This window comes from Leptodactylus fuscus, chromosome 4 (genome assembly GCF_031893055.1).
Source record: "Leptodactylus fuscus isolate aLepFus1 chromosome 4, aLepFus1.hap2, whole genome shotgun sequence".
In the NCBI taxonomy this organism is placed as follows: domain Eukaryota; kingdom Metazoa; phylum Chordata; class Amphibia; order Anura; family Leptodactylidae; genus Leptodactylus; species Leptodactylus fuscus.
Window position 1 is genome coordinate 147,553,352 of NC_134268.1, and position 144,179 is coordinate 147,697,530.

Below are 144,179 nucleotides of genomic sequence, written 5' to 3' on the forward strand. Positions count from 1 at the left end.
TATTGATCGGGATAATTATATTAACATTCGTCATATTTCTACATTGCAATAACAATACAAAAAATACAATATTGTGGAGAAATTACAATCTGTCAATCTGTAAGGGAGTCCATCCAAATCGTCGTCTTCCATAGTAAAGTAATGACAGAGAAGTAAACCCAAAAATTTAACAAAAACCATAGAGGCCACTGTTGGAAATGATACTTTGCGGAAGGGCCACTGTAGGACATCTTACTGTATGTAGGTCATTGTGTAGGACATTATACAGCGTGGAGGGGCCACCATGTGAAATTATACTGTGTGAAGGGGCCATGTTAAACAATATACTGTTTGTAGCTAGGCCCCACTGTGGGAGATTTTTCTTACAGGGGTACAAAGTAGGGGGGTGGGGTTGTACAAACTGGGGCAGGTGGCAGCCTATAGTGACTAGCACTTATTAAATGGGAGCCTTTCAAGGGGCAACTCACTTGCTAATAAAGGGGCAGTATACTGTGAAGGGAGGAGTAAAGGGGGCACTTTCTAAATGGGGGCCAGTAAAGGAGACAGAAAAATTTATGGGAACCAATAAGGAGTCTGCTATGGGGCCCAGTCTATGTTAGTTAAGCCCCTGACTGTATGAGATAGCTCATGCTGAAAGTATATATGGGGAATAATAGTGGCAACGTCTTCAGCTGAGATGAGTAATATCAGAAGGGGCACTGAGTAGGGATATAAAGGTATTGTGTTAGGGAATTGCTAGATGACAATTCCCCAGTAGATGCTGGAGAACCCTGGGGGAAGGGGCACAAGAGACAGTGAGCCCTAAGCTGAAGCCCCCCACTGTCCCTTCCTCTTGCCAGGCCCTATCCTATGTAATAGGCGGCAACTTGGAGATGATCCCTTCCTATATATGTGACACACAAAACGCAGACAAGACAAACAACAACAAAGGGAGGTCAGCTAGCCAGGGTTCGGTAACAGTCGAGCAATGCAGTGCCAAATCGAAGTCCAAAAGAATAGTCAATAGGAAAAGCCAAGGTTAGGATTAAGAATACAAGTAAAATAACAGCAAGAGAAAGCCTGCAAGCACGAGGCAATAACAGGCAACAGTGTGAATGTGAGCCAAGACTGAATAGGGAGGAAGAACCCGCCCTGGACCTGACAGGAAGACAGGCTGTCAATCACAGTGCAACACCCAATTAACTACTTCATGGACTGAGGCAGACAAGGGCAGAAGACGGGTGTGGTATAAGTTCAATTACAGAACTAGAGTCGTGTTCACACAGTGCAACCAAAAAATCTAAGCAAGGAACTAAACTGCACACACCTCCTGCACCGCCGCATGCGAGCAGAGGGTGGTGCAGTGAACTGAACAGGCAGAGATCTTACATATTGACTCCCTGTTCCCATCATCCTGATTGGATCTTTATTCTAGGATTAAAGGTTTACATTTTTTGGAACACATTACTACAATTCATGGGACTGTGAACAAATTTATAGCGGTGCGGATGCTTGGGACTATTGTGATGGTGATTTTTCTTGTTCACTGCTCATGCTAATGTCCCCTGTTTTATAAACCCTCCCTCTTTGATTCCTATCTATTTTGTATTTTGGGGGGAAATTTTTTTAATAAACAAAGTATTAAAAAAAGTATTGACTCCCTAATGTTTATGGGATAAGGAAACTTTGAAAGTAGTGAAGAAGTCGTGTTTGGCAGAGATAAATGCAGACTTGAGGTTGGGAACTTGCTTGGAATAGCTTTTCTTCCAGCAAACCAGCGTTTTTTTTTTTTTGTTTTTTTTTGGGGGGGGGGGGGCAGGGTTTGGCAATGATCAGATCATTTACCATTGCTTTTTAGTTTTGGTAGAATTGTAGAAAAAAAAATTGTATAAAGATAAGCTATGCTGGTAATGTTATGCAGTTTAAAAAATATATGTATAAAAACAAAAAAGAAAACCTACTACCGATCTGTTGCAGTGGGATTCCCACAAACATAACCAAATCTAAATTTGTAGAGACTTAAAATGTAAATATTTTTGTGAACAGTTAGTTAGCAGTGTTCGGGAGTATTGAAAATACAAGTTATTAAAATAGTATATAAAATACTTGTCAGGTATTTGTATTTTATTTTACAATCCCCAACCAATACGGTTTAGGGGTGCGTGAGTTGAAAGTGATAAAAGCCTTTTCCGATTTATTTTTTTACCACACTATTAAAAATTAAAATAAAAAGCTGTTTTCAAATTAAAAATTAAATATAATTATATAAAATATAAAAAAATAAATTAATATCCTTTTTTAAAACAAGTAAAATACGTTCAAAGAATTTTCTCACATGTCCCGAGATTCATGAGAATTGACGAGAATCTCGCCCATTCTGCGTTAATCGGGAATAATCTGTAATCTGTATGATTATGTCATGAAATACTGGTAAATTAGCTTCTTTTAGCCTATGTTCAATTGTTCCATTTTTTTGTTTTTATTAATTTTTTTGTTTAAAATTTTCAAGTATTTTAGTATTTTTTTTTACTTTTGAAGTAGTGTTTAGTATTTCTATTTAAAATACTTCGGTATGAAAGTATTTAGTATTTGTATTTAAAATACTTTCCCCAAACACGGTTACCGTATTTTTCGGACTATAAGACACACTTTTTTCCCCAAAAATTTTTGGGGAAAAGAAGGGTGCGTCTTATAGTCTGAAGGTGGCGCCTGGCATCCGCTGTAATAGAGAGGCGGAAGCCGGCAAGTGATAGACGCCATTACAGGTGCCGGGGCCTGAGACATCGCTGCGCTCCTCTGCCATGCATGAAGCCATCAGCGGGAGGAGTGATGCTGCTATTCCGCTCCTCCGTGCCCCCGCCGCTGGCTTCATGCAGGGCATTGGATCGTAGCGATGTCTCAGGCCCCGGCGTCTATCCCTCCCCGGCATCCGCCTCTCTAGTACAGCGGATGCCGGGTCAGTATCAGTGGCCCCTTCTCCCCCGGGGCCGGTCCCCACCGGCCCCGTACCTGTAAAGTTGCAGGCCGGCTCCTGCGCGGCGATATCGCAGGAGCCGACCTGTTCGGGTGACAGCCGGGAGCCTAATGAGGCTCCCCGGCCTGTCACGGCTATATTAGTATTGCGGCTGGTCTCTATGACAGTTGTATTGCCGTCTATGGGACTTGCGATCAAGTGACCGCAGGTTCAAGCCCCCGGGGGGGAATAAAATAGTAAAAAAAAAAAAAAGCTTTAAAAATATGAAATAAATAAAGGTTCTAAATCACCTCCTGTTTTTTTTTCAATACAAGGTGATCTAAGCAATAGATATTCCCCAAAATGGTATAACTAAAAATTACAGCTGGCCCCGCAAAAAAAACGCTCTATGCATCCCCGTACAGCTGCAGGGTCACCTGTCAATGTGGCCTTGCAGCTGTTGCAAAACTACAACTCCCATATATTAAATATTTTACCAGTTTTTGCTTCAAATTTTTTTTTCCCTATTTTCCTCCTCTAAAACCTAGGTGCGTCTTATAGTCCGAAAAATACGGTAGTTAGTTGCAACCATGAATGCACAGACTTTGCATGGTTTGGTCTGTTAAGACAGAAACCCAGAGATGATTAGAATATGCATATTTACCCTACCTAGTCACAGAGGTAGAGGTGCAGCTTCATCTAACTATTGGGGGAACAAAATGAACCAAAATTCTGTTATAATTTACGCTAAAAACTGTCCAAAATTCTGTGAGCCATATTTATCAAGTGTTTTAGACACTTTTTAAAAAAAGGGGCATGGGTTACTGTAAGAGGGCCAGGGTTTACCAGAAGTCTTACGGAGCACTGTCTGCTGTGTGTGAAAGCAGAGAAGGATAATGAGTCAGCAGCAGCAGCCTGTGCTGTTTACCCAGCAGAGAGGGCTCGCTGAGATTTCCGGGGTGCTCACTGGAAGCTAATTAGCATATGAATAAAAACGGGCTCATTCAAAAACCACTGAAGTGATTAACATACAAAAGGTAGGTGTGAAATATCCTTTCTAAAGGCTAGGCAAGGATGTGCTTAGTTAAAAATGAGTTTTCCCAATGATAGAACCCCTTTAAACAGTGCAAACATAGATTAGAATTTTACACACTATTAGTAAATCTAACCCATTGTGCAAGATCAGAGCCTGTGTAATGTGATTGACATGTCTCTCATTGATGAATGTCAGCCTGATACCCTACCTAACCACCTCACTCATGGGGTGTGATTTAGTGCAATGACTACATAACTAGATGGAGTGGCCCCCCTGTTGCCAAGCGGTGTACAGTGAAAGCACACAGACTCCATAGACTATAATGGTGTCCGTGTGCTTTCCGCATACTCTCCACACGGAACATGCGGACAGAAAAGTACTTCACGATCTACTTTCCTGTCCACATGCTCGTGCATGGGGTTCGTGTGCTTTTACTGCACACCACTTGCCAATGCGTTTGGTAGTCCCCATGCGGACTCCCCGAATGATTACCGATGCAGATGTGAACAAGGCCTAAGATAGATATACATATGCCAACCTAAGGTTTTAATTTGACTTTTCATCAAGAAAAAGCTTTGTGAGGGGCTGGGGTGTCGCTATATTCATTGCAGCAGTTGTAGCTGATACGGGGCCCAGGACCCTGAAGGGGCCCCAAAGTTTCTTCTGCCACATAAATATACTATTATTCTAGATGACACAAAGTAGGAAGGGGCCCTATAAAAGATTTTGCACTGGAGCCCAGGAGCTTCAAGTCCATGGGGGCACCATAGGAAAGGGTTATTACTTGATATTACTCATGCTAGGGCAAGATTGGGGTGAAAAAAACACCTGACAGGTTCTCTTTAATAAAGATAACAGCAGTGTCAAGGTGCCAGGTTTACACACTCCTGTTGGTAATCTCCTGCAGAACAGTTGCCACTTACCGTGGGATTTTACTTTTTTGCTGCTTATTGGTTTATGCATAGGGATAATTTTATCTTCTTCTGTGGACCCCTTTACCAGACAGACTTAGCAATATACTTACCGTAATACCATTAGTAATTTTATTTACATGGACACATTTTCTTTAGAATAAACTGCCACTTTTAATCATTCTTCTCATTAGGTAACCTGCAGGTGGGCATAAAGGGGTCTATAGTTTAATGTTTAAGCCCCTACATAGTACCTTGTATGAATTACTTGCCGGGGTGTAGTATAGGCCAGACTCTTAGATGAATGAAATTAGGGATCTTGTTATGGAATCATGCTTTAAATGTATTGGTACAGAGCTGTGAATGGCTCAGGGGCAGTTGTCATAGGGCTCTGGGTTAGATGATGTAGAAATGGAAAGAAAACACCTGCACTCAGAGAATAATCACTTCTTCAGAGTGCCTGTGTATAACTAGTATGTATCACTATATGGTCACTGTATGATGATATTATTACATTCCTTACCACCATTACTATTTGCATAACCACCCCAATTATTTTTATAATCATACCCACATATATAGTGATCTCTGCTGCTAGCCAGACCTCTTCTTCCTCAGTCTCTAGAACCCAAGCACTTTTCTTGGGGAAAGGAACTGGATCCTTGAATGTATCTAAAAAGCATGAACTGTCTTTGCAAAAAACCAATTACATTTTTTTTTTTTTACTGTTTTGTGTCTACAATTCCCATGATTTTTCATACTGCGTTTGCATGCAATGTTTAACCATAGTGATTCTAAACAGTATACATTTAGTATACATTTACTATAAGCAAATTATATGCTACAATGGCTTCCTACGGTCGCTGCTTCATACAAATTTATTTTCTCACATCTTTCTGCCGCTATTTATAAATGACACTCTCAATTCTATCTAGAGCAAATATAAAGTATACAAAGAAGGATAACATCATATTAAATAAACATATTCCGAATGTATTTTATTTGAAGCGCTGTTTCATCACATTATTTTGCCATCTGGCTCCAGTAGCTTTTAAGGGGTTAAAAGTGCATAGTTAAAAAGTTGAAAACGCTCTTAACACATATAAAAAAGCATGCAGTCGCCAGGTAACCTTATTAATTTAACTGAGAAGAATCACAGACAGTGTTAAAGGTCTTCTTATACAGTCTCGTGTTATTGCGTCACTTTTCAAGAATGAAGGATAAGAGTTTCTCCGCCATTTTCTGGTATCTTCTCTTTCTATTCCATTCATTGCCTGTGCATGGCGCACAGGGAAGCAGAAGCAGGTGGTTAGAGGAAGCAGCATTCTACAACATCCGCTTGTTATCATCAGTGCTGATGGAACATGTGGATCCAAATGTTATTACTTCAGCTATGTGGGTGCAGCAGTTCTGGTTCACAGTAGTCAGTATATGGGGAAAATATCCATTGCTTCTCAGGGGAGATGACAAAGTTACATTCTTCATTTTATCTTTCATGCTTAGAATTAGCTTCATTACGTTCCACAGTGACACCATTGGCTTTAGACGCTAGCTCCTTCTTACTACAGTCTTTCTCCAAGTAAAACTCTGCCAGCACAGGACAGTGCTCTGATGCCACCCCACCCCATGACCAGTTATCTGGAATCCATGGATTTGTCAGTCCTTCTCTCACCACTAAAGAATAACCTGCAAAGGAGAAAAGATGGTTAGGGACGGTGTAATTCAGAAAACAGGCTGCATATGTTGTTTGGCAGATTGTTGGTTGGTACATTTGTCATTTATCAATATTTCATTGTTATATTGGAATACAATCCTTTGCTGGTGTGGGGGTTAAAGCAAACTTGCCACGTGATTATAGTGCCTTACCCGGAAGCAAGACATGATAGTGGCAGAGACGCTGAGCTTTGTAACACATAGGTTTATGATGGGGATCTTAGGAGAGACAGTAAGTCCTGCTTACCTCACCCACATATAGTGATTGACAGCTCTCCCTGTCTCAGTGAGTGTACACAGAGGGCTGTCAATCACCACTGTCACTTACAGGAGTCCTGTTAGATTTTACTCTGCTGTTTATTATTCAAATGATATATATCTACTGTATATATCACAGAGCTCAGCTTCTCTATCCCATCCTGCTATCAGATAGGGCAGTATACCTATCTATCTATCTATCTATCTATCTATCTATCTATCTATCTATCTATCTCTATAGGGTTTATAATAAGTATGCTGACATAATAAAATAGTACTGCCCCCCTGCTGCACTCCACTTTAGTTATGTGTGCATGCCTATAGTTGTGCTGTAGTGATGGGTTGTCATATTTCCATTATACATCTGCACAATCTGATTTCTTTAAGTATTGACATTTAGCACTTATGCACATCCATTCTTCTTTGGCATTCTACAGTATTATCTACTTCATCCAAAATGTTGTTATGCCATATGATTATTAATATTAGCTTCCTGGAAAAAAGCATTCTCATGAACGAACGATTTTGGACCATTCTTTAGAGCTATACAGTAAGTTTTAGACAGGGGTGGGAAATGCTGTATGGTAAAGGAGCTTTAATAGGCAGTGTTAATAGTTTGTCAATTAATAGCTGTCTGTGGATATGTCTGTCTTCCTTTTGGAGGAATTATTCTGGCTTGGCTATTATTCCCAGATTATGCTATTGTCTATTTTATTTTTTATTTTTTAAACATGGAGATTCTTTCAAAAGGTGGGTCGACAGCAAGTTCCTCTTGTCCACCAAGGAGGTCTTTTTTACACATTGCTAACAACAATTAACAAACGAGAAACCTAAATTAAACCACTATTTGCTTGGACCATCATTTGCCTTAAAAACAGCATCAATTCTTCTAGGTTCCCTTGTACACAGATTTTAAAGACAGGAAGGCTGTTCTAAGGGAACTAAGCACAGATCTTCCATGGGTGTAGGCCTGGTCAAATCCTGTCTCCTCATGTAATCCCAAACAGACTTCATGTTGAGATCAGGGCTTTGTAGGTGCCATATAATCCCACCTATGACTCCTCCTCTGAAGGTTGATTACACCAAATATTAGTTTGATTCAGATTTCTTTTTCATTCAATAACTTCACTTTGTTTTATTAATAAAAATAAACTATTAATACTTCTATTTTTGAAAGCATTTTTACTTTGCACAATTTTTTCCAGAGCTGCTTAAAACTTTTATGCAGAACTGTCATTTCTATGTTATTAGTCTTGGAAATGTATTAATGAATTGACAATTAGGTGTTACCATCCCTATTGACAATGGAATTTTCCATACAAACTCTCCGGCACTGTCCAAATCCGTTTTGACACCAATTGTTCTGTGAGTGACTGGTGATGTGATGGTGCAGGCCCAAACACACCGTGTATGCCCATAATAATTGATGTCTGTGATACGGATAGGAGAGCAACCAGTAACTGATATTCAGCTAACTCTATTTATACTGTATTAAGACAACACATTTTATACACAGTTTCTTCATGACTGTGGTGAAGCTAAACAGAACAATGAGACTGACAATAATGACTAAATACAGGACATATGAATGAAAAGGTGGGCACCAGTAATGGCACTGCTGGAATGAGTTGGTTTATGGTGGCGGATTCTCAGGCTAGTGACGTTTGGAAGTTTACTGGTAGAGGAAGGAACTTCCCAAACAAACTACATCCTGTCCCCTGAGGGTCAATTATTTTAATGTCTGGTAAAAATAACACGAATACTTCCGGGACTGACCTGTGAAAACTTTCTTCAAGCTCTTGCTGATCCAGATATTGTCTAAGGACTTGTTGCCTTGAGGACTTTTTGTGCTGATATTTGTATATGTATTTGCTTGGAGCAAATTATGGAACTTTTCTTTTCTCAAAGAATCAAAGTTATTGCTATCTGGCGGTTGGCTGAATCCTCCTAAAATGATCACATCTTTTTCCCCTGAAATAAATAAAAGATTAATCACTGAAAATATTTCATTATACAATAAGAAAGTATTATAAAGCACAATTAAACTCACATCTATATAATACTCCCCTCTAGGGGGTGCTAGTAGTGTCCACAACACACAATTCTAACAAACTCTATGGTAGACATAGCATGAATTTCAGAGCAAATACCTTATTTGACAAAAAATAACACACCAAGAAGGTGTTGCAGGCATAGAATAAAACTTTATAAGTGAATGTAATGACGGTATATGTAAGTGATTGCAGTATTATAGTGATAGGATACATTCATTAGAGAAACCTGTACAATTAGAGCTCAGGTTCTGTATGCTATCCTGTGGCCCATTTACCCACAAATAGTGCAGGTGGGCCTGTAAATCTTGCACACTCATAGGTTGCCGAAGCTTGTATCACAGCTGGTCCTATGAATGCTCAATTGGAGATAAATCTGATGAATTGTTGCAATCTGGTGAAGACATTCCTGGGAATGCTTTGCTATGTCTGGGCGAGCATTATCCTGCTGAAAAATGTCAGTTAGAAGTTCTGCCATGAGAGGCCACAGGATGTCCTGCTATCAGTGCCCCTCATATCTTTTCATTTGTGGAGGTGACAGACTATTGTATGCGATGACATCACAAATCATCACACCAGCAGTTGGGGCAGTTTGACGCTCCACAGTAAAAGCAATATTGAAGCGCTCACCACATGGAATCCATACTTCAACCTAAATGTCGTTAACTCCCATATAGAAACTGGATTCATCACTAAAGATAAGGTTTGGTTCACAAGTACTTAACATGCGTTTATTCTATTTTATTCATAATTCACCTATTCAATTAGTGTGACCTATTAAGATGTTCAGCCTCTACATAGTAAGAAATACTGTCACCAAATATCTTTTATATCCATGTTCTTTTCCTTTTTAACGTTAATAAAAATTGAAGAATTTCATTGGGCATTTTTTTTCATAACCCAATCTTTTTTTACGGGACATAACTTGGATGTGCTTCGTCTACGCTTATATTGCCTATTGATTGGCTTAATCTGAGCCACAATTTTATGCCAAAATTTTGGCATAATTTGTGAGCATTTTGCTGCTTTTTTAGGTCAAGGCCCCTTCCCCTGAGAAGTCACGTCCGCCGGCCCAAGTCAAAAAAAATGTATTACCTCAAATGCACCAATATTATCAACAGAAAAAAAAGTTCACTTTAGTACCGGTCAACTATTTAGTGTAAGAGGTCAATAAACTGTAGCCTCTAGTTTCTGGCACTGTGAACACATTATGCTGAACAGTCAGGTCAAGAAACCCTAGGAGAAGGTGAATAAGTGAACTTCCTGTTCTACTGACTACATTACACATTAACCAATCTAGTCATCAATTGACAGCTACCAATATGGCCAACTTTTTCCCTTTTTGCACTGGTAACATCTGTTATACAATTGTGTTTAAAACATGACAATAATCACGTTAGCAAGATGGGTATATATAAATGATGAAATAAATTAAAAAAAATGCAGAACTATTCTGACATGGCAATGTACAATATAAGGGTGCATTCACACGGAGTAACGTGCCGTGTGACCTGGCACGTATACGCCGTGTGAGATTTTTAGTGCTGTATACGCTCCCATTGATTTCAATGGGAGCCTCGATCGTCTACGCCGTGTTATTTTGCGGCCGCAAAATCACGGCCGCAAAATAACGCGGCGTAGACGATCGAGGCTCCCATTGAAATCAATGGGAGCGTTTACGGTGCTCAAAGTCTCACACGCCGTATACGTGCCACATCACGTGGCACGTTACTCCGTGTGAACTCCCCCTTATGTAGCTTTACAATCACAGGACTGTATTTCTGGTAAGAAGACCTGTCTGTGATGGCTTACTCAGGTAAGGTCTTCTCTGAGAGTTTGCTGATGTTTGTAAAAGATAAAAAGTTGACATAGGTGTACATAGCCTTTAAATCCAGAGCACTTTGTGCTGTATTATTAACCCATCTAGTTTTCTGGAGTACATGGGTGTAAATGTGGTGCATCTTTTTTGTACAGCCATTCAGTCCCCCACTCATTGATTTTTATGAAAGTGGGCAGAGCGACACAGAGACCAAGGAGGGTCAGGGATGCTTTAGCCCAATTCCTGAAATCTATGCCATTTCATGACTCTTGTAGATTTCAATTCTGGCATATATGAGTGCGCCTAATTTTATGCTGCTATACAGTGTGTGACTTGCATTTACTTGGAGTCGCAGATGAATCATTTCCCTCGTGGTAACAAGTAGCTAGGATTTATATATCAGTATAAAAATATAGCATCTTAATATAGCCTATCAAGTAGATTTGCAAGACAATACAATAATACTGAGAACGCTTTGATAAAACCGAAACGTCATAACAAAATATGGGCCTATAAGGAATGTGTGTGTTATCCATCTTAATCCATGTTTTTACAATCTCCCTATATTTTTAATTATAGCACACTTGCTTAGTCTGAATTAAATTGAAAGACATCCAAATGACCTTACATCTGAGGTTCTGCCATATAGAATGTGTACATTTATAAATCCTAGACATTGCACTGTGATATTTCTACTAACAGTGATAACATTCAGGCTGCCCGGAGGCATTCCAGGAATGACTCTATGGGACAGGTTAGGTCATGCCCAGGTAGCCAGGTCTTTTCTACTTTACATACCTTTCAGGGTCTCCTGCAGCGTTTGTCCAAAGGTGGATGATTTGTGACTATCGCTGTGCTGCTTTCCACCTTCAAGTGGGGGAGGGGGCAGATGAATGTTCACCAGAGTGACGTCACTTGTTCCAACCTAGTAACAAGAATCAAAACGAATAATGGATTACATCAGAAGCCGATAATGTGTCCGATAATGTGTATTTATACAGCGTCTACATATTCCATATATTTTTAGAGTTTGCAAAGTAGTTCTGTCTCTCTAGTGCCACCTTTTGAGGGTAGCTCAATCAATGCCTGGCAACACGACTAAGGAGATATTCCAAAACAAAAAGTACTCCATAAGAAAAAGCATCCCTTTGTGTTCTTACAATATGTGTATTCATAGATATTAAGTGCATTCGGTTGTAAGGAGAGAGGGAACTGAGGAAGTTTAAAAGATACTGGGTACACACTGCTCAAACACTATTTTAGTCTAAGGCCGAGTTCATATGGAGTTTTTTGGTCAGGATTTTGAGATGAAATCCGCCTCAAAATCCTCCTCCAAAAAATGCCTCACTATACAGTCCTATGTAATCCGCTTGTAATTTATTAGCGACATGTCCATTCTTCAGGCGAATTCTGCCTGAAAAAAATCTATGCAAATCAATCGGAAGCAGAAAATTCGCCTCGTGCTGTTTGGATGCTTTTTTTTTTATGCGGAATTGACAAAAACCGCCTCAAAAATAGCAAGGCGTTTTTAAGAAGATAATGCATGGCCACATTCCAAAAATGCCTCTAAAAACCACCTAAAAGAACGCCACAAAAAACGCCACATGAATTTTACGAAGCAGATTTTTCCTGACCAAAAAACTCTGTGTGAACTCAGCTTAAGGCCACACGTAGCGGAACACAGAGAAAAATGCAGCTGAAACGCATTGCAGTTTTTCCCATAACGTTTTGCGGGGACAGTAGAATGCAGCGATTTACATTATCTGCAAAGTGGATGGGATTCTGGCTAAAACCCATCCACACATTGCAGAAAAAAATCCACAGCGGAAATGCTGCAATTTCAAGAACTGTCGCATTGGCGTTTTCTGTATATATAAAAGGGACAGAAAGTCTGCAGAGGAAAACTCTATGGACTTTCTGTGAAAAGTGCTGCAGGAAAGACCAGAATGCATTTCTGCCATGTTATTTCACGCAGCGTATTTTGGCTGCGGCTCAGAATGTGGGTCCTTAGCCAAAAAAGCAATTCAATGCCCCCTCCACAATCACACTGGCAAGTGTTATCACTGCCCATTTTGTGCACACACCATCATGTCAGCTCTCTCAATCACCTAGATGAAAAGATTACATGTAATACATCTAACATTTATCAGCTCCCCAGACAACAGCTAAAAATACAGAAGGAACACTTAACTGCTTACATACTGTCATATACAGAAAAATACTGACCACGGATTACAAAGGAAAGTGTTCCAGGCAGAGACGTTTATGTGGGAGGTCTATAGTAAAAATGTATTATTTCCATAGATATGAACAAGAAGCAGTGTAAGGTCTCCTGCGCACAGTGATCGCAAATTCCATCTCGACCATGGGTCAAATCACCTAACTCCATCATTGGGATTGATGTGGGACTGGGTCAGCTGTGTGCAAGAGGGCTTAGGGCATCAATGGCTCATGGTCCCTCACCTGCTAGAGTGTGTTGCCTATTAATAGATGCAATGCACATAACACATCCATAACACTGGCCATACATATTAGAAAGCTGCCAGTAAAGTCTGCCCTAAATGTGCATACCTTCTCCAGAATAGTCATTGTAAGCCATGTGAAAGCGGCCTACACATTCTCTGTGCTTCATGAACAGGACATTCTGTATTGCAATTTAGAACTGGAATTTATGCATGTGTGTCCAAGGGTACCCATACACATTACATATATGCGGACTTAAACCATAAACTATCTGGGGTGTCCTGACTCTCTTCTGACAGATGATGTTGAGGAACTGAAGGATCAGACATTTTTTGACTTTTACATGACCGATTCTTTGTTCTTAGTTACCACCAAAGATGTCGACTAGCAGCTTACTTTTTACTCCCCATTTACAACATATTCATGCTGATCTATGTAGTGGTCAGGATGAATGACCTTCAGAACAATTGTTTGGCCAACAGTTATTGAAGGTGCATGGCCCAATAGATTAGTTGTCCTCAGCAGTTGATGCACAGAGAATGGAACAGGAAGCAGACAGCTCTATTCTAGGTATAGAGGCTGAACCAAGTCACTGCAGCTTAGGTCCTATTCAAAAGAATGGAAGCTAATCTACAGTACCTGGTCTGAAAACGCCCACTGGTCTGGTATTGATGACATCAAAATTTGTAGCCCAGAATATGTCTGTAGGCTAGGGCCCCACGTTGGGAATTGCAGCTAAAAATGCCATGGTGGATGTGCTCAGAACTGTTCTGCTCTTATATTCTGAGCAGACACCTCATATGGTGGCACCATACTCACACTGCTACTGCTGGCAGACTTCTGTATTTGAGGCTAAAGCCTCACCTTGCTGAGTTTTTTTATGCAGATGTTAAGTGACAAGATGCGATTTTTAAAAACGTGGGTGCTTTTGAACACGCAGTTTTTCACACTATGTGCCTTTAGTCTAATGCGTCTCTTGACCTCTCCCTAACACCATTGTGACACAACGCTGCGAGGAACAACGCTTAACACATGTCTGACTGGGACTCTGTGCTGTGGGGTACAACACAATGCCGCATAGCATATCAACAAGAATATTTTAAAGTCAAACACTCAGTTTTATGTAGCTTCATTAATTTGCTCACAAGTAAAGAAGCAGAAAAGCACAGAATTATGTTATTCCAAATGTTTGTTCACCAAATCATTCTACAAAATGGTAATTTTTATGAAACCTAAAAATATATTTGGTCTATAAACAACAGCATACTTCTAATAGTTTTCTTATCAATCCTTCATCGACAGGATGCAGTTGTTTCACAACAGGAAGCTCTTTCTAGATAATAAAATTCTTTATTTTATTCAGGGTGCTGAAAATAGTTAAATATTTAATCACCATATCATCCTAAATATGATGTGCACTTGCATAAAATACGCTAATTTCATATCTTAAAGTGCCTCTGACAGAAGGTTTATCCCTACAGTTTAACTCTTTGCCATAATGGTCATTCAGAGCATCAGAACATATGAATAAATAAGTACAAATATTATCTGTGTGTATATATATTATATATATATATATATATATATATATATATACATACACACACACACACACACGTCTCCCCCAGATTCCTCTGTTATGTGTGGTGAGTGAGGTGATCACATACCTGTAGCAAAAACTTAACTACTTCTTGTCGTACAGCAGGAAAGAACTTTCAAGCACAGGTCCTCATTACAGGCCTATAAAGCCTGTCAAGACTTCAGTCCTGGGCAGTTCCTGGGGGAGAGTGGAGAAGCCGGGTTCTGTCCCTACAGCCTTACCGCTGGTGAGAGACCAGTATGAACCACAGCTTCTGCTTTTGTTTTTTCCCCTTGTGGCTGAAGCAAGCCACACGTATAGTTAGAATACCTGAGTTTAGTTAGCTGCTCAGACGAGCAGGTTTTGTGTTACTCTTTTTGCCTGAAGCTAAGACTTGTTTATTTATCTGCCAGTTCCTTTTTTGCAAAATAAACACACAGGCTTAAAAACTTGTTGAAACAGATTTTAGATTTTGCTGTCTGTCTCTGTCTGGGTCCGCTGCTGCTACCGCTGAGCTTACCTCCCCCATTATATATCTATACATCTATCTAATATGACATTTATCTTTTTGGAAAAAATTATCTAAGAACTACATGCATGTACATAGTACTGGTACCCAGTTTTATCTGAAATTCATTAGTACTTATGGTCTCTTACCTTGAAATGTGCAATGTAGGGTTGTGAATAATTGTGCTTGCCGTTGCCGTTGGTCTGATGGGCTTCATGTAAGCTAACGTTCTTCAATTCAATGCCTGCTGTTGTATCCCACAGAAATCCAGCATACATTCCTTTCTGTGAAAGAGTTAAAAAAAAAAAAAAAAAAAATCAGACAAGAATTTCATTACCAGAGCAGAAATATCTGATACACATTATGTAGTACGAGCTCATGGGATTATGTAAAGATCACCTGAACAGAATAATACATGAACACATTCTGTCCAAAGTACACTGACATCTCACTGTTCTATAAAATTAGTGTAAGCGTCTAAAGGGAAATCATATCGTGATTCCCAATTGATACAGGGACTAATGTAAGAAAAGGCAATCTCTATATAAGCAACAGGAACTATGTAAACATGAAGTAGTTTTGTATATTAAACACATAGACAGTATCATTAAGGCATGTATATACTTATCTAAACAGTAACATACTGTATATAAGATAGTCCAGCAAAGTTGAATAAAACTTCACAACTTTATTCCAATCAAATATAAAATCCATTCCATGTGTGGATGCGTTTCGGAAAAGTCTTTATTATCATGATGTGATATACACATGTGGACGAAATTGTTGGTACCCCTTGTTTAATGAAAGAAATCCCACAATGGCCATTGAAGTAACTTGAATCTGAGAAAAGTAATAATGACCAAACTACCTGTTAAACAACCACAAAGCTTCTGGGAGAATGTCCTATGGACAGAGGAGACAAAAATTGAACTTTTTGGCAAGGCACGTCAGCTCTATGTTTGCCCCACATAGAGCTCACAATGTACATTTTTTCCTATCAGTATGTCTTTTTTGGAATATGGGATGGAAATCCACGCAAACACGGGGAGAACATACAAACTCCTTGTAGATGGTTTTATGCCCTTGGTGGGATTTGAACACCAGGACTCCAGCGCTGCAAGGCTGCAGTGCTAACCACTGAGCCACCGTGTGGCCCCTGGAATATGTAGTTTAGTATTCATATATAATAATGTTCGACAGAGTCTTATGGATTTTTGGTACTATAACTGGTATTACCTGTATGTCAAGGACAATTTTATCTTTATTAAGGTATGTATACCGATATCTAGGAGAATATTATGGTTAACATCTCTTGTACTTACACTAGAGGAGCCATGCCAATATTAAAATATATGTGTAGTTTGTGAATTACTGTTGATATTTGTCCGAAAAGTTGTATATTTGTTTATAGATATTGTTATTTATATGTTAAATGATTATTTTTGTATTATGTATGAAATGTATATATATTCTTCTTGTACTTGATCAAGGGGTTAATAGAAAGAGGTGGAGCTAGGTAGTCCGGTCTTTCTTATTAAAGCAATCTGTTGCAGTGGTTAGTTTATGCCGTGAAGAAGGTGCGTTTGTACCGAAATGCGTAGCAAAATTGGACTTTACCTTGCTAATTTTATGGTCTTCATTGACCTATTTTTAATGGATTGAAAATAAAGATTCAAGTTTTTATCTACTTTTCGGACTTTGGATTTATACTTTCCCTGGTTGGAGCTGATTTTTATGGTCTGCAGTTTTCGTTTACATACTTACTGGTTGAAGTCCCTCCAGTTTTCTTGTCTCCCAGGGAAATACTACAGATATGGTGAGCGGAAATTGATTTTCCTTGTTTCTTCAGTAAAATTCGGAGGCGGTGGTGTTATGGTGTGGTTGTGTTTTTCATAGAGGGGGCTTGCACCCCTTGTTGCTTTGCGTGGCACTATCACAGCACAGGCCTACATTGATGTTTTAAACACTTTCTTGCTTCCCACTCTTGAAGAGCAGTTCGGGGATGGCGACTGCATCTTTCAACACGATCGAGTACCTGTTCATACTGCACGGTCTGTGGCGGAGTGGTTACACGACAATAACATCTCTGTAATGGACTGGCCTGCACATAATCCTGACTTGAATCCTATAGAACACCTTTGGGATGTTTTGGAACACCGACTTCATGCCAGGCCTCAACGACCTACATCGATACCTCTCCTCAGTGCAGCACTCTGTGAAGAATGGGCTGCCATTCCCCAAGAAACCTTCTAGCACCTGATTGAACGTATGCCTGCAAGAGTGGAAGCTGTCATCAAGGCTAAGGGTGGGCCAACACCATATTGAATTCCAGCATTACCGATGGAGAGCGCCACGAACTTGTAAGTCATTTTCAGCCAGGTGTCCGGATACTTTTGATCACATAGTGTACATCTAATATCCAATGTATGTATCAATGTATGTTTTTTTACAGGAGGGGACAGCAGTGACGTTTGCATTATTCAATGAAGTTACTCTGTTATATGGTAGAGACAACAAATTAAACATGAGTATTCTGCATGTATCAGTCATCATTCACTGTAATGGAGTATCATTTGAACAATTTGTTTTTTTTTTTTTTGTTTCTGTGTCAAATTGTTGTTTATAAGAAAAAAACAACAACAACACATTACTGAATCTGACGCTGACAAGGAACAATAAGTCATACAGGGTAAATTCAGGTGCCATTATTCTAGTATTTAATACTAATACGACCTCTCCGTCTCCTTATGTATCCTGTTTAGTTATACTGTACACAGACATCATGAGCAAGCAATGGGCTATTGCATTACATGGAATCGGTCGTTCACGTTGTTCTGACATACCTGTTATGTGCCAGGCTGAATCAATATCACCTGATCACATTCAAGGACTGCATGTCCTCTGGTGTAAGGCATTGGCAAGAATTCATTCTCTTTAATCAATGACATGTATACTTAACCTTACATAAAGTAACCAGCACTTCCCATACAGTCTACGCTAATGGAACAGCTATCATTTCATGTGGTTTTATTTTAGCATAGCTGTCATTTTTCTGGACAATAATCTATGATGTATTTCCTCTTTGTGCCACGTCTCTGTAACTTTCACTTTGTGATGATTCGTCCAAAGAGTTTGTTAGGGAGCATTCACACAGAGTTTCTGTGCGCTGATTTTGAAGCGGAATTCACATCAGCATTCGTGCAGAAATAAAGCCTCCCATTGATTTCAATGGGTTCTGCGCAGAAAACGGAACGCATTGAAGTCAATGGGAGGCTTCTTTTTCTACACCAGAATCCACGCCAAAGTACTCCATGTGATTGCCCCTTAAGGCTGAATTTTTCCTCTGCGGATTCTCTGTCCCCATTATACATATATATGGAAAATGCCAGCGTTTCCATAGGTATATTCAACATGCTGGGATTTACAAAAACGAGACAGTTTGGATATCACAGCATTTCTACTGCAAATATTTTTGGGTGGATTAGCCAGAATCCCATCCACTTTGCATTCACTTTCCGCCACGGCCAAATCATGGCGTTTACCCTACATGTGGCCCCCAGCCTTACAAACCATTTTGTGTCCTGTATTCCAACATTCTTCATTTTTGTACTTTAGACATACGTTCAAACGCAGCACAGTTAGTTTTGTTACAATTTCCTCTGCATTTTTATTTCCACTGTTAGGCTAATGCCCCCAATGTAGCGAAACACATCACATTTTTCTGCAGCGTTTTTTGTTTGCAGTTTTGCAGTGTTTTCCTCTGTGGACTTTCTGCGACTATTATACCTATATGGAAAATGCCAGCATTTCCACAGGAATAATTGACATTCTGCAATTTTCAAAAATGTTCGCTTTTTTGAAAACATGTTTTGGAAATAGCAGCATGTCAATTATACCTAAGGAAACGCTGGAAGATAGTGGAAGCAGGAAGCACTGTGTTTTTCCCACTTTTTGGCTTCAGGATACTACGTGGGGCCTTGGTCTAGAAAACATTTCTCAAAGCCATCACCACTACAAATGTCTAATTCTTTTACTGCTTTATTATTAAAGGGATACCCATTTTTTCTGACTAACACATAGGAATAGCCTTAAGAAAGGTTATTCTTCTCCTACCTTTAGATGTCTTCTCCGCGCTGCCATTCGGTAGAAATCCAGGTTTTCTGTGGTATGCAAATGAGTTCTCTCGCAGCACTGAGGGCATCCCCAATGCTGCAAGAGAAATCTCCAGCGACGCCTCTATCTTCTTTTGGAACACCCTTTCCCTGTGTCTTCTTCCATCCTGGGTTTAAATCTTCTAGGTATGTGCAGTCGGCTCTGCCACCGGGCCGCTTACACCGGCTTATTGTGTAAGCAGCCACAAGAAAATGGCCGCTTACACAGCTTACTGTGTAAGCGGCCATTTTCTTGTGGCCACCGGCATGCTCACCCAAATTTTGATCAAACGGCGTCGTGGGAAGACTTCTAAAGGTAGCAGAAGAGTAGCATTTCTTAAGGCTATTCCTACGTGTTAGTCAGAAAAAAAGGGTATCCAATGATCCCTTTAACTAAAAGAAACACCTGCTATAGTTTAGCAGCTGTAGCGGCGGATGATATGGTGTTGCAAGTGTTCTAGGATTGCGTGCACAACTCACAATTGTGAGAAAGCACATATTCTTAAAATAACATTTTGTCAAGCAGACAGGAATATTATGTACATTTGTCCCCATACAGATGATCTCAAGCACTTTGTAAACTATTAAAAGAAATTATGCCGCTGCCAAATGCTGAAACAATATAGTTGCTTAATCGATAATATTCCATTAAAGTGGTATTAATGACAAGCAAACTTCCTGCCAAGTTAGCGCGCTCATCAACAATGCATAGATTGAATCTCATCTCATAAATGATGGCTGCCTGAAATAGCACTATTAGCCATTGTCTTTCCCTGCAGGTCATATGCAATTCACTGCAAGTAAAAGCTTTTTATTTGATCATTGCATTGGCGTACAGGGCTGATGATAGGAATAAATGGGACAGATAGAAGGTGCTGAGAAGACAAAGATATAAGAAATAATGCAAACAAGGACGTCTGTGATATATGTCTAGTTGACTTTAATGTAGACAATGTACTGTCTATCAAACATAACACTGGCAAGTCTCACAATTTATCATAAAAAAATAAATACAACGGTATTCTGGCCTCTGTCTGTAGCTGTGTTTCTCTACTTATTGATGCCATCACCTTTTGTAGCATGTGTGTAAACTTTGCTATACGCTAAGAGTATGTTCAGACAGGGTTTTGTGGTCCGGAACATGAGGCAGCCTCCGAAAACCGGGTAGTCGCAACCGAAAGCCGATGCACTGCACCGGCATCCAGTCGCGCTTTCTGCTCCGGATTAGGCCCAATGAATGGAAAAAAGACCTGAGTGGCTCCCAATGATTTCAAAGGAAGCCATCTTTTTGGTCATGATTTTAAGGTGGATACGGCTTCAAAATCCTGACCAAAAACTCAGTCTGAACTTACCCTTAGGCTAAGGCCCCACGGGCCGTAAACGCAGTGATAAAGTGCTGCAAGAAGAACCGCTGCGTGATCGCATTGCGGTTCTTTCCACAGCGCTTTGAAGAGAAAGTTCACAGAGTTTTCCTCTGCGGACTTTCTCTTAACATTATATCTATGGGAAAGCCGCCGGCGTTTCCATAGATATAATTAACATGCTGCGATTTACAAAGCCGCAACGACTTTGCAAATCTCAGCGTGTCCGTGCTGCGATGTTTTCCGCAAAGTGGGGATGGCATTCACATGAATCCCATCCTTCTTTGCTAGCACTGTACAATGCCGCAATTTTTCACAAATCGTGGCGTTTCCGGCCCGTGGGGCCCCGGCCTTAGGCTAAGCTAGGGCCCCACATTGTGGAAACACAACTTTGTTGGCTGCAGTGGAAACGCGGTGCGGCCATTTTCACGAATCCCTTATACATTAGTTTCAGTGTTTGTATAATGTTGTAGTTATATTGATACTAGAATTTCAGCATATTTATTCTTCTGAATAATATACATACATTTTTACATCTGAAATAACGTGCAATTTTACTGTACTAAAGGATGATTGATGTCTATATCAGGTAGAAGCCCAATAATAAAGTAACTGAATTTACTGCAATGACTTAAATTCAGAGTTGCCAAATGTCAAAGTTTGCTTCAGTTCTGGTGATAATGTATTAAGAACAGTAGATTTAAAAATGCTATGGTGGTGAGACACACCTGCATACACACACATACACACGCGCGCACACACACACATGCATACACCTTTGACAGGATTAGACAGATGAAATACACATATGAAAATACTGGAGAGGCATTTTAATAAAGCTTCACCTAATTAATAACATATGCCTCACAGGCCTCCAGCTAAAGATTGACATTAAACTGGCAGCGTCTTTAATAGGCGAGTGTCGGGCAGACACTAGTAATTTAGTATATTAAAGTTTAGGATTTTTTGTGCAATAGATCCCCAAATTCCCCTACTAAATCTGCAAGTATTAACATAGAGATCTACAGTGGTGAAATCTGCACTGACGTCTGCCACAGGACGTGACCTAAAATCCGAACTAATTTTTATCTACTGCAAGTAGATTGTTTGGCCAATCAATTGACCAATGAAGGGGCTTGTTAAATCAGCTCTCTATTTGCACAGAACTGACCCAAGCTCTCTACATAACCTGAGTGTCATGTAAATCTGCACTATTATGACATTTAGGAATTTGCTCACATAGAACAGATTTGGTGCAATTATTACATTTCTTTTTGAAACCAGGAATATGCTGAGTCACCATCTAATTTGCATATTGTCATATCCCCGATTGACAAGATTAACATAAGTTGGCCAACTGCAGGGCATGTTCATATGAGTATTACTGAGCATGGGCATGACCCAGGACTAATAACTGTACAAATGTTCATACTTCTCTTTTGGATCAAATTCTGGTTTTAGCTTGAAAAAATTCTTGGAAAACTCTGACCAAATGTGTCCCGTGTGAACAAGGACCGAGTAGCATCATGTATTGTATGAAAAAGGGCTAAAAAAATGTCTAAGCAACTTATTCTAAATTTGCCCCTACAGAATGACAATCAGCTTTGTATTTTGGAGCCAACAGCTGTATTTACATCTGTTCCACAATATAACTACTAGTCAGAAACCACATTTAAAGAGGAGTTCTGGGCAAAAAAAGTTTTATTAAAAAAATATCTGTTAGTGCTACTAATGGGTTAATAACTGCAACTATTTACCTATATCCGTGTTTTGAGCGATTTCTGGGTGTCTCTGGGGGCTGCTGGTATCTCTGCTTTTGTTTGCATGCTGCTGCCTCCTGCCATCTAACTTCCTCACTAAACCTCTCACCTTTGTCCCCCCTCCTTCCTCTCCCATCCCTGTCTCTCTATTTATCCCAATCTTTCCTACCTACTCAGCCCAACCCTCAACCCATAGTATATACTTACCCCTCCATGCTTCTTTCGGCGAAGTGGCCCCTCCTCCTGTACTGCTTCTGTACTCCTCCTCAGCCGCAACGAGACACCTCTACTGCACATGCATGGAAGCCCAGTAGACTGCACAGACAGCAGGAGGAGGAGCAGTCTCGCCAGAAGAAGCCATGGATGGGTAAGTATGAGTGGAGTGGATGGGGGGGAGAAGTGACAATCTGTTTCAGGAAATGGATCATCACATGACCACCTCAAGGATATTTCTAATTAATGTTATTTAGAAAGTGTGTGTGTGTGTGTGTGTGTGTGTGTGTGGGGGTTTAGAGTAGTACAGGGCTAGTTTCAAGTTATCCCAGACAACCCCTTTAACTATGCATCATCTTAACATATTGTAAATGGCTGCTTTAGGGTGCATTCACACTATGGAACGCCAGCGTGTATCACAGCCGTACACGCCGGCGTTACAGCAGGGCTGCCGAACACTTCCCATTCATTTCTATGGGAGCCGGCATACGAGCGCTCCCCATAGAAATGAATGGGCTGCTTCTTTCACTGCGAGCAGTCCCATTGAAGTGAATGGGAAGTGCCGGCGTATACGGCAAGCTCTGCTCATGCCGAGCCATACACGCCGGCACTTCCCATTCACTTCAATGGAACTGCTCACAGTAAAAGAAGCAGCCCATTCATTTCTATGGGGAGCGCTCGTATGCCGGCTTCCATAGAAATGAATGGAGCTGCTTTATACGCCGCTTATTCTGAACGTGTTTTACGTTCAGAATAAGCTTCAGGAAACGTAGTGTGAATGCACCCTTTAGTGCTTGATCTTTTTCATGAATGGTCCCCTTTTTCACTCTGGACAGGCAGGGCAACCGCTTAAAAGTTTTATAATTTATCAGAAGGAAAGTGTAATATAGCCATGTTTTTCAATCTGTTTTTATTCTCTGTGAAACTGATAAGACGTCATCTATTTTCAGTAGTAGATGCAATGATGTAATCTACCTACTCTCTTTTATTGTAATGCTTACAGAAGTGGTATCTTCTATGAAAATACTATCTGTGTTATCGGTGATGTAAATGAGGTGACTGCTACAAAGAAAACCCCTACAGCATTGGAAAGTGTCAGTTTATTATTAGGCTTAGTAGCCAGAGTGAAAATCAGGCATATAGTACCTTTAAAAAACAAACAAACCACAGATCATATAATGGATAATACATTATTTTTATCAAAAAATCTTTAAAAAAATATGTTGAAAATAAAAACTTGGTTTAAAAAAAATAGAGGTCCCTGTCTCATGACACATACCTTTAAATAGGGTACAAAGTGTTAGAAAAATTCTGAATACCTACCTATCAGTTTGAGAATAGGATGTAAACACATGGGTGGGGGACTCCTTTAATGAAAACAACAAAACATACTTCCAAACGTGAACACACACAATTAATTGCGCTACCTCAGACCTAAGCGGGCTCAGTTTTATGGAACTCTAAGAAGAACAGCCGGATAACTATCCCATGCCAAAAATTATGGGAATAATAACACTGGAGTAATGACTGCCAAAACAAATGAAAGCCAACTCCCATGTAGCAGAGGAAACTTCCCTGAATCAAGAAACAGCAGTGGAACCAGAAATGAGAATTCTGCATACCTCGCTGGGGCTGGATGGTGGCTTTTCAGAAACCACGCACTTCCACAAGCCTCTGACGCCCTTCCACTTGCGAATGTTAGGTAGGGATGGTTGGTTTAATTCTGAACAGAACTGCAAAGAAAGAAATAAAGATCATAAAATATCAATCAATATCAATATAGGTAAGTTATAACCAACCATAATAAACATACTGAAAAATACCCTGTCTAGGACTCAGCATTGATCTGACATGTGACAATTGAATAACGAATAAAAAGTGTCTGTCAGGTCCAAGCTCCTTAACTCAATAATAATGCCAGATAGGGGCCTTTCACAGGAGCAGAAACATACCTTTGTGGCCATAAACTGATGAATGCAATGCAGTGTTTATCATTTTTTATGCCTATGCAAATCAGCCTACAAGTGCACCAGAGGTGCACCTAATCTCACAGATTTGTCTACAGGCAGCATTTATGCAGGCAATGTAATATCAAGCATAGTCAGGAAACGTTTAAAGAGGCAATCAGACCAATTAATAGCATAGGTGTATCAAACTAAGTAGATTTCTTTATAAGCCAGCCATCAGTCATTTGTTCTATCTGCCATGACTAAGGAATTGAGGGTTCCAAAACGTGTTGGAGTTTTTTAAGATGTTTCTTTTTGTTTTTTTCACTCCTTTTCTATGTTTGTTGTACATTTTATAATTAACATGGATTAAAAGTTATATTTTATATACGTTCCCCGAGTGATGCCGATCAATCTCTACTATTTTGCTGTTATAATCATTTTTATGCCTATGCAAATCAGCCTACAAGTGCACCAGAGGTGCACCTAATCTCTCAGATTTGTCTACAGGCAGCATTTATTCAGGCAATGTCATTTATTGCTGAAGGGACATCATTAGGCAGCAAATGTGCCTATCTGTAGGCAAATATGGCAATTCAGGCCTCTACCCCTCATATACCTGAGACTGATTTTCATATCTATAAAAATTTCTTTGGGAGGCCTTTTAGACCTGACAAGCTCCCTTTAAAGTGTACCTTCAGTTATAAACAATTTTTCATAAATGAATAGAGCATTTGAGTATAATAAACTTTGTAATGTATCTGATTGTGTAGATCTGTTTCTTTCACCACTTAGTAAGACTTTTTAAGCTGTTTTTCTCCTCATCTTCAGTTTATCTGTTGTGTACAATTTCCGTCTCTGTAACCAGCCTCATGTACAGTGGTGTGAAAAAGTATTTGCCCCCTTCTGGATTTCTTAATGTTTTGGATGTTTGTCACACTTAAACATTTCAGATCACCAAACAAATGTAAATATTACACAAACATAACGCAATTAAACACCAAATGAAGTTTTTAAATTAAGGTCTTTATTATTAATGGAAAAAGTAATCAAAGCTTACAGGGCCCTGAGTGAAAAATTAATTGACCTATGCCCCCCTTAACTGTAATTGCTACTCAATCACGCAAAAACTGCTGAACAGATTTGAATGAAATTAGGCACATAGATAATTTGTAACCTCGATTAACACAAAATGACATGGCTTCACGACTGCTATGAATTTATGTTCACATACTATATTAAACTGCTCTTGCAGCAGCTTCTCAGGTTCTGATAAAGCCAGGTCTCTTATCTCTGTATGTAAACACTCAGCTAACCCTCAGTCCATTCTGTACATGCATTTGCATATTATCTGATCTGCTCCAGGCAGTGCTGACACACTGGATGGGAAAATACCTTTAATCCAAATTGGCAGTTTGCTACTTTTAAACATGCTGGGACAAAGAAAATCTAATTTGTTGCAAAATTCTAAAACAACGACAGCTATGAAGGTGGCCAGAAGTCAACAGAGTTCTCTTCAAGCGGAGCTGAGGGGGATCATTGGTGCCAACAACACGCTCATTATATGGCGTCCCAGTAAGCTGCTGAGATGCCAGAAAAATCACAGGCACGGTGTGAAGAACAAGTTTAGAGGCAGGCCCATGAATCTGTTTGCGACCTCAAGCTGAAGCGTACTTAGGTTATACATGAGGACAACAATCCAAAACACACCAGCAAGTCCACCTCTTAAATACTTAAAGGGGTATTCCCACCTCACATACTCATCAGTCTTTACTGATGTAAAATCTTCTTTCTTCCTGGTTTCTTGCATCATTTGGTGGGCGGGGTTTCACAAGCAACCTGCCATTTAGCTCCGCCCCCAAATTCACATGTAGCTCCGCCCACCCATATTGGACTATGAAGTACAGGCGGCAGCAACTCCATTCTGTGTTACATACAGAGACTGCCTGTTTCTGCCATAATGAACACAATTGAATTAGCTAGCCTGATAACTGGGAGAACAGAAGAAATGAAAGCCGCTCCTCTCCTCTATCTGCTAACAGGAAGCTAGGTCACGTGGTGTAGACACAGGAATAGCTAGATACACAGGCTTGCTCCCGTGCACTTAGCCCCTCCTCCCTCCCCCCTGAGAGCAGCAGATACATCACTTGACTCATGAGCAGCTAAGTCAGGGCTGTGGCCACAAAGAATTGAATAAAGTAAGATAGTGGACAAACAAAGCAGCTTTGCTGAAGCAGTGTATTTAGGAAAAGTCTTACATCCACATTAACAAGCAGTATAGATAGGATCCTTGTGATGGGACAACCCTTTAAGAAAAACAAAATTAAGACTTTGGAGTGGCCTAGTCAAAGTCCTGACATTAATCTGATTGGATGGTGTGGCACGATCTTAAAAAGCGGTTCGTGCTTGGAAACCCTACAACAATTCTGAAAACATGAGTGGGCCAAAAGTCCTCCAGAGCATTGTAAAAGACTCATTGGCAGTTATTGCAAACGCGTGATTGCAGTTGTTGCTGCTAAGGGTAGTTCAACCAGTTATTATGTTTAGGAGGCAATTACTTTTTAACACAGGGCCCTGTAGGTTTTGATTACTTTTTCCCTCAATAATTAAAACCTTCATTTAAAAACGGCATTTTCTGTTTAATTGTGTTTGTCTAGTATTTAAATTGTTTTGGTGATCTGAAACATTTAAATGTGACAAACATCCAAAAGATTAAGAAATCAGGAAGGGGACCGATACTTTTTTCACACCACTGTAGAACTGTATGGAGAAGGGAGGAGTTGAATAGAGGCAGCTGCTGGATGATTAATTGATACATTGCCTCATTCTCTGCACTGGTAGCCTCTTATCTACAAACATAGCAGTGTTAAAATAGCACAAACTAGCAGCAATTATATAATTACACTTTACACTATTTTCGATGAGAAAAACAGATCAAGGGATACAGTTGTGAACGCAACCTCAGCTTTCCTTTGCAATTCTCTTCCCACATGAGTTAATTACAAGGGACAGAACATATATTTTGTCATTAGTTATATTTAGGCATAACATATGGTATGCAGGGTAATGAATTCCACTGTGGAGCACCTGACCTGTTATTTCCATGTAAAACATAATATAAAGCTTTGCCGAAAGTTCTGAGAGAATAGTTATGACTTTTTTTAGACTAAAAATAAATAAATAAATAAATAAAATTGTTCTTATATCTGAAGTCCCCTTAGGCTGCCAAGGACAACTAGATCAATAGGAAAACTGCTAACATCAAATTCAAGCCATCACACTCAAACCTAGCTATGTAAGCGCGCCCAGGGCGATTAGCTCTGTAGGAACAGACAGTTTAATAGAGAACAATAAATGATTTACTCTCTTACTGTATCCCAAAAAAAGCAAGGCACAGTATATAGAACAAGTCGGTACTGTGACAAATCAGTGTATTTGCCAAGTGCCTTGTAAATAACAATACTGTATAGTACCAATGAGTTTCATTTAGTAGACTTGTAGAACATAATGGAAGCAAAAATTGCTTAAAATCAAAGAACATAATATAAGAAAAACAGAAATAAGCAGTGTGTTAGCAGGAAAACTGTTTCAAGCTGGGGCCCCATGTGGCGGAAATGCGGTAGCAAAAATTGCAGCATTTTCCATTCTCTGCAAAGTGGATGGAATTCTAGCAAATCCCATCCACACATTGCAGAAAAATCTACACAGCGGAAAAGCCTTAGTGTCAGGCTGAGGTCTACGTAGTGAGCTGCAGCCAAAAAACCACTGCAGAAAAACCGTGGAGGAAACGTATTGCAGCTTTTCCTGCAGCGCTTTCACAGAAAGTCTGTAGAGTTTTCCCCTATAGTCTTTCTACTATACCTATAGAGAAAAAGCCAGTGTTTCCATAGGTATATTTGACATGCATTTACAAAAATGTGTAGGTTTTTGAAATTGCAACGTGTCTACTGCAGATATTTTTCTGTAATGTGTGGGTGGGATTAGCCAGAATGCCATCCAGTTTGCAGGTAGTGTCAAACATTTATGGTACTGTTTACACTACGAGTGACCCCTGCCTCATAGATTTTTCCTAATGGAAATCTCTATTAAGCACAAGAATATGGGCAGTTTTGTGGCCCAACAATTTAGGAAATGTGTCCTATGATTTCTTCTGAAATGTCACAATATTTTTTATTGCATTTCCATAAAGATACCATTGAGGCTAAGTTCACATCTGTGCCGCAGAAACTGCCAGAGATTGGCAGATAGAAAAGTTGTGCACAGAGAAAAATTATTTCTGCCGGTTTCAAAATAAAAATGGCAGACACCTATTGGATATCTGTTGGACCATGTTATAGTAGGACCCAAATGACACGAGAACTCTGTGTAGATCTGCACCTAGCCTAAGAAAAGGCTGATTTTACTTGATAAAAAACCATATAAGGACATATCTTCAGATCCTAAACAATGTCTATTAAGATAATTGATACTAATGACCTATCCATATGATAGGTCATCAGTATCAGATGGGTAAAGGTCTTACACCCCATCCCAATCAACTGTTTTAGCCACCAGGTGCACTAGGTTTTTGGGTGGAAGCAGCCCCGCTCAAATAAATGGTAGTGGGGCTGCAGTTTCAGGCCCCACACCTACAATGTACAGACTGGAAACTGTATATAGTGTACAGAGCTCTGTGTACTGTAGCGCCACTTGCATTCACTTGAAACGGTGAGGGGCTGCTTCCGACCGTAGATCAGCTGATTGGTGTGGGTCCTGGTGTTGGACTCAGACTGATCTGATACTGGTGATGTAGGCAGGTCATGGGTGATTTTTGCCTACAAATAAAATCTCTTTTTTTTCAAGCTCCAAGGCAATTCTCGATTTCATTTTGATTTTCATATTTTTTCTAAAAGCAACTAAAACAATTGCAGTGAGCTGGTATAGGGAGAAAGAGTCAGATATATTTGATGCAATCTTTCTTATTTTACAACCCAACTACTGACTACAGTGAAGAAGACACTGTTGATCATAGCTTGCAGCAAAGAGGATGGGAAAATTCCAGAAGAGAGACAGAGGTTAAATATTTTAGTAAGCTAAGTTGTGACAACAGGCAACAGAGATTGTAGAAGGTGTGAAGGGAAAGGATGACTATTACAGGTCGTAGGGTGAGATGAAGAAAGTATAGCTGAGAGACTTCCTCTTCTGTAACCGGTTCAAAAGAGGACAATGAACAGTCTGAAGTGCGGTAGGCGAGAGGATGAGTTCTATGGTAGGTGAGGGAGTCAATGCCACCTGGGGATTGGGCAGTTATTTCCTGACGGATCTTATCAATTTTGTCATGGAAATAAGTGGCCAGGTCTTCTGCACTAAGGTCTGCACCTTGGGAGTGAGTAAGGAATGAAAAGTTAATTAGAGCCTTTTAGGGTTACCGGAGAGAGATGAGAGTGGTGAAGTATGGTTGTTTGGGGAGGTGAAGGGCAGAATTATAGGTTTTGAGTATAAATTTGAAGTGGAGGAAATCTGTAGGTGAACGTGATTTTCTCCACAGATGTTCAGCACACCTAGAGCACCTCTGAAGAAAATGTGCCTATGGCGTGTGCCAGGGTTTCTGCCCCCTGCATCAGACTTTTGGAGTGGAGGGAGGAGCCTCCTCATCCAATGCACTTATAAAGGTTTCATTATAGTGACTGGAGGCCAGATTGGGACAGGAGATTGAGGAGATGGGGGACAGAGAGGAGTTTAGAGTATCAGAGAGGTGCTGGGTATTAATAGCACGTAAATTCCTATATGGATTTCAAATGAGGGGAATGTGAGTGAGGGAATCGGTGGAATGACCTGAAAAGTGCACTGCTGCAACAGAAAAATGCCTACTCCTCCACCCTGCCTGTTGTCAGGCCTAGAAGTGTGTGAGAATTGTAAGTCACCATGAGAAAGAGCAGAAGGGGAGCCCGTATTAGCATGCTGGATCCAATTTTCAGTAAGGGTGAGCAGGTTGAGAGATTTACTAAGGAATAAGTCATTAATATATTCTAGTTTGTTACAAACTGAGCGTGCATTCCAAAGTTAACAGTTAAAAGAGACGGACAAAGATAAGGAGAGGTAACACAGTGAATATTGATGAGGTTTGTAGGACTTCTATGTGTGCAGGAAGAGGAAAGGCACCTCCTGTGTCCCAGGCACCTAGGACGAGCAAAATGGACAGAGACAGAAGGTGGTTCAGTGATTTATGAGGACATTTATGCTTAATTTCACTGCTAAAAAAAGTATAGAGATTGAAGTGGTTAAAGAGAAAGACAAAGTTTGACAAATACCAGAAGGACCAGAGTATAAAGATCACCGTCCTTCATCCGATGGATTAATAATCAAATCTTCTTTATTAAAGTTCAAGACATACACAACACATTTCAGGCCTCTAAATGCCCTCTCTCAAGTGCAATGAACTGTAATGCACATAAAATCAGAACAAAGAACGCATCTCAGCAAAAACAACTTTCAAACTCCAAAAGTGGTCATACTATTATTGGAAAAGATATCCCCATTGGAATTAGGCTATCTTTACACAATAGAAATCCATATACAATTGATTCAGAGGAAAAACACATGGACTAAACATTAAAAACATCCAATAATATATCAGTTGTTTCTGATTTAAAAAATGTGTGGTAAATACCATAACTACTGAATGAAAGTTTGACAAAGTGTATGATAGCTGTACCTGGGAAACGGCAGAAGAGAGGGACTGATGTGGATAGTGTGTACTGGTGGTAGGGATGGAGGGGAGTTCTTTGGGAAGACAATTGCTAAGATAGTAAGTGACTGCGTAACTCTATCATACCATGTGTTTGAGCTTGTTGTTTGGGTGTAATTTTATGCAGTGTTCTTCCATGGTTTGCCTGTCTTGGTCCATGTATAAGGTGCACTTTGTTTAATCTGCACTTCGTTTAAGATGGACGCTTCCCCCATAAGCTGTATCTACTTATATAGAGAAGCAGAGCTTCATAACTAGCACTAATTTAAGTCGTTAACATAAACTCAAAGAACCTTCTTGTGAACTGATATTTTTTTTAACTTATTTATTTGCATGTACTGTTTTCATTCAATTGTGCATCAAACACTCTATTCCTGTATAAATGTGCTCGCCTTCAGATACTGTGTCATACAAGCCTGATGAAGAGACTTGAGTAGTCTCGAAAGTTTGCAATCTGTCATCATTTTTGTTAGCCATTAAAAAAGCTATCAACTACTGAGGACTCTCAATCTTTACATTTCATATCCACAAGCTAATACGGTACAAAGATATTAATTCGTTAACTAATTAATCTACAAACTGTGACACATGAGGAGACTGGGCTATGTAGATACAAATAAACATTGACTAGAGAACTACCATAAAATCACTGAGCATCAAAAGACTGACACTAGTACAGATAAGAACACATGGAAATGCAAAAATACAGACTTAATGAAATGCTACGATAGGGTTCAGTAAACAGTAATAGAATGGAAGATCATATATCATTCAAAGTTACAGGATGAGTTGAAAGTAGATGCACAGCAAGCAGAATTGAGAATCTTATGAAAATCATAATCACAATTCTTTGTTATGCAGAATTAATTGAATTAACTTAATTAACTACACAGCCCTAATATAGATTGGACCATGTTATACTAACATACACCATATCAGCTTCCACTGTGTTTATCCTGAGTACTGGGATTAAACATTAATGGACAAATAACAGCTACTTGTTCTTCCTTGTTGTGTATATAGCTATTGATCGAGCAGAAATTTAGTACCATGGAATTAGATGATGCCTACAAATTAGAACGTAATATAAAACCTTAAAACCTACATCTGCATCAACTGCGCTGGTGATACTGACAACTCAGTAGAAACTCTGGTTTGCATGTTCTTCTTCAAAAGAAAGACAATAGGCCTTGGGTAAATGTTTTCATATTACCAAAAGCAACCAGAGTTCCCATTTCATCTCTCAATTTTCCAACTGGAGAAATGAAGCATGATTACTATATACTTTTTTGAGAACATTTTTATATACAAGACTCAATGAAGAAGGGCTCAAAAGTATTGCAGAATAAGTGACTTTATGAATTGACAACATTAGTGCAAATTGCACCAAATTTGTCAAAATCTGGAATTATATTTTTGGCATAAGACATAGAATCACTCCTCTTCTTTAACAGTAAGTCTTTACTGCCGTATATGCATGGTAATATTTAGTAATAAAGATGTGGTGTATCTGTAACAAATCTGCCACATTGTACACCATTGATGTTGGTAAAAATACAAAAAGTGTTAATACGCATTAAAGGGAAAAGTCATTTTTTAGAAAAGCAGATCCTTGCATAGCCTTTAGAAAGGCCATTTTACACCTACCTTTAGTATGAAAATCGCCTCAGTAGATTTTGAATAAGTCAGTTTTTATTTAAATGCTAAGGAACTTCGACCATGCAGCAGAAATGTCACTGTGCACTGTGTGTATATACAGCAGAGGCAGCTGTGATGATGACTTGTCTCTGCTGTACATACACATAGAGCAGACTGTGATCACAGACACTTCCGGTGCACAGTCGAAGTTCATTAGCATATGAATGAAAATGGACTTATTGAAACACCACTGATGCGATTTACATAAAAAAGGTAGGTGTGAAATAGCCTTCCGAAGACTATGCAAGGATATGCTTATCTAAAATGACTTTTCCCAATGATAGAGCCCCTTTAAATTAGGGTCTTGTTATGGAATCTATGGCTTCTTAAATCTCTCCCTATTTTGATGCGCTAGTCAGTTACACTAAATATATTCAGCAGATTGACCTTGGCATAAACTATTTACATTCTGTTTAAATTGCAGAATCCAAAATGCAATGAGAAATTAGAAAATTGCAGACACTGCAACTTCATAAATTAAGTCAATTTGCCACACAAGTAACACATTTGTTAAGTATTCCCCCTCATATGAGAATAGATTGAACTATATGTTAAAAGTATTACTGAGTCTTGTCCCATAAAACATACATTTAATACAATCCTTAAATTGAGATTAAGAGTATAAATGTAGTGCCCAATGGAGATAGATTCTCTATTTAATGCTGTGACCTTAACAGTTTTTATTACTACAGAATACCTTGCAGTCCAGGGACTGGCTGATCTGGAATTCCTCTTACAGTGACTGACAGGATAAAGCAGACAGATGAAGTTCAAAGTGACTTTGTCAAGTAAAGGAGCACAGGGAAATTATACTGTGATTTTCTTTTTGTAAAATAAAACGTTGCCTAAAGAAAGATATTTTCTACTAACTACTTCTTCTAAGTAGGTTAGCATGATCAACACTGTAGGGATTGTAGGGTTATAGGTTGGACTTGATGGACTAATGTCTTTATCCAACCTCATCTACTATGTAACTATATGTATATAACTCCATAACAACAACAAAAAAAGCCTACCTTTCAGGCTGAAGCACCATGTTGCGATATTGCACCATTTTTGTTGTGATGAAAACGTCACAACAAAAAAACGCTGCATTTTACATTACCTGCAAAGTGGAGAGGATTCTGGATAATCCTTTCCATGAATTACAGAAAAAAAAATCTGCTGTGGCCTGCTACATGGGGTCTTAGGCTGAAGCCCCACATTGCGGAAACACAGCTTTTTTTTGTTGCAGATTTTGTTGTGGTTTTTTTTTAGCCAAAGCCAGGAGTGGATTGAGCAGAAGGTAGAAGTATAAGAACTTCCTATATATTTCCCATTCCTATTGTAGACATTCTTGTCTTTGGCTCAAAAAACCACAGCAAAATCTTCAACAAAAAAAGCTGCGTTTCTGCAATGTGGGGCCTTAGCCTTAGACAGTTTTAAAGTGTGCCAGATTTACACCACCTATTAGTTGGCGTAGTTTACCACCCAAACCTTTTTCTTAAGCCCAATCCCTTTCTTGATAAGTCCCACTCACATGCCTGATGTGACATAGAAACTGTTGAGGCTAAGGCCCCACATTGCAGAAAAGCTGCTTTTTAATGCAGATTTTGCTGCAGTTTTTTGTAGCCAAAGCTAGGAATGGATTGAGCAGAAGGGAGAATTATAAGCACTTCCTCGATATTTCCCATTCCTTCTGTAGCCACTAGAGGGTTTGGCTCAAATTAAAAAAAAGCAGAAAAATCTGCAAAAAAAAAGCAGTATTTCCGCACTGTGGGGCCTTAACCAGATAATGTCTACAACACTATAATTAGGATAATTTAGAACAAGGAAGTATTGTGAAATGTATTTTTATTGTAAATCAGAGACTTACTTTATACAGAGTTGACCACACGTCTCTATAACAATACCAACCAAACAATCATTGCAAATCTTTTCTTTCTTTGGCAATGGCCGATTCCTTGTACTGGAAAGTGCTATTGACTAACATTTCAATACAGTTAAAGAAAAGGGCGCTCCTTTGCCATACAGTATGTCACTCCCATTGTATCCTATAAACATGTTTGCTGAAAATGTTGTAAGCATTTGGAACGACAAGAAGGTAGGCAAAGTGAAGAATAAATATTGCCCAACACATGCCAATTAATGTCAAATAATGGGGTTAATACCATCTGCACTCATTTATGTTTACTTGATATTATAGTACTTCAAGTAACACCATATCGTCTTTGATATGAGTACCATTAAGACCACTTGAACATTTTCGCCTACTACATGAAAACACACCCCAGCTGCTAAATAAAGAACCTCAAGTCAATGCCAAAGAGCAACACGCCTGTTTGTCAAGGACAGCACTTACGGTATAATTCTTTAACAATCTCTGCGGACTGCAGTGCAGTTTAGGATTTTTCCTTAAGGCCAGGAAGCCCTTTGTGCAGCCCAAACTATCTTTCAGAAATCAACATTCTGCAAAAATAGTATTGCTTAGCCAATAACAAAATTCTTGCCAACAATGTATGTACAGCTAAAATTAGATAAAACATTGCTTGAAAACATGGGAACACATTCTTACGTTAGTTTCCATCAGCGGGGGTTCTATTGTGCTGTGACCTGTTCTGGCAGGTAGTGAAGAGTAGGCTCACCAAGTGCTCCTTAATATCTAGGCATAGTCCCAAGTTTGTCACAAGATTTGTCCATCACATATCCCTGTTTGCTATCAACTGACTTTATAATAATGACTTTTCACCACTTCCCCCAAAGCAACTAATACCACTAAATAAGTGCGACGCAAGGGATTGTAAACATACCTGTGCAGAAGATACAAAGGACATGGAAAAGCACAGGAAGCCACAGGAGATGTCAGTCTTGAGCAGTTGGGGAAGGTTTGTCAACTTCCAGTTGACAGGAGGTATTTGCAAATGGCTCGTGAATGAGTAAACGTTGATTCTCCAAAGTATGTGTTCTCTGTTGGAAATTATGGCTATACCTGTATTTGTACTTCTTTACCTAGAACCTATTTAGCAGTATCAGCCACTGAAGACAGTTGGATCAAGTGCTGAAAGATATCATTTAAGAGGACCTTTCACATCCTCGTGCACATGCGGTTATGCATTATATACCGCTAGAAAGCCGACAGTGCATGGAATTCAGCGGCTTTCCCGTTCTGTGCCTCGCTGAAGAGCTATCGGTGCCAGAGCCATAGCTCTTCACTGTCAGAAGGGCGTTTCTGGCAGTCAGTCAGGAACGTCCTCCCTCACAGTAGCATCTATTGCGCTGTACCGCCCAGCAATGACAGTATTAGTATATCTGCCCCAATATTCTTAATGTGTGACCTATGATGCTAGAAGTCCCTGCCTCTCTGTGGAACTACCATCCCACAAGGAAAACAATGATGATAATATGGACATCATCCCACAGGGAAGAATGGACTTTGCACATCACAGATGACTTTTGTCATCAGGTCCAGGAAATATGTCTATATCTCACGGACCAAATATACCTTTGTGCACACTGCCTAACTGGACCTGAAACCATTAATTATGTTGGCACTGGATGTTGATCCAGAGATTTATTCCAATTGCCATAGTTGTTGATAAAGGGAACCTGTTGTAGCCTGGCTCCATCATGTGCAGGGTAAAGTACTTACCTTTCCTTTGGTGCCCTTCTATAATCTTTCTATTGCAGCAAAGCTAAGTTATAAATGTTTAAAAGTATAAAAAGTCTTATTCAAATTAAAGTAGTCACGAGTGGTGGGTTTCAGACTAGTCACGCTACTCCCATGCTGATCTCACCCCCTGGGTGTGATTGTCGGCTCCCTCACAGTTTCTTCACTCCCTGCCATCACTTCTGTCCTGTACAGGGACACTGCACATCATCCCTTCTGTCATGTATACAGACATTGCAGTCTGAACATGGGCTATTTTCAAATGTTTGTCAGGATTTCAGTTTTTCTTTTTCCCTATAAGCACCATCCTCAATGAGGACAGATTAATCATATAACAGGGTCTATAACATAACTATAACAGGATCTCCGTGTCCTCCATCATTGTGCTGGACTTTTTGGCTGTGATTATAGAATACTGTAAACAATACAGCCTTATCCTGGATAGGACACTGCACAGTTTAAATAGGATATATATATATATATATATATATATATATATATATATATATATTAAAAAAGGTCTGTTACTGTTATTAATTGGTTAATAAGTGCACCCAAATACCTCTCACGCTATCTACCTCTCACTCCTCTCCCCCCCCGTCTCACTAGCTATCCCACCCATTGCTAGCCCTACATATATATTTGTATATATGTCTCCAGGTTCATTTACTTCATAAATAGCTGATTGCCATGGTTATATGGACAGAGTAAAGCAATAAATATACATGAAACTATAATATATAACTGAATTTAAAATGATTAATCATTTTATTTTGAAGCCGGTGGCATGGTTACTAAGTTAGATGCCTGGAGTTGGGACTTTGGACCAGTTTTGGGTAGAGTCGGAGTCAGAAAAAATTTCGAACTCTGACTCCATGACTCAGGTTTAGAGCCATCCTACTCAGAAGGAAGCATAAACAACAAAATGTAGAAAAGGAAGGAGAGGGAGCAATGTTTAGTCTGCACTATACCTAGTATAGATCTACTGTTACGTAAAGGCATGGGGAGCTGAGATACTCAGTTATCATATTCTACTGTTACGAGACCATGGCATTCATTTCACTTACAAACATAAGGTTGTAAGTAGGACATGGGAACTACATGCTTCCCATACACCAATAGCCAAATAACAATGCCAAATTATTTCAAAAATCTGGATGAAGAATGTTCTGGCTCTATTGTAAAAAACAAAGTCCAGGTGTAAGAGGCTTCAGTGCTAGTATAAAAACATTACATAACTTGCAAGTAAAATGTCATAACGATTATTCCTCCGAATACAAAAGCTCATGTAAAATGCATGCAACCCATCTGATCTGCCACTTAATCTTTAAACCACAAGATTAGGAAGGTAAATCGTATTACATATTCAAGTGACTCAACAAGATCCTATTTTCCTATTCTGAAACAGAGCCTTGAGAACAGCTCCTTGTGAACATGAAAACAATGGCTGGCCGGAGATCTGTGCTACACCGAGGTCACCCTCTCTTGGCAAGCTTTATTACACCAGGGCTCTCTGCCAAAAGGTATGTTTAGTTTTTACCCAGAGCAGCTGTGAAATCCAAACCTCTACCAAACCTGACAATAGATCTCAAGGGTGCTGACAGATTTAACCTTAACAACAATAAGCCCTGGATTGCTCATTTATTATCATGTTGTCCATCCCACTGAATTTAGACCAGTAAAATATAATACTCAACAAAACAGGATTATATATAGTTAAGTATCACCTATTGTACTTGCAGAATTACAACATGCATAAAATACATGACTGTGTAGTAATGTTATTATAATTTATATATAAAATTATTTAATAAACTGAATACAGTTGCATAATTAATACAATCATATGTTCACAAAGAAAACCAAACAAAAATTTACTTGTAGTTGACCACATTTATGTAGTGTGGGGAAGGTTTCTCGGTAGCTAGGCACAAAAATTAGAAAAATAAAATACAGCTTTAACTTCAGGCAGAAATAGTACGAAACAAAATCCTGCTCGTCTGAGTGCTAACTAACAGTAAATATTAATTGTACGTGGGGCTTGCTACCAGCCGCACATATCAACCAAAAATAGCACAATACCTTTTCAGCAGTCTCATAGTGCCACAACAGACCCAGCACCTCCTCTCACTCTCGGGATGTGCCCTGAAGTGCAGGCTTTGCAGCCTTTGATGGCCCAGTAACAAGTCCAGGACCCAAACCTGGGGCTGAGGCTTATTCAAGACCCACACTGGACCACATATAAGTTAGAAATCTGAGGGAGATATACCGGGACTCCAGCACTCTACCTGTCACCTTCTCACAATGGGTATAAAATTCACTATAAACTATACAGGGATGAATGATTGTGTCAATAGTCGTTCATCCTCATACTCAGTCATACTCAGAAATGAGCAATTTCTGCCTCTGCTCACCAAAAGTCCCAATGCAGTAGAGTGGAGGCGCTGTTCTTATAAGCTCTGTTGCATCAGGACTTATAGAGAACAATGGAAAACATTGCAAAGGAGAAGGAGAAATTCAGCGTGTGTGTGTGTGTGTGTGTATGTGTGGTTTTGTCTGGCAACAGTGCTCAGCAGCTTGAAAATCCTGAGTATGTAGCTTCAGTGGTTCTCTGTTTTATTATTTGTAGATTAGCAAGGTTCAGGCTATCAGAGTATACAAGGAGTTTGTTGCTCCATAATTACTTACTTCATACATACTTGCTCCATACAGGCCAAGAAAGCAAGACATTCTGTTGGAGATATTCCTGGAAAACTTTGCTGTGTGGGGGCAAGCATTATCCTGCTGAAAATGGCCAAATGGAAGTCCTGCCATGAGAGGCAACACATGACTACAGGTTGTCCTGCACATATCACTGAGCTGTTAGTGTTCCGCATATTACTACAATCAGTGACTGACTGTCGTATGCAATGACTTCCCAGGAAAAGTGTGTTACTCCACAGCAAAGGCAATATTAAAGAGCTCAGTGCAATGCCTTCATACTTGAATCCGATTATCATCGGATCCCAAACATAAACCGGACCTGCTAAAGATGATACGGTTCCAGTAGGTAGCGGTCCAGGTTTCTCTCTCACTAAGCCACTGAAAACAAGGTAATAGTGGCTGTCTGTCAATGGCAGGACACATATTGGGCTTCTTGACACCAAATTTCCTTCTGCTAGGCGCCTGGAAACAGTCTGGGAATAGAGAGTTTATTAAAGGTGCCATCTATGTCTGGTAGCTCATATGATCCTCTCTACTGATGGTTTTTCTGGGCTACCTGAAGCCTGTATGCTATATGTGCTTGCATTCATGTAACTACAGCTAAGTCAGGATGGCAAAATATCTGTTTGAGTGCGTTGTAGACCTATGTCTAGCTGTCAAGGATATCTTGCCAAAAGGTATGCTACTCAAAGGTAGCCTCTGAGAGCTCTTTAATAGGGCAGCAGTGGAAGCATTTTTACACCTTCGTGTGACAAGACCTATTTTATAATAAGAGATATATAGAAAGCAATGGTGCTGCACACTCAGGGGTAATATATAGTGTGGTGCTAGCAGAAAGGATCCTTCGATCCAACAGCAAATAATGTAAAAATTCTGCTGCACACACTGAATTTGCGTTGTGCCATGAACATGTAGCAATAAGCAAAAAGGAAAACAATAGATCAAATTAACGTTTCGGTCGTTGGACCTTCATCGGATATGATCTATGTACAGGAAGCAGAGGCCTGAGACATACTACACCCTCTGCTTCCTGTACATAGATCATATCTGATGAAGGTCCAACGACCGAAACGTTAATTTGATCTATTGTTTTCCTTTTTTCCTATTGCTACATGTCCATGGCACAACGATTGTTTAATTTATATAAATAAACTTACCATACCCTTAGCAAATTCAGTGTGTGCAGCAGCATTTTTACACCATTTTATAATCAGAGCACAGCAGCAATCATTACGATTTTGAAAATCGCAGCATGTCAATTATATCTACAGAAACGTGGTGGCTTTCCCATAGATGTAATTGTAACAGAAAGTCCGTGGAGGAAAACTCTGTGAACTTTCTGTTGAAAGTGCTGTGGGAAGAACCACAATGCGTTCACGTCACGGTCGTTCCTGCAGCGCTTTAGTGCAGTGCTTCCAGCTCGTGGAGCCTTAGCCTAAAAGACAATGGATCTGTAGAGCATACAGGTACTAACATTGAATTTTAATTTCAAAAGGTGTAATAAATACACAAAGAGACAAAATCAAATGATATAAACAAGCATACAGTTCTAAAATAAGAAGGTAGAAAAAATTTTACTTTTCCTTTACAGAGCTGGGTGAAGATTTGTGCAGCTTGACTGACCCCACATGTGTAATAAAGTTACTCTGGTCCTCATCATTTTATAATGTTAAGCCTTGCCTCAGGTTTCACAAATGCCCTTTTGCTTCAATATTCTAATCCTCTTTTGGTTACTGGACAGTGAATTAACAAGGAGGCAACTCCCGTGAATATTACAGTGGGTTCACACTTCAACAATGGATAGACAGCTAAAACAATGGCTATACGGAGCTTAGTGGACCCCATTCATTATAATGGTTTCCACTGGGTGTCTGGTTTTTTTCCGACTGAAATAAGTGGAGGAAAAAACCCTTCATGTAGAACTTTTTCCTCTGCCGATTTTCAGCGGTCTCTGCAACAGAGCCTCCAAAGGAACAGATGTGAATGTATGAATAGTTCCTGTTGTTTAATTCACCCCTGTATGGAATTAGGGTTGAAATATTTTATTTGTCCATCTGGTCAAGCAGTGTAAATCTGGCCTAGGTGATAAAATTCACACTGATCTCATTGTCTTCCCCCAGGGCTCTGGTTTGCTAGGGATAGTTTAAAGACCCATTGGGATACACAAAATCAACAATGAAACTCCAACAATACATTGGGCTTTCATTACAAATAGGTCTTTGTACCTTTTTTTTAATACATTATAAAGCAAACTGTTCTGTGATTGTATGTATACATGAAATAATGAGTGTATAGAAATATTGGCACTGTATCATTTTCCATACCATTATGCAGCCAAATATTTCAACTTTAATTCATATTTCACCCCCAGCTTCTGTGCAAAAAGTAAGTGGGTGAAATAGAATAAGAAATGGCAAATGAGAATGTATCTGTGTTATGTTTCCAGAGTAATATGTAGAAGTATTTTTATACATTTTTCTTTGTGTATAGCACAGCTGGATAATGTTAGATTTGCTGGCAGGAAGCATTATGATTTGGCTCATATTGCAAATTCCACTTTTTGAGACATTCCTTGACGCTTGTGTTTTGAAGAATTCTAAAAGATTTCTAAAGATCATCATTGCTGTGTCAAAATATACGCTTTTATTTCATTCACACTTGGTTGGATGCACTGCATCGCTAAAACTTGCTAAATTGACTGAGTTAGGCTAGGTTCACACTTGCATCGGACTCTCCGCCATTTGGGTCCATCAGGGGATTCAAACAACGGAGAACCCATACCCTAAAACACAGGCTATAATAGGTTCCGCCAGTTGTCCGCTGTTTTTATCCTGAAATTATAAGGGGGCATTCACACGGAGTAACGCGGCGCTGATTCTGCCATGATAACTCACGGCAGAATCAGCGCTGATAAAAAGACTCCCATTGAGTTCAATAGGTTCCGTTTAACGCGTGTAACACATTGAAATCAATGAGAGGTTTTTTAACCTATTGGCAGAATCAGCGCCGCATTACAAACTCCCTACTTGTCTGTTGGTAACTATCCTTCCCAAATTTTTAATAATTTCTAATAAAATTTATGTTTTTATACTGAGTATTCCTCCCTGTTTTTCAGTTTGGTTGCGTTCACACTGAGTTTTTTTGGTCAGGAAACTTCCAGTTTCCTCCTGAACAAAGAACTCAGTGTGATCAACCTAACAGAGCCTGGAAGAATTGGTCATGACGGTCCAGATGAAAGAGACGGGGGAATGTGAACAATTAGTCAGAGACGTCACCTGTAAGTCACTAAATATTACTGCATTGTATTCACCTAAAATGTCTGCAGATCCCTGTGTAGAGTCAATATATACCTCTATACGGTCAGCGTATTGTGACAGTAATCGGTATACCTATGTTGGGGGCCCATTTGGACATGTTCTCCTGAAACTGAAAATTGCACTGTGATTATTTGCTATGAGCAACAACGACAGGTTTTCCTTTTGACAGTTATAGATCGGCTCGAAGTTCTTAGACATCCAAAGAATGAGCCTATACGTCCTGACCGATAGTTTATAATAAAGTGAGAAAGATTTGGGATTCATAACTTGTGTCATTTCTGCCTGTTACGTTCTCCTTCTTTGCTCTGATCCTAAGGAGTTCAAACAATTGCAAATATGAAGATAAGAAAATAATAGAATTACTGCCACATGATATTACCGGAATTTATGGAATGTAGTCCTATATTTTCCTGTACTTTATGACATGCACATATGCCATATATTACCACATCAGCTAATAAAAAATCAGTTACCTTTTCTAGAGCATCTTTGTCTGTCAGCTCCTGGACAGCTATGAGCTTGATGCTAAGGATGAAAGGAAAGGTGAGTAAGTAAGAGATACATATGCATAGAAATGTCTAGCACAATCTTGACTTTCAATTACAATGTGAACACATACTTAAAGACAACCTTTCACGTCTGTCCTGGTTCCAGACATATTGATGCTGTTCGTTTCGGTTACCATTATCAATGCACTAACAAGGGTCGGCCTCAGCGCTAAGTCAGGGCTCCAATATCTCTGGAGATGGGACTAATACCTGCAAAACTGAATGTGTGCTGAATTTGGCGCACTGTCAGCTTTGTAGCGGTATATAACATGTCCTATCTTAGAAGACATTAAAGCTCCTCTTTAAAGGGGTTGTCCAGTTTCAGCAAATAAATGTTATGGTATATTGAAAGGATGTACAATTTTCTAATAACTGTTCTGTATCAGTTCCTCACAGTGTGCTAGACCTTACTGCTATTTTTGTTTACTCTTAGTGTATAAAAAAAATTAGGCTATGGTCATGTGATGGACAGTCCACGTTCATGTGACAGACAGACAGGTGCACAGCTTGTAACATGCACAGCTCAGAAATCTGTCTTAACCCCATCCCGCCTTCAATTTTGAGTTCCTGCGATTCAAATGCCATAACATTTTTATTTTTCCATTCACAGAGCTGTTTGAGGACTTGATGTTTGTGGGACAAATTGAACTTTGCAATGGTAATATCAAATATTCTGTACAATGTACTGTTAAACTGCGTTTGTGTGACTTTCTTAAGGGCTTTTTATTTACATCGTTCACTTTGCAGCCAAAATGACACGTCAACTGCATTCTAGTACAGTGCTGGATATAGGCAATATATATCGTTTTCTTTACATTTTTAACCTTTAAACCAATACAAAACTTTGCAAAAAAATTTGATTAGGGTTTTGATATTTTGATGCATGTAATATATATATTTTTTTATTTCTGTGTATTTTTTATCATTTTTTCATTTTTACTTTAATTAAACCACCTAGGAGTCTTGAACCCCACGGAGTCTGATCACTAATGCAATGCATTACAAAACATGTAACTTCTAGAAGTTGTCAGAGTAACAGATGGCCAGCCCAAGATCTCACTCCTGTGACAGGCAAAGCACATCGGTCAACTCTGACAAGGCGTTGTAGGTTTTAACACCCACGATTTGTACTGTTTGAGGGCATTGCCACCAATTCTCCACTGTCACGGCAGCTATGGCAGCCACTCAGCTCCTGAGCAGCCACCATATTTTAATACTCGATATCTGCTGGACTATTATGTTGATTGTTGAGAAATGGTTAAACAATAGCAGTTGGAAGTAAACACATAGCAGCCTGTAATAGGAGACAAGCCTCAGGGCCAGAGTAACAGATCGCCTTAATGGCCGCGATTAGTGTGGGCCCTCATTGTGGGAATTGCCGAGTTGTCAGACCCCCAAAACTGGGAGATACTAGAGACCGACGGGTGCTGGCCAGAGAAACCACATCTAACTGATGGCTCACATACACCAGGAGTTTCACCAGGCATCTGGGAGTATTGTGTCGATCATTACCATCTGTAAGGAAGCATCTGCTGGGTTCTACCAACTATGGAATATGTATAAATGTTTTTCTATTCTACCACAGGTGTCCAAATACTTATTGGTAGACAGTGTATAATAGTATAAGGGTCAAACAATAGAAATAAAAATAAACAAAAAATGTTAAGCAAACATCTAAAAAACGCAAAGAATTGATACAGAAAGCCTATTGGAAAATCATATAACTTTTCTTTATATAAACAATAATGTTTATTTGATGTAACCAGACAACACCTTTAACCCCGTTACATAACTGCAGTGCATTATGTACATTTTAGCCCTTTTGCAATCTCACACATCTAAGTTTTAAACCAGCAACATTTATCCCTCCTCTCCCTAAAAACTGTTAGCTGAATGAGTTCCTCTGCACACTTATTGAAATAAGTGCTGCGAGTTTATAGAGCTCAACTTCAACCAGTGATAACTTGGGCTCTACTTGGGCTTATTTTCAAGCCAAGATTTCGTTTTAGCAACAGCTCCTTCTGTGGTTTCCCTGTCCATCTCCTGCTCAAGGAAAACTGTTAGCAACTTTGCTCAAAGGCCAAGTAGCAGATGAGGAAAAATGTTAAGAGTTTAAAGGATCCCCACTGTGAATGCAGCCACAAGAAAATCATCTGAATCCCTGGTGGATCGAGATGTGTCCAACTCCTATTCACTTCAGTGGCGTAAACGCAATCCGCTCTAAGTATCACTGAAGCGGATGTGATATTAGCCAAGGGAGCGTTCACACTACCGTCGGTGTCCGGCAGCTAGTGTCCACTGCTAATGTCCATGCAAAATCTTGCACGGACATTAGCAGCAGACACCAGCTTTGTCTGTGACAGTTTGCATTGATTTAAATGGACATCGGGTGCGTTCTTTTACTGTCCGTGGGTGTCCTTAAGTGTCCGTTCCCAAAGATGTCTGACTTTTCAAGGACAGCAAAACACGACATGTAGAATTTGCTGTATAAAATGAAGTATTGGGACAACTTGATCTTTTAATGCCTGAAATACCAAACTGAGGAAATACAGTATACTGTAAATAAAACAAATGTCCAATGTAAGCTAAGTGTGCAGAAGTCCTTGTACATCTATTTCACTCTATGTCTAATGATACTATTATATTACTGCTACATCTACTAAACTTATTAGATTAAATAGCTATTTACATGCTGTTCTGTAAACTAATCCAGGCTTACTTTGCCTCATTTATTGTGCAGTTTGCATTCAGTCCTCTTCTTTCCCCAGGGCCTTCTGCTTAGGTACCTGGGAGATGACTTTCTACTGACACTGGAACTGCATCCCATTTTTTTTTTCAACCTTTTCAGGGTTTTTTGAACACTAGTATGTTTTGTTGTGCCTAGGTAATTAAGCACAATGGAATTAATGGTGCTATATAAATAAACAATAATAATAATAAGTTGTTTACTGTTTTTCCCCTTAATTCTGTGTATTGCATGGATCTTAAGGAGGGTTCACACTACCATTATTAATGTCCGTTGTCATCACAGGACTTTTTCTTCTGGTACAAAGGTAAACAAACATAACGGAAGACAGCATTTGTCAAGTTGGGAATGGATACAAATGGAGGGGGCTCCGTTTGTGTCAGTTCTTTTTGCTGCAGTTAATGTCTGTTGCTGTCAATTGACATCAATGGACATAAGCAACAGTATTGTGAATCTTTCCAATGTACATTTCCTACACCTGTAACATATGCAAGCTACTTAGTCCGTATGATCACTCTAGATTTAATTCTATACAGCGAAATAGTTAATTTTCTCCACTTCAAACTAATTCCCCTTCATATAACCTGAAGAGACATATAATACAGGATCCTGTCATCTACATACATAAATATTCATCTATTCAAAGTGCTTTTGGTCTTTATTTTAGAATGTTCTAAGCAATTAATAAAAACCACAAGCACTTAGTTACTGCAAGTTTACCTGTTATATGACACACTGCATTTCCATGATACGCAGGCTTGTTGTAGGTCCATCTTACTCGAAAAAAAAGGCCAGTTCCACACAGTTTGGGCTTGGAAACTTGGTCCATCTATTGGTTCAAACCCAGCTCAAACTCAACCATAGGAAACCAGTCTTAAGTCTGAATTTGATTCAGATTTTAACGTGGAATTCGCCTCAAATTCACCTCCCATGCATTTCAAAGGGAGGCATTAGCATCTTTTTTTCTGCTAGCTGATTTTTTTCAGCTAGCGGAAAAATAAGCATCATGCTAACTCTTCATGTGGATTCTGCTTGAGGAAACCCATTGAAATGAAGGGGAAAAATGATTTTTATTTTTTTTTTTTTTTATAAATGTAGATTGTGAGCCCCACATAGAGTTCACAATGTACATTTTTCCCTATCAGTATGTCTTTGGAATATGGGATGGAAATCCATGCAGACACGGGGAGAACATACAAACTCCTTGCAGATGGTTTTCTGCCCTTGGCGGGATTTGAACACCAGGACTCCAGCACTGCAAGGCTGCAGTGCTAATCACTGAGCCACCGTGTGGCCCCCGGAAAAATGATTTTTCTGTCGGTGTGGAATTTGACACAAAATTGGACAAGAAATTTGTTAAAATCTGCTAGCGGAATTTGTGCCTGTCCAATATGGTCAAAATACAGTGGAACTCTTCTCCATACTATGCTTCAAATTCCGTGTTAAAATCAGTTTCAAATTCAGTGTCAAAATCCTTGAAACCTTGTTGGTTTTTGTCACGCAGAATCCACTTCCTGAAGCAGAAATTTTCTGCTTTGCAGATTCAATGTCAAATTCAGTGCCAAATTTCTACGTGTGAGCTTACCCTTGGTGGTCAAGTTTACAGAGGTACCTCATTTGAAAACTGGGTCATACCTAAAAATTTAATTCAGAAAGGGGAAACCTTAAAGGGATTCTACCACTAAAACACTTTTTTTTCTAGTTACCACGTCGGAATAGCCTTTAAAAAGGCTATTCGTCTCTTACCTGTAGAAGTGCTCTCCGCCGCGCCGTTCGTTCAAAATACCGGTTTGTACCGGTATGCTAATGAGTTCTCTCGCAGTGATGGGGGCGTCCCCATCGCAGGAGCAGCGATGGGGGCGTCCCCATTGCAGCTCGAAAACTGACCGCAGCGCCGCCTCTCTGGTCTTCGGTGTCCTCCCCTTGCCTCTTCAGCGTACTGTCGGACTCCTGCGCAGTACGCTCTGTTCGGCGAAGATTACCGAACGTACTGCGCATGCGCAAAATTACGGTCCCAGCCATAGTGCGGGCACCGCACTTTCGCGCATGCGCAGTACGTTCGGCAATCTTCGCCGAACAGAGAGCATACTGCGCAGGCGTCCGACAGACGCTGAAGAGGCAAGGGGAGGACACCGAAGACCAGAGAGGCGGCGCTGCGGTCAGTTTTCGAGCTGCAATGGGGACGCCCCCATCACTGCTCCTGCGATGGGGACGCCCCCATCGCTGCGAGAGAACTCATTAGCATACCGGTACAAACTGGTATTTTGAACGAACGGCGCGGCGGAGAGCACTTCTACAGGTAAGAGACGAATAGCCTTTTTAAAGGCTATTCCGACGTGGTAACTAGAAAAAAAAGTTTTTTAGTGTTAGAATCCCTTTAAGGCCAGGGCCCCACATGCCGGAAATGCTGCAGGAAAAATCGCAGCATTTTACAGTCCCTGTAGAGTAAATTTTTTCTACTATATGTCCCTGTAGAGTAAACCCCACGCCAGTACACGCAAAGGGATTCTGGCTAATCCCATCCACACATTGTAGAAAAATATCCGCAGCAAACATGATGCAATTTCAAAAACCGTTGCCTTTTTCTAAATTGCAGCATGTCAGTTATACCTAATGAAACGCTAGCGTTTTCCATATAGGTACAACTTAAGCAAAAAGTCTGCAAAGGAAAACTCTGAACTTTCTGAAAAAAATAAAGCGTTTCTGCTGAACTTTTTCCTGCCTTGTTTTTATGCTGCAGCTCGCTACATGGGGCCTTGGCCTCACTGTCTTTTCTGTGTAGGTAGAGGCCTATCATCACAGTCTATTTGTTATAATATATTCTATTCCAAAATGATATGTTATCCTTTTTATAGCAAGATATGTAATTTATCCTGTTAAACTTTAGTTATATTTTAACTTTGATATCTCAGAAACGTCCCTCTGTAGATCCCGTCCATGTCAGCAGCACTCCTGTCAGTACATTGCCTCATTCCCCATCAGTGTCAGGTCATCTAAGCAAACACACAGCAGCAAACAGACTGCTGATTTCTAGGTGAACATGTTACAATATCAGACATGAAGTAAATGGATGAAGACGGCAAACAGAATGTTTACATAACATTTTCATGGGTCAGCTCCCAGACAGATATCATAGGAAGTGCATAATCCTCTCCCATTCAGCAGGGCATTAAGAAGTGGCCTAATCCATTCTATCTATCCAGTAATACATTCCATTCTAGAGCACAGCTTGGCCCTGTGGCAAATGCAACACTTTACATTAGTACTAAACCAAGAGGAACATGTGCTGAAAAGACGTCACTGAGGTCACCCATTCCTCCATATCTTAAATCAAATAAGAAAACAAGAACAAGTAAACCTTCCAAATATTTGCAGAGATATTTGCAGGATGAACTTGAATTCATTGCAGAATATTTCCTTCATCATATGCTTATACTGCTTCAAAATATAGTTGATAATAACCGTAGAGAAAAAAATGGTAGCACATTATGTTCACAAGTGACTTGCAGGTGACCCTAATGTACCCAATTCTATCTATCGATACATCTATTGATGCATTCATCTAACTACAAATTTTTCTATTATTTGGGGTTATTCAGATGGCTACATGTAAATCTAATCATAATGTATAAATACATGAAGGGACAGTACAAAGACCTTTCTAATGATGTTTTTACTCCTAGACGTCCTCTACGCCTAAGGGAACGAACATTTCACCAGCATCATAGATAAGGATTCTTTACTGTAAGACCATAGAACTGACTGCACAGAATGTTGTGATGTTGGATTCACTGTGCAAGTTGTAGACGGGCCGGGATGTCTATCTTGAAAGGAAAAATATTATAAGTTATTGACCGCCTGATTTGGAACCAGGAAAAAAAAATTTCCATTCACGTGGGGCAATGGGTGAGTATCAGCCCCATGGATTTCTTTGCCTTCCCCTGGATCATGGGCAACTAATCATCAAATAATCAAACCCGAGTCAGCTCAATTAATTGATGTGAACTTGCTCCCAATGATTATTTCAATTATTTTGCATTCATCCCATCCCATCCTGTCTGGCATTACCATGGCCAAATGTACGATATACAGCCAGGATTGCTCAAATAGAAATAACTGAGACCCAATTCAGTGGCATATAAATAAAGGGCGTGGTATGTAAAAAGTGGAGTGTCCTAAAATAATCGTTCATTAATAGAAATGGAGGTAAAATGTGCAAATTTTTATTTTGGTCATAATTGCCCAGCCCTATTATGTTATCATGTAAAACTGGCAAGGGTAGGACAAAAAAATGTATCTGCAACTATTTAACTCTCAAATGGCATTAAAAAGTGTTGATATCACTAGTTTGTGACATTATGTTAAAAAAATCTTGTAAATTAATAATGACTTCCCTCCCTATATATCTACTATATATGAACATGAATTTCTATACTTCAACATCATTGCATCAAGATTCCAGAGAATTGTGCACAAATTGTTGAGGGATTACGTTGCAGGATATAACACAACTTAAATGTCATACTTGTTTGTTACCTGCCACTCACATCTCCAGCATTATATCTACACTCGGGTCTGTGGCTTCAGCAATTCTATCAGCTTGCCAGGCAACTTGACACCCCTCTCCATTCCAAGCAGAGCTTTTACTTCTTGGCCATGATTCAGTTCACAACATGCCGTAGCAACCAGGGATGCCCCTAACCTTTCTGCTGCCTGAGGCAAAAAATGAAACTCCCCTCCTTCCCAAAAAATACAAAGAAAAAGGAATATCTGCCATAGGCGTTGGTTAAGCATTTTAATGTTTGGTTTTTTTTCCCCTTCTGCAGCCTGATTGTGTTAAAACACACTGCAAACTTATGAGTTCTGTTCCATCGACCTAAATTGCTGGGGTGTTTTATATTACGTAATAAATAAATTAAAAAAAAAAAAAAAAAGACAAGCAAAGCTTTTGTAATGTCAGCCATGAAGCACTATATGGCACTGTATTCAAATGTAACGGCAAAGCTCAGTAAGTAGGCCCTGCCTAATTTTGCTTACTACCTCTGCCATAAAGCAACAATATAAAAAACATACAGTATAGCTCAGTTTTTCCCTGACATCTTCCGGCTTTAACAATTTTGAATGCTGTAATGGGTGGTAATTTCCTAATTGGGTCCCTTGACGAAGCCTTGGTCGAGCAAAACGCGCGTCGGGTCTGAGCACGGTCCGGTATGATGGTATAAGTTATGCCCATATGAAGTGTATATGTGCTATATGTATGGCGTTTTATATGTGTAGGGGTTATCTGTGGGGTCTGTGGTGAGTTGACATATTTAGCACACGCATGTACATATATTATTCACTGTGACTCTGCCCCTATTCCCATATTTCATGCACATTTAATATACAATATTGTGGTTACGTTTTGGTACTTACATGTACCTATATACCTCTCCCTCATCGTGCTCATTGGGTTTTATCTATTCCCCCAATCTAATTGAGTCTTATTGTATTTGTCTATGTATGTGCATTTTATCTAATAAAAGCTAATATATTTTTTGGTACCTATGTAGACCTGGTGTTTTTTCTATGTTGTGGTAATTTCCTAACAAAGACCCCCCAAATTAACTGACCCCTCACTTTATCTCCAAAATGCAAACAATACTTAAGAACAGAACACAGAGTGCTCAACCACTGAGACAATTATGTGGTACAATTAATGCTGCAAAACAAAACCCAGAAACACAATGGTGGAGTGCTGTTGATTTTCACTACCTTTCCCGTCCCCTAAAGAAAATAAACAATACATTTTACATTATGTAAAGCTGGGTTCACACTGCTAACAAACGTCCATTGTTTTGATATTGATTTTACTCTCAAAATGCAGGACACCATGATGGAACCCAGATGGAGTCCACTGTAAATCAATGGGGTCTGTCAGGTGGTGTTGGTGTCTGTCATACAACAGACTCAACAGAGCATGGCCAAGTACTGTACATTGCTATATGACCGCTGTATTTATATGTTGTTGGCTTGTTGATATCTTTGTTTTAAATATAATCAAGTTTTAGATTAATTGGTCATTTGTCGGTGACAATATGATTAATAAAGGAAATCGCCTTATTTCTTCATATTCTTAGCTGCATTGAAGTGCTTACAAGAAAACAATGGCTGCATTTGTCAGTTAAGGTACAGGAAATCTTAGAAAATCCATGATCAAAGTAAATCCCAAACAGTGGCGAAACGAAGCAAGCTTTTATAGCTAACCATCAGACATCTTAAAGACAGACACTGCTGCAATTCATAAGGTGAGCTTAAGGACAAATGTATATGGAAAGCCCTCTGTTATTTGTACACTATTTATAATTCAGCTCTATCCACTTATGTTTTTACTGGTTTTGCTTTTACACAGGAAAATAAACATTTTTACATAAGAAAAATCAGAGACAATTATTTTTACATAACATGTTAGTTGCCACACAAGATGTCACCATATGGCAGAAGTTAATATTTTTCATTGTTATTATCTCAACCAGCATGGATGTTTTAATGTTGCTAGGGCTTGCTGAGGGTGTTATTACCATGTTCAACCAGTATAGTTCCCATGATTCCTCTCCCCTCTCACAGGTGTTGCCTCTATTTACTGCTGCCTGCATGCCCCTCTATTACAATGTGTAAGGTATTGCTGTAATTACTCAATGCCTGCTATACTATTCTTTTCCTCACTAACCCTATATTACTTGCTGCCTAGCATGTGAAACACAGTCTTGCCTGAGACAAGGTAGGTAAGTAGATAAGCACCATAAAAATGGCCATGTGACTAAGTTTTAGCTGTATTTCCAGTGCACGCAGTACATTAGTAAGTGAAAAAGTCACTGCATATAAACCATTTGACCATTTTTTTAACAAAAGGTCTATAAAACTGTTGACATTGTATTACATTTATCCTTTAAAGTTAGGGTACATTGCTGGTACACTATCAGCATGCTACTAGTGCATCTCAATAAATTAGAATATCATCAAAAAGTTATGGACTGTTGCTCAGTGGTCAAAGTTGTTTTCAGACAAAAGTAAATTTTGCATTTCATTTGGAAGGTCCCAGAGTCTGGAGGAAGAGCGGAGAGTAGAGATGAGCGAACACTGTTCGAATCAGCCGATCCGAACAGCACGCACCCATAGAAGTGAATGGAAGCACCTGGCATGTAGACTTTGCCAGCGGCCGGCCGCTTAACCTCCTGCGTGCCGGCCGCTTCCATTAAATTCTATGGGAGCGTGCTGTTCGGAACGGCTGTTCCGAACAGTGTTCGCTCATCTCTAGAGGCCATTATACACGACCCAAGCTGCTTGAGCTCCAGTGTGAAGTTTCCACAATAGTGAAGGTTTGGGGAGCTATGCATCTGCTGGTGTAGGTCCACTGTGTTTTATCAAGACCAAAGTCAGTGCAGCCGTCTACCAGGAAATTCTAGAGCACTTCATGCTTCTCTCTGCCCACAAGATTTTTGGAAATGGAATTTTCATTTTCCAACAGGACTTGGCACCTTTCCACACTGCCAAAAGTACCAATACCTGGTTTAATAACCACAGTATCACTGTGCCTGATTGGCCAGAAAACTCATCTGCCCTTAACCCCATATATGATCTATGGGGTATTGTCAAGAGGAAGATGAGAGACCCCAGACCCAACAATGCAGATGAGCTGAAGACTGCTATCAAAGCAACCTGGGCTTCCATAACACCTCTGCAGTGCCACAGGCTGATAGCTTCCATGCCACAAGAAGTCCCCACCAAGTATTTAGGACATTTACTAGACAGACTTTTCATTAGGTCAACACTTCTGTGTTAAATTTTTTTTTTACAGCTGGTCTTATATAATATTCTAATTTTCTGAGATAATGACTTTTGGGTTTTCCTTGGCTGTAAGCCATAATCATCAACATTAACAGAAAGAAACACTTGAAAAAGATCTCCCTATTTGTAATGACTCAATATAATACATGGATTTCACTTTTTCAATTGAATTACTAAAAAAAAAAAAATACTTTTTGATGATATTCTAATTTATTGAGATGCACTAGTATCAGCAATTTTTTTTTTGGTAAGAGAAGAACATACGTTAGCAATGTCTATATGCAGCTCACACAATGTCAGCTAAAGGCAATGGCCTATGGCAGGGGTCTGCAGCCTCTGGCCCATGTGCTGGGGTCATCGCCTTAGGCATACATACCTGGCACAAGGATTTCTCAGATTTTTTTTAAACACTGCTGCTCCAGATTGCTCCAATAATGTGTCTCTTTCCTAGACTATGGAAACACAGTCAGAGGGGATGAAGCACTAGGGGGAAAGCAGGAGGCTAAACGTCCAAGTGTACAAGCTACAAGACAACCTGGTCAGAGGCAGTAATTGCCTGTTCAATTTGTTATTCTAACTTGCAGCAAGTGTAAAACTCATTTCAACATGACTGGATAATATTGTACAAAAAGAATGTGCAATGTGAAGGGCCATCTTCTTTTCCCCCTTAGAGTTCAGCCAAAAGTCGTATCCACCAGAGGATTATATTTTCAGCCAGGAACAAGAATCGCATTAAAATAGAAATTTAATCAACCAGTTAATTGACTTTCACTTAAGGGTTGACATCCTTACCCTTATGGCATTGCATACTTAGTGTTGCATATTTTTTTAAGCAAGCCATACAAAAAAGGTTGCTGACCCTTGGTCTATGGTGTCAGGCTTTTCTAGACCCATATAGGTGAGGGGGTTAAAGTAAATTAGCCAAAGTAAGGGTTATATGTGTTATATTGCCCCTATACTCCATGAATAATACTACAACAGTACGCTTCATCAACTATTTGTTTCAGCTATATGTTCACGCTTTGCAGAACAGCAGATTTATGAAACATGTCAGAAGAGCAAAGAGTCACTTAAAAGCTGAGCGCTCCATACAGACTAGTGCTCAAACATGCCAACAGACGCTTAAAATAAAATTCTATAAATACCCATGATTTCAATGAACAGATGGTCTCCATAGACAAGAGAAACAAATTTAGTATCAAAATAATTATAGGTAATTATATCTTACTCAATGTTAAATAGGGAGGCTTAAACAAGGAACCGGTTACAGTTCTTTAGTCAGTAATTGTATGGGATAGTTCATGTGTGATGATAAGGATTTTAGGAAGATCTTCTTGTTCTCAGGCCAATGGTTTTCTAATGGAGTCTAAGTAAAGCATGAACCACTGGATCAGAGACCATAACATTATTGAATATATATTTAATGTTTATTTGCCATAAACATGAACGCTCAGCCGAATGTACATGTTTACTTCAAAGTCAGAGGATAATAAGTTCCTGCCAGAGATCCTTTTTATCAGCGTATCTACTATAGGAACAAAATATTGGAATTTGAAATTTAACATGCCGGTCTCTACTTTCCATTATATCTGCAATTATTAGGCTATAAATATTAGTACTGTAGGGGTGCAAATCCCAGCACCCCTGTTGATCAGCTGACAAAGGGGTTTTCCTATCTCCCTATTTCAACAGCTTTGCCTGTTATCTATTATTTTCAATTCCTGTATTCGCCCATTCCCCCAGCTTGCTGAACAGGACACGATGAAGTATCACAATACTTATTATAATTACTAGAAATCTAATATAAAAGCAGATCAGATAATATGCAGATGCTTGTAGAGGAGTGTTATCTGTGTGTTTACATAGAGAGATAACAGACTTGGCTTTATCAGCAAATTGCAATTAGCTGAAATGATTGTCCTGCTCACAGAGCTGTAGAAAACGCTGTGTAAATGGGAGGAATAATTTCACATAGCAGGAAAACAAAGCAGCATTGCAAAAGCAATATATTTAGGAAAAGTCTCCACTTTACATAAGCTACCAATATAGATAGGATCCTTGAACTGGAAATACCCTTTTAATGTTTGCCAGGCACAGCTCCATACTTGGCAGTGATTTTACCTGGTAATGCAGCTCATCACACTCAAGTGAAAAGGAGTGCAATACAAGGAATAGTCTGAAGTACAAAGCTTTACCAGGTAAACAATTAAAGGCACTTAGCGCTTAGCTGAGCATGCATGATTTTTTAAAGGGCAGACTAAAATAACCCAGTAAATAATAAAAAGTATAAAGCGCTTACTGTAGTACTACAGCCCTGTTTATAAGTTGATGGTGAGGTGACGGTATAAAGAGAGAGAGATCACCATGATCTAATATTGATGGCTTTCCCTAAAGATACAATTCATTTTGTAATTCTGGAAAACACCTTTAATAGAAACCAAATCGGCTGCCAAGCCAACTGCCCTATGTACATAGGTACGAAAAGAACAGATGAATAACACATCTCCAAGCTCTTTACTGTACTCTTACTGCCACATTACATCTCTTGTCACATAGCATGTTTCCAAGCAAACAGAAATGCTAACCAAGAGATTTAGCACAACAAATAAAAATGTGTATCCATGTTTAAAGCACTGAACAATGCATAACCTAACAGCCCAAGGAGGCGGAGGACGAGTAGGAATCTCTAAGGATTATGCTGACCCACAGGTTCAAGACAAGAAACAATTCTATAAAGTGCCAGTCACCACATTGTGAAGCCAGTCCTACCAATTCAGCAGTAAAGGACTGGGATGAATGTGAGGCACACAGTTTTGTTTTGTCACAGCTTCCTTCTGGGCTCAGCTGGAGCTTAAGATAAAACGAAATGTCCTGCAGTAACCTTTGTACACACTTAAAATGTTGAACTTGAGTAAACTGGCGAGGCCAATAACCCAGAGAGACATCAGGAGACTTCTGTGGTTACATGAAGACAGACAGTGAACAAAGTGACAGCCAGCAAATAATGTGAGGTCTACATGGATTGAATTCACGAGATGGAGAGTTACTAAAGATCCTTGAACTCTGCAGGTCACATGACATGTCATCTTACGTATTTTACTGCGTTAATAATAAAATTGCCTTCCTCTTTACACTGCTCAGCTGACAAACTATTGAGAAATGTATGTCGAGACATAAACAGTCCACCTTTGTTTTCTCCAGTGTCAATCTCTATGGCAATGTCTGTTTGTGTCACAGTCATTTTTTAAATTAATAGAAAAGTGAATCTATAGTTTGTACAATCATTATCTTGTCCCTTCCCAACCACCCATAGACTTTATACAAGGGTCCTCAAACTGCGGCCCGCCAAGCACTTCTGTCTGGCCCCGCCGACAACGCTGGCAGGCGTGCATTTATAATGAAGCTCCTGGGGAGCTCGGGCCAAGCCATGGAGTGCACTTCACTTTACCTATTGGAGGGCACCGCTCCTGATGTCTGTGCGACCTGCTCTGCCTCCGGCCCACTGTTTGAAAAGTTTAAAGACCCCTGCTTTATAAGTCCAGGCGATCCACTCCAAACCCTGCAAGAACGTACCAGAAATGGCACAGCTGCACAAGCAGGGAGCTGGACAGACCTCTTGTAGGGGAGTAATGAACCATTCCTACCTTCCCAATCACTATTCACACAGCTATAGGAGACACAATAATGCGGCTCCCCTTCTGGCTTGGCAGGTATATGATCCTCCAGGAACTGGAAACTGTAAGGGCTACTGGGTCCTAGAGTGCCCAGATCAGTAACTGGGGCTAACGTATCAGCCACAGTTAGGAAATCAGCAAAAAGGGGGGGGGGAGAGTAATGTTTAAGAGGACCTTTCATTGCTTCCTCCAACTCTTTGCATCCTTCAGTACACACTGCTCCACTGATTCTAGTGCACTTGGCATTTGTTCTCTAGCTCCCACTGTCCTTGAGCAATCATTTTTCTTAGTTTCAGGCTAATTAAGTTCCGTAATAACAGGCGGGCGGTTTCTGTCTATCTGCTCCAGCCCAGGGCCACTTACCTGACACTGAGGGTAAGATCATACAGGGCGTTCCGGACCAAAAAAATGGGTAGTCGCGACTGAAAGCCGATGCAGTGCATCGGCATCCAGTTGCGCACTCCGCTCCGGATTAGGCCCAATGAATGGGACTAGTCGGGAGTGTCTTCAGGCCGAATTGCGAGGCAAATTGGCCTGAAGAATGAGCATGTCGCTTCTTTTTTCCGGGATCCGGAAGAAACAGCTCCCGGAAAAAAGAACTGACTGGCTCCCATTGATTTCAATGGGATCCGTCTTTTTGGTCAGGATTTTGAGGTGGATACTGCCTCAAAATCATGACCAAAAAACCCAATGCGAACTTACCCTGAGGGTATAGTTGTACTGGAGCTAACAGAAGTGATTATTTGGGAACAGTGGACCAGCACCTATTGAAAAATGCATTGGAGTTGGTGGAAAGAGAACTGGAGATGGTGGAAGTGGTGAAAGGTCTTTTTCTTTTTAAATGGCCCTAGAGGCCTATTATGACCTTATGTGACACAATATATAAAAAAAAGAAAGAAAGAAAGAAAGAAAGAAAGAAAGAAAGAAAGAAAGAAAGAAAGAAAGAAAGAAAAAGGAATGGAAAAAGTAATACCACTACCAAATAGTACATTGTTGGTTTGTGTATATATGTTGTAAATGTGTCTCTGTGTCAGTCCTGTACACTTACTTTGACTGAAATAGCAGAGAGCCTACATGGGGTTGTCCAATTTCAGACCAATATTGAGAGACAAATGTTATTGTTTGTATAATAAAAAGTTGTGCACATTTTCCTATATACTTTCTGTATCAATTTCTCACAATCTTCTAGATCTTTCCTTGCTGTCATTCATTCTGCATACTTCCAATGGATAAATTCTGATTATGATCATGTGATATACAGTCCATGGTCATGTGCTGAACATACAAGTGATAACGAGCTGTGCATCTGTGTGTCCATCACATGACCATGGACTGTATATCACATGACAATGGGCTGTACATCACATGACAATGGGCTGTACATCACATGACAATGGGCTGTATATCACATGACAATGGACTGTACATCACATGACAATGGACTGTACATCACATGACAATGGACTGTATATCACACGATCATGATCAAAGTTTAATTCACTACAAGTAACAGAATGAATGACAATAAGCAGAGATCTAGAAAACTGTGAGGAATTGATACAGAAAGTATATTGGAAAATTGTACAATTTTTTATTATACAAACAATAACATTTGTCTTTTAATATTGGTCTGAAAGTGGCCAACCCCTTTAATTGGAAAATCAGCAAGTGCAATACTTGCATGTCATGTACTATACACAAGAGAGTACAAGAGAACTGTTTATTGCAATTTCATATCACAAGGGAACATAATGCAATGATTTCATCAGTAGCACATTCTCCCTGAGGACAACAAATTTAGCATTAAGAAAATATTATAATCTAGCATTATATTATTGTGAATAGCCCTGATACTTGGCCTGATAACAATATAATGTATACACAAAGCTCTGTATTTAGCTAGAGAAACTTTGGCAACATAAGAAACAGGATGTTTGCTGTATTACACATCTGTGTTATGTCAGTTCCTTGTTAGGTAACAATATAGATTCAGCGATTCTCATGTAATTCAGACTGCTTATCTAGTATCACACCAAGCAAGCAGAATTAGATCACTTTTTATTATTGAAATCCAGACAACCAAACAATATTGATAAAAACAGACTTGTCTCATGGCGGCTTCATGTGTCATTAAGTTCTTTATGGTTGGATACAATGAGCCACATACACTCACCGGCCACTTTATTAGGTACACCTGTCCAACTGCTCGTTAACACTTAATTTCTAATCAGCCAATCACATGGCGGCAACTCAGTGCATTTCGGCATGTAGACATGGTCAAGACAATCTCCTGCAGTTCAAACCGAGCATCAGTATGGGGAAGAAAGGTGATTTGAGTGCCTTTGAACGTGGCATGGTTGTTGGTGCCAGAAGGGCTGGTCTGAGTATTTCAGAAACTGCTGATCTACTGGGATTTTCACGCACAACCATCTCTAGGGTTTACAGAGAATGGTCCGAAAAAGAAAAAACATCCAGTGAGCGGCAGTTCTGTGGGCGGAAATGCGTTGTTGATGCCAGAGGTCAGAGGAGAATGGCCAGACTGGTTCGAGCTGATAGAAAGGCAACAGTGACTCAAATAGCCACCCGTTACAACCAAGGTAGCCAGAAGAGCATCTCTGAACGCACAGTACGTCCAACTTTGAGGCAGATGGGCTACAGCAGCAGAAGACCACACCGGGTGCCACTCCTTTCAGCTAAGAACAGGAAACTGAGGCTACAATTTGCACAAGCTCATCGAAATTGGACAATTGAAGATTGGAAAAACGTTGCCTGGTCTGATGAGTCTCGATTTCTGCTGCGACATTCGGATGGTATGGTCAGAATTTGGCGTCAACAACATGAAAGCATGGATCCATCCTGCCTTGTATCAACGGTTCAGGCTGGTGGTGGTGGTGTCATGGTGTGGGGAATATTTTCTTGGCACTCTTTGGGCCCCTTGGTACCAATTGAGCATCGTTGCAACGCCAAAGCCTACCTGAGTATTGTTGCTGACCATGTCCATCCCTTTATGACCACAATGTACCCAACATCTGATGGCTACTTTCAGCAGGATAATGCAATGCCATGTCATAAAGCTGGAATCATCTCAGACTGGTTTCTTGAACATGACAATGAGTTCACTGTACTCCAATGGCCTCCACAGTCACCAGATCTCAATCCAATAGAGGAGCATCTTTGGGATGTGGTGGAACGGGAGATTCGCATCATGGATGTGCAGTCGACAAATCTGCGGCAACTGTGTGATGCCATCATGTCAATATGGACCAAAATCTCTGAGGAATGCTTCCAGCACCTTGTTGTATCTATGCCACGAAGAATTGAGGCAGTTCTGAAGGCAAAAGGGGGTCCAACCTGTTACTAGCATGGTGTACCTAATAAAGTGGCCGGTGAGTGTATGTACAGAATTTTAATGTTACCCACAGAAACTGATCAGATCTTAACTTGAAATGAAAACTGGAATCTGATTGGCTGCTATAAGCTGCTATTGGCTGCTATAAGTAATACCAAAGACATAAAACAAAGTTTCTTAAAAGTCTAAAGATACATAATGTATCATAGAGGCTGTTAGCGGCATTTTGGCCGAAGCGCAATCTTGCTGTGAAGAAAATTAAAGGGGTTGTCCCATCTCAAGGATCCTATCTATACTGCTAGTTTATGTGGATTTAAGACGTTTCCTAAATACATTGCTTAAGGAAAACTGCTTTGTTTGGCCACTATCTGAGATTCTTCACTTTATTGTTTATACTTCATTTCCATATCCATGGACCTGGAGATAGTCTTATCTCTCCACCCAGGACAAGTGACATAGCTCCCTGCTCTCAGGAGCGGAGGAGGAGCTGAGTGCTCGGTGCTTGTATTTATGAGCTCTTTATCTCTCCGCCCAGGACAAGTGACATAGCTCCCTTCTCTCAGGGAAGGGGAGGGGGAGCTGAGTGCTCGGGAGCTTATATTTCTGAGCGGTTTATCTCTAGCTCTTCCAGTTATCAGTAGGCTAATTGAATTTTTCTGGTATGGGCTGAGACATGGAGTCCATTAAACACAGACCTAAAAGTGAGTATATTGAAAACTGACTTGTGGTCCTGTAGCATGTAAGTTTGGGATTCTCATCACTTAACAAATCCAGTTCTGCTACATCAGCTGCATATTGTGCATCTTCCAGTGATACTGTGCTAATTTATTTACAACCATTCCTCATTACTGACTGCAAACATGTACTACTATGAAGAGAGATAGCAGAGCTGGCTTTGTCTGGGAGACAGCAAGTGAAACCCCGCCCACCAATTTACAGAGTAAACCAGGAAGTGAACAGAGCATACAGCCTGCATGGTGGTGAACAGGCGAGTTGGGAATACTCCTTTAACTTAAAATCCATATGCAGATTTTTGGTTAGTCCCTGTCCCAGTACACTGTCATGTGAAAATATAGGTTTACAGGTCTTGATGTACTGTGGTATTTAAGCGATATAAACCGAAAGAAGGGGTGTTGTCCTTCAATTTGAAAAGCTTATGGCACTACTGCAGGAGACAACTGCTAAATATAGGAAAGGAAAACCCATGGACTTTTTTTTTTTCTTTTATATGAAGATAACACTTTTTTTTTTAGAAAACAGTTCTGGTGATATCCTTAGTTATAGTTTCTGGAACCCGGATGGTTATAACTGGAGAAAGATCTATTTGTAGTATATGTCGGGATCTCTACATGTGGGTGGGATTGGCAGTGACAAATTTTACACAGCTGCAAAAAGGTAGTCGTGGGTCTGGGCACATAGAAATGAATGTTCCTGTTCTTTGATACCCAAATGCAGATCTGCAATCGTGCATCAAAAATACAGTTATGTGAAAGAGGCCTTACTGAGCCATTCAGGATTGTATTTATTCCCCAAGTAATGAAGCCAGAAGCTACAACCTGCCCAGCTGAAACAGTTGTACTGGAGTGGGGAAGGGAATGGTACTTCTCAGTACCAAACTACATGCAATCCCATACACTTTCAGGGTCCGTTACCACGATGTAACACGGCGCTGATTCTGACACGTAAACTCGTGTCAGAGTCAGCGATGCAAAACAGAATCCCACTGACTTCAATGGGTTCCGTTTAACTCGCGTAACACATTGAAATCAATGGGTTAAAAAGCCTTCCATTGATTTCAATGTGTTACATGCGCTAAATGGAACCCATTGAAGTCAATGGGATTCTGTTTTGCAGCACTGACTCTGACACAAGTTTACGTGTCAGAATCAACGCCGCGTTACATCGTGGAAACGGACCCTAAGGAAAAAGTGTGTCAGCAACATGTTTTGCCAAAACAACACAGCCTTCTGAATTCCTTTACATCATCCTGCTGAGCATAGTGAGATATACACCCCTCCCCATTTTTCCATGAAAATTGATATTTGAACAAAAGCTATCAAACATAAAAAATATATTTGGTAACCAGTATAGATAGGGTGCTAAAGTTAAAATACTTTTTATACTGCACTGTGAATGGTGTAAACAATAAAGGTGGAATCGATATAACATACTACAAGAAAAAACTTTAAAGGGGCTCTATCATTGGGAAAAGTCATTTTTAGCTAAGCACATCCTTGCATAGCCTTTAGAAAGTAAATTGTACCTTTTGTATGTAAATTGCCTCAGTAGTCTTTGAATAAGTCTGTTTTTTTCATATGCTAATTAGCCTTCTTCATGCACCGGAAGTCTTACTGTGCACTCCTCTCTAGTATTCTCTATGTGTATGCACAGCAGAGGCCGTTGTGCTGATGATTCATCTCCCTGCTAGCATACACAGAGAATAGCAGACACAGACACTTCCGGTGCATGGAGAAAGCTCATTAGCATATGAATAAAAACAAACTTATTCAAAGACTACTGAGGCAATTCACATACAAAAGGTAGGTGTGGAATAGCCTTTCTAAAGGATATGCAAGGATGTGCTTAGCTAAACATGACTTTTCCCAATGATAGAGCCCCTTTAATACCAATATAGTTTCCCTTCAACCCAGCATGGCAGTGAACACATTGCTAGTGCATGAAAACTAATGCTTTTCTTTAAAAATGCCATGTCAAAATAATTTTCTCAAGAAGTTTAGAAAACAAAATGAATGCAAAATCATAAAGCAGCTCTATCTCAAGTCAAAGTGACATTATCCTAAATAACAAAAGCCATACTGAAAGCCTACTTAACTTTTCTTCTCAGTGCCTATCTTTTCTAAACAGCTACTGAGTAATTCCCTTTTTGCTTTATGTGAGAGAGTTTCCTCTAAGTCTCATTCATTACTATTGTGTCTGCACTTTTTTAATTTACATCTACAGTCCTATGAAAAAGTTTGGGCACCCCTATTAATCTTAATCATTTTTAGTTCTAAATATTTTGGTGTTTGCAGCAGCCATTTCAGTTTGATATATCTAATAACTGATGGACACAGTAATATTTCAGGAGTGAAATGAGGTTTATTGTACTAACAGAAAATGTGCAACATGCATTAAACCAAAATTTGACTGGTGCAAAAGTATGGACACCCTTATCATTTTATTGATTTGAATACTCCTAACTACTTTTTACTGACTTACTGAAGTACAAAATTGTTTTTGTAACCTCAGTGAGCTTTGAACTTCATAGCCAGATCTATCTAATCATGAGAAAAGGTATTTAAGGTGGCCAATTGCAAGTTGTTCTCCTATTTGAATCTCCTCTGAAGAGTGGCATCATGGGCTACTTAAAACAGCTCTCAAATGATCTGAAAACAAAGATTGTTCAACATAGTTGTTCAGGGGAAGGATACAAAAAGTTGTCTCAGAGATTTAACCTGTCAGTTTCCACTGTGAGGAACATAGTAAGGAAATGGAAGACCACAGGGACAGTTCTTGTTAAGCCCAGAAGTGGCAGGCCAAGAAAAATATCAGAAAGGCAGAGAAGGAGAATGGTGAGAACAGTCAAGGACAATCCACAGACCACCTCCAAAGAGCTGCAGCATCATCTTGCTGCAGATGGTGGCACTGTGCATCGGTCAACAATACAGCACACTTTGCACAAGGAGAAGCTGTATGGTTGAGTGATGAGAAAGAAGCCGTTTCTGCAAGCATGCCACAAACAGAGTCGCCTGAGGTATGCAAAAGCACATTTGGATAAGCCAGCTTCATTTTGGAAGAAGGTCCCATGGACTGATGAAAGATTGAGTTGTTTGGTCATACAAAAAGGCGTTATGCATGGAGTAAAAAAAAAAACAGCATTCCAAGAAAAACACTTGCTACCCACTGTAATATTTGGTGGAGGTTCCATCATGCTTTGGGGCTGTGTGGCCAATGCCGGCACCGGGAATCTTGTTAAAGTTGAGGGTCACATGGATTCCACTCAGTATCAGCAGATTCTTGAGAATAATGTTCAAGAATCAGTGACGAAGTTGAAGTTACGCCGGAGATGGATATGTCAGCAAGACAATAATCCAAAACACCGCTCCAAATCGACTCAGGCATTCATGCAGAGGAACAATGACAATGTTCTGGAATGGCCATCCCAGTCACCAGACCTGAATATCATTGAACATCTGTGGGATGATTTGAAGCGGGCTGTCCATGCTCAGCGACCATCAAACTTAACTGAACTTGAATTGTTTTATAAAGAGGAATGGTCCAAAATACCTTCATCCAGGATCCAGGAACTGATTAAAAGCTACAGGAAGCGACTAGAGGCTGTTATCTTTGCAAAAGGAAGATCTACTAAATATTAATGTCACTTTTCTGTTGAGGTGCCCATACTTTTGCACTGGTCAAATTTTGGTTTATTGCATAGTGCACATTTTCTGTTAGTACAATAAACCTCATTTCAATCCTGAAATATTACTGTGTCCATCAGTTATTAGATATATCAAACTGAAATGGCTGTTGCAAACACCAAAATATTTAGAACTAAAAATGATTAAGATTAATAGGGGTGCCCAAACTTTTTCATAGGACTGTATATCTGTCTATAAATACAACACATAGTGGCGGTGATCTAGCGAGCAAAATGTGCCAGAACTCTGGCATATATTGCACCAGAGAACTGTCTAACTGTCAAAGCCCGGCCCCCGGGTCATATCCGGCCCTCTGACTGATTCAGACCGGCCCGCAGAGCTTGACTAGGGGGGCGTGTCTAGGGGGGGGGCGTGTCTTAGTGCCGGCAGGACAGTGCAGGAAGATGGAGACATGTGGTGTGTGTCATAAGGTACTGGGGAATGTAAGCTGCAGGAGGGAGTGTGTGTGTCTGTATGTGTGTCTGTCTGTCTGTATGTATGTATGTGTGTCTATATGTGTCTGTCTGTCTGTCTATATTTGTCTATCTGTGTGTGTGTCTCAGTAACCTAGGGGCAGAGATGGAAGGGGAATTATACTAGGGCAGAGATGGCAGATGCAGGGGGGGCATGAAACTGGGGGAGAGATGGAGGGAGGACATGAAATGGGGCAAATGAAGGGAGATATGAAACTGAGGGAAACATGGAGGGGGGCGACATGAAACTGGGAGTAGATGAAGAGGGCACTTAAACTGGGGGGACATTAAAATGGGGACAACTGGAGGCGGCATTAAACCATGGAGGTAGGTGGAGGGGGACCTGTCTGCTTCTAGTTGCCCCCAGTTTAATGTCACCCTCCAGCTACCCCTACGGTTTTAATGTCTGCTTCCTGATTTTAATGTCCCCCTCTAGTTGCCCCCAGTTTCATGTCCCGCTCCAGCTGTCAATTTATTGCCCCCTCCAACTACCCCTACTGTTTAATGTCCCCCTCCAGCTGTCCCAGCTTCATGTCCCCTCTAGTTTCCACCAGATTAAACTGGGGCACCAGGAGAGGGACTTAATACTGTGGGGCAGTTGGAAGGGAACATTACAATGTGGGGGCATATAATGTACGGGTGACTGTAGGAGGATTATACTTTGTGGGGGCACATGGAAAGATGATTGGGAATGGGCGGAGTCAATGTAGAAGTGGGTGGAGCTAAATTTGCCATGGTGTGGCCCTCTAGCATAGTTTCAATTTCTTATGCGGCCCCATGGGAAAATTAATTGCCCACCCCTGGTCTAGCATGTTCTGTGCCACATTTATCTAGCGTTTTAGCCACTTTTCCTACTTAACCAAAAAGGGTTTGTGGTATTGCGAAAAAAAAGGCGTCGCCCAACGTGCGCCAAATATGAACCATGAATAGTCTAGCGCCCGGTTTACATCTGTGTTCAGTATTCCGTTCAAAGAGTCACTGAACAGAAACCTTTATGCATTAAAAAGCCATTAGCTAAGAAACCACATGTACCCTATGGACTATAACGGGGTCCATGTGTTTTCTGCACAGTGTCTGCATGAATCAAGCAGAGAGAAAAGTACTGAAAGGAGCACATTACTCTCCGTATGATCCGTGCGGACATCGCACAGATAACGCACGGACTCCTTTATAGTCTATGGGGTCCGTGTGGTTTCTTAGCTAACTGCTTTTTAGTGCGTTTTGTATTCCCCAAGTGGACTCCCCAAACGGAATCACGGAAGCAGATGTGAACCAAGCCTCAAAATAAACCAAATATATCCTTTGACATACCTGAACAATGGAGAGCCTGCCGCTAGTGTCAACCAAGAGTAAGAATACACCAGATTTATCAATCAGACACTTTGATAAATCTGGTACAGTTTAAGACTGCTTAGTCTGAGTTGGCACTGTGTAGCTTTCAGACGTAACGCTTTTGGAAATTGCAGCATGTCAGTCATGTATATTTTCCTGCAATGTGTGGGATGGATTCCGGTTTATTCTGGTTCCTGTAATGAAACGTTATCCTGCAATGTTCACATTGCAGATAAATATGTGCAGATGAAACATGGCGTTTTCTAAAATGGTTGAGGTTTAGGAAATCTCAACATGTCAATTATACCTATAGATGTTACCGATAGGTATGATGGAAGCAGAAAGGAGTTGTGAGAAAAACATGCTTTTTTTGCTGTGGCCCATGACGTGGGGCCTTAGCTTCAATGAGAGCTATATGGAGTGAATCTTCCCTAGTGGTACCTGATTTAAAACATTTTTTATCTATGGTTCCATCTCTATGGTAATGAAGACTGAACATTCATTGGTCGTGTAGTTGGGAGTTGCATTATTTAAATTCCTAGTAATGGAATCAGAAGTATTTAGTCCTGAGTTCAAGACTAAACAAATAGTTTCTGGATGCAAATCAGAAGTTTATTGTGAGGATTCATACGCAGGACTATTATTGTGTTACTTTACTAGTTGACTATTCGGGAGTCATGGGTCATCTTACAACACTGGGAAAGGGGACAAAACTTTTTGCATAGCAAAGTAATTTCAGCCCTGCAAATTTCAATTGGTAGTGGAAGAAAACACCTCTGGTCAAAGGTGGCCAGACATAAGCCTTGGGGAAGAAGCATAGTGTTAGAATTGGTAAACATGACAATGATCTCATGGCTAAAAGTCAGATGATGAGTCACACAACATAACTCAAGTCACATTGTCTTGGTGTCTGGGCACGCACAGGTACAGTACATATGAACTTGTTCCTCTGGTTTCATTTGACGTTGGGAAAGTTATATACAGTTTTATTGGCTCGGCTTTTCACCACTTTAGGCATCTTGATAAATAAATATAGAAATCTTAAGAACAAAAAAATTGATGGCAGTGGGTGTAGAGTGGGTTAAAAAAAATATAAAAGAACCAATACTAGTCCTAATGAACTGTGAGTGTTTTATCCATTTATTTTTTCATTTCATTTTTTACTTTCCATGTTTATAAAGATATTTTGCTGCAGAGATGAGAATAAATGCTGTGCCCCAACGTTGAGGGCAGGATGTATAGGAACAGCTGAGTACTTCTGCTTTATGCTGTTCCTGTAACTCCCACAGAGGTGAATGGAAGCTTCGAAAACAGAATGGCACAGCTGAGCTACTGAGTTATGGAAACAGCAGAGCTAAATGTGCTACACTGTTTCCGTAGTGCCAATTTATCTTTATGGGATTTACTCATAGATCAGCACTGCTCAGCTGTTCCCTAAGGGTGCGTACACACGGGGCAAGAGGGGACGGATTTTGATGCGGAATCCTCCTCAAAATCCGCCCCCCTCACAATAGAGGTCTATGTAGACTGCTAGCGTTCTTTTTTCCGCTAGCGGTTTGCTGCTCTTTCTTCAGGCTGAATCAGCCGCGGATGTCTGGCTCGCGACACCTCCCTCCTGACTAGGCCCATTCATTTGGGCCTAATCTGTAGTGGAAGGCCACGTGCACTGCACCGGTATCCCATCACGGCAGTCGCGACAAAATGTGCACATGCGGAATCCCCGTGTGAACTAGCCTTAAGAGCAGTTATTGCCATATTGGCATCAATTTGCCAAGATAAGAATAATTCTAAACATGGTCTTGTTATATAAAAAAATGTGGTCCTCACAGGGTAAAGAAATAGCATTTTTGCTACTTTCCTCTGCAGCTTTTTGCCGCATGTGGCCATTTATGGCAAATATATTAATGGCCAGTCATTACGACTATTGACTTCAATGTGTAAGATTTTAGTAAGAAGAAGACACCAAAAGTTGTGTGCAGATTTCCTGTTACAGATGTAATTATTCTGTAAAGTCATGTGACACATTGGGTAATTTATTATTTGCGTCTTTTTTTCACTTAGTTAAATGTGCCCTTTTTTGTATATTTCCATGCATCTAATGTACAATGGTGCAGAATATGAACATAGGAGGTGAATGAGGCTTTGTTATGTCCCAGTGAATTCATTGAAAATGATCTTATAAGTGAACATGAAGCATTGCAAGTGGAAGGTCAGATGATACAGATACATGCATGTAGTCAAAATTAAAGCCGAAACAAATGTAGTAAAAATATTTTCAACTTTAACAGACCATTTCAATCTTATGATCATCACTTTACCAACCTGGCACAGTAAACGCACAGTAATATACCAGAAGCAGCTTCGCCTGACCCGTTCGCCTTGGAGTTCAATGACCGACAATTACTGTAATCAGTCAAAGGAGAGAAGAGGAGAACAGCGCCTGTGACTGCCGCAGACATGTGACCTGCTACACGCTCAACACAGAAAAGCCTAAAGGGCTTAGCAGACAGGAAAACCACGGGCAAAACACAAACATCACAAACACACATTGCTAAATAATACATTTACCTCTGGATCCCAGAAGCAAATCTCGCCTGTTCTTCCTCTGACGCACACATTTATTCTGCTTCACTGCTTGCAGTCGAATACAGGAAAGAATATTACAGAACTGGCCTGACCAAATAAAGCAGGATATCATCCTATTAATACAGAACTCTGAAAAAGTATTTGCCCCCTTACAGATCTCTTTTGTTTGAATATCAGACAAAGAGAACCTGAGTGAATACAAAAGGCAGTTTTTAAATGATGATTTTATTTATTAAGGGAAAAAAGTTATCCCAGACAATCTGGCAATAAGCTGAGGGCTTCATGTTTGCTTAACAAATTGTTCTTTATAATGCTACCAATTAATATTCTTTACAATGTACTAGGAAACTGGAAAAAAATCATTATGGGGAATTGGAGAAAGTACACTTGTTTCGTTTTTATGGCATTCACTGTGCAGCCAAAATGACATGTCACCTGTATTCTATGTTTCGGTACGATTCCAGTAATAACAAATTTATATAGTTCTATTTACATTTTAGCCCCTTAACAAAATACATAACTTTGCAAAAAAAAAAAATTTTTTCTTAAAGTCGCCATATTCTAACACCCATAAATTCTTTATATTTCCATGTACAGGGATAGATTGGGTGTCTTTTTTTAGTGGTGTCAGATGTACTTTTTAGTTATATAAATTTGGGGAATGTCTATTGCTCTGATCACTTTTTATTAAAAATTTTTATCAGAAATGAAACAGCAAAAAACCAGCAGTTCTGCACTTTTTTGTTATAGAGATCACCGCACTTTCTAGCCCTTCCTAACTAATTCCCCCCCATCATACTTACCAGTCTACAGGGCAAGACCTTTCCCGCATGAGACTTCACTTATTCTGGGCAGCCAACACCTCCTTGATGTCTGCAAGCTGCCCACGCCTGCACAATAGAATCAAAGTACTGACATACCCAGAAGTGATGTCAAGCGCCCAGAAGATCCAGACAGAAACACAGGTAAGTATGATGGGGTGGGGTGGAGTGGTTTAGTATTGGTGATGTTATGTTTCTGGAAACGGGAAAAAGAACGTCACCGGAAAATTGGAAAATGTGGCTTGGGCGGTCACATGACCAAGCCCCAGCGATCTAGATAAATATAGCTTTTTTGCTATAGTACATAATTAATAAGGGGGAGGGTGGGTTGTTGATAAGATAAGAAAGATCGGGTTATCCCAGACAACCCCTTTAAGCTCAAGCTCAAAAAAATGAAGGTTCTGTCGTGGCCTAGTCAAAGTCTGGACTTAAATCTGATTGAGATGCTATAGAAAACCTCTGCAGACCTTATGTGAAAAACCATGAATGCGTTGCCACTGGGGGTTTTCCCAGAGCACTTTTCTGCTATGGCCTACCACATGGGGCCTTAGGCTTAAAGGGCCCTTCTGCTCGGGACACTGACTAGATTTTACATACTGTACACAAAATATAGAAAACAAACAATGCTAACAGTGACCAACTGGCACAGTGGGATAGAGGGCCCCGCCCGCAAGTGCTTACACTTTAAGAGGGATAGAGACAGAAGGTGAGGTTAGAGGCTGTTCGGATGGATATGTGGTGACAGTAATGTTATTGGAGGTTGTAGGCCTTCCTGAATAGGTGAGTCTTCAGGGCCTTTTTGCGATTGTGGGGTCAGTCTTATGTGTCTTAGTTATGAGTTCAGGAGTATGGAGTATGCACAGGAGAAACCTTGAAGACAGTTGTGTGAAGAGCGGATAAGAGCAGAGCGGAGGAGGAGGTCTTTGGAGGATCACAGGTTGCGTGTGGGCAGGTAGCAGGAGATTAGGCCAGGGATATATGGAGGGGACAGGTTGTGGATGGCTTTATAATTCAATATTAGCATTTTGAACTCTATTCGTTAAGAGGTGTATAAAACGAGCGGCACAGTTTAGGATGGAATGGAGGGGGTGAGTGTGTTTGCTGTGAGGCCATGGGTCTTACAGTAATCTAAGTGGGAGATCATGACGGCATGGACTAGCACCTTTGTAGTTTCAGGGGTGAGGAAGGAGCGGATTTTATGGATTTTCTTGAGCAGGAGGTGTTGAGGGTTTGAATGTGTGATTTGAATGATAGGTCAGAGTCCAAGGTTATCCCAAGGCAATGGACCCGTGGGACTGGGGAAAATGTGGTTCCATTAACTTTAATAGATGGGTCAGGTGGAGGGGCCGTGCGAGGTGGGGCAAAGATGATGAGCTCAGTTTTCTCCATGCTGAGTTTGAGAAAGTGGGAGGAGAGAAAGGAGGCTACAGCTGCTAGACACTCTGGGACTCAGAGAGGACAACAGAGAGGTAATGTCTGGTCCAGAGAGATATATTCGAATGTTGTCAGCATAGCAATGGTATTGAAAACCATGAGATTCAATGAGTTGGTCAAGCTACATCTGAATATGCTGTACTTATACCAAACAGATAAGTGCTAGAGCTTATACACATGACCAAGAATATCGGCCAAGTGGCAACATGTTCTATTCTTTCATGGCTCGGACTATCAAGATTTTTCATAGATTCAGTTCAGCCACTGAAGTATATAACTAACAAGGCTACTAAATCCATAAAATACCTATTTTATGTATATTCATATTTACAAACAAAAACACTTTTTTCTTTTAGTAAATAATGAGAAGTTGAATAAAAAAAAAAACTAATTAGAGCATTTATTGGGCAAAGATTTAATTACGGATCAAAGGAGCAGAGAGGGTTTAGTAAGCGTCAGGCTGAAATCCTTCATACACAGAGGAGAAAATCTCCTAGCCTTAGATGCACTGTTATACTATTCTTTGTGCTGTGTCATGAGTTCTCAGCACTTCTCTTCATTCAGTCGCATGTATGTATATGCAACTGCTAATGTGTTCTCATGAAACATACTAAACATATGTATGTAAGGCCTAATGTACACGTTAGAGCTATGCATACGAGACTGTACTGCAGTACATATACAGTACTAAGAAAAGATTTTGTAGGTCATCAATATTATTTACTTGATAGATCCCCTCCAACGCTAACAGTCTGGTGCGCCATAATGGCCATAATGTCTAGACATGACAGACTGACGTCGTCGTCCCCCCCCCCGGTTACCAGCAGTGATGTCTGTATGAACAGATACAAAACTGCTATAACCAGTAATTGAAGGAAAATCAATAATATCTGGTAGGGACCCCTGCAGGAGCGGCCACACTTATAAAGTGTTTCTTTTTTACCTTTTTTTTACACAAGCTGCCTTTCATTACAATTTTTCTATTGAAGGATAAACCCTTTAACTTTCAGGGGCATAAATGTCATCCAGATTGCTGACTGTTTCTAACAGCATCCAGCAGAATTGTGAATGTAGGCTGTATATCAAGGCCTTTGGAGCTGACTACATAAAAAACATACACAGCTATTTATTTTTATATACCTTACGTACACAATTTGAAAGTGCAGGCGACAGTAGCTCTGGTTTGTTCATTTATATGTAATTTTATGTGCTTTGTATTTACATGCCTGAGCTTGCAAGTTTTATTGTACTGTTTACTGGAACAAATGTGTAAAAGAAATTACAATTAATGCTGGTGTCAATCATTATATATAGTGAAGGTGTAACAGAAAACCCTTAAATTTTCAATGTAAAATACTTCAAGTTGTCAACTTCCCAAGTTAGGGTTGGAATATAAATTATGCATGTGTGCATGTTAGTGAAAGGGGTTGTCCAAAATATTTTAATTGCCTAAGGGGATAATACTGTATAAATGGGAAAAAAAAATGTCTATACTGAAAGCCATAATGATTTTATTTTCCATTCGCGTAGCCATATGTCATCTTGCTTTTGCCAAGACAAGTTGAATTTTTCATTGGAACCATTCTGGAATACATACGGTAATATGCATTAAAAAATTCTTTTTTTTTTTGAGGGGGAATGAAAAACAATAACAATTCTTAAATTTTTTTTAACAACAGCATAGTACTCCTAGAAATGTATGAATAAATTGATCACTGGGCGTTATTAGCTGGGGGGAGGGTGTCCCTACAAATTCTGACATGGTCCAATTGGTCATTGTTCACTATACGGTACAGATGACATGATAAATTTACTCTGTGCATTAGAACAATTTCAGTGATACCCAATTTATAAAGTATTTTTTACAGTTTACTTCTATTACACTTTTTAAGATAAATATTTTTTTGCATTGCCATATTCAAAGAGACGTAACTTTTTAATTTTTCAATTGATCAATCTGTATGAGGGCATATTTCTTTTTACAAGATGAGCTCTAATTTTCATCTGTACTATTTTTGGAGTGCAGTCAACTTTTTGTTAAGTTTTTATTCCATTTTCTAGGAGGCAAGATTAGAAAAAATATATATATTTTTTAATTTATTTTCTTTTGATGTTCACTATGTTAGTTAGGGTTAGTTCACACGTAGTAGGCTAGCCGCGACTGTCATAAATGAATGGTCCTAGTCCGGAGGGATTGTCTTGACGCTGACGCCGCAGCGGTTTCCACTGTGGAATCCACGTCAAGAAAGGGCAGGTCGCTTCTTTTTTCCGTGAGCGGGAAAATACCACTCACTCGTGGAAAAAGGAAATGACCGGTTTCCATTGAATTCAATGCAAGGCAGTTTTTTGACCCGGATTTTGATGCAGATTCCATTCATGACAAATATATTCACCATACAATATGTAGGGGTTAAATGCCCTGCCACAGAGCGATCTGGTCCTGCAGTACCCATGCAGTCAGTCACGAGTCACACATGCACATGTGACTGCTGAGACCAGTGACTGCAGCTGTCACGTGAATGAAAAATGAGGTGTAGCTGCAGGACCAGTGGGGCAGGGACAGACACTTTAAACGGACTCTGGTAAGTTTTTAACATTTACTATGTACCTATTCCCCCAACATATATAATTCAGCCATTCTAACCATTTTTTAGCCATTCTTTTCTATTTAAATCCTTCTCTTTTCCTAGGCCATGTCACTCTCACTGTGACAAGATAAAATGTACAGGATTTAATGCGCGCGCAGATCCTTGACATCCTGTATAATGGACTGTAACACACAGATTATGATGAGCAGACAGCTCCTGTCACACGGCTATAGTGCAGGAGCTCAAAGCTCAGCCTCCCTAGCTATATATACTTATAGTCTCTTAGATTATTTAGAAGAATATAGATAGAAGGCTATTACCTAGTAATAGTACAGTCTTTAGCTGCCCATGAAATATAAAAGCAAAGATGATGTCTGATCAGGAGCAAAGAAGGTGCTGAGTTTTGTGAATAGCTTTATCTGTAACATACGTTATCTTCCTAACGATTCTTACAGTATTCTTGACCTTCAACAGCACTATCCTTGTCATTAAATACAGAGCCTTTTAAAGCAGGGGTCCACAGACCAGGAGGAGGCCGTTGGAGATTTTTTGCTCGTCCGCGGGGCGGCAGGCTGGCCTTAGTCAACGCAGCTCCTGGCACAGCACATTATGTGGGGCGCATTGGGCAAGTCGGCAATCTGGCCACAGTGCCGTGGTTCCTGGCGGGGACCTGGTCTACAGCACTGTATACAGAGGTTTTGCAAGCACCCCCCGGTCTACAGTGCTATTTGGTATACAGCGCAGCTAAGTAGCAGTGCTAAACACTGATGTTCAATGTATAGGGCTGATACTCTACTTGCAGAATTTGCTCAGACAGGAGCAGGGACAAGAGCGTCATATGTGTCCAGCCCTCTTTCCTCTCCTGCTAGCTGTATGTTCTGCAAGTCGTTGTCGTCGGAGCTCTGAATGCTAGTGGGCAGTTAGATATAACGTCATTTGTCCCACCCGATGCTCCTACTCATTCTGAACCTATGGTTAGTTGAGTCAGTGTCACATTAGAAATGTCATAATTAAATGATCAGTATGCACTAAAATCCAACCCCCTCCATAACCCAGCCCCATATAACCAAAGCCCCGCCTCTGCTCCATCCCCACCCCACCCTGCTGGGCCATGGAAAAATGGTCTTGCTTGATGCTGATCCCTGATGCAAAAAAGTTGGAGAACACTGCTTTAAAGTCTATGAGAAATGTCTATGACTATATGGATTGGTCAGATGACGGTCCATCACAGTCACAGGTTCCATTGTAAATTAACAAATAACCTGTTACCTTCTAATAAATGTACTCAAGTAAGCTATCTAAAAATTTATTTTTTACCACAATATTATTTTGCTGTGCCAAAGCAGAACATATTCTACTTAGCTTCTTCTCTAGTGCTCTTCCAGTTAGTACAGACAGGATGACAGTGCACATCTCCTATATTTTTAGTTATTATTTTAAAGCCTTCTTTGAATGATTAAGGAGAACAGATAACTTGCTGTGTATATCTTAAATCTAAAGTCAGGAATAGTGGTGCACAGATCTTATAGCAAGACACAGGAAAATTGCTCATGTATATAGAGCATTTGTGTTTATAGGATAGATAAGGAGTATTTGCTTTATTGAGGCATATTAACCAAGAAAGCATAGACTACTCCCTGACACATTTACCTATATCTCTGCTGTATATATAAAGCAAGCAGAGACCATCTGTGTAGGGAACAAGTTAATGATTTAAAATGACCAAGCAAACAAAGCTAGTTTTTTATTATCTTAAGCCTAGAATGACAGTAGCAGGTATTGGAAACATAAATGATAAAACTAATGCATCTATTTTTTACACTCAAATACCGTATACATATTTTGCATAGTAAGGTCTATAAAATTCTATTAAATTTTTCTATATATTCTATTATAAAGTCTTTCTAAAGTAAAAAAAAAAAAAAAAGTAGAAACAAAGTAAAAAAAAAGCTGAATAATTCAGTATGTTAAACATTGATGTATGTTGGCAAAACTCATGGAATTAATAGTCGTAGTAAAAGAGCAAAAGGACAATGTTCATGTGACCAAGGTCTGTTCAATGATGTTGCTGATCTTCTGTTTTTGTGTAGCATACATTTCTGCAGTTAATAACCTTGTAACAATAATTCAGGATGTCAATAGGAAGAGTAAAACTACAAAAATACGAATATGGCTATGAGGCTGATTCTTTCTTATTTATTTTTCAGTTACTTAACTATTATTGTATTATGCTTGGCTTTCATTTCTATCCATTAGTCAGATGACACAAAGGAGGATCTTTCTTTTAATATTGTTCCCACAGAGTCTCATTACAAGGTCCTGATAACATCCCATCAATGACCTCCATTTCATCTATCCTCCTAACATGTACATCTGATGAAGGCCTATGAGGAATGTCTTCCATCACCAATAGGCTCCCATACTTTAAAAAACATATACCACTTGGTATACATTTTCTTTATATTGCTTATTATAGTATATAATGGCATAATCTACTACACTGTGTGCAGAATTATTAGGCAAATGAGTATTTTGATCACATCATCCTTTTATACATGTTGTCCTACTCCAAGCTGTATAGGCTTGAAAGCCAACTACCAATTATTTAAATCAGGTGATTTGCATATCTGTAATGAGGAGGGGTGTGGTCTAATGACATCAACACCCTATATAAGGTGTGCATCATTATTAGGCAACTTCCTTTCCTTTGGCAAAATGGGTCAGAAGAGAGATTTGACGGACTCTGAAAAGTCAAAAAATGTGAGCTGTTTTGCAGAGGGATGCAGCAGTCTTGAAATTGCAAAACTTTTGAAGCGTGATCACCGAACAATTAAACGTTTCATAGCAAATAGCCAACAAGGTCGTAAGAAGCGTGTTGATAAAAAAAAAAGGCGCAAAATAACTGCCCATGAATTGAGGAATTGAGCTGCAACGTTACTGGAGTATCAAAAAGCACAAGGTGTGCGATACTCAGGGACATGGCCAAGTTAAGGAAGGCTGAAAAACGACCACCTTTGAACAAGAAACATAACATAAAACGTCAAGACTGGGCCTTGAAATATCTTAAGACTGATTTTTCTAAGGTTTTATGGACTGATGAAATGAGAGTAACTCTTGATGGGCCAGATGGATGGGCCCGAGGCTGGATCAGTAAAGGGCAGAGAGCTCGACTTCGACTCAGACACCAGCAAGGTGGAGGTGGGGTACTGGTATGGGCTGGTATCATCAAAGATGAACTTGTGGGACCTTTTCGGGTTGAGGATGGAGTGAAGCTCAACTCCCAGACCTACTGCCAGTTTGTGGAAGACGCCTTCTTCAAACAGTGGTACAGGAAGAAGTCGGTATCATTCAAGAAACACATGATTTTCATGCAGGACAATGCTCCATCACATGCATCCAAATACTCCACAGCGTGGCTGGCCAGTCTAAAAGAAGAAAAAATAATGACATGGCCCCCTTGTTCACCTGATCTGAACTCCATAGAGAACCTGTGGTCCCTCATAAAAGGTGAGATCTACAGGGAGGGAAAACAGTCCACCTCTCGGAACAGTGTCTGGGAGGCGGTGGTGGCTGCTGCACGCAATGTCGATCGCAAACAGATCAAGAAAGTGACAGAATCTATGGATGGAAGGCTTTTGAGTGTCATGGTAAAGAAAGATGGCTATATTGGTCACTGATTTTTTTGTTGTTGTTTTTGAATGTCACAAATGTTTATTTCTAAATTTTGTGTTGTTATATTGGTTTACCTGGTGAAAATAAACAAGTGAGATGGCTATAGATTTGGTTTTTATTAAGTTGCCTAATAATTCTGCACAGTAATAGTTACCTGCACAAACAGATATCCTCCTAACATAGCCAAATCTAAAAAAAAAAAAAAAAAAAAAAACCACTCCAACTTCCAAAAATATTAAGCTTTGATATTTATGAGTCTATTGGGTTGATTGAGAACATAGTTGTTGAACAATAATAAAAAGAATCCTCTCAAATACAACTTGCCTTATAATTCTGCACACAGTGTATGCTATTCCATAGATTTGTGTCAACAAAACAAGGCATTTTGGAATCTGAAATATCTAGTTTCAATGACATAAACAAAAATATACTTTTGTATACGAGGTTGGGTTTTTTTGAAGTCCTACTGTAAGGATAAGTTCACTGAGGGCTTTTTGCAGGCCTCCTAAGTTTCCCATTCTCTTCAATGGGAGTCAGGTAGATTTTTTCCTGTAGTTGATTTTTTTTCACATAGAGGGGGAAAAAAGCGTCATGATCTATCTTCAGGCGGATTGTGCCTTGCATAAAATGAATGGGAGACTATTTTTTCTTTCTGCCTCCATTTCTTTTCCATGGTGTTCGCAAGGCAGAATCCAATTGAAGACAAGTCATGGTGCTTCTTTTTTCCTCTAGAAGAAAGATCTGCTAGAGAAAAAATCTGCCCCTGACTCACGTGACAATGAACAGGAAAGGTGGGAGGTGTTTGAGGATCCCCCAAATGGAAACCAATACACATAGAAAAGCAGTTACCTGGGAAACCTGCAGCCTCCATAGACTATTATGGGGTCCGTGTGGTTTCTGCACGAAACATGCAGAGAAAAAAGTGCTGCTTGTAGGACTTTTATCTCTGCAAGTTTCCCTCGGAAACCGAGCGGAAACAACATGGTCCCCATTATAGTCTATGGAGGCCGCAAGTTTCCCAGGTAACCACTTTTTTATGCGTGTAGGTTTACATTCGGGGGGTTCCCAAACGCAGATGTGAACCAGGCCTTACACATAGATATTTTGTAATGTAGAAATAATAAGGGAAACTTTTCTTACCATTGTTCTGATCTTCTGACAGATCAAAATAATGAACAGACAATGGCAGAGTGAACATAGACTAATAACAACATGCTTTCTTTTTATATCATCTGTTTAGAACAAAATTCTAGTAATTAGCATACCATTATTTCTATAGCTCCTGCACATGGATTTGCATTATACACTTTAATGATGATACAGTTAAGATAGTTGAAAGTAAACATCTTTATTATAGGTTATCTAGCCCCGTGTCTGATGCATGTAGACATGAATAAAGGGGCGAATGCTTATGAATACGTTCCACTGTGGGTATAATTAGATCCACATCTGCTGGGTGTCATGTGGAAACAGTCTCCATGTGCCAGAATCAAGAAGAAAAAAATAACTAGGAGTATACAGTACAAACTGCAGACTCCATATTTGTCAATTTCTATATACTTTAACAATACCATAATACTGAAATTATGTAATTCACATTCAAAATATAGCTTGCAAAGTAATACCTACTTCACCAGTTATGGTTTTCTCACTATTAAAGAGGACCTTTTACCATTTCCAACAAGTCTAGCTCTTTACATCATTTAATAGAGACCGCTCCACTGATCCCCGTGCAGCTGGAATTTTTTCTCTAGCCCCCACTGTTCCCAAGCAATCAATACTGTTACTTTTGGGGCCTGATCTGTTATTTAGCCTCTGTACTGTCAGGAGGGCAGTGTCAGGCAGGAACAGGCAAGGAGCGTGACTCAACTCTGACACTGTCTGCCTCTGCGTTACGTCACCCCGGCCTGACACTGTCCTTCTGACGTTATAGAGCTTAAACAGCATATCATGTATGAAAACTAACTGTACTTGTTGCTTGGGAATGGTGGGGGCTAGAGAGAAAATTCCAACTGGGCTGTAAGGGCTCGTTCACATCTGCGTCAGGGAGTCCGTTCTGCAGGTTTCCGTTTCCTGCACAAAACAGAGACAGGAGACGGAAACCTGCCGGCATCTTTCAAACCCATTCATTTGAATGGGTTTGAAAAGTGTCTGGCCGTGAGCAGCGGTGAGCGTTTTATGCTCTACGCGCCGAAACCGTTTTTTTTAAACCGGACACAGAGTCGGACATGCAGTACTCGGTGTCCGGTTTAAAAAAACTGGTTTCGCCACGGAGAGCTCAAAACGCTCACCAGTGCTCACGGCCGGACTCGGCATGACAGGTTTCCGTCTTCTGCATGCAGAAGACAGAAACCTGAGAACGGACTGCCGAACGCTGGTGTGAACCTAGCATCATTAGTAGAGTGGCGATTAATAACAGATGGTAGGAACTTGAGAGGTAGTGGAGGTGGTGAAAGATCCTCTTTAACTAATGTGATAAATGTTTAATCCAAAACATTAACTTTAACCGATTTCCCAATAGACTCAAAGTATTCTACAGTGGCTCAGTGGTTAGCGTTATTGCCTTGCAACATTGAGGTCTGGGGTTTGAGTCTAAGGGCAACATCAGCGTGGACTTTGTATGTGCTCCCTAGTTTTATTTAGGTTTCCTCCCACATGCCAAAAATATATTAAAATTGTCTTCCTGTAAAATGACCCTTTTGGTTGTTATGGATGAGCGCCTGTATGACAGCCACTAATCCCCTACTCTACATGCGCTGTGAAAAAAGCGCATTACAAATATGTGTCATTCTAGTCTATTAAACATGATTAAATGTAAAACTGAAAAAGAAACAAAAAAGTATGGCCTATGTATGCAAGTTTTCCAACACTGAGGTTGCAATGCTGCAGTCTAGATTATGTAAATAATGTAACTCAAGCTAGGTACACACATGCACCCGGTCTAAGTGCAAGGATTCCGTCCCCGAATCCACTTAAAAAATGTGGAGAGAAAAATCGTCCAAGCATTATAGTCTATGGGGCACGTGGGTTTCCACAGGTAACTGCTTTTTTAAAAGGAGTAGGTTTCCATTTATGGGGTCCCCAAGCGGACCCCACAAATGGAAACCCAAACACAGGTGTGAGCCTAGTGCTGAAAAGTCATTATTACATAGATTTGAAAACAAAGCAAAATATAACACATATCCCTAAAAGTCAGAATACACAGAGGGTAGAGCACTACAGGGAATGAATAAATTAGATATTGTACATGTCAAATCGCCTACATCTTAATAAACCAATAAATCTGACCCAGCCTGGGATAATATACAAATTGCTGTGAATGTGTCATCCGAGGTGTTAATAAGTACAGTGAACGGGAGAAACCTAACTCTGTATTGCACTATTGGATGCTATTAACATTCCTGCTCACACTGTCACAGCTCACCCACAGTACTGATGTACGGCTGTTCTAGTTTTTTCATATGGTTTGGTTTTGTTCCAATGAATGGAAATCTTATTGCTGCATCATACAACGATCCTGCAGCAAATGATCTCTATGCTGACATATAGCAATGTGCATAATAGATTTTGACCGATGTGCATTGATCCCTGACCTTGACTCCAAGAAACACTTACAACTACTATGGTAAACTCCATACTATTCCAAATCAGGCCCCTTTAATATTAAAGGGGCTCTACCAGCAAAATTATGCTGACAGAGCCTCACATATGTATGAATAACCTTTAAAAAGGCCATTCAGGCTCCGCTGAAGTTATATTAAACTACCCCCCCCCCACTCCTCGTTTTAAAATAAAACTCTAAAAAAGAATATGTTAAACTTATCTATCATGCACGCCTCCTCTTCCAGCGATGTCCTTGGGTCCCGTCTTCCTCCGGCGCTCGCGAACTGCCATTGATAAAAATGGCGCGGGTGCATGCGCAGTAGCAGCAGTAGTAGCAGCATGCTACTGCGCATGCACTCGTGCCACTTTTTATCATTAGCAGTTTGCGAGCGCTGGAGGAAGATGGGACCAGAGGACATCGCTGGAAGAGGAGGCGTGGCTAAAGATGACGTCGGACCCCGAATGCCCGCCCACGATAGATAAGTTTAACATATCCTTTTTTTAGAGTTTTATTTTAAAACGGGGGTAGTTTAATATAACTTTAGCGGAGCCTGAATAGCCTTTTTAAAGGCTATTCACGCATATGTGGGGCTCCATCAGCATAATTTTGCTGATAGAGCCCCTTTAAGTATCACGCCTTCCTATAAGACATTTCTGGTACAAAAACAAAAAAATTGGGTTCAGCCAGACCTTTATACTAAGATATTGCAAGGGAGTCTGAAAGGTCTAAGTGGTGTTAGGTTATTTTTCTAAGGTGCAGCACAATAATCGCCTTTTGTTCCACCTCAGTTATAGTCTGGCAGTATTCTAATGCTTATAGGGAGTGACCGAGGCCCCTTTTTCTATTTCTTTTCATTATGACTATCAGCCACATTCCATTATCTGGGCTGAACCAACCTACGCTCTGACATTTCTATGCAATTGTGATGTTAGTGGTTACTTAATAGCTAGCAATGACAAATCTCTATTCCCTGATATAGTTGTATGATCAGAGTAGCTGCTGCACGCAATGTTGATCGCAAACAGATCATGCAAGTGACAGAATCTATGGATGGAAAGCTTGTGAGTGTTATCATAAAGAAAGGTGGCTATATTGGTCACCGATTGATTGTTTTTGAATGTCAGAAATGTTTATTTCTAAATTTTGTGGGGCGTTGTTTGGCATTGAACTGTGTGATGTGTGGCACCCAATCACCTGACCACATTCGAAGTCCGTGAGTTCCGCAGAGTGCCCCATTCTTCTCTCTCACAATGTCTACTGAGGTCGCTGATATGGAGTACCTGGCAGTAGGTGGCAGCACAATGCACCTAATATGAAAAGCGTAAGTTTTTGGGGGTGTCTGGATACTTTTGATCACATAGTGTATGTTTGAGTGGTGGTATAGTATACTGTGTAGTATATATACTGCATAAAATACAGTACACAGTGCTAACCTTTTAGTAAATACTCTACAAAGTGCTGGTTTGAGGACATGATTGTCCTCAATATATATTATAATGACAACGAATATATACCAATGTCCAATGACTTCGATTTAGTTCATAATCAGCCAACTCTACTCTCTAAGATCATCTTATAATATATAGAAATATTAATGGTAAAGTTCAATTGTAGAATGCAATAGGCAGGTAAGGTCTGTGTGAAATATGCCGGGACCATGACCATTTCCCTGCAGTGTCAGACTGTGTAGGCACCTACCTCTTTGCATGGCCATGCATTAGAGCTGATGGGGAGTGGGGGGAACATTAGCTCTCGGACACTAAGATAAGATAAGATATTATAATCCTTTAATAGTCCCACAGTGGGGAAATTTCAGTATGATTCAGCTGCATAGTAATACAGATACATGATAATACACAGTAAATATTACAGAAGTAGTAGACACACATATGCTGAGAAAGATATACTAGGAGTCCATAGCAGCTTAGGAACAGAGAAGAAAGAAGGAGGACATTCATAATCATTAGTTCTCTGTGCGGAGTGATCTTCGCTTGGTCTGATGTAGTTTATACAGCCTGGTCGCGGTTGGAAGGAAGGACTTGCGATAGCGCTCCTTCTCACACTTGGGGTGAAGCAGACGGTCACTTACAGTGCTGCCAAGTGCCATCAAGGTCTCATACATGGGGTGGGATTTGTTCTCCCGCATGGAGGTCACCACGGACAGTATCCTTCTGTCACCCACCACCTGTACTGGGTCCAAGGGGCTCCCCAGGACAGAGCTGGCCCTCCTGATCAGCCTGTCCAGTCTATTTCTGTCCCTGGTTGATATACTGCTCCCCCAGCAGGCTACACCGAAAAAGATGGCTGTGGCAACCACAGAGTTGAAGAAGGCCCTAAGAAGTGTCCCCTGGACTCCGAAGGCCCTCAGCCTCCTGAGCAGGTAGAGTCTGCTGTGGCCCTTTCTGTGCAGCGCCTCCAGGTGATCAGCCCAGTCTAGTTTATTATTGAGGAGCACACCCAGATACTTATAGGTCCTGACTATCTCAATACATGTTCCTTGGATCTCCACCGGGGTCGGAGCACTCCTCCGTTTCCCAAAGTCCACCACCATCGTCTTGGTCTTCCCAGAATTAATCTTGAGCTGGTTCCGCTGGCACCATTCAACAAAATCCCGGTTTAAGTCTCTGTATTCCCTATCGTCGCCATCAGTGATAAGGCCGACTATAGCAGAGTCATCAGAGTACTTCTGTAAGTAACAGCTGGAGGAGTTGTGCCTAAAGTCAGCAGTGTACAGTGTGAAGAGAAATGGGGCAAGAACTGTACCTTGTGGTGCCCCCGTACTACAGTGTCAGACACACAGTCCCGGGCTCTCACATACTGAGGGCGGTTTGTCAGGTAGTCTAGGATCCAGTTGGACAGGTGATGGTCCACTCCACCAAGGTTCAGCTTCTCCCTCAGTAGCTCTGGCTGAATGGTGTTGAACGCACTGGAGAAATCAAAGAACATTATTCTCACAGTGTTCCCGGGTTTCTCCAGGTGAGATAGAGCTTTGTGAAGAAAGTGGATGATGGCGTCATCTACCCCAATGCCCGGCCGGTAGGCAAACTGGAGGGGGTCCAGAGCGGAGCTCACTAGGGGGCATAGGTGTGTCAGGACCAGTCTCTCTAGGACCTTCATCAGGTGGGATGTCAGTGCTACAGGTCGGTAGTCATTGTAGTCCATTGGGTTGGGTTTCTTTGGGACTGGTACCACACACACTAGATTTAATAATCAACTAATAAGAGCAAATTTGATGACAGGGCAGGTTACAATACAACTCTAGAAAGGAGTTAGGTGTTTAGCTTGTGATTGTGGTAGCGTTGGCTGCAATACTTACAATGCACCCTGCCAATTTATACTTATACATGGACATGAATATGTGAGATTCTGGTAGGGGTGGCAGTAAAATCTACGAGAACCCTACAAATCTATACACATCTAAGCTTTCTATACTATCTCCTACCTACTGGTAGTCAGAATATTGTGGAAAAAAAGAGCCCACGTGAACTTTGTTCATTGCTCACTGCCCAAGTCTTCCTGTTGATTCTGTCTACGGGAGAGATTGCGCTATTTTGACTATGGAAGACTGACATATAATAATATTTTTTCCGGTTGCCCTGTGTCAGACAATCGGCTTCTATTTTATGTTTGTATGTTTTGTTGTCCTATCTTTAAATATTATTAATTAATAAAGATTATATATTTTTAATACCCCCCTTTTTTGAGAGGGGAGTGACACTTTCTAAGAGTTAGTTCATGTCCAGAAGAAATAAATGGACTGTACAATGCAATCACAATTGTTTACGAAGGATGGGGCCCCATGTTGTGAATACGCATTTTGACTGTGGCGACTGTGGCAGTACCTGCAAAGCGAATGGGATTCTGGCTAATCCCATCCACACGTTGCAGAAAAAATCTGCAGTGGAAAAACTGCACGTCAATTATACCTGCAGTAATGCTGGCGTTTTCTGTATAGGTATAATAGGGGCAGAAAGCCCACAGAGGAAAACTGTTTGAAAATGCAATGAAAAGAACTATGGAAAAAATGCAATGCATTTTCGCCACATTTTTCCACAGTATAAACACATATATGTATAAAGGAACATTCCATATTCATAAATGATCTCCTATCCACAGAATAGCAGATAATCTGTGGTCTGCTGTTCCATTCATTAGAGATATACTATCTTGTGACTAGGGGATAACTTGTGGTGACTGTAAGCTTTATGCTTACCCCTTACAAAGTACATATATCATTATAGTAATCTGCTCCATTACTGATTGGAGGAAATCTCACGCAAGCCTAGTCTAAGACATTGATTTCAATGGACCTGCTTATTACTTTGCAAAAAGTCGACATCTTTCATCATTGCTTTCTTCTGCTGATGATCACTGATGCTGAACGCCAACATCTAAAGTAGTGCCTTGAGAGTTTGTTCTAGGATACATTGTACAAAATCAGGCCTTTTTTGCTGCAAATTGAACGTGTGAAATCCCATTAGAATCCTGCTGGTTTTCATGATCCTGATAGTTTCAAAAATATGACTCTTGGGATTGATATTATTCTGCATTATCATTCCTTTTGTTCTGCTTAGCTTCATAAATGCTAGTGAGAGTTAACAGAGCTCTGATATAAGGAGGAAGCATGGTCTTGTATTTGACTCAGCAGCAATAGATTTACAATTTCTGACTGTTGGCATTTTATTTTTGCTTTTTTTCAGTTTATTCTAAATCTCAACAGTAAACATTACAAGTATATAATAGATGGTTAGAGGTTATTAGAGATGAGCGAACAGTGTTCTATCGAACACATGTTCGATCGGATATCAGGGTGTTCGCCATGTTCGAATCGAATCGAACACCACGTGGTAAAGTGCGCCAAAATTCGATTCCCCTCCCACCTTCCCTGGCGCCTTTTTTGCACCAATAACAGCGCAGGGGAGGTGGGACAGGAACTACGACACCGGGGGCATTGAAAAAAATTGGAAAAAGTCATTGGCTGCCGAAATCAGGTGACCTCCATTTTAGACGAATAGTGGATTTCAAATCCGGGTCATATGAGAATGTGAACTTTGTGACTATGAGACAGGGATAGCTGTACAGGCAGGGATAGCTAGGGATAACCTTTATTTAGGGGGGAATGTTATTAAAAATAACTTTTTGGGACTCTATCGGGTGTGTAATTGTGATTTTTGTGAGATAAACTTTTTCCCATAGGGATGCATTGGCCAGCGCTGATTGGCCGAATTCCGTACTCTGGCCAATCAGTGCTGGCCAATGCATTCTATTAGCTTGATGAAGCAGAGTGTGCACAAGGGTTCAAGCGCACCCTCGGCTCTGATGTAGCAGAGCCGAGGCTGCACAAGGGTTCAAGCGCACCCTCGGCTCTGATGTAGGAGAGCCGAGGGTGCACTTGAACCCTTGTGCACCCTCAGCTCTGCTACATCAGAGCCGAGGGTGCGCTTGAACCCTTGTGCACACTCTGCTTCATCAAGCTAATAGAATGCATTGGCCAGCGCTGATTGGCCAATGTATTCTATTAGCCTGATGAAGTAGAGCTGAATGTGTGTGCTAAGCACACACATTCAGCTCTACTTCATCGGGCTAATAGAATGCATTGGCCAGCGCTGATTGGCCAGAGTACGGAACTCGACCAATCAGCGCTGGCTCTGCTGGAGGAGGCGGAGTCTAAGATCGCTCCACACCAGTCTCCATTCAGGTCCGACCTTAGACTCCGCCTCCTCCGGCAGAGCCAGCGCTGATTGGCCGAAGGCTGGCCAATGCATTCCTATGCGAATGCAGAGACTTAGCAGTGCTGAGTCAGTTTTGCTCAACTACACATCTGATGCACACTCGGCACTGCTACATCAGATGTAGCAATCTGATGTAGCAGAGCCGAGGGTGCACTAGAACCCCTGTGCAAACTCAGTTCACGCTAATAGAATGCATTGGCCAGCGCTGATTGGCCAATGCATTCTATTAGCCCGATGAAGTAGAGCTGAATGTGTGTGCTAAGCACACACATTCAGCACTGCTTCATCACGCCAATACAATGCATTAGCCAGTGCTGATTGGCCAGAGTACGGAATTCGGCCAATCAGCGCTGGCTCTGCTGGAGGAGGCGGAGTCTAAGGTCGGACCTGAATGGAGACTGGTGTGGAGCGATCTTAGACTCCGCCTCCTCCAGCAGAGCCAGCGCTGATTGGTCGAGTTCCGTACTCTGGCCAATCAGCGCTGGCCAATGCATTCTATTAGCCCGATGAAGTAGAGCTGAATGTGTGTGCTTAGCACACACATTCAGCTCTACTTCATCAGGCTAATAGAATACATTGGCCAATCAGCGCTGGCCAATGCATTCTATTAGCTTGATGAAGCAGAGTGTGCACAAGGGTTCAAGCGCACCCTCGGCTCTGATGTAGCAGAGCTGAGGGTGCACAAGGGTTCAAGTGCACCCTCGGCTCTCCTACATCAGAGCCGAGGGTGCGCTTGAACCCTTGTGCAGCCTCGGCTCTGCTACATCAGAGCCGAGGGTGCGCTTGAACCCTTGTGCACACTCTGCTTCATCAAGCTAATAGAATGCATTGGCCAGCACTGATTGGCCAGAGTACGGAATTCGGCCAATCAGCGCTGGCCAATGCATTCTATTAGCCCGATGAAGTAGAGCTGAATGTGTGTGCTAAGCACACACATTCAGCACTGCTTCATCACGCCAATACAATGCATTAGCCAGTGCTGATTGGCCAGAGTACGGAATTCGGCCAATCAGCGCTGGCTCTGCTGGAGGAGGCGGAGTCTAAGATCGCTCCACACCAGTCTCCATTCAGGTCCGACCTTAGACTCCGCCTCCTCCAGCAGAGCCAGCGCTGATTGGCCGAATTCCGTACTCTGGCCAATCAGCACTGGCTAATGCATTGTATTGGCTTGATGAAGCAGTGCTGAATGTGTGTGCTTAGCACACACATTCAGCTCTACTTCATCGGGCTAATAGAATGCATTGGCCAATCAGCGCTGGCCAATGCATTCTATTAGCCCGATGAAGTAGAGCTGAATGTGTGTGCTAAGCACACACATTCAGCACTGCTTCATCACGCCAATACAATGCATTAGCCAGTGCTGATTGGCCAGAGTACGGAATTCGGCCAATCAGCGCTGGCTCTGCTGGAGGAGGCGGAGTCTAAGATCGCTCCACACCAGTCTCCATTCAGGTCCGACCTTAGACTCCGCCTCCTCCAGCAGAGCCAGCGCTGATTGGCCGAATTCCGTACTCTGGCCAATCAGCACTGGCTAATGCATTGTATTGGCTTGATGAAGCAGTGCTGAATGTGTGTGCTTAGCACACACATTCAGCTCTACTTCATCGGGCTAATAGAATGCATTGGCCAATCAGCGCTGGCCAATGCATTCTATTAGCGTGAACTGAGTTTGCACAGGGGTTCTAGTGCACCCTCGGCTCTGCTACATCAGATTGCTACATCTGATGTAGCAGTGCCGAGTGTGCATCAGATGTGTAGTTGAGCAAAACTGACTCAGCACTGCTAAGTCTGCATTCGCATAGGAATGCATTGGCCAGCCTTCGGCCAATCAGCGCTGGCTCTGCCGGAGGAGGCGGAGTCTAAGGTCGGACCTGAATGGAGACTGGTGTGGAGCGATCTTAGACTCCGCCTCCTCCAGCAGAGCCAGCGCTGATTGGTCGAGTTCCGTACTCTGGCCAATCAGCACTGGCCAATGCATTTCTATGGGGAAAAGTTAGCTTGCGAAAATCGCAAACTGACAGGGATTTCCATGAAATAAAGTGACTTTTATGCCCCCAGACATGCTTCCCCTGCTGTCCCAGTGTCATTCCAGGGTGTTGGTATCATTTCCTGGGGTGTCATAGTGGACTTGGTGACCCTCCAGACACGAATTTGGGTTTCCCCCTTAACGAGTTTATGTTCCCCATAGACTATAATGGGGTTCGAAACCCATTCGAACACTCGAACAGTGAGCGGCTGTTCGAATCGAATTTCGAACCTCGAACATTTTAGTGTTCGCTCATCTCTAGAGGTTATCTGAGTTTTCATCAAAAGTTGAAATATGTGCAGGGTCTTGCTGGACAATCTTTGTGGCTGTATAAGCCTTCATATGTTGTGTCCCAACAGTTTTTCTGCTGCTAACAGCCCCATTATATCAGAAACACATTCTGCAATTCTCTCTAAGGCAGTGGGGGTTTACAATACAGAGATGTCTACCATTCTTCCCTTCCCTCACTTCCCATGAGGCTTTACAGCTCAGAAAATCGTATATTCGATGCTGTTCCATACAATATGTCCTTTTCTCAGGCTCAAAGTGGCCCACAAGTGAAAAGGTAAATCCCCCAGTGAGCTCTTAAAACAGGGTACTGGGTAGAATATTTTAATAAACTAGACACATGGCTGAGATGAGACCTACAGTGTTGGCCAAAAGTATTGGCACCCCTGCCATTCTGTCAGATAATACTCATTTTCTTCAAGAAAATTATTGCAATCACAAATTCTTTGATATTATCTTCATTTAATTTGTCTTCAATGGAAAACCACAAAAAGAATTGTCAAAAAGCCAAATTGGATATAATTCCACACCAAACATAAAAAAGGGGGTGGACAAAAGTATTGGCACTGTTTGAAAAATCATGTGATGCTTCTCTAATTTGTGTAATTAACAGCACCTGTTACTTACCTGAGGCACCTAACAGGTGGTGGCAATAACTAAGTCACACTTGCAGCCAGTTGCAATGGATTAAAGTTGACTCAACCTCTGTCCTGCGTCCTTGTGTGTATCACATTGAGAATGGAGAAAAGAAAGAAGACCAAAGAACTGTCTGAGGACTTGAGAAACAAAATTGTGAGGAAGCATGAGCAATCTCAAGGCTACAAATCCATCTCCAAAGACCTGTATGTTCCTGTGTCTACCGTGCGTAGTGTCATCAAGAAGTTTAAAGCCCATGGCACTGTGGCTAACCTCCCTAGATGTGGCCGGAAATGAAAAATTGACGAGAGATTTCAACGCAAGATTGTGCGGATGGTGGATAAAGAACCTCGACTTACATCCAAACAAGTTCAAGCTGCCCTGCAGTCCGAGTGTACAGCAGTGTCAACCAGTACTATCCGTCGGTGTCTGACTGAAAAGGGACTGTATGGTAGGATACCCAGGAAGACCCCACTTCTTACCCAGAGACATAAAAAAAAAACAGGCTGGAGTTTGCCAAAACTTACCTGAGAAAGCCAAAAACGTTTTGGAAGAATGTTCTCTGGTCAGATGAGACAAAAGTAGAGCTTTTTGGGAAAAGGCATCAACATAGAGTTTACAGGGGGGAAAAAAGAGGCCTTCAAAGAAAAGTACACGGTCCCTACAGTCAAACATGGTGGAGGTTCCCTGATGTTTTGGGGTTGCTTTGCTGCCTCTGGCACTGGACTGCTTGACCGTGTGCATGGCATTATGAAGTCTGAAGACTACCAACAAATTTTGCAGCATAATGTAGGGCCAAGTGTGAGAAAGCTGGGTCTCCCTCAGAGGTCATGGGTCTTCCAGCAGGACAATGACCCAAAACACACTTCAAAAAGCACTAGAAAATGGTTTGAGAGAAAGCACTGGAGACTTCTAAAGTGGCCAGCAATGAGTCCAGACCTGAATCCCATAGAACACCTGTGGAGAGATCTCAAAATGGCAGTTTGGAGAAGGCCCCCTTCAAATCTCAGGGACCTGGAGCAGTTTGCCAAAGAAGAATGGTCTAAAATTCCAGCAGAGCATTGTAAGAAACTCATTGATGGTTACCAGAAGCGGTTGTTCGCAGTTATTTTCTCTAAAGGTTGTGCTACCAAGTATTAGGCTGAGGGTGCCAATACTTTTGTCCGGCCCATTTTTGGAGTTTTGTGTAAAATGATCAATGATTTGACTTTTTTTTCATTCTCTTTTGGGGGGTTTTTTCATTGCAAGCAAAATAAATAAAGATATTCATACCAAAGAGTTTGTGCTTGCATTCATTTTCTGGAAGAACATGAGTATTATCTGACAGAATTGCCTGGGTGCCAACACTGTAGTTGAAGAGTCAGGCCAACCAGTACCCTTCCTCCCTGTCCTTTATCTCCTCTATCACACTGCAGGGGCTCCTACCACCAGTCATCTTGCAGAGTCTTGCTGCTGTGTGGGCACATATCCCCAGTTTGGTTATTTTTCGATTAATTGACATGTATTCCACGTAAATGCTTCAAATGTTCCCAACTTTCAAAAATTCTTGTATAGCCAATCTGCAAGTTTAGTAGTCATACACTAACTAGTCCCCTTCTGGTACAAAGCTAGACAGATTTTCCATTCCTGTGTCTTAGAAAGCGTGACACTTCCTTAGAAAGAATAAACACTCCTTCACAACTGCTATAGTGATCATATTGGATGACACACAGCTTTACAGAAATAACTACAATGAGGTCAGATGTTCATCTGGATAGGACATCAATAAGAAATGACTGGAGATCCGACACAAGGGACCCCAACTGATCTCCTGTTTGCAGGGACGGTGTCTCTCATATTGAGCTCTGTGACTGTATTACTGTTTATATCAAACACGTTTTTTATTGGCTGTGAAATAAAAATACAGCTTTGTCCCATATAGTTTTGTGTCCCTGTCTCTGACTTGTTGTCTCCACTCCATTGATGCTATGAGCTACCTCCCCCACATTATACATTGTAAGATTTGCTCTGGTAATGTATCTTATTAGCTTGATTCTGTTAGTATATCAATATAGTAAGCGAGGTTCTGGAACCAAATCTTTGCAGTAACCTTTGCACTAGTACCATGTATTTGTGCATAGTTCTTCCTGTACCTATGCATAAAATCTGATTTATTTATTGTACATATATAGTAAACTTGGTTATATTAGGGCATGTACCAGCTTGGTCATGATACCATATTTATGAAGTTAGCTTGGTTCTGATACCCTATCTATGCAGAAGCTTAGTCCTTGTACCATACCTATACAATACATTTGGTCCTGGTACTGTATGTATGTAAAATGTTTGTTTGTACCGTAACTATGTAGTAGGCTTAATTTTTACACTGCATGTACGTAGGAAACTTGGTTTCTGTACCATAATGACAAAATATTAGGAGAATGTATATATCATAACTGAATTTAGTGACATAATTATGATAAGGTTGAAAGCTTTGACTTTATTATATTCATTTTCTTATTCTGGTTCCACAAAGCAGATAGTACTTTCATGTATGTCATTACCGTTCTAGCATTCTTTTCATAGATGACAAAGATCCAAGATGGACAGTACTATAAACCTCACCCACACAATAGAGAATATATTCATCTGTACTGCAGTGAATCAGGAAAGAGTTGTTTGCTTTAAATAAATCTTTTAGCATTTTAGAGCACATTAAATATTTTTTGAGCTACGCAAATAAACCTGCATGGAATAAACCTACAAAATAATCTTTGTTAAATAGACATCATATTAATTGCATGACTATACAATTAATCACCATATTCCATTCCTGTAGCACTTCCCTCTGTACAAGCCAATGTGCTGACAGCAGGCAGTCATCATCTGATATCTCTATGAGCCTCATATCAGTGGGATCTGCGCTACAGGAATTACAGACACAGCCAGGCCAACCTCTGCCACCTATGACACATTTATAGCATATCCATACCATAGATCATAAAGATAGGAAAAGCTCTTTAATACTTTAAAGTAAATAGCGCCGCGTATACAGTACCGGCTACCATTGAAAACAATGGGAGCGTATACGGCCCGCAAAAGCTCCCGCGGCGTCTACGTGCCACATTACGTGCCAAAAGACATCGTGTGAACCCATCTTATGTGTTGTCCAACAGTGTCCTTATAATGCCTGGGTGCTGCCTCCCTCCTCCAAAAATTAACTTTTATTCCATATATTAACAGGCTGTTTCAGGTCAAGGGGGTGGAGAGCTATTGGAACGGAGTCAAGCTCTCCACACCCCAACATTACACTGACTTGGCCTGCTGCTGGGCAGATTTGCAGACTATAACTTTTTTTTAGATTAGTATTATCAGCAAGCAACGTTGAAACAGTGACTAGAATCTTATGGGTCTCCTGGAATAACTCATTAAGGAGCGTCAATATTTTTAATAGTCAAGAATTTTTATTACCCATTTAATTCACATCTCTAAAAGCGCTGAACTATCCTCAAAGGGCTCCTGAGCAGCCTTGCAGATTGTAGAACGCTTTTCTACTCCTCTGCATGCAAACAAGGCTCGCCATTGTTCTGTCCTCTGATTCCACAGATTTCAAACAGAGAGACTGTCAGTCACTGACCATCCAATTAGGGTCTGTCATAACTCAATAGCATGGCTGCTACACATACACTGGCTATAAGATTATTGCTTCATTACTTTCATTCTAGCATTACTAGATCAGCAAAAGTTGTCAAAAAGTGATGCTTTATTTTCACTGAAATTGTAAAATGCGTTCTTTTATTGATGCCTAAATTCATTCATGCACCAAAGACCATTACTGTATATACACCTTCGAACACCTATGATATGTTGGGGTTGGGGTCTCATTGATACATACCCCATCAATAACTACCGCATTGTTCATTCACAGCTTCATGTAAAGATTTTCATGATGGAAGTTGAAGACTTGTTACAGTTAGAGTGATATCAATAAGAGAACCATCAACTTAACATAGAGATGTGTAAAACGCAAGTCTCTACTAATTAAGGATTTATCACAATATCATAAGATTTCCATGTCCTTTAACCCCTTCCCGCTAAAGCCATTTTTCAGTTTTCATCTCCCCGCCTTTCAAATGACATAACTGTTTTTCACGTTTCCATTCACCGAGTCGTGTGAAGGCTTAACTTTTATGGGACCAACTGTACTTCGTAATGATACCTTTCTAAAGACTATTCTGATGTGGTGTTTGTAGAAAAAGGGATTCTAATGATAGTATCTCTTTAAAATATTTATCCCATACGGTGAATGGCATAATCAATACGTGATGTGCAATGGGTGTTTTGTAATTATTGCCAAGTCTGTGTTGAGTACTGTACTGTAGCCCCTTAACACAACAGTTGGACCTCACTGATCAGGGGGGGTTAATTCTAACTTAGACTCCACTTTAAGGAGCTTTTCCATATACTATTTGAAGCTACAGGAAGATAACTCATTATGTCCACTGTATAGTTCATCTGATTTTAACCTGCATCAAGGATCTGTCAATGCTACAGTATTTAGAGTTGGCAAAACTTGCACGTCCATCTGTATTTTACCTAGTTCTTCTCTTATCATTGTAATGTTATCAATCAGAAGTCATTTTAATTAATCCAATAAGCATTTGACTTTACTCCAGGAATATACAACAGAAATATGAATTAGAGAAAGTTGGCCAGTGATGGTGATCAACAGCAGAGGTCATATGACAGCCAAAAAGGCTTAAAAGCATTGTATGATCCCAAGTAACTCACGTAGAGATTCACAGCATAAGGACACAGATAGAGTTCAAATCACTGCCTACCGCTCAGAACAGTGAGAGAGCGCCAGAAATGAGGGACTATCCCGCTCAATCTGGGGCAGCTGAGTAAGCCCCCGCAACAATAGGGCCCAATACGGCTGCTTTATTGGCCCTATAGTTAAAGTGGTCCTGTTTGCTGGTACTGGAAAACAGACCAATTTTTTTTTCTACTACGTTTCTACATCAGCCAAAAAATGTGGCGTTTCTGCTACATGGGGCCTTAGCCTAAGTAAAAATGTTATTACAGTGAAGTTTAAGAGAAATCGACTTATTTTCCTATTACTAGCAGCAGACAAACTGTGTCATCCACCCAAATGCTGCCCAATGCTGTAGACAATGTTATGGTGATGTATAATGAATTCTATATGGCCTGAAGTTATTGCAGCCTGTCTTTATATATCTGCAGACATCAGACCTTCAGAATCTACATCAAGTAGAGGCAGACTAGCAGCTCGGTGACATTCTGCTTTATTTACTGAATTAGATCTGCGTGTTAAATTTCAGGTCATTCACAGGTTGCAGGTCTAATATTGCACTCCCAGATAAGTGATTTTGGAAAATGCACAATCAACAAACAATATATTATGCATATCCATGATAACTTAATGGTTACAAATAATTGTAAAATAATCATTTATCTTTAGTGAAGTCAAGTCTCCTACATTTCACGAGTACAGCCTGCTTTACATTACAGCTTTGTAGAATAATTAAAATGATCAGGTCTCTTAGGCCCTCAGTCCCATTGTGTGAAATGAGTTTCTTTGTAATGTATCTTTTTGTCTGTATTAGAACCCTACATATTGTACAGTGCTGCGGAATATGTTGGCGCTATATAAATAAAATGTATTATTATTATTAGGTATTACTCATCAGAAATTCTCTCATTTGCACGAAAGTTATATCACAGTACATCAGTAGCAGACTAGGCAATCTTAAGGGGCACATCAATTGAGTGGGCTCACCTCCATTCATAAGTAGGATACAGTTAGCAATGACTATGGGTGGAACAGAGAAACTGACAGCAGGTATGATGTGGAGCAGGCAACATGTCTTATTTTACTGCAGTATCATCTGGTATATATTCCCTATCCTGTAATATCACATGTGCATTAATCGCGGGCTGTAACATCAAATCTTTTTGTACAGGTCACTATCCTTGGGTAGTACTTTCTAAGCTGTGAGTACAAGTGAGTGATACATATACTGTAACAGTAGTGTGTGCATGATGGCTATACAGTGGTCCCTTGACGTTTGCGGGTCCGACCTTCGCGGAAGGGCTATACCACGGGTTTTAATATTAATGGAAGGATACTCTGTTGTTTTTTTGAACACCACGGGTTTTCCCACGGCCGCTCATCAATATCATCAGAAAAGTTTTGTGTATCTTCTTCAATGGTGAGTACCCATATCATTTCATATACTGTACTGTACGTAGACTATTTTGGATATGAACAGTATTGCAGGACATTCCCTAACATAAGATTAAACACCGCATCTCCACTTCGCGGAAATTTGACTTTCGCGGGCGGCCTTGGAACTTATCCCCCGCGAACGTCAAGGGACCACTGTAGTGTGACACAACGCTGTGCATTATTCCTGGACTTCGCCATCATTAAGTGCCTTATCCTTCTGTGTTCTGTAAAAGACATGTGGCACGCATTGGCGAACTTTATACTACTAATGGTGATCATGGCAGAGACCAGTATTATATTTTGGTATGGGGTTACTTCTTACTTGCCCTTTTTTCCCCTTCTAGACTAGCTCTATATCTGTTTGTGACCATATACATGAGATATATGTCCGTTGGGACATTATTCAGCCGACAGTTATTTCCTTTAAATATATATGCTCAATTTTGTCAAGTATGAATATTTATTAATTGGGTAGGCCTCCACCATAATAGAGAGGACAGACCTTAAATCAGCAAAGAGACAGCAATATTTGTTACCAAATGTATACTCTTCCTTTTATGATGGATTTAACAGCGAACTTGTGAATATGTTACCCTTATAAGAGATCAGCTAACATTACAAAGAGGTAGCCAGGGACAGAATGACCTACCAAAATACCAAAGGATTCTCATGTTATGTATATATGGAGCTTGGACACTCAAAATATTGTTTTTTAGAGAATCTACAGCGATCCAGTCTGAAACTAGGCGTAGCTAGTGTGGGTTCACACAAAGTGGTAGTGACCAACTAATGTGTGTCAATACAACATGTATCATGGTTGCCTGGTTTTTACAGGTGATACACATTTTTTTCAATGTTTCACCTGTAAAAACAGTATGGCCAAAATCACACCAGTTCGCTTTCTAATGCGTGTGGTTTTGCTGTGCAGGATATATAATACACTACCACAACATGCAAATCCAGCCTTGTGCAAGTAGTTTGCCCATGTGAATTAGATACTTTTTAAGATGTATAAATAAATCTTGAGGTTTTCCGATCTGAAGTTAACAGAAAATAGTATGCGTTCAGTGACTAAGCAAAAACCATATCTAGGCACACACAAAATGCTTATTCCAATCCAAAACTCCTCTATCTGTCTGGATACAGCAAGCCAAAACAATCCGGGCATAGAATATTTATCTTTCATTTTGCCTCTGTGTTATATACCATAGCCACAATGCTTTAGTGTCATACCACTAAATTAATATTGGACCATTTAAGGTCTCTAATATGATCCAATGACTATCAAAAGTAAAACAGGGATATGACTATAAAACTGTTTACTACTATGTAACAAACAAATGGTAAAATGTATTGCTCATCCAATGTGACGGATTGTGGCTCACTCGCTCAAAGTCATCCGAAGTGCTGCAATACCTTCACTTGTGTATCATCAAAAATGACTGCCAATTATACCAACCATACAATGTAAATGTCCATAATATCCTGCTAGTGACTGGCATGCTGTATCCTGATCATCTTATAGTCTTACACAACAAGAACATAAAAAGCTCACAGTGATTTTGTAACTGTCATCACTGTCTACTAGTAGAAGACACATCACAGGCCACTGTAGGACACGTACCTAGTCTATACTAGATAGAAGCAACTATAGGCAATGACTTAGCACATATACTGCACTTGGACCCATGGTAATAGGAAACACAAAGTAACACCAAAAATGATAAAAACTAGTATTCCCGTTATACATATTTACATGCAACAGATGACAGCGACACGTTAAATGCCTTCCATAATCCCTCTGAAAACGGGGTCAGGTAAGGATATTTACATAACTCAGAGGGGTAGCTTAGACATCAGAGACTTACGACATGACCTATATATGTACTCTTAGCAACTTACCAGTTCTCCAAAATGGTCATGCAGACTACCTCCCTCACCCCTGGATTGCTGGCCTTGTCCAGGCTACAGTTTTGTAGATTCCATGTTGCTAACCTGAGCACAGGCTTCCCTTCCCTGACCCCACCAAAGACTTCTACAGCAGGTCTGGTAGATATGAGTTGAGTAGGCCCACCGGGTGGGAAGTCAAGGTCTTCACTCTGTAAGCTTAGAGAAGTGGGACTAGGATGTGGTTTGGCCATGAAGTGTAATCCTCCATTGGTGTGTGTGGATGGCGGCCTAGACCTCTGTACATAGACCTGATGCCTAACTTTATCCAGAAATGATATGGTGATAGAGTCCACCTTGACCAAGTCCTCAATGCTTTTCAATGGACCGTGCTGAGTGCGATAGCTGACAATATCCTGAGCCATCTCCTCAGTTAACCCTCTGAGGTTCATCAGCTGGGCAGCTGTTGCAGTGTTTATATTGATCCTGGTGGCAGACAGGTGCCCACTATGGTGCCCATATTCCATGTCCTTCCTTAGAGAGTTGGGGGAGTGCTGGGCAGAGCCACTTTTACTACTAACACAAATCTCAAACTTGACCTGCTCCAGTTTAGCAGCCCCCACCCCACTGACAAGAGCCAAGTCCTCCACTTTCTTGAACCCCCCAATGTATTCTCGGTACTCCACAATGTTCTGTGCCACCTGCCTGGTGACCCCGGGCAGAGTCATCAGCTCCTCCTCGGTGGCCGTGTTGATGTTGAGCCTCTCCTGACTCACCAGGATGTTGCTGAAGTTACACGCTGCGCTGAACTTGCGGTTCTTCTGACACAGGTCGGATGGGTCCTTGGGGATGGAGCGATGACAGCCGAGGTTGCCCCCCATTCTGCGATCCTTCTCCAGACCAGCCAAGATCCAGCAGTAACGACGACGGAGACCTTGTGATCAAGGTAAGTAAATGCAGCAGCGCTGGGCATGGGAGAAGAGCTGAGGGACTAGTGGAGCTGTGACACCGGTAGCCATGTGCAGTGCTAACTATCTAGCTGTGGCCACACGGTGATAATGTCCTGGTATACGGGAGCTATTAGCAGTACAGTCCCCGGCTGGTGTCCAGGCGCCTCGTCGCGCAGCAGCATCCCCCGACAGACTGCTCACTGAGGTCCCGGCCACTGTGCCGAGCGCTGTTTCCTCACAGCTCCAGACGTAGTAGTAAAGGCCACGCCTCCCGGAGCGCTGGCTCCTCCCACTTCACTGAGAGGCTCCCGCCCTGCCCTTACCTCAGCGCCTTCCTTCCGTCTGTGCCTCGGGTTATTATCCCGTCGTGACACAACGTTATTTCAGGGCTGACATTGTACACACCGTGACCCCTATGGTTAGTCTACCTGGAGGGCGTTACAAGTGTGCAACGAGCCATGGCAGACAAATTGCTGGAAATGATATGTATTGGCTGCCTGTTGTGCTGCCTAAAAGGGCACTACCTGCTAAGCCAGTCACTGTATGAACTGAAATAAACTCTATGGCAGGAGTGACTGACCTGTGCCAGTCTGTCAGACTCTAGAAACAGGAATGGCACCTGCATGTCACCACACCTGTCATCCCTGCTGTAAAACTTCTGTCACCAGCTTCTTCTAGGCTGTTCCGTTGCTTGAGGTGAAGTTCAGACTTTCAGCTTTAATTTGGTGGGTTGAACACAATTGTTGCATAAAAATGTGAGGAACTAAAGCCTGTAGCTAAACACAATCCCTTCATTCCATCGGCTCAAAAGTAATTAGACAAATTAAGTAATTGTAAATAAAATATTAATTTCTAAGGGAGCGTTCACACTACCGTCTGTGTCCGACAGGTAGTGTCCGCTCCAAATCTGGCACGGACATTAGGAGCGGACACTAGCTGTGTCCGTGACACCTGTCATTTATTTAAATGGCGATCGGGTGCGTTCTTTTGCACTCCGTGCCCTTCCTTCACTGTCCACATGTAAAGATGTCCGACTTTTCAAGCGGACAGAAAAACCCTACATGTCGGGTTTTTCTGTCCGCTTGAAAAGTCGGACATCTTTACAAGCAGACAGTGAAGGAAGGGCACGGAGTGCAAAAGAAGGCACCCGATCGCCATTTAAATGAATAAAAAGTGTCACGGACACAGCTAGTGTCCGCTCCTAATGTCCGTGCCAGATTTGGAGCGGACACTACCTGTCGGACACAGACGGTAGTGTGAACGCCCCCTAATACTTGATTGAAAACCTTTTGTTGGCAATGACTGCCTGAAGACTTGAGCTCATGGACATCACCAGACGCCGCTGTGTTTCCCCCTTTGTAATGCTCGGCCAGGCCTTTACTGCACCAGTTTTCAGTTGCTGTTTGTTTGTGCCCTTTCTGTCTAAAGTTTAGTCTTTAACAAGTGAAATGCTGCTGAATTGGGGGTGAGATCAGGTGACTGACTTGGCCATTCAAGAATATTCCACTTCTTTGCTTTAATAAACTTCTGGGTTGCTTTGGCTTTATGTTTTGGGTTATTATCCATCTGTATTATGAAACACTGATCAGTTTGTCTGGATTTGAGCGCACAAAATGTCTCTGAACACCTCAGAATTCATCCGGCCGCTTCTGTCCTGTGTCACCTCATCAATAAACACTAGTGACCCAGTGCCACCAGCAGGCATGCTTGCCCAAATCATCACACTGCCTACGCCGTGTTTTGCAGATGATGTGCTATGCTTTGGGTCAGGAGCTGTATCACACGTTCGCCTTACTTTTTTTCTTCCATCATTCTGGTAGAGGTTGATCTTGGATTCATCTGTCCAAAGAATGTTCTTCCAGAACTGTGCTTGCTTTTTTAGAATTTTTTATTTTTAGCAAAGTCCAATCTAGTCTTTATATTCTTGAGGCCTGGGAGTGGCTTGCATTGTGCAGTGAACCGTCTGTATTTACTTTCATACAGCCTTCTCTTTATGGTAGATTTGGATATTGATACGCCTACATCCTAGAGAGTGTTGTTCACTTGTTGGCTATGGATATGCCATGGATATTATTCTGCAATCATCCATCACTGTTGTCTTCCATGGGCGTCCAGATGTTTTTGTATTGATGAGTTCACCAGTGCTTTCCTTCTTTCTCAGGATGTACCAAACTGTAGATTTTGCCGCTTCTAATATTGTAGCAATGTCTTGGATGGATTTTTTCTGTTTTCGCAGCTTAAGGCTTGTTTCACCTGCGTGGAGAGCTCCTTTGACCGCATGTGTTCTTCACTGCAAAATCTTCCAAATGCAAGTACCACACCTCAGATTAACTCAAGGCCTTTTATCTACTTAATTGAGAATGAAATAACGAAGGAAATGCCCCCTCCTACCCATGAAACAGCCCAGGAGTCAATTGTCCAATTACTTTTGGTTCCTTAAAAATCAGTGGAGGCACATGTTATGGAACTGAAACGCCTAAACCCACCATCCACTTTTAATGTGTGTACCTCAAATGAAAGCTGAAAGTCTGGACTTGATGTCCATGCCCATTATATAACTACTAGCTATAACCCGCGACTTAGTACGCTGTCACCCTTGCGCGAACCACCTGCAGTGCGGCCCGAGGCCCCCCACGGCCCTTTACTCGCTGCCGGCGCGGGCCCCTCCCATAGCATCGTGGGCCGGGACCCCACAGCCCCGATGTTGCACCTCCGGTCCTCCCCTTTCCCCCCACCCGCGCCCCCGGCCCCCTTCCCCCTTTTAGAGATTACAGTCACCTCCTACATCTACCCCTTCTCCCCACCACCACCTACCCGTTCGGAACAAACATACAAACTCAAAAACATACAAACACACAAACTTTCACATTTATAATATTAATAGGATAATTTGAATATGTTTCAGTAAACAGGTAAAATAAACCCCTAAATTTGTGTCAGTGTCCAAATATATACAGTATGGACCTAACTGTATATGCAGATATTTTCACCTGAAGCATTCATAGTCACTTTCAGAGCCCCGTTCTTGTGAATAGTAGGGGTCCCTGCAGTTGGACCACCTGTGCTTAGGGGATATGTGTATTTAGGTAGGAAAACCTTTAAATCTCAATTACTCTCATGGTTGGCTAAATTGAGGTGTATAATTTAATGAATTTTCCTGTTGTTTATCTTAGAACCCCTGCAACCAAAGGTTGTATGGTGTTTTCTGGTCAGGGCTTCCGGAGTAGTCACCAGCTGGCAGCAGGTGTATCATTGGAATGCAGAAGAAGATGTAGGAACAAAGCCAAACCCATATACCTGGCAGCAAAGCACGCAACAAAAACAAATGTGTCATGCAAATAACAATGTTGATACATAATCCCTATTGAATTAATTTACATTATTCCCTTGGCAGTGTCTTTTACAATCTAGTCTCTTTATGTATATTAAAATTCTCTTAAAGGTAGTACATTCCCAGGTATTCTGAATTATCAGATGGCCATAGAAAATGATGACACCTGTTGCTGGAAACAGGTGTCAGATTTTGTAGATTGTCAGTTTCTGGATTAAAAGAATTACATGATAATTTACATTATACATCCTCGTTGGTTCTTGTCTGTAATTTTTTTGTTATGAAGGAAAAGTAATAAACAACAATTCCTCAAAACACAGCAGTAAGCTGTTAAAGAGGACCTTTTACCACCTCCACCAACTTCAGTTTTTAGCATCTGTTAAAGAGGACCTTTCACATCCTCAGGCACATGTTAAAAATCCGACAGAGCGATGAATTCTGCTCACTGTCATCTTTCCCATTATGTGCCCCAGGGCTTGAGATATTGGCATATTGACAGTACGGAGCTATGGCGGAGTAATGTCAGGGGAAGGGGGGGGGGGGGGCGTTCCTCACAGCCCAGCTAGACTGTCAGGAACACCCTTCTGACATTGGGCAGACATTGGTGCTGTTATAACAGCACCAATATCTCCAGCCCCGAAGCACATAATGGGAAAGCTGACAAATACGCTGAATTAAGCACACTGTCAGCTTTCTAGTGGTATATAAAACCACATGTGCCCAAGAACATAAAAGGTCCTCTTTAATAGACATTACTCAACTGAGTCCAGTTGGAATTTTTTCTCTCACCCCCAAGCAACAAGCGCAGGTAATTTTGATGCCTGATGTGCTATTTTACCTCTTTAATGTCAGAAGGGCAGTGTCAGAGGGAAGGGAGTGATTCAGAGCTCCTGTCTGACATCACCCTTGTGACAGCATAGAACCTAAATAGTATATCAGGCACCAAGAAGAACAAAACTTAGATGGGATGGGAGCTAGAGAAAAAGTTCAATTGTGCTGGGATCAGTGGAGCAGCACCTATTAAATGATGTAAATAGTTGGACTTGACGGAACTGGTGAAAGCTGGTAATGATGTTCACTTGTTTTATTAGAGGAATATTTCCATCATGGATATTTATCATATCCACTGGACTCTCATATGAAATAAATGGAGAGATCTGCGCATGAATGACCACCTCTCCATTCACAATGGTTGCAAGGTGAGGTTTTGTGGGCCCCTATTTTTGAGAAAGGTTCAACCCACAAAAGTGGAATCTACTGATGGAACCAGCCATGGGATTACCTATTTGATTCTACCTGTTTCTAGGACAGCTGAGCAATGGCTTTATGGATGCCAGTATATAATTTTCCCAGGGTTTGTCATTCAGCTTTTCCACACTTTTAAACAAACCTGTTTATCCAGTGATAAGGGCTCTAGTAAAATACATTACTAAACAGATTTTCCATTCAGGAGCCTAGAAAATCTGGCAAGTAGCCAAATTCAAGTTTTACAAACTTCCCTGAAGAATACAACTCAAAAAATACCATTTACTTGTAACCTTAGAATTTATAACAACATATTGTTTAAACTCTGAACAACCACTACTGGCCTTTTGACAATGTATGAGCAGGTCTCTAGAAGAGCAAGGTTCAGCGCACACTCAGCTCTGATACATCTCTGAAGCAGCAGAGCTGAGTGTGCAGCAGGGTTCAGCGCATCTCTGATGCAGCAGAGCTGAGAGTGCAGCAGGGTTCAGCGCACACTCAGCTCTGCTACATCTCTTATGCAGCAGAGCTGAGAGTGCAGTAGGGTTCAGTGCATCTCTGATACAGCAGAGCTGAGTGTGCAGCAGGTTTGGCGCATTTCTATGCAGCAGAGCTGAGTGTGCAGTAGAGTTCAGCGCATCTCTGATGCAGCAGAGCTGAGTGTGCAGCAGGGTTCAACGCATCTCTATGCAGCAGAGCTGAGTGTGCAGCAGGGTTCAGCGCATCTCTGATGCAGCAGACTGAGTGTGCAGCAGGGTTCAGCCCATCTCTATGCAGCAGAGCTGAGTGTACAGCAGAGTTCAGCGCATCTCTGATGCAGTAGAGCTGAGTGTGCAGCAGGGTTCAGCACACACTCAGCCCTGCTACATCTCTGATGCAGCAGAGCTGAGTGTGCAGCAGCGTTCAGCACATCTCTGATGCAGCAGAGCTGAGTGTGCAGCAGGGTTCAGCGCATCTCCGATGCAGCAAAGCTGAGTTTGCAGCAGGGTTCAGCGCCAATCAACGCTGGTTCTGCCGGAGGAGGCGGACTCTAAGATCGGTCCACAGCAGTCTGCATTCTGGTCCGATATTAGACTCCGCCTCCTCACAGACAAGCCTCCAGCAGAACCAGCGTTGATTGGCCGAGTGCTGTACTCTGTATGGCATTCGGCCAATCAACGCTGGTCAATGCATTCCTATGGAAAAAGTCAGCTCACGCATATCGCAAGCTGACAGGGATCCCGACCAGATAGAGCCCCAAAGAGCTGGGTGAGTAACATTCCCTCCTAAATAAAGGTAATCCCTAGCTAACCCTGCCTGTAGATCTATCCCTGTCTCACAGTCACATAGTTCACAGTCTCAAATTAACCGAATGTTAAATCCACTATTCGTATAAATTGGAGGTCACCTAATTTAGCCAGCCAATTACTTTTTCCGATTTTTTTTCGATGCCTCTGTTGTCGTAGTTCCTGTCCCACCGCCCCTGCTCAGTTATTGGTGCAAAAAAACGCCAGGGAAGGTGGGAGGGGATATGAATTTTTAGTGCGTTTGCCTCGTGGTATTCGATTGGAATCGAATACCTTGAACGGCCTGATATTTGATCGAACATCTATTCGATCGAACAGTGTCTTATCTCTAGACTAATCTCTAGTCTTGTTAACTTATCCACAGACGAGGTCATATGAGTTATATAGTGGGTCTGCTTGATACTTTAGCATGAACTCACTCATTTGAATGGGATTGAGCTTCAGCATGGTCATGTGATCAATGGATATTGAGAGGCCTGGTAAGAGGATGTAGTGTATGCCCAAGCTCCATGGCCTCTTCAAATAGCTGATCGGTACTGATAACATATCCTAAGATATGTTATAAATTTTATAGTCTCCCAAAAAAATCTTTAGGCTAAAGCCCCGCATTGCAGTAAAGCTGTTCGTTTATGTTTCAAGTGGCTTGAAAAGTAATCGGAAATAAAAAGTGAACACTTACACTGCTCCCTTCTGTTAAATCCACTGCTAGCTTTGGCTCAAAAACCACAGCAAGATCTGGAACAAAAAAAATCAGCTTTTCCACAACTTGGGACTTTAGCCTTAACCTATATATCACATGAGCAATGGTGAAAACAGCCATTTTTCACAGCCATTTTGCTCTCAAGGGGTATCTGTTTCACATGTCCCTGATACATTTGGGTGTATGTAGGAATCCATGAAAACAGACAAAAATATGACATGGTTCATTTTTTTGTTTCTGATACAAAAGCAGATGGTTTGGAGAGGATTATGTTGTAGTATCATTTTAATGGTTAAACCTCCAACACTACACAGATGGAAAAAAGAAGGAAATTTGCCTTTTTCTCCATATTTTGCCCCTCTTTCTAAAGAATCCATTAAACATTATATTATACAAGCTTTATTTTGGTACCATATATATGCCTATAAGTGCTACAAAAAGAAAGAATTTTTTTTTTCTGTCTGCATTTCTAAAGAATTGCCCTTATCTAAGTAAAGAGAGAATATAAAAACTGCATGTAGATGATGTAAATTCCTGTTCACAGTGCTCTAAAGCAGTGTTAAAACATGAGCCAGCATGCTGACCCTTAATGAAATCTATTGATTATATGTAGCTTGGCCAAGGGGAACACATTTTCTTTTATTGGATAAGTCATGGGTGTCTCTGGAGTCTTCCTATATAAATGTACACAGTCAGTGCTGTCATCATATACTATTCTGTGCCTAGCATATTAGCTCTGTCCTTCCCTCCTCCCTGTATGTAGCATCAGACTCCCCGTGCCGCAGCCTGTAATGACTTACAATGCACCAGTAACATCCCTCCACTAGACCGTGTTACAACTGTATTAGTCCCCAGTGTTCTTCTCTATAAAACCACAGGCTGACTGAACACCTTTGTGTAATACTTTGCTTTGTGGTGAATGTACTATAACGTATTTAGAAGGCTTAGATGGGGATGGGAATGGGAATATGTCACTAAAATCAGTTTTTTAGTTTTATATTTTTAGAAGTGTCACTGTCATTTTATACAGTCCAGTCAAATATCTAATCTTTCCCTAAAGAGAAAAAAACGTTTTGGGGATATAAGATGTTTTTTCTTAAATAGCAGTAGCTTCCTGGTACACATACATATTTTGCAATGAAGTGTAGTTTGTAATTTTGGTAATTATCATAGCTTATGCACAGTCATGGAAATCATTTAGCCAACCTGCTGGTCTATGGATTGAAATAATCGTTTTTACATCTTTGATAATATTCCTGTCTGAAACCAGTGGGAATCTGCTAAGGCTGAGGACCCATTTGGCATAAACACAGCGTATTTGGCTGCTGTGGAAATGCAGCGTTTAAAAACGATGTGTTTTACAGTACTAGCAAATTAAATGAGATTTTGGTTAATTTGGTTAATCTCATCTATACATTGTGGAAATAAAGAGCTGCAGAAAAGCTGCCTTTTTGAAAAACGCAGCTTGTTTTTAGCTGCAGAATGGCAAGCATATTTCCTATAGATTTAATACAGGAAGGAAGAAAAGCAGAGAAAAATATAGCAAAAACTCAGCCTTAGCCTAAAGAGAACTCTTTGTGCCCTCTATTTGTTTAACCCCTTGGCAACATTGGGCAGTATAGTATGTTACAGCCATTAATGCCTTAAATCAACCTGATGTACTATTATGCTCCGAAGCCTGAGCCGAGCTAAACTCCAAGCATAGGTTTAACCCCTTAGATGCTGCGGTCAAATATGACCGCAGCATCTAAAGGATTAAGCATTATACTATCCCTCATTGGCCCCCTGCAGCGTGTGCTGATATGTATTTTCATCAGCCCAGGGTCTGATTAGTGACTTTGGGTCTGCCAGAGCCACAAACCTGGTTGAACCTGCCATTATAAGAGGAAGTCAGCCTCTGCGTCTTTCTAAACTTTAGGACTAAATAAAGCTAGTGGGGAATTTGGTGTTCTCAATGTTCTCCGCACAGCTTACATTTTCACTCTTCACCATCCACTGTGCAGTCATGCCTGGGATACTAATTCCCACTACACCACTTGATAAGTACTTTGAGGGGTGCAGTTTTTTTAACGGGGTCACTCCCTAGGGGATTCCACTTTTCTGGTACTTTAGAGGCTCTACAAATATGACATGGTGTCCAAATACCAAACATCTAAATCTGCACTGCAAAAGGCACATAGCGCTCCTTTCCTACTATGCTCTCCTGTGTGCCCAAACTGCAGTTTATGCCCACATGTATGACACTGGTGTACTCTGGATAACATACTCATTGTCAAATGTGGGAATAAACTGCTGTTTTGGCAAAGCTGGTCATAGAAGGGAAGGAGTGCCATTTTGGTTCCTGGAGCACAGATTTAGACAGTTCGGTTTGTGGATGCTATTACACTTTTGCAGTACCCTGAAATGCCAGGAAAGTAGAATCCCCTGACAAGTGACTGCATTTTAGAAACTACAACCCTGAAGGAATTTACAGTGAGCATTTTTAACCCCTAAGTGTTGAATTAATTAATTTTCCAGAAATGAATATGCACCTGATGATGAAAGGTGAAAATGACAATTTTACCAGGAATACGTCATTTCAGTGCGTAATATGTTGTGTTCCAAAAGCGGTTGTACCCGGAATACCCATTTAACACTTTTTGGAGTGTGTGTCTTTGATGACAAAGGCTGGGCATAACATATCAGGCACTAAAATGGTATATCTATGAAAAAAAATTAAATTTTCACTTTTCATTATCAGCTGCATATTCCTTTCTGCAAATTAAATTAATGCATCGCTCAAGGGTTAAAAATGCTCAGTACCCCACTTGGTAAATCCCTTGAGGAGTGTAGTTTCCAAAATGGGATCACATGTCTGCAGATTCCACTTTACTTCCAATTCAGGGGTTCTGCAAAAGTCGCATGATGTCCAAAAAAATTAAAATGCTCCAAAAGCCAAAATAGCACTCCTTTCCTTCTGTGCCAGGCTGTGCCAAAACAGCAGTTTATACCCACATATTACATTGTTAAGTATGTTATCTGGTGTACACCAGTGTCATTCATGTGGGCATAAACTGCCACTTGCGCACACAGGAGGTTGGAGATAAGAAGGAGCGCTATGTGCTTTTGGACAGCGGATTTAGACTGTTGGTTTTTGGACACCATGTCACATTTGTAAGACTCTAAAATTGCTCCTACAATATGGGGTCACTTCTTGGGGAATTTCAATTTATTGGCATCACCAATGCTCTGCAAAAACAACATGGCTTCCAGGAAATCCCACTAAATCTGTACTCCAAAAGCTAAGAAGCACACTACTCTTTCCCTTCTGAGCCCTGCCGTGTGCCTAAGTAGTAGTTTACACCCACATATACAACTTCTTTCTACCTGGGATAGGCCATTTAATAGTTTTAGGAGTGTATGTCTCTCATGACACAAAGTGGGTGCAACATATTGACACCGAAATGGAATATTTCTTTAAAAATTTAAATTTTCACTTTGTACATTCATTTTCGGAAAGCACTTTTGGACTCAAAATTATAATATCCCCCGATAAATTCCTTGACGGGTGTAGTTTCTTAAATGGGGTCACTTTTGGGGGTTTCCATTGTATTGATACTCTAGGGGGCTCTGCTAATGTGACATGGCACCTGAAAACTATTCCAACAACATCTGCTTTCCAAAACCCAAATAGCGCTCTTTTCATTTCGAGCCCCACCATGTACCCATACAGCAGATTATGACCACATATGGAGTATTACCATGTTCTGGAGAAATTGTGTAACAAATGTTGGGGAGCTTTTTCTCTTTTATCCTCTTGTGAAAATAAAATAAAAAAATTGGGAAAAAAATTAAGGGTTTATTGGAAAAAAAGTAATTTTTCATTTTCACGTTCCAATGTTAATAAAATCTGTGAAACTGCTATAGGGTCAAACTGCTCACTATATTCCTTAATATGTTCTGTGAGGGGTGTAGTTTCTAAAACAGGGTCACTTTTGGCAGTTTCCATTGTATTGTTATGCAAGAGGCTTCACAAAATTTACATGGCACCTGAAAACTATTCCAGCAAAATCTGCCCTCCAAGAGCCAAATAGCGCTCTTTCCATTCCAAGCCCCTCCATGTACACATACAGTAGATTATGATCACATATGGGGTATTGCCACATTCATGAGCAATTGTTTAACAAACTGTGGGGGCTTTTTCTCCTTTAACCCCTTGTGAAAATAAAAACTGGGGATAAAGTGAAATTTTAGTAATTTTTCATTTACACATCCTAATGTTAATAAAATCTGTGAAAAGATTTAGGACAAAATGCTCACTATATCCCTTGATAAATTGTGTGAGTTGTGTAGTTTCCAAAACGGGTGCACTTTTTGGGAGGTTTCCATTGTATTAGTACTCTAGGGGCTCTGCAAATGAGACATGGCACCAGAAAACTATTCCAGCAAAATCTGCTTTTCAAACATCCAGTGGCTCTTCTTCTCTTATGAGCACTGCCATATGCCCAAACATCAGTTTACACCCACATGTGGGTTATCTCTGTGCTCAGGAGAAATTGCATAACAAACTGTGAGATGCATTTTCTCCTTTAACCCTTTGTGAATGTGTTAAGTTTAGGGCTAAATGAATGTATTAGTGCGCTTATTTTATTGCAATGTGTGGATGGGATTCACTAGAAGCCACGTGGGCCCCGACCATAAGTGGGTTTCCTTTAATTGGGCTCAGTTGGCAAACTAATTATCAGAGGTATTTGAGATTGATTTCAGTTATCCAAAGAAGCCCTGAGACACAATACCAAAAACAAAAAATGTAATCTTTATGACATTTAATTTGTATTTGCATAATCATTTGGAAAGTGGTGTACAAACATTTGTGAAATAATAAAAATATTTCTAAAGAGCACCAAGGGGTTGCAAGATAGCAGCATCCAAGCAATCTATGCTGCAGTCATAATTGCTTTTGTGATTAATTGGCCTTAATCACTATTTTTTTAATTGCAGCTAGCACATGGAACAGGCTCAGCTCCTGAACCCACTGCATTGTCTCCAATGTGATCAATGACTTACATTATGTAATAGCATGTTGTTAAGCAAAAAGGGGTTAAAGTGAATGTCCATCTCCCGAGTGTTATTCTGTTTAATCTAATGCAATACTTTGTAATATTACACAAGTGTGTTAAAAAGAAATACTACTCACCACAAACAGTTATTATGCAATCAAAATCTAAAAGCTATCAAAAATTGCAATAACATGCAACTTAATCATTAATAACACCACGACCCAAGCCCTCTTAATCGTCTATGTCATGGCATTAATAAATTGTTTAATTAACTATATCTGTCAACTCCCCACTGCTGCTCCCCCTCCTGAGAAAAGATGTCTGAGAAAAGAGACTGAGGCTGGAGGGAAGTGAGCACTTCAAACACCTGTACCAAGAGCTGCGTATGACCTAAAATGGTTAAAGTAATTCAGCTTTTATATGCCACTAGGATCACAGTTCTAGGTATGATACAGCCACAGGTATAGCCAATTGAAAACACAGTCAGATGTGGGAGCTATATATATATATTTAACTATATATACACAACTGTGTTTTGAAACATTTGACTTTCAGGCTCCATATCTATGAAATGAAAAGTGAAGAAGAAAACATATTTCTTCAATAAAGATATATTACAAAGTTTCTTATTTTCACTTGTACAACAATTCATTTATGAAAACAGTCAAGCTTATCACCATCTGTGGATGAGATTTTTTTAAGCCATCCATAAATGAAGTGTTTTAGCAAACTACAATAATCGGAGATGATATGCAGAGGATTATTAAGAGAAATATGGAAACGGAAAAAGGGTTAGTGAACTGGAAGACAATACAGTAAAAGCAAAAAGTCAAATTTCTAGAAAAGGAGATCAAGTTATTAAAACATATATAGATTGACCTTGAAGAGTTGAGGTGGGACAATTCAAGACTAGTAATAGACCCAGTTACATTTCTTAGGGAGAGATTCTTAGCCTAGTCTGGGAAAGAGCAAAAGAGCTCACACAATCCCAGTAATGTCACCAACACCAGGCGCTAACCCAAGCTCTATGATGGTTAAGATCCATTGAAAGTCCTAGAAAGTCAGTTGCATCTGAATAAGGGCCATTACTTACCGATGTAGAAAGTGTAGATGTTGGTCACAAGTGAGTTAAAATTAGAGAAATTTAATATAGACCTAAGAATAATTGGAGAAGAGAACTGGAAGCAGATTTATTGTAGTGTTAGCAGTGCTTTGGTTATCTTCAACCATGATTAGTTAAATTTAATCTCATCCAAAGATTGCATTATACCCCCACCTTCTTGCCTAAGAAAGGGAAATGGAATAATGATTCCTCCCTGAGATGTTCAGATTATATTCATATACTGTGGAAGTGCTGTCAAATTAATGTGTTTTGGAAATCGATAATTGAAGAAACCAGTTCTAGGCTAGAAATCTGCTTCCCTTTTCCACAAATCTGGTATTATTGGCTGATGTCTTTATTATCTTTAATCAGGAGGAAAGAGTTTCTGGCTAGACTGATAATTAGAAATTGGTTAACAGATAATTCCCTGGATAAAAATACTTGGTGTACTCTGTTATGATGGTTAAAGATCACAAAGTATTATATTATAAAACGTTTAATGTTGAGGGTGTGAAAACCAGTGTAGGGTAAATGGTGAATAAAGAGGGGAGGGTGGGAATTAATTATATATGAGAATATAGTTATTTGTGCAAAATGTTTGTCTAATAAAAAGGAAAAATTACAGACCTGTAGGGTGGTCCATGCATGAACCATAATTTATTTGAGTAGAGGAACTCTGGATGGCATTATTAATGATAGTGAAATCTCCACTGGCACTTTTAATAATGTGTGCTGTTCATGGCAAAGGGGTTTCTTGCTGGTTATCCTACTTAAAGGACAAAAATGATAATGTTCATTTATTATATTTGTAAATTTAGGATGGGGACAAGGTGGACCTAAAAGTCAGGGCTTTCATAAGAAAGGAGAGGAAAGAACACCAAGTGACAAAGACTCTGTCTGGATGATGGATAAGTTATAAGGAGCTCTCTTGGTGAAAAAGGGGAAACACTAGGTAACAGGGGTAGATATGCTGGCAGGGGCTTTGTGAGGAAAGGGGGTAGGGAGAAGATACCTGTAAAGAGTGCTCTGGAGGGGTCCAAAGGAGTGGAGTGGAAATACACTTTCCCGATATTTAATGTATATGCAGGTGATAATATTAGATCAGGCGAATGGATAATGCATATACTGGCAATTTCCAGCATTAGATCTAGTTGTTATTTAAGAATTTTGACTACTTAGATAACACCAGTGGCATAACTAGGATTGGCGGGGCCCATGGCCAACTTTTGACATGGCCCCCCCAACCACCTTCAATCCCCCCTGCATCCCTGCCCCATAGTGGCCCCTGCACACAATATTATGCCCCATAGTGGCCCTTGCACATGGTATTATGCCCCTTTGTGGACCCCCATGTACAATTATTATAGTATATTATTAGAGTATAATAATTGGAGACCTAGAGGAGGATACAAGCATAAAAAACAATGTTACTTATCTCTCCTGGGCTTCGGCCCACTCCCGGCTGGTGTCAGCCGTATTCATTCATGTATAGGACGTCACATGAGCAGGGGCTTGCGTTACGACGCATAAGGATGCAAGCCCATCCCACGTGACATCTGTGACATCAGACAAGTGGGCCTGAAGCCTTCCAGAGCCAGGAAAGGTAAGTAACTGTGTTTTTCATGTTCCCTCACCTCTACTGGGCCTCTGATCATTATATTTTGGGATCTGAAAATGACCCTAATGTCACAGCATGTGGCAGCCACTATCGCGGTTACCACAGTAGTTATGCCCCTAGACGACATTATCAATACTGTAGGAAGCATGTAAGCAGCTCTCTCTTTCCATCAATTGACTGTTCTTGTGTGACACAATTTTGAGGTTCTGAGTGGCTGTCATGGCAGCTGGGGGCCTAATGAAGTTTCAGAACTGACCACTTATGCAGTTTTAGTATTCATTGCCACAAGAAACAGAATGCCAAATGAGAAACCTGTAATATAAGTATGCAGATACAATGATATATATAGATAACCAGTGTTTTGTAGTACCCCAAAGAGGCAATTCCTAATGTTATATCAGTGTTTTAGGGCCTAACAGTATATGAATACTTTATATGGAAACATTTATTTTAGTGGTCCTCAAACTGAAGCATTCTATGACACAATAGACACCAGATGAGTTGTTGTTACCTTTTATTTCGTCCGACGAAATAATTTTTTGTCCTTTTGACTTTCAGGCTCCAGATCTCACCATTAAATACAGTTTTGAACATGAAAATACCTTCATTACCAATAATCTTGGTAGTAATGATGACTACCATCATTACTACCAATCATCTTGGTTTTTCTTATACATAAATTTGACTTTCAGCTATTTAGCATATCATTAGTTATACAGATTCTTGTCAAGAAACTGCATTGTTACTGTTTTGCTTCTGGTGGTGGAAAAAGTTTTTCTTCTTGTATACTACAAGTTACAATGAAAGAGAAACAGTATCATTCAGTTCATCGATAGTTGTCTCTTGGCCAAGAAAATTGGCCATGACAATTGGAAGAAAAAAAATTAAGTCCGTCCATCCATTCAAAGGCTAAGAGGTTGACGTCCAAGCAAAATAATTGAGTCAACAAGTCGACTCATCACAATGGTTATCAGTTCTGATGCGAAAAACATGGCAGAGGAGGTGGCTCGTATGCTTTGTAATAGTGAGATCAGAGACATCCATGCAAGCACCGTGCAAATTAAGTTACACAAGTCTGGAATGGTGCCCGAAAAAAGGTGAAGAAACTTTGACTTCAATATCATCATTAGAAGCATCAGCTCAAGAATGAAAAAAAAGTATGAAAAGTAGACAATAGAAGATCGTAAACAGGTGTTTTGGAGAAATGAGACAAAATTTAATAGACCGGGCTCAAAAGGGTGCAAATGGGTCCAGAAGAAACAAGGGAATAGGGGGCTAATGGATAGAGATATTTTAACTAAGCACATACTTGCATAGCTATTTTGTTTGTTAATCCCCTCAATCATTTTTGAATGAGTCAGCTTTTATTCACATGCTAATTAGCCAGCAATGAGCACCGGAAGTCTCAGTGAGCAATGTCTGCTGTGTGTGTGATAACAGGGAGGCTGCTGTTGCTGTTGATGATAATGAGGACTTATCAGCCTCCCTGCTCTTACACACACAGCAGAAAGTGCTCACTGAGACTTCTGGTGCTCGTTGCTGGCTAATTAGCATGTGAATAAAAGCGGACTCATTCAAAAACAACTGAGGGGATTAACATACAAAAGATATGTGTGGATATGTGTGCCCTAAGCTGAAGCCCCCCGCTTTCCATTCCTATTGCCAGACCCTATCCTAGGTAATAGGCGACAACCACAAAGACAGTCCCTCCCTGAATACGTGAAACACAAAACGCAGACAAGACGAACAACAACAAAGGGAGGTCAGCTAGCCAGGGTTCGGTAACAGGAGAGTGATGCAGTGCCAAATCGGAGTCCAAAAGAATTGTCAGTAGGGAAGCAGAGGTCAAGGATTAGAATACAAGTAATAAACAGCAAGCAAAACCAGAAACCTAGAGGCAATAACCGGCACCAGTGTGACTGTGAGCCAAGACTAAATAGGGGAGGAAGAACCCGCCCTGAACCTGATAGGAAGGAAAGCTGTCAATCACAGGCAAGACAAAATCAAACACTTAATGAACAGAGGCAACCTTGGCAGAAGACGGGTGTGGTGCAAATCTAATTAAGGACTAGAGCCGTGTTCACACAGTGCAACTAAAAACTTTAAGCAGATTATCAAACTGCACACGCCTCCTGCGCCGCAGCATGCGAGCAGAGAGTGGCGCAGAGGCTCGAACAGGCAGAGATGTTACAATAACCTTTCTAAAGGCTATGCAAGTATATGCTTAGTTAAAAATGAGTTTTCCCAATGATAGAATTCCTTTAATCAATAGCTGCTGTGTAAGGGAATTGCTAGTTGTGCAATTCTTTAGTGCTGCTGCTGGAACAATGGAAGAAGGGAAAGACAGAGAAAGTGAGCCCTAAACTCAACCTTGTCCTTGTTTACTTGCCTGAGCTGTCCTAGGCGACAGACGACAACTGGGCAGCAAAACCCTTCCTAAATAAATGTCACACAGAACAAGACAGGACACAACAACACATACGCGAAGTCAGCAAGCCAAGGATCAAAGCCAGAGAGACAAAGCAGTACAAAATTGTAATCCAAAAGAGTAGTCACAAGGGAAGCCAGAGGTCAGTAATACAATAGTAAGAGAAAGTAGGAAGATAGCTAGGACAAAGTCACAGGACAGAGTCAAAATAGCCAGCAAACCTGTGTGGGCTGATGACCTGTATGTAGAAAGTCCAGGACCTGCCACAGATTTCATTAGTAGACAGGCTGCAAAACATAGGTAAGGCTAAGATTAACTATTAAATGAACAGAGGGAAGCAAGGTGCAGAAGATGGGTGTGATGGAAATTCAATTACAGAGGAGAGGTAATGGAGCGGTGTTCAGACAGAGCAACAAAAAACTCTAAGCAAAGAATCAAACTGAGCAGGCCTCCTGCGTCACAGCGTGTGAGTGGAGGGTGGCGCAGAGACGTTACATGCGGTTAATTGAGTTGCTTGATATGCTATTTAGGCTCTGTACAGTCAGATGGGCAATGCCAGACAGAAACAGGCAAGGGGTGTATCTAATTGTTTGAGGTTCTCCTGCTGGAATCCCCAGCATTCACAAGAACAGGGTTCCACATCTATTGTTTAGGCTATGAGTTCAAGTAAACAGAAATGAAGGAAATAATCACTCAGGGCTAGCAATGAGTAGCCACTATGCAACAGACATAATATTCTTGTATTGAAAATTTTGAGACTGTTGAAAATAGGAAGTATGGTGAGATCCAGCAGTCAGGCACCTATCACCTATTATATGAATAGTAGAGATGAGAAAACAGTATTCGAAGCAGCCGTTTCGAATAGCACGCTCCCATAGAAATGAATGGAGCGTTCATTTCAATACGGCTGTTTCGAATAGTGTTCGCTTATCTCCAGTGAATAGGTAATAAGTTGTTACTGGGAGACAATCCCTTTCATTTGATGCATTAGGTTTAGGCTTATTTGATAACTTGTCAATGCTACTACATACTAAATAATGACATTTATAGTGGAGATTGTACAATCTTTTACTGCTGTTATTTTTTTGTGTAAATCATGAGTTACAGGAAACAGAAAGCTGAGGAAATAATGACTCAGTGCTAGCAATGAGCAGCCATTACACAGCAGACATAACATTTGATGTTGAAATTTACCCTTGTATAGCCCAAATTCACTAGTTTTCAGTCAAATGACACTTCTAGTGAAAAAGAGAGATTTTAATACACTGTAATTCTCTGTGTACTGTTTGTTTTATTTATTGTTTATACAGAATGACTTATTACTTACAATCTGTATGCAAAATAAAAGACCAAAATCCATTCTACATTTTATTGCTGCAGCATAGCCTTGAGCACAGTATGGTTATTTAGATAAACATAATTAAACAAACTGCTTCATTATAAAGGTAATGGGGATAGACTGGGTATTTGTATCTTGTAATAGTCATTATATAAAAAAAAAAAAGCTAAGGCCTGGTTCTCATCTATGTTCGGTATTCCATTTGGGGATTCCACTTGGGGACCCCCTGAACGTAATATCAAACGCATTAAAAAGTGGCTGAGAAACCACACGGACCCCATAGACTATAATGGGGTCTGTGTGTTTTCCGCACGGTGTCTGCACAAATCACAGTGTCTGCCCGAACCCCAAGTGGACTCCACGAATGGAATACCAAACACAGATGTGAATCAGGCCTTAGAATTTTTTTTCTTAATTGAAAAAAAAACACTGTTCTTTGGGTTTCTTGGGGACCTGAAAAATGGAAAACTAACCCACTTAAGGCCAAGGCCCCACGTTGCAGAATGCAACTTTTTTGTTGCAAATTTTTTTACAGTTTTTTGAGCCAAAGCCAGGAATGGATTAAGCAGAAGGTAGAAGTATAAGCGTTTCCTACATATTTTCCATTCCTTCTGTAGCCATTCGTTTCTTTGGCTCAAAATCTCCAACAAAAAAAGGTGCGTGGGGCCTCAGCCTAAAAAGCAGTTACCTGTGGAAACTAGACCATAATAGCTATAATGGGTGTCTGACAGGTTTCCGCCTGAAAAATGTGGGCAATGAGCACTAGTGTGAACCTAGCTTTATTTAATATATTTTTATATTGACTTTATTCTATTCTTTTTATTAATATATATATTTTTTCATCACATTTATGCCCCCTTACCATTTAATCTATATTTTGCTACTGCAGTGCACTGGTATATTTCTATATATAAGTACATTGGGGCAGTTTTATGAAGACTGGTCTGTTGGGGCCTTTAGTAGGCTGTTTGGTTATGACATAAAACCATAATTGTGGAATTGGAGGTTTCTTAGATCTTTATTTTTAGTACACAAATCTAGCCTATGTCCTGCAAGTAACAGCAATTTGTTTATGTACATTCAGATTGCAAAAGGTTTAAGGCTAAGGCTCCACCTTGCACTGTCAGCTTTCCCGTTATGTGCCCCGGGGCAAGAGATATTGGTGCCATTACCAATATCTCATCACTGTCAGAGGAGCATTCCTGACAATCTAGCTGGGCTGTGAGGAACGCCCCTCCTCACAATACTGTCCATAGCTCTGTACTGTCAGATGGGGCGTTCCTTACTGCCCAGCCATGACGCTAAGCTGTGAGGAACACCCTCAGTACTAGTCTATGAACGAGTACAGTCAGAGGGACGTTCCTCACAGGTTAGCGTAATCACTGGCCGGTAACGAACACCCCCTCTGACAGTACAGAGCTATGGACAGTATTGTGAGGAGGGGCGTTCCTCACAGCCCAGCTAGACTGGCAGGAACGCCCATCTGTCAGTGAAGAAATGTCTGTAATGGCACTGATATCTTTCGCCCCAGGGCACATAACGGAAAAGCAGTTATGAAAGGTAGAATGAGGACAGAATCTATTGAGGCACAATCTGCCGTAAAATTAGAGCCAGATTCTGCAAAATCTGAAGAATATACTGTGGGACATATATCCAAACTTATGCTAAGGTAGACTGCAGTAGTTGCCCATAGCAACCAATCAAATTTCTTCTTTCATTTCCATAACACTGCTTCCGTGAATACCACAGATAGCACATAACACATTGCTTTTCATTCTTTTCTTTGGCAGTTCACTTTACACATATTCCCATATTGACCACTCAGACCTCCACCAATCAAGCAAATGGGGAGTTTAGGCCCCCCCCATTCTGAATGGCCAACAAGCGCACCACTCCATACATTTCAATAGGAGTACAGTGCCCGCTAGCTATCTCATTGGAATGAACAGAGAGATTTGAGCATTAGCCCAATCATCACTCCATTCAGAGCTGGGGACAAAACAAATCAGTGGGGGCTTGAGCAGTTGAACCCATTGATCAGCAAGTACTCATCTATCCTCTTGCTAAATCGCCCTATAATTTGCATCTCTTGTATCCAAAACTCACTAGTTACGGTTCATTTTCAGGAAAAGTTGGCAACCAAAGTCTGCGGCACCTGTAATGTCATCTATTGCATAATGACGTACCATAGCTTTCTTTTTAAATGGGATTTTAATGCTTTCATTTTGTATTTTTGTATAACTGTATCTGGGCCTAGGCTTTCTACACAGTAACCCACATTATTGGCACGTCTGTTGATTATATAAGAGATAATGGCTCTAATGCTGCATAAACCTCAAAGCTGATGCAAAGAAATAAATATTTTGATAATCTCAGCTTCTGAAAGCTTTCTAACAAACAGCGCTTCATTTACATAAGTGCAGTGGTGTAACTAGGAATAGCGGGGCCCCGTGGCAAGCTTTTGATATGGGACCCCCCCTCCTTGAAAACCCCTCCCCCCCGCACTCTACTATGCCCCATAGTGGCCCCTGCACACAGTATTATGCCCCATAGTGGCCCCTGCAAAAAGTATTATGTCCCATAGTGGCCCCTGCAAAAAGTATTATGCCCCATAGTGGCCCCTGCACAAAGTATTATGCTCCATAGTGGTCCCTGCATGCAGTATTATGCCCCATACTGGCCCCTGCACATGGTATTATGCCCCTTAGTGGCCCCTGCATGCAGTATTATGCCCCATAGTGACCCCTGCACATAGTATTATGCCCCATAGTGGCCCGTGTACAGTGTTATGTCCTATAGTGGCCCCTGCACACAGTATTATGCCCCATAATGTCCCCTGCACATGGTATTATGCCCCATAGTGGCCCTGCACACATTATTATTCCCCACACCCATAAACAATTATTATATTCCTCTGGGGTCTTTTCAGAGCCCAGAGTATAATAAACGGAGATGGAGGGGGGAAAACAACATAAAAAAACATCGTTACTTACCTATCCCTGGCTCCGGTGCAATCCTCGGTGATCTTGGCCATCTTCAATGATGTCCAGGACGTCACATGACCCGGGACGCAGGCCCCGGTTATGTGACGTCAGAGACATAACAAAAGTAGGCCTGAAGCCTGTCTGGAACCCGGAGAGGTAAGTTAAACTGTTTTTTATGTTCCCTTACCTCTCCCGGGCCTCCAATCATTATACTCAGGGGTCTGAAAAGACCCCCAAGTATAACAATAGTGTTTTTGGGGCCTGTGGTGTCACTTACCGACTCCAGCCCCTGCCAGGATCGGTAAGTAAATAGGGCTAGGGCTGGAGATACTCCAGCCAGTAACGGCCTTTTAAGAAAATAAAAAACGCAGCTGTAGCAGCTGTCGCTGGCCCCTAATTTCCCGGGCCCTGTGGCAGCTGCTACCCTGCATAAGTGTTTGATTAAAATGTAATTTTCACCATAGAAATGTGACATTGTTAAGACCAATTGGGTCTTAAAAGTCTTAAAAGTACACTAAAACGAAAACACCTTTGTATGTCATTTATTAAGTACCAGTAACTGATGTATACCAATTTTCTAAAATTCATTTGTAGCATGAAAGTTGGAATCTGGATGCTTTATGCAATACTACTTTTTTCATTTCAAAGGATTTCGTACATTACTGACAGATTGTCTTACGAACTTACGATGCTTTAAATTGCTATCCATTTCCAGTGCTAGTGACGCTAGCATTTACATTCAGGGCAACACATGCAGTGGAAGCTTGTCTCTTACTCTCTGACAGAGTCTAAAACGTGTCCCAAGACTTAATTTGATAACATAGTATTTCACTTTGTATATTCTCTGCACTAATTGTATGAACTGCTATGCTTCTAGATCTGCTCTGTTCCCCCTCTCACAGCAGGAAGTCCAAGCATTTGAATTACATTCACTTATGTATGGTGTGGTGTCTGCATTTTTCACGGATTCCATTTGTACCAATTAACTTCAATAATTTATTTATTATTAATTCACAGTTATCAGTTCAGTGACATTTCGGTCCTTCAATTGGCTCGATAGTTGATCTGTGAGAGGTTATCTGCTTTCCCAGCAGCAGATCTAATCTGTGGATTACTCCAAATAAATAATTAATTGTATTCAGTCATCGAGTACTTTGTTCCTTCTGATACACATATTCGGGTTGTAACTAGAGATGAGCGAACAGTAAAATGTTCGAGATTCGATATTCGTTTTGAGTAGCCCCTCAATATTCGACTACTTGAATCGAATATCGAACCCTATTATAGTCTATGGGGGAAAATGCTCGTTTCAGGGGTAGGCAACGGTCGATCAAAATATACTTACCAAGTCCATGAGGGAGGGTCGGGCTGGATCCTCCGAGAAGTCTTCTCCGTGCAGCGTCCCCGCGGCGTCTCCCGGCTCTGAATTCACTCTGCCAGGCAACGGGCCTGGGCAGAGCCGACTGCTCATGTCCGCACTACAAGCGGGCATGCGCAGTCGGCTCTGCCAAGGCCGATACCTGGCAGAGTGAATGAAGAGCCGGAAGACACCACGGGGAAACTGCACGGAGAAGACTTCTAAAGGTAAGAGAAGAACCAGCGTTGATTGGCCGACTGTATAGCGTTCGGCCAATCAATGCTGGTTCTGCATCGAACTTTTCCATTCGAATAGCGAGTGGTACTCGATCGAGTACGAGTATTTCGAATACCGTAGTATTTGATCGAATACCTACTCGATCGAATACTACTCGCTCATCTCTAGTTGTAACTAGAGATGAGCGAACAGTAAAATGTTCGAGGTTCGATATTCGTTTCGAGTAGTCCCTTAATATTTGACTACTCGAATCGAATATTGAACCCTATTATAGTCTATGGGGGGAAAATGCTCGTTTCAGGGGTAGGCAACGTTCGATCAAATTATACTTACCAAGTCCAAGAGTGAGGGTCGGGCTGGATCCTCCGAGCAGTCTTCTCTTTGCAGCGTCCCCGCGGCATCTTCCGGCTCTTCATTCACTCTGCCAGGCATCGGGCCTGGGCAGAGCCGACTGCGCATGCCCGCACTACAAGCGGACATGCGCAGTCGGCTCTGCCCAGGCCCGATGCCTGGCAGAGTGAATGAAGAGCCGGAAGATGCCGTGGGGAAGCTGCATGGAGAAGACTTCTAAAGGTAGGAGAAGAACCAGCGTTGATTGGCCGACTGTATAGCATTCGGCCAATCAATGCTGGTTCTGCATCGAACTTTTACATTCGAATAGCGAGTGGTACTTGATCGAGTACGAGTATTTCGAATACCGTAGTATTCGATCGAATACCTACTCAATCGAGTACTACTCGCTCATCTCTAGTTCTAACCCTTCTCAAGCATCCAGATGTCGACAAATACATGGTGTGCCGAACGCATTGATTTCAATGTTTTATTCATACGTCAGTACTTTTTTGCGTACTGTAGATCTGAATGGCTGCCATATTTAAACACCCTACCTCCACCGTAATAGTACAACTGATGTTGGGAAGGGGTTAATATATGCATGCCCAAATTGTCCAAAATATTTAATATGCTATATGGTCATACAAGTACTTTGTATAAAGGCGAAGCTGTATCTTTGTCATATACATGCATCCTTTTTTTGATGCATCTCTTCATCTTGATGTACTCATGACAATTTGCTATATTAGTTTTTTTATTAACTACTACTGTTTTGAATTTCAGAATGTCTGCATGTTTGGCAGACATGTGACATACTTATAAAATTGGCCAGAGCAAACAGTCACATCAAAGCTTTCATTTTTCAATGAAGGAATTAAAGTTGTCCTGTCATTGGTTGTCTTCAAGTGAAGACATAATTAAAAAAATATTGGATCCTTAGAAGGTTTTAAAATTAGGTACTTGCAACCTCAAGTGAATAAGAACACATGACAAGATACACCTTGTCATTATTGATTTAACAAAAATTAAGCCAAAATCGGATAGCCATGAGTGAAAAACCGCATGGATCAACCACAGAGCCAGTTTATCAGCAATAACTGTTTTATTCAGAACTATATATACTTATTATACTTTATAAATCACTGCATGTTGTTCTGTAGTATGGTGTGTAGTGCACATATTTTATAATTATGCTGTATCTTAAACTCTATTGTTTTGAACAGAGATTGAACAATTGTGTGGGGTCAGACCTTTAGGGGGAGTTCACACGGAGTATTCTGGTTGGTCATTTGGTACGTAGACGCCACGGGAGGATTTGCAGGCCGTATACGTTCCCATTGTTTTCACGTACACGCGGCGCTATTTTGCAGCCGCCGAAAAATCACGGCCGCAAAATAGCGCCGCGTGTACGGTACCGGCTCCCATTGAAAACAATGGGAACGTATACGGCCCGCAAATCCTCCCGCGGCGTCTACGTACCAAATGACGAACCAGAAGACTCCGTGTGAACTCCCCCTTATACTCAGCCCTTGCAGAAAAGTGAAGGGGCTGAGTTGAAGCTGTAATGGGTCTCCCTCTCCCTCTCTCCCCCCCCCCTAAGGCCGCACGGTGAAGAAACGCAGTTTTGTTTTTCTTTTTCTTGCAGATTATATTGCACATTTTTGAGTCAAAGCTACAAAAAGATGTGGGAGATATATAGGAAGTAATTCTACTTCTAATTTTTTCCCAATCCACTCCTGGCTTTGGCTCAAAAAAACGCAACAAAATATGCAACTAAAAAAGCTGTGTTTCTGCAACGCAGGGCCTAAGGGTAAGGTCGGGGCACCACAGGCCGAAATTCACTGATTTACCCACGGCAGAAAAAATCGTGGTGTTTTACAGTACTTGCAAAGTGGATGGAATTCATGCGAATCCCATATCCACTTTGCGGAAAAAATTGCAGCTCGGAAACACTGCGATTACTAAAACTGAAAATCGCAGCATATCAATTATATCTACGGAAACGCCGGCAGCTTTCCCATAGATATAATTGTAACAGAAAGTCCGCAGAGGAAAACTCTGCGAACTTTCTGTTCAAAGCGCTGCGGGAAGAACCACGATGCGTTCACGCAGCGGTTGTTCCCACAGCGCTTTATCGTGGCGTTTCCAGCCTGTGGGGCCTGAGCTTTAAAGTGGTTTCTACAGAACACACTAAATAACATAGTTTCAGATTAGTTTCCAACCCTTTCTCTTGATCAATAGCAAAACTGTTCCAACAAAATTCCCTTAAAGTGTGCATTATGAGGATCACACTACTTGGGGTAACAATATTGTAATATAAACACTATTTCAGCTGCTGTAAAACTTCTTTTAAGTAGAGAAAGGGAGCTTCATGTTAATCACAGAATGATATGAACACTTTTTCGATAGAGGATATACAATAGTTGGAATATGTCATATAAACCATTATTCTGTATCTGTTGCAGGGAAGCAAAGTAGCAACTTTTCCTTTAATGCCAGAGTATTCTTACATAATGTCAGGTACATTCTCTTTACAGAATATTACTACCCACAGTACCTCCACTAATATTCTCTTCCTGTACACCCATGACTCTGTGATCCACAGTGCCTTCAATAAGGCTACTTTCACACTACTGTTTTACAGTCTGTTATTTTCATAAGTCATAGACTCAGAAACAGACATTGAATGCAGTGTTCAGAAAATAGACGGAGGGTTATATAAAATGAATATGTGAGATGGATAGACAGATAGATAGATAGATAGATAGATAGATAGATAGATAGATAGTCTTTCTTGTAAATCTCTATTTCCTTTAGTAATGAAGATTCATCAGCATGATGCCTTAGGCACTACTGTTCTTTCAGATGATAAAAAAAAAACTAGAAGAAAAAAAATTAATTTAATTTGGCTTTTTTGCATTCAATTTGCCTCCATTTTTTACTGTCGAGTTATTATATTTAATATCTAGGCAACACCCACCATAATAATACAGCACGGCCGCCTGAGTCTGCAGGACAGTCGCCATAATAGTAAAGAGGACCTTTCACCGATTTGGGCACAGACAGTTCTATATACTGCTGGAAAGCCGACATTGCACTGAATTCAGCACACTATCGACTTTCCCGATCTGTGCCCCGGGTAAAGCGCTATCGGTCCTGGTACCGTAGCGCTTTACAGTCAGAAGAGCGTTTCTGACTGTCTGTCAGGAACATCCTTCTCCACAGCAGCGCCTATCGCACTGTGCTGTGTGAGCGGGGAGGAAGGCCCCCTCCCCTCCTGATAATACTTGTCTATGGATGAGCACTGTGAGCAGAGGAAGGGGGCGTTCCTCCCTGCTCACACTCTACAGAGCGATAGGCGCTGCTGGGAAGAAGGACGTTCCTGACTGACTGTCAGAAACGCCCTTCTGACTGTAAAGCGCTACGGTACCGGGACCGATAGCGCTTTACCAGGGGCATAGATCGGGAAAGCCGATAGTGTGCTGAATTCAGCGCACTGTCAGCTTTCCAGCAGTATGTAGAACTGTCTGTGCCCAAATCGGTGAAAGGTCCTCTTTAAAACCACACGTGGGATATTTCTGTGCTAGGGAGAAATTTCATAACAAACAGTGAGATGCATTTTCTCTTTTAATCCCTTTTGAATGTGTTAATTTTAGGGATAAATCAATGTATTATTGAAAAAAAATTAAATATCTAAATTTCACCTCCATATTGTTTTAATTACTGCTTCAAATGCTTGAAGGGTTAACAAACTGCTGAAATGTTGAATTACTTGAGGGGTGCAGTTTTGAAAATGTGGTGATTTATGGGGGTTTCTAATATACAGGCCTTTATAATCCCCTTCAGAACTGAAGTGGTCTCTATAAAATTAGTTAGGAAATTTTTTGTTTGAAATTTTCCAAATTTCCATCAATTTTATTTTTTTTTTAATAAATACAAAAGTACTGACCAATGATTAACACTAACATGAAATACAATGTATCACAAAAAATAATCTCAAAATCACTTGTTAGGGAGCATTCACACGGCGTAACGTCCCGCGAGATTTGGCACGTGTACGCCACGTGACCCTTTGCGTGCCGTACACGCTCGCATTCATTTCAATGGGAGCGGGGAGCGTATGCGCCGCGCTAGTTTGCGGCCGTGCTAGTACGGCGCATGTCGGGTCTGTAACTATGGTGACCGCCCGGGAGCCGGGCGGCCGCCATAGCCGCCGGGTGTCTACTGCTTTAAGCAGTAGACAAATTGCTCTAATGCCTCCGATCGGTCCCCGGAGGCGCCATTTTCCTGGCGGCGCATGGGCACTGCTATTTTGTCCGGGATCGCCGGCTCCTGGAGCATGCTCCCAGGCTTGTCTGCAAATTGTCTCTTTTGCAGGCTGGTCTATGCAGCCTGCAAAAGAGAGGATGATTTTTTGCAATGCATTGCAATGCATTAGCATTGTAATGCATTGCATTAGTGATCAGACCCGCTGGGGTTCAACACCCCTAGGGGGTCTAATAAATGCAAAAAAAAAAAAAAAAAAAAAAAAAAAATATAAAAAGTATTAAAAGTTCAAATCACCCCCCTTTCCCTAGAACACATATAAAAGTAGTTAAAAACTGTGAAACATATACATGTTAGGTATCCCTGCGTCCGAAATCGCCCGCTCTACAAATCTATAAAAATATTTTTCATGTTCGGTAAACGCCGTAGCGGGAAAAATAGTCAAAAGTGGCAAACCGCTGTTTTTTCACTGTTTTGATTCTGATAAAAATTTGAATAAAAAGTGATCAAAGCAATAACATTTCCCGAAAATGGTAGAACTAAAAAGTACACCCGGCCCTGCAAAAAAAGACGCCCTATGCATCCCCGTACACTTATGTATAAAAAAATTACGGCCGTCGGAATATGGCGACTTTTAGAAAAAAAATTTTTTAACACAGTTTTGGATTTTTTTTAAGGGGTCAAAATGTAAATAAAACCATATAAATTTGGTATCTCTGGAACCGTACTGAAACACAGACTATAGGGGACATGTCATTTTGGCTGCACAGTGAACGCCGTAAAACCAAAGCCCGTAAGAAAGTCGCAGAAATGCATTTTTTCTTCAAATCCACCCCATTCTGAATTTTTTTTCCTGCTTCCCAGTACATTATATAGAATAATTAATGGTGGCATCATGAAGAAAAATTTGTCCCGCAAAAATTAAGACCTCATATGGCTCTGGGAGCGGAGAAATAAAAAAGTTATGGGGTTTAGAAGGAGGGGAGTCAAAAACGAAAAACGAAATTCAAAAAGTGCCATCGGCGGGAAGGGGTTAAGGTCCTTCTAAGGTTTTCTTTTTTATCTGACATAAGGAAAATGTTCTGTTCCCATTTTCTGATCGTCTGATCAGAATAATGGAAGAGACAATATTAGGCTAAATACAGATTTAAGTGGATAGAAAGAAAATTGTATGTACATTTGTTTACTAGTTTACTCTGGCGACATAAATTAGAACCTGTCTGGCTAATGTAGATTACACAGTGAATATTTTATGAGAAAATTCTCTTGCTCTATTTTTAGAAATAGTAGGCATTAAATATTAAACAGTTGTAATATTTCTATGGTTTACAGTTACAGTAAATGTCAGTATTCCTGACAGTTTAAATAAAAGGAAATGTCATGTTATTTATTGGTGACTATTTCACTAGAATTAGTTAAAATAAATAACCAAAAAATGTTTTGGCATGTTCTAAAATCAGGTGTTAGGAACCTGTGACACTGGTGCCAGAGTCAGCACCCCAAGTTTACCTGCCGGACATAGGGCTCTCTGTGTTGTATTAACAAGAGGCAATTCTGTTTCAAGTGGCAATTTCTCTCAGTGGAAGGGGAATATGCACTGGGGGAGGAAAGCGTGTGAGGGGCATCTTCTGACCCCCACAGAACTACTGCAGACTACTTTTAGTCCAATGTTCAGCCATCTTTGGACCAAAAAAAAAAATGGGGCCACGCGGTGGCTCAGTGGTTAGCATTGCAGCCTTGCAGCACTGGCGTCCTGGTGTTCAAATCCCGCCAAGGGCAAAAAAAAAAACATCTGCAAGGAGTTTGTATGTTCTCCCCGTGTTTGCATGGATTTCCATCCTATATTCCAAAGACATATTGATAGGGAAAAATTTACACTGTGGGCTTACAATCTAGATTTAAAAAAAAAAAAAAAACCAAGTGGCAGGTGGAGATAGCTATTTGTGTAGAAGTTAGAATGTTGGGGTTGCTTCACTTCTTTGTAGCCTTGTTAAAATTAGGCAGAGGTAGGCCCCGGCTCCCAGCTGCACTATCCATTGCCTTTCTCTCTGAAGGTGTTTACTCTGTGTGTTGGGCTTAGTCGCCAACTTTGGTGGTGTTCTGGCCCCTAACTGTGCACATCAGGAAGTGGTCTGTGATGATTGCTGTCTGTCACCAGTCCTAGGTTCAGTAGCTCTTGTGAGGTGAGTAGGCCCTGGCTCCAGCCTCACAGGTCATCCTGCTTCTGTGTCCACCAGTGTTTCTGCAGGTGTCAAGGTATGGGAATCTGGTTCTGACCTCCACATGGTGGTGCAGGTCGACTAGGTTGTAGCTCCCGCCCTGTGGATGAACATCCTTCTTCTTCCTGCAGTCATGTCCAAAGGAGCTCTGCTGGCTGTTGCATTTCTCTCTAGCCTCCACACGCTGCTGCAAGGTGAGTCTTGGCTGAGCTGCGCAATGGAGCAGGTTGGGTCTTGGCTTGCAGCACTGTTTGTTGGGTTTTCAGGGTCTGGTGAGAGTGATGGTAATGGGACCAGCTGGGGGGGACATCTTGTGGGGTTGTGGAAGATCGTTGGATGGTATATTCATTGCTGTTTTGGCATTCAGCCATCTCATGTGAGTTGAGCGGCTCCCCCTTCTTCTGGCGATCACGTTTGGCAGACGTCTGGACTTGGTGGTCCAGTTTCCTGGCACAATGGGAGTGGACAGTATATACATTAATTCACACTGACTACTCCAACATTAGGCGTGACAAATCAAATGCCCCATTTAGCAGAAAACCACATCTACATTAGGTTCTTATTTCACTCTCAAATATTGGTAAGTATATGTTTTAAAAAATGTCCATTGTGCAATATAAATCAGACTGTATAAACTCATTTGGCACTGCAGTGACCTTAGTCAAGTCCTTTATTGTAAGAGAGTAAACTGTGCAGAATACATTCAAGACCCATGTTTGGCATATATGCAGAGAAAAGTTATTGGTGTATATATCAAGTGTATTCGTGAGCTATCCATTCACCAAAAAGAAGCTAAAGGAGTATTCTTTCAGCTGCATAGGAAAGCATTTTCGTAGTGAGCCACTACAAAAAATGGATACCATGTGGTATATGTTGCTTTAACACTGTGAAATTTGGATAACTTATGCCACAATATAGTCGTAGAGAAAATTTTCACAGTTTATGTGAAAATATCCATTAAAACCATGCATATGATAGTGTGGTGCAGTACACTAATTCTTATTTATATGGGTTAAATCTTGTTAGTATACAGATTAGAAAGAAAATCCCTGAATACAGCGGATTGAAAATGAAGTGTTATTGTATTAATTAATAGGGACAAGCATGACATTTCTGGTGTCAGTGTTTAGTACTGATATGAGCATGAATGTAAAGGGTCTATTAAAGTCAAATAGTATTAAATGGGTCTTTCATTTTCAGACAACTGTTCACCAGGCCAGTATTAGTATGGACTAAGTTTACTGACTAGAGACACACATAGCAGCCACACGCCTCTTCATGAGTTATGACAGACAGCAGCAGTTGCATAAGATCTAGGATCAAATAAGGTGAGACAGTAAAGTTCAGTGTAACTGGACTAGCATAGAAAAAAAAATTGTGTTTAATATTTAAAAAATATGCCTTGGAATGTACACAAGAACAAGTCCATTCACCATAAGCATATACATTAAAATCTCTTTGAGACTAACATATATGAGAATTAAAAATATTTCACAAAAAATAAGTACATAAAATTTTTCTTTAAATGGTATTACGGTTTCAAACAAATACTTTCTTTGTATTGCCCAGTTTATTCTGAGGTCACTTTAGCTTCTTGAGGACGCAGCAATTTTTGTTTTAGGCTAAGGCCCCACTAGGCATCTCACAGCAAGAAAGCGTTGTGGGAAAAACTGCGGCGGCAACACAACGCGGTTCTTCCTGCAGCGTTTTACACAGAAAGCATGGAGAGGTTTCCTCTGCAAACTTTCTGTTTCAATTATACCTATAGGAAAACTGGTGTTTCCGCAGCACAGTTTTTAACTGCAAAGTGGGCATGGGATTCGCTAGAATCCCATCCGCTTTGTTCTGACTGTAAAACAAGATTTAACCCATATAATTGTAGCGTTTACGCCTTGTGGGGCCCGGGCCTTAGTGTTTTCAGTTTTCCCTGCCTTCCGAAAGCCATAACTTTTTTAGTCATGTAAGGGCTTATTTTTTGTAGGAGAAAGTGTGCTTCATAAAGGCGCTATTAAATATTTTGTATGATATATTGGGAAACTGGAAACCTATTCAGACTGGGATATAAATTGAAAAACTTTTCATTCAATTTTTTTGAGGGAGGTAAAGAGGTGAAAAAAACAGCAATTCAACCACTTAGTTTGTTTTCCAGCTACAGCATATATCATATGGCATATTTCTTTAGTTTTTAGAGTCCACGCATTTTTATGTATGGTAATATTCCCATGAAAGGACTGGGAACCTTCAGAACTGGTTTGTCTTTAAAGATTAAACAGAAACTAAAATAATACTGTGGTTTTATCTGGTTAGTTGCATGCAATCAGAAACATCTCTGATCACAGGCACTGCCATCAGGTACCTGCTAGAGTTACAGTGTAAAAATCCTGACATCCATCACAATAGAATGGTGCATGTCTTTAAGAGGTTAAAATTGGGCACATAAGGATTTATTTAAATGTTTGCAGAAGTGTGATATCCATGATAATCACAGCTGGCACCTAACTCTGCTTATTTTAGGGCTGCCTGTGATTGAACCAATTTGCACCTTTTTATTATTATTATTATTATTATTATTATTTTTATTCCCCATACTCTTCTATTTCTCTGGGTTCATGGAAAACAGACAGCACACCAACCCCATCGGTGATTTTCACAAAGCCCTAGACTTTCATACAGCTCTGTGGTCTACAAAATTAACCAAAATAGAGCTTGCCTCCTTCAACAGTCTGTGGAAACCAAAAGGATGTCTGCATGTGCCCATTACAATCAATGGGTAGCCATCCTGTCTGTCGTGATTGTGTGAATAAGTCTTAAGTAAGAAAAAGGATAATCAATCAAAACAAATGAGCAAACTGTGAGAAAAGGGCTCCTGCATCATAAGGCTTTATTCACACATCTGTTTCCACAGTTGTATGAGCTTTGTACTTTTCATAGACAGCTAGTAGCGAAAAAAACAAGTGAGCTGCCCTATCTTACCGCGGATTCCGCGGCGTGAGGCTTCGGCCCATTCATTTGGGTCTAATCCGGAGTGGAATGCCGTGACGGGGTGCACTGCACCCGTCATCCTGTCGCGGCAGCCAGGATGGAATGTGTGCACGCGGAACTCCGTCTGTCCTGTGGTTTGTTCCTTACTGTATTTGCTTTTGTACTTTTTTGTTATATTTGCAACATTTCTGAATAAATAATGAATAAACATAAATGCAAATAAATGTAATTGCTAATCTAAACGTGTTCCAAAACATTGATTAATTATCTCTAGTAGTGAAGAATCTAAAAATATACAGACAAGAATAGCAAGATAATATTGAAATCAAAAACTTTCAGGGTCAGGCTATTAAAATGAGCAGCTAAATATATGTATGTCTACAGTTCAAAATAGAATTCAATTAACTTTCAGATGGCGGTGTGAATTTATTTCCTGTCATGAAAATTTGAAAGGAAATTAATGAGATAATACATCCATAGTCACACTATAGCATAGCTGTCCACATGAAGACAATTGTGATTACTTAGACTAGGCTGGTCATGCATTAGTACATGTGTTTGTCAGAAAGGACACATGGTATAAGGTTTAACCCCTTCCCAACATCCACCATACATATACAGAAAATGTTAGGAATTTAAAGATCACTGTTTGACACAGCAAAGACCTGGGAGAAGTGTCTATGAGCAGAGACAACTGTCACAGACTATTAAATATCAAAATATAATAATATTTATCCCATACAATGACTGCTGTAGTGAAAAAAAAAATCTCAATGCTCCAATTTTCTTTTTCTAATTGCTTTGCTTTTTAAATTAAGCCCTTTAGGACTGAGCACATTTTGGGTTTTTTTATCCATGCATTTTTGAGAGCTATAACCTTTGGATTATTCAAATAATTTTAGTCTTTTTTGAGGGCTTTATTTTTATGGTGGTTTTGCACAGTCTGGTCCTTCTGCTTGGCTGTCTAATTGCAGAGGAATTCCCTTCCGCTGAGGCTTCAGCAACAAGAGGAAGGGACCCATGAACATCCCAGGCAGCTCCTTAGAGTTGCAAGACTGGACCACGCTGGGAGGAACGGTCCTGTTTTGGCATTTTTTTTTAATCTCCCCTAGCCTAATTAAAAAATAAATTTTAGCCCAGACAACCCCTTTAAATAATGGTAGCTTGAACCTAAGCTAATGTTGTCAACTCCTGCCTGCATCACCAGGCCTCTGGCCTACTACCGTTTCATTGATGATATCCTAATCATTTGGACTGAGTCTGAACAACAGCTGAAAACCTTCCATGAACAATTCAACCAGTTCCATCCCACCGTCAACCTGACGCTCAATTACTCCTTCTCTGAAACAAACTTCCTGGACGCAGTCATCAAGATACAGGACAACAAAATTGAGACATCACTGTATCGGAAACCAGTTGACCGCCCTACCTACCTAAGATGGGATAGCTTTAATCTGAAACACATAAAGAACTCCATTGTATACAGCCAGGCCATCAGATACCATCGCATATGTTCAAACCCTGCAGATAGAGACAAACACCTTGGAGGCCTCAAAAACACATTCTTGAGGCAGGGCTACCATCCAAGAACAATTGACAACCAAATCACCAGAGCCACCAGGATACCAAGATCGGATTTATTAAAATACAATACCAAACAGGAAAACAATCATGTGCCCCTGGTCATCACATATAACCCCCACCTGGAGGTGCTGAGAGGAATCACACGCAAATTACATCCACTACTGCAAAAAGACTGTGAATTGTTTACATGTATATACTAATAAGCCTCTCCCCCCTCCTCCATCTGGAAATTCTATCCCTATGTGTCCTGTTGTACATAAATATGCAGCCTTCAGAAATTGTATTTAGTTATATCTGAAGAAGAAGCCAAAGAGCTTCAAAACGTTATATTCTGTCGTCATTATGAGTTAGCCATTTAAAAAGGTATCATCTACTGAAGACTCTCAAGTTTTTGTTTTTTATATTTCATACCCACTGGCTAACACGGTACAAAAACAAACATTTTCTTCTTTATGCATGAAAGTTATTATAACAGGACTTGAAGCAGGTAACCTCAGTGTTACAGCTGAGCAAACTTGGCCAAATGTGAGTTTATAGGTGAATTGGATGCTCTGTTAGAAGCTTCCAATGCATGTAAAAAAAATTCTAACACAATAATACAGCATGCACTATGCATATAGGTATTTTGTGCTCTTTCATTCACGCTATACAGATTATAATGTCCCACAGTGTCTTCTATACACAGCATAATGGCCATTATTGCCCCTTATAAACAGTATAATGCCCCCTTTTGGTGTCCCCTGTACACAGTATAATGCTCCATAATGCCCCTATGCACAGCACAATGCCCCTTAGTATGTAGTGTATGCAGTATAATGCTCCCTGTTGCCCCTATAAACAGTATAATGACCCTTATTGACACAGTATAATGCCCCAGTATGATGCCTCATTTATCCCTCCTCCAACAGAATATAAAACCTATTAGTGGCCCCCACACAGTATGATGTCCCTCTAGCTATTCTCACATGGTATAATGTCCCATTAGTATTTCCCACCACTGCGTCCAACACCAACACCTGCAGACATCAATCATGTCCATAACTTAGTGAATGGTAGAGGAGCATGTGACTTTACATGTTGCTTGCCGCCTCCACCACTCCTGCATTAGTTTGCACAAGTCAGTGTGCCACTGTAGAGGAGGCTAAGTGACATGTATAGTCACATGGTCCTTCACTCACTACTAAGTTATGGATGGGAATAGTATGTGCAGGAGCCAGAGGTTGACATGCTGGGGGTTGCCAATCCCTGCTCGGTTACATGCTTCTTGCCCATTGCACTGCAATTTCATTATGATAGTTTCTAGAGATGAGCGAACAGTGTTCTATCGAACTCATGTTCGATCGGATATTAGGCTGTTCGGCATGTTCGAATCGAATCGAACACCGCGTGGTAAAGTGCGCCATTACTCGATTCCCCTCCCACCTTCCCTGGCGCCTTTTTTGCTCCAATAACAGCGCAGGGTAGGTGGGACAGGAACTACGACACCGGTGACGTTGAGAAAAGTAGGCAAAACCCATTGGCTGCCGAAAACATGTGACCTCTAATTTAAAAGAACAGCGCCGCCCAGGTTCGCGTCATTCTGAGCTTGCAATTCACCGAGGACGGAGGTTTCCGTCCAGCTAGCTAGGGCTTAGATTCTGGGTAGGCAGGGACAGGCTAGGATAGGAAGGAGAAGACAACCACAACAGCTCTTGTAAGAGCTAAATTCCAGGGAGAAGCTTGTCAGTGTAACGTGGCACTGACGGGCTCAATCGCCGCAACCCAGCTTTCCCAGGATCCTGAATGGAATACACTGTCAGTGTATTCCCGTATACCCGATATATACCCCGATACCCGTTCCAACGGTGTGCCCCCCCACCTTCACCCCAGAAATACCCTGCAAGTCCCCTAGCAATAGAATTGGGGCTATATACACCCACAATTTTTACTACTGGTATACAGTGCCATTGTCTGACTGGGAATTCAAAGAATATATTGGGGTTATAAATACCCTCATTTCTTGCTACTGCCATATAGTGCCAGTTTCTGACTGGTAATTCAAAGAATATATTGGGGTTACGTGCACCCACAATTTTTACTACTGGTATACAGTGCCATTGTCTGACTGGGAATTCAAAGAATATATTGGGAATACAAATACCCTCATTTCTTGCTACTGCCATATAGTGCCAGTGTCTGACTGGGAATTCAAAGAATATATTGGGGTTACGTGCACCCACAATTTTTACTACTGGTATACAGTGCCATTGTCTGACTGGGAATTCAAAGAATATATTGGGAATACAAATACCCTCATTTCTTGCTACTGCCATATAGTGCCAGTTTCTGACTGGTAATTCAAAGAATATATTGGGGTTACGTGCACCCACAATTTTTACTACTGGTATACAGTGCCATTGTCTGACTGGGAATTCAAAGAATATATTGGGAATACAAATACCCTCATTTCTTGCTACTGCCATATAGTGCCAGTTTCTGACTGGTAATTCAAAGAATATATTGGGGTTACGTGCACCCACAATTTTTACTACTGGTATACAGTGCCATTGTCTGACTGGGAATTCAAAGAATATATTGGGAATACAAATACCCTCATTTCTTGCTACTGCCATATAGTGCCAGTGTCTGACTGGGAATTCAAAGAATATATTGGGGTTACGTGCACCCACAATTTTTACTACTGGTATACAGTGCCATTGTCTGACTGGGAATTCAAAGAATATATTGGGAATACAAATACCCTCATTTCTTGCTACTGCCATATAGTGCCAGTGTCTGACTGGGAATTCAAAGAATATATTGGGGTTACGTGCACCCACAATTTTTACTACTGGTATACAGTGCCATTGTCTGACTGGGAATTCAAAGAATATATTGGGAATACAAATACCCTCATTTCTTGCTACTGCCATATAGTGCCAGTGTCTGACTGGGAATTCAAAGAATATATTGGGGTTACGTGCACCCACAATTTTTACTACTGGTATACAGTGCCATTGTCTGACTGGGAATTCAAAGAATATATTGGGAATACAAATACCCTCATTTCTTGCTACTGCCATATAGTGCCAGTGTCTGACTGGGAATTCAAAGAATATATTGGGGTTACGTGCACCCACAATTTTTACTACTGGTATACAGTGCCATTGTCTGACTGGGAATTCAAAGAATATATTGGGAATACAAATACCCTCATTTCTTGCTACTGCCATATAGTGCCAGTGTCTGACTGGGAATTCAAAGAATATATTGGGGTTACGTGCACCCACAATTTTTACTACTGGTATACAGTGCCATTGTCTGACTGGGAATTCAAAGAATATATTGGGAATACAAATACCCTCATTTCTTGCTACTGCCATATAGTGCCAGTGTCTGACTGGGAATTCAAAGAATATATTGGTGTTACGTGCACCCACAATTTTTACTACTGGTATACAGTGCCATTGTCTGACTGGGAATTCAAAGAATATATTGGGAATACAAATACCCTCATTTCTTGCTACTGCCATATAGTGCCAGTTTCTGACTGGTAATTCAAAGAATATATTGGGGTTACGTGCACCCACAATTTTTACTACTGGTATACAGTGCCATTGTCTGACTGGGAATTCAAAGAATATATTGGGAATACAAATACCCTCATTTCTTGCTACTGCCATATAGTGCCAGTTTCTGACTGGTAATTCAAAGAATATATTGGGGTTACGTGCACCCACAATTTTTACTACTGGTATACAGTGCCATTGTCTGACTGGGAATTCAAAGAATATATTGGGAATACAAATACCCTCATTTCTTGCTACTGCCATATAGTGCCAGTTTCTGACTGGTAATTCAAAGAATATATTGGGGTTACGTGCACCCACAATTTTTACTACTGGTATACAGTGCCAATTTCTAACTAGGAATTCAAAATGCGCAAGGCTCCCGGAAAGGGACGTGGACGAGGCCGTGGGCGAGGTCGGGGGAATGGTTCTGGGGAGCAAGGTAGCAGTGAAGCCACAGGGCGTCCCGTGCCTACTCCTGTGGGGCAGCAAGCATTGCGCCACTCCACAGTGCCAGGGTTGCTTGCCACATTAACTAAACTGCAGGGTACAAACCTTAGTAGGCCCGAGAACCAGGAACAGGTCTTGCAATGGCTGTCAGAGAACGCTTACAGCACATTGTCCAGCAGCCAGTCAGACTCTGCCTCCTCTCCTCCTATTACCCAACAGTCTTGTCTTCCTTCCTCCCAAAATTCCGAAGCTTTACAGAACAATAACCCAAACTGTCCCTGCTCCCCAGAGCTGTTCTCCGCTCCTTTCATTGTCCCTCAACCTGCCTCTCCACGTCACGATTCCACGAACCTAACAGAGGAGCATCTGTGTCCAGATGCTCAAACACTAGAGTCTCCTCCATCTCCGTTCGATTTGGTGGTGGATGACCAGCAACCCACCCTCATCGACGATGATGTGACGCAGTTGCCGTCAGGGCATCCAGTTGACCGGCGCATTGTGCGGGAGGAGGAGATGAGACAGGAGTTGGAAGAGGAAGTGGTGGATGATGAGGACACTGACCCGACCTGGACAGGGGGGATGTCAAGCGGGGAAAGTAGTGTGGATGTTGAGGCAGGTGCAGCACCAAAAAGGGTAGCTAGAGGCAGAGGCAGAGGTCAGCAGCTTAGGCGAAGCCAGGCCACACCCGGAATCTCCCAAGATGTTCCAGTTCGTACCCAGCCCCGAAAAACTCCCACCTCGAGGGCACGTTTCTCGAAGGTGTGGAGTTTTTTCAAGGAATGCGCCGAGGACAGATATAGTGTTGTCTGCACAATTTGCCTCTCGAAATTGATTAGGGGCTCTGAGAAGAGCAACCTGTCCACCACTTCAATGCGCCGTCATTTGGAATCCAAGCACTGGAATCAGTGGCAGGCAGCAACGGCAGGACAAAGGCCGCCTGCCGTTCACGCCACTGCCACTGCCACTGCCTCTGCCACTGCCACTGCTGACTGTGCTGGCGATGCACTCCAGAGGACGAGCCAGGACACCACTTCATCTGCCTCCGCCACTTTGTTGACTTCTACCTCATCCTCCCCTGGTCCTGTCTTATCTCCTTCTCCTGCACCATCAAAGGCACCATCAGGCGTTTCTTTACAACAACCCACCATCTCTCAGACATTGGAGCGGCGGCAGAAATACACTGCTAACCACCCACACGCGCAAGCCTTGAACGCCAACATCGCTAAACTGCTGGCCCAGGAGATGTTGGCGTTCCGGCTTGTTGAAACTCCCGCCTTCCTGGACCTGATGGCAACTGCGGCACCTCGCTATGCCGTCCCTAACCGTCACTACTTCTCCCGGTGTGCCGTCCCCGCCTTGCACCAGCACGTGTCACTCAACATCAGGCGGGCCCTTAGTTCCGCGCTTTGCACAAAGGTCCACTTGACCACCGACGCGTGGACAAGTGCATGCGGACAGGGACGCTACATTTCACTGACGGCACACTGGGTGAATGTAGTTGAGGCTGGGACTGCTTCCCAAACTGGCCCGGTGTACCTCGTCTCCCCGCCTAACATTCCTGGCAGGGACACGAGAAGAACACCCCCCTCCTCCTCCTCCTCTACCGCCTCCTCCTCCGCCACCGCCTCCTCCTCCGCTGTTAGATTGACCCCAGCTACGAGTTGGAAATGTTGCAGCACTGGCGTTGGTAGACGTCAGCAGGCTGTGCTGAAGCTGATCAGCTTGGGGGACAGACAGCACACTGCCTCCGAGGTGAGGGATGCCCTCCTCGATGAGACGGCAATATGGTTTGAGCCGCTGCACCTGGGCCCAGGCATGGTCGTTTGTGATAACGGCCGGAACCTGGTAGCAGCTCTGGAGCTTGCCGGACTCCAACATGTTCCATGCCTGGCCCACGTCTTCAACCTAGTGGTGCAACGTTTCCTAAAGAGCTACCCCAATGTTCCAGAGCTACTGGTGAAAGTGCGGCGCATGTGCGCCCACTTTCGCAAGTCGACAGTAGCCGCTGCTAGCTTAAAATCTCTCCAGCAACGCCTGCATGTGCCACAACACCGGCTTTTGTGCGACGTCCCCACACGCTGGAACTCAATGTTTCAGATGTTGAATAGAGTGGTTGAGCAGCAGAGACCTTTGATGGAATACCAGCTACAAAACCCTAGGGTGCCACAAAGTCAGCTGCCTCAGTTTCACATCCATGAGTGGCCATGGATGAGAGACCTTTGTGACATCCTACGGGTCTTTGAGGAGTCCACAAGGAGGGTGAGCTCTGAGGATGCAATGGTGAGCCTTACAATCCCGCTCTTGTGTGTTCTGAGAGAATCCCTGATTGACATCAGGGATAACTCAGATCACACAGAGGAGTTAGGGATAACATCCGATCCGTCACAGCTGGAGAGTAGGTCCACACATCTGTCCGCTTCACTGCGTTTAATGGAGGAGGAGGAGGAGGAGGAGGAAGAAGAGTTGTCCGATGATGTGATGGTGATACAGGAGGCTTCCGGGCAACTTCGAATCGTCCCATTGTTGCAGCGCGGATGGGTAGACATGGAGGATGAGGAGGAAATGGAGATTGAACTTTCCGGTGGGGCCAGAGGAGTCATGCCAACTAACACTGTGGCAGACGTGGCTGAGTTCATGTTGGGGTGCTTTACAACCGACAAGCGTATTGTCAAAATCATGGAGGACAACCAGTACTGGATCTTTGCTATCCTTGACCCCCGGTATAAAAACAACATCTCGTCTTTTATTCCGGTAGAGGGGAGGGCCAATCGCATCAATGCTTGCCACAGGCAATTGGTGCAGAATATGATGGAGATGTTTCCAGCATGTGACATTGGCGGCAGGGAGGGCAGTTCCTCCAGTAGGCAACCAAGTTCTCACCGGTCCACACAAACGAGGGGCACACTGTCTAAGGTCTGGGACACCTTGATGGCACCCCCTCGCCAAAGTGCCGCCACGGAGGGTCCTAGTGTCACCAGGCGTGAGAAGTATAGGCGCATGTTGCGGGAATACCTTTCCGACCACAGCCCTGTCCTCTCCGACCCCTCTGCGCCCTACACGTATTGGGTGTCGAAGTTGGACCTGTGGCTTGAACTTGCCCTATATGCCTTGGAGGTGCTGTCCTGTCCTGCCGCCAGCGTCCTATCTGAGAGGGTGTTCAGTGCAGCCGGTGGCATCATCACTGACAAGCGCACCCGTCTGTCAGCTGAGAGTGCCGACCGGCTCACTTTGATAAAAATGAACCACCACTGGATAGAGCCTTCATTTTTGTGCCCACCTGTGTAAAGCACCCCAACATGAAACTCCATGTCTGTACTCAACCTCTCCAATTCCTCCGCATCCTCATACTCATCCACCATAAGCGTTGCACAATTCTGCTAATACTAGGCTCCCTCCAACATGATTTCCCCCAACTCTGCTGGTTAGAGGCTCCCTCCACCCTGATTTCCACCAACTCTGCTGGTTAGAGGCTCCCTCCACCCTGCTTTCCCACAACTCTGCTGGTTAGAGGCTCCCTCCACCATGAATTTGCCCAAACTGGGCTGGTTAGAGGCTCCCTCCACCATGAATTGGTCCAAACTGGGGTTTTTAGAGGCTCCCTCCACCATGAATTTGCCCAAACTGGGCTGTTTAGAGGCTCCCTCCACCATGAATTGGTCCAAATTGGGGTTTTTAGAGGCTCCCTCCACCATGAATTTGCCCAAACTGGGCTGGTTAGAGGCTCCCTCCACCATGAATTGGTCCAAACTGGGCTGGTTAGAGGCTCCCTCCACCATGAATTGGTCCAAATTGGGGTTTTTAGAGGCTCCCTCCACCATGAATTGGTCCAAACTGGGCTGTTTAGAGGCTCCCTCCACCATGAATTGGTCCAAACTGGGGTTTTTAGAGGCTCCCTCCACCATGAATTGGTCCAAACTGGGCTGGTTAGAGGCTCCCTCCACCATGAATTGGTCCAAACTGGGTTTTTTAGAGGCTCCCTCCACCATGAATTGGTCCAAACTGGGGTTTTTAGAGGCTCCCTCCACCATGAATTGGTCCAAACTGGGGTTTTTAGAGGCTCCCTCCACCATGAATTGGTCCAAACTGGGGTTTTTAGAGGCTCCCTCCACCATGAATTTGCCCAAACTGGGCTGTTTAGAGGCTCCCTCCACCATGAATTGGTCCAAACTGGGTTTTTTAGAGGCTCCCTCCACCATGAATTGGTCCAAACTGGGGTTTTTAGAGGCTCCCTCTACCATGAATTGGTCCAAACTGGGGTTTTTAGAGGCTCCCTCCACCATGAATTTGCCCAAACTGGGCTGTTTAGAGGCTCCCTCCACCATGAATTTGCCCAAACTGGGCTGTTTAGAGGCTCCCTCCACCATGAATTTGCCCAAACTGGGCTGGTTAGAGGCTCCCTCCACCATGAATTGGTCCAAACTGGGGTTTTTAGAGGCTCCCTCCACCATGAATTGGTCCAACCTTGGCTGTTTAGAGGCTCCCTCCACCATTAATTGGTCCAAACTGGGCTGGTTAGAGGCTCCCTCCACCATGAATTGGTCCAAACTGGGTTTTTTAGAGGCTCCCTCCACCATGAATTGGTCCAAACTGGGGTTTTTAGAGGCTCCCTCCACCATGAATTGGTCCAAACTGGGCTGTTTAGCGGCTCCCTCCACCATTAATTGGTCCAAACTGGGCTGGTTAGAGGCTCCCTCCACCATGAATTTGCCCAAACTGGGCTGTTTAGAGGCTCCCTCCACCATGAATTTGCCCAAACTGGGCTGGTTAGAGGCTCCCTCCACCATGAATTGGTCCAAACTGGGGTTTTTAGAGGCTCCCTCCACCATGAATTTGCCCAAACTGGGCTGTTTAGAGGCTCCCTCCACCATGAATTGGTCCAAATTGGGGTTTTTAGAGGCTCCCTCCACCATGAATTTGCCCAAACTGGGCTGGTTAGAGGCTCCCTCCACCATGAATTGGTCCAAACTGGGCTGGTTAGAGGCTCCCTCCACCATGAATTGGTCCAAATTGGGGTTTTTAGAGGCTCCCTCCACCATGAATTGGTCCAAACTGGGCTGTTTAGAGGCTCCCTCCACCATGAATTGGTCCAAACTGGGGTTTTTAGAGGCTCCCTCCACCATGAATTGGTCCAAACTGGGCTGGTTAGAGGCTCCCTCCACCATGAATTGGTCCAAACTGGGTTTTTTAGAGGCTCCCTCCACCATGAATTGGTCCAAACTGGGGTTTTTAGAGGCTCCCTCCACCATGAATTGGTCCAAACTGGGGTTTTTAGAGGCTCCCTCCACCATGAATTGGTCCAAACTGGGGTTTTTAGAGGCTCCCTCCACCATGAATTTGCCCAAACTGGGCTGTTTAGAGGCTCCCTCCACCATGAATTGGTCCAAACTGGGTTTTTTAGAGGCTCCCTCCACCATGAATTGGTCCAAACTGGGGTTTTTAGAGGCTCCCTCTACCATGAATTGGTCCAAACTGGGGTTTTTAGAGGCTCCCTCCACCATGAATTTGCCCAAACTGGGCTGTTTAGAGGCTCCCTCCACCATGAATTTGCCCAAACTGGGCTGTTTAGAGGCTCCCTCCACCATGAATTTGCCCAAACTGGGCTGGTTAGAGGCTCCCTCCACCATGAATTGGTCCAAACTGGGGTTTTTAGAGGCTCCCTCCACCATGAATTGGTCCAAACTTGGCTGTTTAGAGGCTCCCTCCACCATTAATTGGTCCAAACTGGGCTGGTTAGAGGCTCCCTCCACCATGAATTGGTCCAAACTGGGTTTTTTAGAGGCTCCCTCCACCATGAATTGGTCCAAACTGGGGTTTTTAGAGGCTCCCTCCACCATGAATTGGTCCAAACTGGGCTGTTTAGCGGCTCCCTCCACCATTAATTGGTCCAAACTGGGCTGGTTAGAGGCTCCCTCCACCATGAATTTGCCCAAACTGGGCTGTTTAGAGGCTCCCTCCACCATGAATTTGCCCAAACTGGGCTGGTTAGAGGCTCCCTCCACCATGAATTGGTCCAAACTGGGGTTTTTAGAGGCTCCCTCCACCATGAATTGGTCCAAACTTGGCTGTTTAGAGGCTCCCTCCACCATTAATTGGTCCAAACTGGGCTGGTTAGAGGCTCCCTCCACCATGAATTGGTCCAAACTGGGTTTTTTAGAGGCACCCTCCACCATGAATTTTCCCAAACTGGGCTGTTTAGAGGCTCCCTCCACCATGAATTGGTCCAAACTGGGCTGGTTAGAGGCTCCCTCCACCATGAATTTCCCAAAACTTGGCTGTTTAGAGGCTCCCTCCACCATTAATTGGTCCAAACTGGGCTGGTTAGAGGCTCCCTCCACCATGAATTTGCCCAAACTGGGCTGTTTAGAGGCTCCCTCCACCATGAATTGGTCCAAACTGGGTTTTTTAGAGGCTCCCTCCACCATGAATTGGTCCAAACTGGGCTGTTTAGAGGCTCCCTCCACCATGAATTTGCCCAAACTGGGCTGGTTAGAGGCTCCCTCCACCATGAATTGGTCC

General features: G+C 41.3%; 1 protein-coding gene across 1 annotated transcript; it reads right to left on the bottom strand.

Annotated features, from left to right (window-relative positions):
- Nucleotides 1-5,851: 5,851 nt before the first annotated feature.
- EEPD1 (endonuclease/exonuclease/phosphatase family domain containing 1) lies at nucleotides 5,852-99,846 on the bottom strand. Its single transcript, XM_075271199.1, has 7 exons — nucleotides 98,681-99,846; nucleotides 43,266-43,317; nucleotides 24,378-24,488; nucleotides 15,420-15,554; nucleotides 11,519-11,645; nucleotides 8,627-8,821; nucleotides 5,852-6,565 (listed from the first exon to the last, which is right to left on the bottom strand). The coding sequence occupies exons 1-7, from the start codon at nucleotides 99,544-99,546 to the stop codon at nucleotides 6,366-6,368; spliced, it is 1,686 nt and encodes a 561-aa protein (XP_075127300.1). The 5' UTR covers nucleotides 99,547-99,846; the 3' UTR covers nucleotides 5,852-6,365.
- Nucleotides 99,847-144,179: the final 44,333 nt, after the last annotated feature.

What these genes read in the sequence shown, in the direction of transcription:
- EEPD1 (XM_075271199.1), bottom strand. Translation starts at nt 99,546, where the DNA reads ATGGGGGGCAACCTCGGCTGTCATCGCTCCATCCCCAAGGACCCATCC. An exon ending in CACCATCCAGCCCCAGCGAG is followed by an intron (nt 15,555 to 24,377) that starts GTATGCAGAATT and finishes ACTCTTTCACAG; the next exon opens with AAAGGAATGTATGCTGGATT. An exon ending in CTTGAAGAAAGTTTTCACAG is followed by an intron (nt 6,566 to 8,626) that starts GTCAGTCCCGGA and finishes TCTCCTTTGCAG; the next exon opens with GTTATTCTTTAGTGGTGAGA.